Below are 144,179 nucleotides of genomic sequence, written 5' to 3' on the forward strand. Positions count from 1 at the left end.
ACATCATCACTCTGATATTTTTCTAAGTTTAGATCAAAGGCTACAATTACAAGTGTGTAACAAATTTTAATTATTTTTTTCTCCCTAAAATAAGCCATTTAATTTAGCAGCCAAAAGGGAGATAACAATACCATACCTGATTATTCACAACAAAGGGAGGTAAAAACTGGATACTTTTACTGATGGTCCAATGTGAACTACTTTCATCATGTTTATGTCATCAACAACTAAAAAACATACAGAAATAATGATTAAAAATTTATTTGAAAGACAAATGGGCACATTAAAACATCAATAAATATCATGTAACATATTCTTTGATTCGTTCTCTATGACCCATGGTAAACAATGACGGACCGGGTCGTCTTATTTTTGCGCTTCCCAAACATACTTCACCATCATACAACACAGCATATTGTCCAGCATTTAAAGCTCTTATAGGTCTATCTAATGACACAATTAATGAGTTCCCGCCACTCAATGTCACCGTACAGTTGATCTGTGGCAAGATGTGTTGATATTTAAATTCACAATCAAACATTTGTTCTGTAATCAGTGGCCGTGGTGGTTTGTTGATCCAGTGACATTCCTCTGTGAACATAGTCTGAGTAAACAATGCAGGATGGTCTGTGCCTTGTACCTGTAATAAGTACAGAAATGTTAATTCTTATCCCACGTAAAAACAATAAGGAGTAACTTCTACAGTTTTTTTTCCTTCTACAGTAGGGGCCATTAATAGGCCCCTTCTCAGAAAATTTCTTTTTAAATCATGCAGTTTTATCAAAAATTGACTTTTCATCAGTTTTTTTTATTCCCATTTGCCCAAGTACCAAGCTGTTTTTCCCCAACACAAGCCTGGACCCCTTCCCCTCTTGGTAAAAAAAACCCCCTGTTTTAGCCCATCAAAAGCATATGCAGTATTATTAAGACTGTTTGAGAGACCAAAAGACATAGAAGTCACATATATAATGTATTAAATTCAGGAGTTGCCGGTGTAGAGCATTAGACTCCTTGTTTGAATCTTGGTGAGAGAGGAATCCGACCATGGTCTTTACAATCCCTAGGCAAGGCTGGATTCTCGTGAGAAATCCAGGCAGCAGTCACAGAGCTAGTCCCACAATTATGTAACTGATCTAACAAACAGTCATAGAGCATAGTAAAAGATTTTTCTATTATCTATGTAAACTAAATAGGTTTCAGCAGGGATAGATACTGCAGTAACTTGGCATAAACATTTATCATAACAAGATGATGTGTGATATGAAAGACCTAGACCCCTAGCTTAAAGATCAATGTCATTTTTAAATGTCAGAGTTTTCATTTTTCTCCTCCAGTTTGCAACTTTATATGCATGGCTGGATGTTCAAATAACTTGACACAACATTCACGTTTTGGAAGATTTTACTTCATTTTTGTTGTCCAACCTATTGTTTTGTACATGTATGCATGGACAGTTGTTCAAATAACTTGGCACAACTTATACATTTACTTTAAAAACCATACGAGGTGTCAAATGCAATACCCAGACCTCTAGATCAAAAGTAATGACAACAAATTAAGAGCTCAAATATTTTTAGCAATTTCTTGTCCTTTCTTTCCTTTGTACATATGGACAGATACTTCTGCCTAAAAATTAAATAAAACAAGTCCCTGGCAAGATCTAAAACCCATTGTTAAAGGTAGGGTTCAGTCTTGCTGTTTTATAATTAAAGAGCTAATACCTAAAGCACATACACTTCTCTGTCATAACATCACAAACCTTGTAGCAGGGGCATTTGTGTCTTACTGATATTGCTAGTATTTTATACAGACTGCATTTTTCCCCATCTAAATATTTAAGTGAAGTACTGAATATAATTTATATACAAACCAAGAATATGTCATTAGTTTCAAGGTCTTTTTCTGCCACAAACATGGCCTCTGGTAATCCACCAATTAAAGCACGCTGTCCTCTCGTCCAGTTATGTACACCTGCCAAAGATGCAATGTGCATATGTCAGTTAAAGATGTAACATATACCTATCAATTATAGATGTTAATTTAAAAGTGTAATGTATATTTGTTAATTAAAGATGTAATGTTTCCATGCCGCCAAAAGATACATGTACAATGTAAACCTGTCCACTAAAGATGTAACGTGTATCTGTCGATTTTTCATACAAAAATTTCAAATCTGAGACAAGTCAAGCACCTGTTTACTTTTTCAAAGGTTGATTTTCTCAAAACTGTGTATTGACACTTTAGACCAAACAATGCTTATCAACTTTTTCCAAAACTGGAGTTACAGTAATAATTGCACTCTCTGTGTAAATTATGATAGAATGAAGTTATAACCTGTACTAGTGCATACGAGGATCGTTCAGTGACCAAATACCATATTCATTCATATCATCTTCTTTTTTTTCTATTTCTTTTTTAAATACAATTTTTTTCTACAAAGCAAGTTGCTTAAGGAACATTTTCAAGGAGCTTTTAGTGAAATTCAAGCAGTCTTCTTCAAAATTTAAGCTCCTTTTTTGTTTATTTTATGTTTATTTAGGGTTTTTCATCATTTTTAAGGACAAACATCAAATCAGAGATTTTTCAAGGTCTGTGCAGACCCTGCTGTCAATCAAAGATGTAATGTATACCTATCAATTACAGGGAACATTTATATTGTCCAGGGATCAAACTCTCAGTTTGTGCTTTCCATTTTTATTATCTGTGTAGTTGCTTTAATATAAGGGAAATTAACTAACTGAATAGCAGAAATGCAGACTGACTGGTCTGCACTGGTCCTAAGGCAGAATCACTTGCCACCAGCAGGCTGAAGGTTAAAATTGAAAATCTATAAATCTATGTCCCAAGAAAAAACCTGTTTTGGAAAAGACCATATCTTAATAATGTCAACTAAATTCAATGATTTCAGAGTACAGATCTTTAATCTATGACAGTTCAATCTGTAACAAACATACCTTTATGTTGTCCCATTATCTCTCCAGTTTCAAGGTTAACAAAGTTTCCTGGTCTTGGTTCTATATATTCTTCTAAAAACTCATGAAAATTTCTTTTGCCTATAAAGCAAATTCCCATACTCTGAAAAAAAAAGAATACATTCTGACCTGGGCATAATTCTGTATACCATTTTTCCTTTCTAATTTGTGATTCACATTTTTCAACAGTTGACTTTACAATATATATTTCTGTACTGGGCACAACAAAAAGCATTCTTCCATACTGAACAGTATATTTGAACAAAAGTTCTCATGATGAATCAATGATTAAAACAACTGTTAAATAACTTAAGGATCTTGAAATTCGATGTCAGTAACCACTCTTACAGTTACACACTCTTACCAGTCATTTAGGTTCTGTAAAATGATGTTGCTTTTTAACCCTTATCATGCTGGACACAACTGACTGCCTTGGCGACCAGTGTAGATCATGATTAGCCTGCACATCTGTGCAGTCTGATCATGATCTGTCAGCACTGTTGCCATTCAATCAGTGTCATTTTGGTAATCACCCCTTTTAACAATTAATGGTACTGTCCAAAATGAAAGATGGACAAGTTCATTAAAGAAATTTAGCAGAGTAAGGGTTAACCATGAAAATATACTTAAAATAACACCATTAAGTACAGTATTCTGACATACTTGATGTGCAGTGAAAACATTCATATTCAAAGGGGACTAACATTTGTGGATTTTGCACACATCTACAAAATCAAATCCCAACATACGAGTAAAATTCCCTTTCATTTTATATTCAGAATTTCACAGTTGCTAAATAGGTATTGAACTACAACATTTAATTAAAAAGACCGATTACAAAATGTAATTCAAATTGACATAAATTGCAAGTATCTGGCATAAAAATGACTGCTTTTGAGAAATACAGGGTAAGTTGAATATTCCTTAAAGTTAAGTAGACAAAATTCAATATTGATACTAGTAACCTGTTTCAATTCACCAAAAGAAACTTTTAATAATCAGGAAATAATGTGAAGTCATTAACATTTTATTATTTGAGACTAATTTTGGGGTTTGTGTCCAGGGCCATAGCGAGCGGCTGAATTTGACCGAGGCAAATGAGGAAAGAAAGGTTTAGTGGATCTTCCTGGTAATATGACACTGATGAGGGTAAGTGTGGGAAGTGGTTTCACCCTCCTGCAAATGGGGGTTCTCGAGCCTCCCCCCCCCCCCCCCCAAAAAAAAAATTTATAATAGGTTACGAAATAACGTTAAAACTGTTTCTGAGCAAATTCAACGAAGCAATTGAGGCCCAAAACTCGTCTGAGGCATTTAGGCAGAATTAGTTGCCTCGGGTTGCCTCAATAGCCCCTATGAGCATTGCGTCAATCCACAAACACAAATCTCAATGAACACAAAAAATTTCAACCCATATTATCTTCAGAACTTGGAATCCATAATTCGTATCTCCATGAAATTGTAATTTAGGTAAAAACCACAAAACTAAATGATTCTGCATCACTATTAATGCTATCAAACTAGCTTTTTATGACCACATTATACAGTATCTTTTATTTTTACAATGTTTCATCTCAACTTCTTAATGTGCCAAATTACATCTACAAATACATGCTTTCCATATACCGGTAATGTCAGATTATAAACCACAGCCATTTCTTTTCCTGTTGTCAGAAAATATCTCTTGAAGACATATCTGACAGAGAAAGACATATCTGATAGCTTCCTATATGTATATAGGAAAAAATAATCCTACGGACAGAATTTCTTTAAACTTTGTGTACTGACTGGGAATCAAGTTTAAAACGGAAATATGTATTAACAAGAGGGATATCTTACAAGAGGGCCAAGATTGCCCTAAGTCGCTTACCTGTGTAACATATAATAACAGTGTAAACATGTTTTACCTAGTGACTTTATGGAGACAAATATTCTGACTAATTTTCATTAAGATTGGACCAAGAGTGTAAACAAGCTTATTCTTTGATTTGACCTGGTGACCTAGTTTTTGACCCTTCATGACCCAGATAAAAATTTCTCTGATATTTCATGCAAACAAACATTCTGACCAAGTTTCGTGCACATCAAAAGAACAAGAGTGTTAACAAGCTTTTCCTTTGATTTGACCGGGTGACCTAGTTTTTGACCCCATATGACTCAGTTTTAAAATTAGCCTAGGAATCATCAAGATAAACATTCTGACCAAGTTTCATGAAGTTTCATGAAGATAGGGTCATGAATGCGGACAAGAGTGTTAACAAGCTTTTCCTTCGATTTGACCGGTCAACCTAGTTTTTGACCCCATATGACCCAGTTTCGAATTTGGCCTAAAAATCATCAAGATAAACATTCTGACCAAGTTTCATGAAGATAGGATCCTAAATGTGGCCTATAGGTTGTTAACAAGCTTTTCCTTTGATTTCACCTGATGACCTAGTTTTTGACCCAGTTTCGATCCAGGCCTAGATATCATCGAGATAATCATTCTGTGCAAGTTTGTATCAAATCAAAGCATAAATGAAACCTCTATATGGCTGAAAGGGCCCTTTCAGGGGTAGTAACTCCAGAACCTATGATGGAATCTAGCCGGTTTTCGAAAGGAACTGAGATCTTATTGTGGCTTAAGTTGTGTGTAAGTGTGGTTAAAATCAAATATAAAATGTCACTTCTATCGTGTTCACAAGGTAAAAACAAGAGGACCATGATGGTCCTGAATCGCTCACCTGTCCCAACATGACCCAGTTTTGAACTGAGTATGACGTCGTTTTTTTTCTATTATTTGACATAGTGACCTAGTTTTTGAGCTCATGTGACCCAGTTTTGAATCTGACCTACATATCATCAAGATGAACATTCAGACCAACTTTCATACAGATCCCATGAAAAATGTGGCCTCTAGAGAGGTCACAAGGTTTTTTCATTATTTGACCTACTGACCTAGTTATTGACGGCACGTGACCCAGTTTCAAACTTGACCTAGATATCATCAAGATGAACATTCTGACCAATTTTCATGAAGATCCACTCAAAAGTATGGCCTCTAGAGAGATCACAAGCTTTTTCTATTTTTAGACCTAATGACCTAGTTTTTGACCGCAGCTAACCCAGTTTCGAAATTGATCTAGATATCATCAAGATGAACATTCAGACCAACTTTCATACAGATCCCATGAAAAATATGGCCTCTAGAGAGGTCACAATGTTTTTTCATTATTTGACCTACTGACCTAGTTATTGATGGCACGTGACCCAGTTTCGAACCTGACCTAGACATCATCAAGATGAACATTCTGACCAATTTTCATACAGATCCATTCAAAAGTATGGCCTCTAGAGAGGTCACAAGGTTTTTCTATTATTTGACCTACTGACCTAGTTTTTGAAGGCACGTGACCCAGTTTCGAACTTGACCTAGATATCATCAAGATGAACATTCTGACCAATTTTCATGAAGATCATGTGAAAAATATGGCCTCTAGAGAGGTCACAAGGTTTTTCTATTTTTAGACCTACTGACCTAGTTTTTGACCGCACGTGACCCAGTTTCGAACTTGACCTAGATATCATCAAGATGAACATTCTGACCAACTTTCATAAAGATCCCATGGAAAATATGGCTTCTAGAGAGGTCACAAGGTTTTTTTATTATTTGACCTACTGACCTAGTTACTGATGGCACGTGACCCAGTTTCAAACCTGACCTAGATATCATCAAGGTGAACATTCTGACCAATTTTCATGAAGATCCATTCAAAAGTATGACCTCTACAGAGGTCACAAGGTTTTTCTATTTTTAGACCTAGTGACCTAGTTTTTGCCCGCAGCTGACCCAGTTTCGAACTTGACCTAGATATCATCAAGATGAATATTCAGACCAACTTTCATACAGATCCCATGAAAAATATGGCCTCTAGAGAGGTCACAAGGTTTTTCTATTATTTGACCTACTGACCTAGTTTTTGAAGGCACGTGACCCAGTTTCAAACTTGACCTAGATATCATCAAGCTGAACATTCTGACCAATTTTCATGAAGATCATGTGAAAAATATGGCCTCTAGAGAGGTCACAAGGTTTTTCTATTTTTAGACCTACTGACCTAGTTTTTGACCGCACGTGACCCAGTTTCGAACTTGACCTAGATATCATCAAGATGAACATTCTGACCAACTTTCATAAAGATCCCATGAAAAATGTGACCTCTAGAGAGGTCACAAGCAAAAGTTTACGCACGGACGCACGGACGGACGACGGACGCTGCACGATCACAAAAGCTCACACTGTCACTTTGTGACATGTGAGCTAATTAACAAATTTTGGCTCTTTCAGGGGCCGTAACTCCAGAACCTATGATTGGATCTGACAAATTCATCATAGAAGCCAAGATTTATTGTTGTTGAAGATATTTTGCAAGTTTGTATCAAATCAAACCATGAATGTAGTCTCTATATGGCTGCAAAAGCCAAAATAGCAAATTTTGACCCATTAAGTGGCCATAACTCTGGAACCTATGATGGGATCTGGCAAGTTTTCAAAAGGAACTGAGATATTATGCCAGTACAAGTTGTGTGCAAGTTTGATTCAAGTTGACAGCAAAATGTGGTCCCTATCATGTTCACAATCCAAAAATAGCAAATTCTGGCCATTTAAGGGGCCATAACTCTGAACCTATGATGGGATCTGGCCAGTTTTCAAAAGGAACCATGATATTATGCCAATACAAGTTGTGTGCAAGTTTGATTTAAGTTGATAGCAAAATGTGGTCTCTATCTTGTTCACAAGCCAAAAATAGCAAATTTTGGCCTTTTAAGGGCCCATAACTCTAGAACCAATGATGGAATCTGGCCAGTTTTCGAAAGGAACGGAGATATTATGCCAATATAATAATATGGACGACGGAAAAATCATAGGTACCGGTGCTTGATCTTGAATTATCTGCCATTGAAAATAGATTTTTCAGTATTTTCCATTTTTCAAGGGCAGACAATTCATGACCAAGGCTGGGTACCTATGATTTGCTTTATTTTATATTTCTGTCTTTGATTTGATTCTCTGTCAGTAAACACAGTTTAAAGAAGAAATTCTATCAGTAAGAAAATTTTGGCCCATGTCAATATAGACACTGTGGCAATTATCCCTGACTATAAACATGACAAAAAAAATGATACCTCAAAGTCCTTGTCTTTCCCACTTTCGCATGGATCGAATTTCTATAAACTTTGTATACTGAATGCAAATGATGACTAAAACAGAACAAGAGGACCATGATGGTCCTGAATCGCTCACCTCTTCCCACATGATCAAGTTTTGAGTATGACGTCGGTTTTTCTATTATTTGACATAGTGACCTAGTTTTTGAGCTCATGTGACCCAGTTTTGAACTTGACCTAGAAATTATAAAGATAAAAATTCTGACCAATTTTCATGAAGATCCATTGAAAAATATGGTCTCTAGAGAGGTCACAAGGTTTTTCTATTATTTGACCTATTGACCTAGTTTTTTAAGGCACATGACCCAGTTTCAAACTTGACCTAGATATCATGATATCATCAAGGTGAACATTCTGACCAATTTTCATGAAGATCCATTCAAGGATATGGCCTCTAGAGAGGTCACGAGGTTTTTCTATTTCAAGACCTACTGACCTAGTTTTTGATCGCAGTTGACCCAGTTTCAAACTTGACCTAGATATCATCAAGATAAACATTCAGACCAACTTTCATACAGATCCCATGAAAAATATGGCCTCTAGAGAGGTCACAACGTTTTTTCATTATTTGACCTACTGACCTACTTTTTGATGGCACGTGACCCACTTTCGAACTTGACTTAGATATCATCAAGGTGAACATTCTGACCAATTTTTATGGAGATCCATTCACAAGTATGGCCTCTAGAGAGGTCACAAGGTTTTTCTATTTTTAGACCTACTGACCTAGTTTTTGACCACACATGACCCTGTTTCGAATCTGACCTAGATATCATCAAGATGAACATTCAGACCAACTTTCATGAAGATCCATTGAAAAATATGGCCTTTAGAGAGGTCACAAGGTTTTTCTATTATTTGACCTACTGACCTAGTTTTTGACGGCACGTGACCCACTTTCAAGCTTGACCTAGATATAATCAAGATGAACATTCAGACCAACTTTCATACAGATCCCATGGAAAATATGGCCTCTAGTTAGGTCACAAGGTTTTTCTATTATTTGACCTACTGACCTAGTTTTTGATGGCATGTGACCCACTTTCGAACTTGACTTAGATATCATCAAGGTGAACATTCTGACAAATTTTCATGAAGATTTCATGAAATATATGGCCTCTAGAGAGGTCACAAGGTTTTTCTATTTTAAGACCTACTGACCTAGTTTTTGATCGCACGTGACCCAGTTTCGAACTTGACCTACATATCATCAAGATGAACATTCAGACCAACTTTCACACAGATCCCATGAAAAATATGGCCTTTAGAGAGGTGACAAGGTTTTTCTATTATTTGACTTAATGACCTAGTTTTTGAAGGCACGTGACCCAGTTTCGAACTTGACCTAGATATCATCAAGGTGAATGTTCTGATCAATTTTCATGAAGATCTTGTGAAATATATGGCCTCTAGAAAGGTCACAAGGTTTTTCTATTTTTAGACCTACTGACCTAGTTTTTGATGGCATGTGACCCAGTTTCGAACTTGACCTAGATATCATCAAGGTGAACGTTCTGACCAACTTTCATGAAGTTTTTGTGAAATATATGGCCTCTAGAGAGAACACAAGGTTTTTCTATTTTTAGACCTACTGACCTAGTTTTTGACCGCACGTGACCCAGTTTCGAACTTGACCTAGATATCAACAAGATGAACATTCTGACCAATTTTCATGAAGATCCATTGAAAATTATGGCCTCTAGAGAGGTCACAAGGTTTTTATATTTTTAGACCTACTGACCTAGTTTTTAACGGCATGTGACCCAGTTTTGAACTTGACCTAGATATCATCAAGGTGAACGTTCTGACCAACTTTCATAAAGATCCCATGAAAAATGTGACCTCTAGAGTGGTCACAAGCAAAAGTTTACGGACGCACGCACGGACGGACGACGGACACCGCGCGATCACAAAAGCTCACCTTGTCACTTTGTGACAGGTGAGCTAAAAATAAATTAAAATGCACAGTTTCCTTAATCTTGAATTATCTGCCCTTGAAAATTGGATTTTTTTTAGTATTTTCTGATTTTCAAGGGCAGATAATTTAAGATCAAGCACCGGCACCTATGATTTTTAATACATATTTCCGTTTTAAACTTGATTCTCAGTCAGTACACAAACTTTAAAGAAATTTGTCCGTAGGAAAATTTTTGCCTATATACATATTATAGGAAACTGTCAGATGTGTCTTTAAGACTATTTTCAAAATAACATAGTCTGTTGATAGAATCATCAAAGTTTGACCTAAATATTTCTGGTATGCACCTTTTTTATGCGTAAAAAACCAAATAGCTTCAGAAATATACTTTTGTTTAATGGTCAAATAACCCATTACATGACCTCTTACATAAAATGACTATTTCTACCTACTGTATCTTGTGATAGTTCCATTGAACCTTCAACAATCTTTAGTAAATAGTATACATTTATTAAATGGCTTGCTGGTCAATAGTAAAAATTATTGCCCAAGATCAAACAATGCCCACAAGTGCCAACAGCTTTGATTACTGACTCGCAAGTCATTCAGTGGGAGTTTTATGACATGGCATCAGAATCAATTTTTTTTTCTCTTCAAGTTTTGACTTTAGCCCAACAAAATTTAGTGTCTAAGTTTAGTCCAGTCAAAAGCACAAATTATGGACTAGTGATTTATACGAGTCATGTAAAAAATTTAATATAACCCAGTTAAATTTTCAAATATTTACTTCTTTTCTGTTTGCTATACGTTCCATTCCTGCTTCTCGTGCTATTCGTTTCACATCTTGTTTTAACAAATCACCAACAGGAAATAATGCTTGGCGCAAGGCATTCTGGGATATCTGAGACAAAAATAATGTCTGACATTTCTTCTTATCAGCTGCCTGTAGTAATTCCACACCTTTAAATATCAGAGATACATATCTATTCAAATCAAACAAAATATTTTGTTGTGATTGTCTTTAATTACTTTATTTGGGGAGGTTTTCCTAAAAATTATTTTTCTTGCCACTTCAAATGTATTTATTGTCATTGAAACACACTAGGGGACAGAGTCAAAATGCTTTACTTGATTACCTTATTTCATATATGTTTACAAACCTTTTTTGCCTTGGAATTTCAAACCAACATAACTTAAGAAATATCAAATACACAGCAATCAAAACAATGAAAACTGTTCTAGGTCAGGCCAGAGTTCTTTGATTTTTCGTTACTCAGACCCGCCGACCCTATTTTCCATCATTTTCGAGAAAAATAAAAATTGAAATTTCAAAGATTTCAAAATTATTTTCGGGCGACGATCGATGTTTTGCTGCAGTCTGACGACAACGACAACGTCGATATTCGTCAGCGCATTATCCGTCAGTGTCATATAGGCGCAATTTCCGCTCAAATGGAAGCGTCTCCCGTACGTAAACAAGAACTTGAGTGAAATTTAAGATTGTCTTTGAACGATTTATGAGCGATGGAAAAGCGGAATATTTGGTTTGTGATCTAGTATATAGACAATAAAACAACGAAAAACAAGTTCTGTAAAGGTTACAGTCAGTAACGGTGTCTCAAAATGTTAGAAAAACATAGATTTACCCGCCGTAAATAAAACGGCAACATTGAATAGTTGAATGTGAATTTGACATGCCTTTGGCAGTTATATATTTACATGAGGATGACGTATAGGAGCAACAAAGTGCTACCAAAGGAGTCATCCGTTTCAGATTTGGGGGGGGGGGGGGGGGGGGGGGTTAACCAGGAGGGAAAGGGGCCCATGCATGTGATTTGGAGCAAAAACAGCTCGGTGTTTGGGCAAAGGGGAATAAAAAACCTTATGTAATGTCAGTTTTTGGGGAAAACTGCATAATTTAAAAGATATTTGAAGCTGTGTTTGGAGACCAATCTAAAATTCCAGCATCTGACTAGTTCATTAATCTAATTTTGAAATAGAGAAATGGTAAGGCCTTATTCTGAGACAGGTCTTCAGTTTTAACTTAAAATTCATGACCTTTGACTTGGACTTGTGGTAAACCTGCATGGGTTTTGGCACAGAAATATTCTGCTTTTTGTAAATATCTGAATAAATAGTTTACATTACCATGTTCTTTTATCATATATTAAAGAATACATTAAGACGGAGCTTTGCTGAAAATTTGAACCTTATTGAGTAAATATTGCTCAAGTTATTCCCAAAAATATACATAAAAAACTCCCGACTTCGAGAAAGTTTATCAGCAGAAACCATTAAATGCTCCTAAATACATATTTTATATTTTGCCATGGTATTTCCACTTTCAATATATTGTAAATATATGTCTTAATATTTATGTAAAGTTTGAGGACATGACATTATGTAGCTTTAAAGCAATCTTGAAAAATCTACTTTGTTTACATTTTGCTAGTCCATTTCTTATGTGACTAGAGCTGGCCAATGAAAATTATTTATTAAAAATATTTAGAGATATTGTTCAGGTCTGAAACTTAACTGTCATGTCAGGGATATTAATTTTTAGTTATGTGAAATTTTGTAGATTTTTTAGAAGCCCTGTTCTGTTGTAATCCTTTAAAAATGGCCCTTAGATGTGAAGACTGATTTTGGCAGCCATATTGGATATCTTAGGGAGAATTTGTGTGTCAATTCTTTGACACTTGATTTAAGTACTTTTAAATCATTATTTGTAATTTGAAATATACTGATAAGATGCAGTTTTTCTTCTAGTTTGTGTTTATGTAATTGGTTTTTGATGACATTTATTCTGTTTCTTGCATTTGGTGAGAAAAGTTTTACATATTTGGGAAAATGTCATTGACCAATCAGATTGCAGCATTTTTGGTGCTTCTCTATAAATATGGGCTTATCAGTTATTTCTTGGCTCTTCTAGTTTACACTTTTGGATTAAACACTTCACTTTGTTAGGAAAATATTGGAAATTTGGAGCCAATTTTAGGAACTTTGGACTTATTTTTATTGGGGAATAATTTAGAAATTTGGAGTTTAATTCATTTGCTTAAGAAAATTACTGGAATTATTACATGCATTTTATTTGGACTTTTCTGATAATTTTGACATATTTTTAAAGGAACTAAATTGCATAACTGGTGTATATAGTAATTGTAGAAGCTTATTTGAAGACATAATTTAGTTCTTGGTAGTTGTAAATGTGTGGTTATGAGAGTACTTTTGATTTAATAGATTTATAAAACTGGACTTACTCTTGTGTCTTCATTTAATTCTACATACATGTGTTGATTTTCTCCAATTTATAATCTAAGTGGTGTTATAATAATTAAACTTATTATTACAGCACTTGGCATTATATTAACTTTAAAATAGCCCAGAAAGTGGCTTTATAAGGAATCTGGCTTTTCCTTAAATTAATTAAGCCAGTGGTGTCGGTCATCCTGAACATTTACCCCCAAAACTCGAGCAATAAGAACATTGCAAACAACCATATTTTAGGTCCTCGTTGAACAATTTAACCCCGGGACTGGGGTTTACTACAGACTTTACCTTTTCTATTTCAAAACAGATCAATGAATCAATCTGAAAATAGTCCCCAAAATAAAATTAATGACTTTTACCTTTTTTATCATCAACATCATCTAGATTGTATCCAGCACTACTTCTAACATAGTGTCCTGTTGCTATGGCATCAGCACCTAGATACTGTATAGCATGCTTGTAGAAGGCATCAAACTTTATATATCTGTTACATAATACATCTGGGTTGGGTGTCTTGCCTTGGTTTAGATCCTTAAGGAATGCACTTGAATGAAAGAAAAATGCAATATACTGTTATTGTTATTATCACAGATGCCAAGAGAATCTTCTAGTGATGAGAACATAGAGGATATTTGTTTGTTTTGAGTGAATATGGAATATATCTCACTGAGAAGTGAGAAAATTTCAAATATTTCACGAGCGCGTAGCGCGAGTGAAAATGTGAAAATTTTCTCACTTCGAGGTGAGATATATTCAATATTCACGAAAAACAAACAAATTTTCTTTTTATTTTATGCTCAATTACGTTGAGATGTGCATTTTGCAACTGTTTTAATCTCAGCGCGGGAAACAGACGCGCGTAAACAGACATGACGTCAGACGTGCTGTGACGTTATAAAGACGCATGCAGCATAAAGTTCCATTTTGTTTTATTTTTTGCTGCATAACGGTATGAAATTCTCTTTAAATAAAATAATCTGAATGGAGAAATATACTATAAAGAACAAAGTGCGACTACAATTTTCATCCTATTTTAAGCAAATAATTTAAAATTCATACACAATGTAATGAGGGGGCGGAGCTATATCTCTCACAGTGTGAAAATATAGATTTCATATTTTCACAGTGTGGGTGTTGAGATATGGAAATATTTAACTGATAGAATACAGTATTTCATTAGTTAGCATAAAATAAAAATATATAATTTGTTGTATTAACAGTCCCCTGTCTGCAGTATTGTATTTTTTATTTGTGTGGATTATGTCAGACTGGATCATGCAAGGTGCTTGCCTCTAGGGTGATCAAGCCAGTAAAATTCATGAGAGTCAAATGTATCGGTGCAAATCAAAGTACTGCTTTAATGACCCTTTCATTATAAACTCCTATAATTATACCTATCTCTACTCTTGGAAATTCATAGGATTAAACATTTGATTGAAACTGAGTTTTTTTTAGGCAAAAAACATCAAGATACAATTTAATATAACATCACTGATACAACATCATCATCTAAGAACAAGAGGGTCATTATGACCCTGGATCGCTCACCTGAGTAATATGAGCTACATGTTTCAAATGTCAAACTGATGATTTTTAGAAATTTTTTGGAAGATTTTCTGATGTACAATCAAGTAACCGCTGGGGCGGGGCCAATTTTACCCCGGGGGTCATGATTTGAACAAAGTTTGTAGAAGTCTACTAGGCAATGTTACATATCAAATATCATAGATCTAGGCCTTCTGGTTTATTTTTAGCAAATTTATGAAGATTTCCCTATGTACAATCAAGTAACCCCTGGGGCTTGGTCAATTTGATCCGGGGGGGGGGGGGGGGGGGGGTCAAGATTTGAACAAATTTTGTAGAGGTCCACTAGGCCATGCTACATGTGAAATATCTAAACTCTAGGCCTTCTGGTTTATTTTTAGAAAATTTTGAAGATTTTCCTATGTAAAATCAAGTGACCCCTGGGGCGGGGTCAATTTTGACCCCAGGGTCATGATTTGAATAATTTTAGTAGAGGTCCATTAGGAAATGCTACATGTCAAATATCCAAGCTCTAGGTCTTCTGGTTTTTGAGAAGAAGATTTTTTAAGATTTTCCTATGTAAAATCAAGTGACCCCTGGGGTGGGGTCAATTTTGACCCCGGGGTCATGATTTGAATAAATTTGGCAGAGGTCCACTAGGCAATGCTTCACACCAAATATCTAAGCTCTAGGGCTTCTGGTTTTTCAGAAGAAGATTTTTAAAGTTTTTCCTTTCGGTTGCCATGGCAACCAGAGTTCTGCATGGAATTCAATTCTTTGAAAAATTTTGAAAGTGGGCCACCCAAAGATCATTCCTGTGAAGTTTGGTGTAATTCTGCCCAGTGGTTTTCAAGAAGATTTTTTTAGAAATTGTTGACGGACGACGCACTACGCACGATGGACATCAAGTGGTCACAATAGCTCACCTTATCACTTTGTGACATGTGAGCTAACAAAAACATGACATGAAGTCTAATACCTGAACACTTCGTTCCAATACTCCTTTACAAAGTTCACTTCAAGGAAAGGTATGCTGAGGTGATCACAAACAAACTTAGCCTCTTCTCTGTCTACATCAGCAGTACATACACCATGTTCATTTACTGTGTCCCAATTCTTCATGAACAACCCAATCACCTCATATCCTGAAACAAATTGAGAATTATGACTGCATGAGGTCATTCACTGCCATGACATTTATAACACATCTGCAAATTTCCACATAGTGTCCTAACGATATCTGAAAATATGAAAACTAGAATGTGTCTGTAGGACACAGGGTGTACCCCCAGTGGTAAATTTGTCACAAAAAATGGGGAAATTATTCAAATGTTTGCATTCTTAAGGGGGTATAACCTCAACAAACATTTTATATAGAGGATTCATTATTCTAGGCCATATACTTTTTGAGCTATGAGCATCACAAACAAAAAATCCACTATTTTGGCTATTTCAAGGGCCGAAATTTTGTAATTAGTGCTAAAATCTCAAGAAGAATGCAAGAAGTATGCAAGGTCACATCATGATTAAGACTCACGCAAGGTTTCATGAATTTACATAAAATGCTTTTTGAGCTAGGCATGTCATCAGGTGAAAAGGTGCATTTTTGACTATTTCAGTTGCCATAACTTTGGAAATAGGGGGTCACCAGCCAGACGAAAAATAGTAGGTGCACAACTTTATATCATGATAAAGACTCATGCAAGTTTTCATCAATTTATATCAAATACTTTTTGAGCTAGGTGCATCACAGGGTGAAAATGTGCATGTTTTACTACTTCAGGGGCCATAACTCTGGATATAGGGGACGGAGCCTGACAAAAATAGGATGTGCACACATTCATATCATGATTAAGACTCATGCAAGGTTTCATCAATTATATGAAACACTTTTTGAGCTAGGTGCCTCTCAAGGTGAAAATGTGCATATTTTACTACTTCAGGGGCCATAACTCTGGATGAAGGGGGCAGAGCCAGACAAAAAATAGGACATGCGCAAATTCATATCATGATTAAGACTCATGCAAGGTTTCATCAATTTATATGATATACTTTTTGAGCTAGGCACGTCACAAGGTGAAAATGTGCATATTTTACTACTTCATGGGCCATAACTCTGGAAATATGGGGCGGAGCCTGACAAAAAATAGCAGGTGCGCAAGTTTATATCATGATTAAGACTCATGCAAGGTTTCATCAATTTATATGATATACTTTTTGAGCTAGGCACGTCACAAGGTGAAAATGTGCATATTTTACTACTTCATGGGCCATAACTCTGGAAATATGGGGCAGAGCCTGACAAAAAATAGCAGGTGCGCAAGTTTATATCATGATTAAGACTCATGCAAGGTTTCATCAATTTATATGATATACTTTTTGAGCTAGGCACGTCACAAGAAGAAAATGTGCATATTTTACTACTTCATGGGCCATAACTCTGGAAATATGGGGCGGAGCCTGACAAAAAATAGCAGGTGCGTAAGTTTATATCATGATAAAGACTCATGCAAGGTTTTATCAATTTATATCAAATACTCTCTGAGCTAGGCGCATCACAAACTTTTTTCAGACAGCGCCATTAAACAAGGAACAACACAATGGAGTATTTCTTGTCTTTGCCACAATCTTTCATGTCATATGCGTCAATCACTGTGTGAAAATGAATCAGATATCATTCAAGATTTTATTTTTCTGGAAGCAATCATGTGTACTTCAAACAACAGTAGTCAGCCAATGTCATCATGTGACGTCACGTCACTAATTTCGCATTAACTAGTTGTTAAGCGCAGTATTATAAAGGGAACATTAATTTTACTAAAACTCATTAAGAGAAGAGGATTTTATGAAGAGGAACATGACAAGCTTCGGCTAAGACTATGACCCTGGATACAGGTAGATACAGGTAGAAGATAACTGCGGTAACGTTTTTTCGCTAGCATGCGTAAAATAGATCACAAACATGTAAACACTCATAGGTGACACAACTCAAATACCGCGAAATTAGCGATGTATATATACTCCCTCCACTGAGTGTTGGGGGTACAAAAGTACCCTTTACAATAAATATAAAGTATACTCGACATCACTAATATCGCGTCATAATTTCGCAGTATTTGAGTTGCGCCACCTACGTGGTGTTTACATGTCAAGTTCGTGACCTATTTTAAGCATGCTAGCGAAAAATGTTCTTACCTGCAGTTACATTGCTAAATATCTGTCAATGTTTATTAAATTCGTATTTTCCACATATCAATTGCAAAAATAAAAAAAAATTCCATGAATTAAGCAAATGTTTGCAAAGTTTACAAATTCGTCTACCAGCTGATTGGCATTTGTCCTCATTAATTATGCAAATTAAGTCCTGCCTACAGGTTAGTGGACACCAAATTTTACGTAACATCCCAAAACTACACAAAAATGAAATATCAGTATTAGGTGAAACATCAAAACGTCTTAACTCGATGTATTTTTAGAGGGAGGAGGGGATGGGGGCCTCGCGACCATCTGCTCAAATTACACTCATGATACTGAGCAGTGAAATGAAACATGTTAGATAGCTATCAGATAGAAAATATCCAGTAATAGTACAATTCTTAGGCTCTGCTACATTATGACCATGCCAGCGACCTTGTGATTTACTTGCAAACACTGCCTAGAGGAGAATATAAATTTTTGATAGTGCCAATGTAAACAGATAATATAAAACGTTTAAATTGGTGTTACATGACTTTTGAGTGTTCCTGTTAGTTTGACTTAGATAGCTTTTCAATGTTTGAATAATATTTAGTGTTTTTTAACCTAGCTATGATAGTTTGATTGCAACAACTTTTTACTTATACCGCCACATTAATGATGTGACGTCACACGATGACAATGGCTGACTATTGTTGTTCGAAGTACGCATGGATGTTTCTTGAATGATATCTTATTCATTTTCACACAGTTATTGATGCATATGACATGAAATATTGTGGTAAAGACAAGAAATACACTGTTGTGTTGTTTCTTGTTTAATGTCGTTACGTCAAATGTCAAGTACCGCGACAATACAGATGAACTGCGTTCCAGCCGTCCGGTTACGGGATGGCTAGCAAATCCTCATGGTATTTTCTAGCCGTCCGGTAATAGATTTCGTAATGAATAAGTAATGATTTTATATAGTTTTAATGTTATTTACTAAAAGATATCGATACTTATCTGCCAAAAAAAATTTGTGTGAATACATACTAAAGATTTTCAATAAATCACTGCATTATTCAGCCCATAAAACGAAAGTTTGCCGAAATCAATAATGGCGAGATCGCCATGATGTCACTCATTAAAATCTGTTCATCTGATAGCTTTTACTGGAATGGAATTTTTAAATTTTAACATTTTTTTCACTGGATTTTCAAAATTAAAACATTTTTGAAGAACTTACAATTTTCATATTTTAATATTCAAGTATTTTTTGTGAATAACTGTTTTAAATAACATTTAATTTCAATAGCGGCAGTGTGATGTTCAAAACTTTTAGAAAAACAGTAGTTAAGCGTTCATAATTAATCCATTTTATTTCCAAATAATAGTCAAAATTAACTAGAGATGCTTTTGAGAAAAGCGCATGTCTCCCACAACTGCCCCTATGAAAAATGTTAGTTTCTCTAGATGTTTTAGACGAGTCGATCCAATTAGATGGTCTGGATGAGTGGATCCAATCAGTAATTCAAGGGCCATAAATCAAAAGTGCCTGGGCGGATTTGGCTAGTTATCGAACTTGGGTAAGGTCTTATGGCCAAACACATTTTGTTCAAGTTTGGTGAAGATCGGATGAGAAATGTTCGACTTAGAGAGCGGACAAGAGTAAACAGACGGATTTTTTCGGTAATTCAAGGGCCGTAACTCTAAAATACCAGGATCGATTTGGCTAGTTATCGAACTTGGCCGAGGTCTCATGGTCAAACACATTTTGTTCAAGTTTGGTGAAGATCAGATGAGAAATGTTCGACTTAAGAGTGTGGACAAGAGTAAAAAGGCCGATTTTTCAATAATTCAAGGGCCATAACTCCAAAATGCCTGGACCGATTTGGCTAGTTATCGAACTTGGCTGAGGTCTCATGGTCAAACACAATTTGTTCAAGTTTGGTGAAGATTGGATGAGAAATGTTTGATTAAGAACGCAGACATGAGTAAAAAGGCCAATTTTTCGGTAATTCAAGGGCCGTAGCTCCAAAATGCCTGGACCGATTTGGCTAGTTATCGAACTTGGCCGAGGTCTCATGGTCAAACACATTTTGTTTAAGTTTGGTGAAGATTGGATGAGAAATATTCGAATTAGAGTGCGGACAGGAGTAAAAAGACCGATTTTTGGTAATTCAAGGGCCATAACTCCATTTGGCTAGTTATCGAACTTGGCCAAGGTCTTATGGTCAAACACATTTTGTTCAATTTTGGTGAAAATCGGATGAGAAATGTTCGACTTAGAGTGCGGACAAGCTTTGTGACAGACAGACACACAGACTGGAGTAAATCAATATGTCTCCCACACCACTGTGTGGTGGGAGACATAATTAATGAATTGCTTGTTTTATAAGCTTTCCATTCTTCAAAAATATATATAAATTTGTGTTTTAACAATTTAAGTTAAGGCCGTTAGAAAAACATCACTTTTAACAAAATAACATGGACGTTCGGCGATCGATGTTTTATCATTTCTAAATATAGAATATCAACGGATTTTTATACAAACACGATCTCATTCGTTTTATCGACTGAAATATCAGATAAATATTGATATCTTAAGTAAATAACATTTAAAACTATATAAAATCATTACTTATTCAATAAGAAATCAATTACCGGACGGCTAGAAAATCCCTTGAGGACGCCTAGCCTGCGTTCTAGCCCTCCGGATGGCTAGACACTTCCTACAATCAATATAGCCTATATTATAGGGAGGTGATGAGCCATTTTGTCAACATGTCTACATTGTATGCCATGTCAGTCACCCCTGAATATTATGCAAAAGGTACTGGTAGTTTGAGGAAAGATATAGAAATTTAGAAAACAAAGATACTGGTATCCCGAAGTCATGTGTTCTCGACATACATGTATTTTAAGCTATTATGGAAATCGCCTGTATATTTTTGCATGCAACATAATCCTCGCAAGTAAATATACACGAGTGTAAACATTGTGTCTGCTGTTTTAAAAATGTAAAATATAAATAGTTTACCTAGAGTCAAAGCAAGACAGTTTCAGTCTGATTTCAAATTATATAATTAAGCTAGAAAATCTTAATGTAACTTCTAACATGGTATAAAAGTTAGAATATATCCATAAATCTTCCGTCAAGCATCATTATTGCTATCAAAACTTCTGCACCAGATGTCGATCAAAATAAACCTTGATGAAATCAATCTGCCTGATTTCCACTGTAAGATATGTGGACTGCGTAAAGCAGCAATAAGCGTTACGTGAAAGAACTGAAACATATATTCATTTTCTCAGATATAAATCAGGACTATCTGTAAAGGAAATATTTTAGAAGACAAGAGGGCCATGATGGCCCTAAATCGCTCACCTGAGTAGAGTTGCTTACTTGAACAAGATCTAGGCCTTCTGGTTTATTTTTAGCAAATTTATGAAGATTTCCCTATGCACAATCAAGTTACCCTGGGGCTGGGTCAATTTGACCCTGGGTGGGGGGGGGGGGGTCAAGATTTGAACAATTTTTGTAGAGGTACACTAGGCAATGCTACATGTCAAATATTTAAGCTCTAGGCCTTCTGTTTTTTTTTTAGAAAATTTTAAAGATTTTTCTATGTATAATCAAGTAACCCCAAGGGGCGGAGCCAATTTAACCCCAGGGGTCATGATTTGAATTTTTTTTGTAGAAGTCTACTAGGCAATGCTACATGTCAAATATCTAAGATCTAGGCCTTCTGGTTTATTTTTAGAAATTTTTTGAAGATTTTCATATGTAAAATCAAGTGACCCCTGGGGCGGGGTCAATTTTGACCATGGGGGTCATTATTTGAACAAATGTTGTAGAGGTCCACTAGGCCATGCTAAATGTGAAATATCTAAGCTCTAGGCTTTCTGGTTTATTTTTAGAAATTTTTTGAAGATTTTCATATGTAAAATTAAGTGACCGCTAAGGCGGGGTCAATTTTGACCCCGGGGTCATGATTTGAACAAATTTAGTAGAGGTCCACTAGGCAATGCTACAGGTCAAATATCAAAGCTCTAGGCCTTCTGGTTTATGTTTAGAATTTTTTTTGAAGATTTTCATATGTAAAATTAAGTGACCCCTAGGGCGGGGTCAATTTTGACCCCAGGGTCATGATTTGAACAACTTTAGTAGAGGTCCACTAGGCAATGCCACATGTCAAATATCAAAGCTCCAGGGCTTATGCTTTTTGAGAAGAAGATTTTTTAAGATTTTCCTATGTACAATCAAGTAACCCCAGGAGCGGGGTCAATTTTAACCCCGGGGTCATGATTTGAACAAACTTGGTAGAGGTCCATTAGGCAATACTTCACACCATATATATAAGCTCTAGGGCTTTTGGTTTTTGAGAAGAAGATTTTTTAAGATTTTCCTATGTAAAATCAAGTGACCCCTGGGGCGGGGTCAATTTTGACCCTGGGTGTCATGATTTAAACAAATTTTGTAGAGGTCCACTAGGCAATGCTACATGTGAAATATCTAAGCTCTAGGCCTTCTGGTTTATTTTTAGAAATTTTTTGAAGATTTTCATAAGTAAAATCAAGTGACCCCTGGGGTGGGGTCAATTTTGAACCGGAGGTCATGATCTGAACAAACTTGGTAGAGTTCCATTAGGCAATGCTTCCCATCAAATATCTAAGCTCTAGGGCTTCTGATTTTGAGAAGAAGATTTTTAAAGTTTTTCCTTTCGGTTGCCATGGCAACCAGAGTTCAGTACGGAATTCAATTCTTTGAATAATTTTTAAAGGGGACCATCCATGGAACATCCCTGTGAAGTTTCATAAAAATTGGCCTGGTGGTTTAGGAGGAGATGTTGTCTAAAGGAAAGTGTAGATGGGCGCCGGACGGACGGACAGACAGACGGACGCTGGACGGTGAGCGATCACAATAGCTCACCCTGAGCACTTTGTGCTCAGGTGAGCTAAAAAGTGTTAACTTTTAAAAGAAGTTCAGCATATAGCCTTTTGATATTGATATCGGTAGGTTTTGAAAAATATGTAGAAATTTTAGGTTTTTGAATTATTTCAATTGTCAGATAAGTTGCAGAGCAGCCATATCATTTGTGCATACCCATTGTTTTAATTTAGAAATGTTAAGAAAATAATGTAAAATTCTATTTTTATACAAGAGGGCCAAGTTTGCCCTAGGTCGCTCATCTGAAAAACACACCATAACAGTGTTAGCTTGTTTGACCTAGTGATTTCATGGAAACAAATATTCTGGCCAATTTTCATTAAGATTGGACCAAAAATGTGGTCTCTTGAATTTAAATAGGTACTTTCTTAAATATATCCCAGTGACCTAGTTTTTGACCCAAGATGACCCATATTCAAATTTTATCTAGATTTTATCAAGGCAATCATTCTGACCAAATTTCATAAAGATTAATTGAAAAATACAGTATCTATCTCATACACAAGTTTTTTATTTGATTTGACATAGTGACCTACTTTTTGACCCCAGATGACCCATATTCAAACTCGACCTAGATTTCATCAATCACGAAAATCAATTGAAAAATACAGTCTCTATCGCATACACAAAGTTTTTCTATAATTTGACCTAGTGACCTAGTTTTTAATCTCAGATGACCCATATTCTAACTCGACCTAGATTTCATCAAGGCAATCATTCTGACCAAATTTCATGAAAATCAATTGAAAACTAGAGATGCTTTTGAGAAAAGTGCATGTCTCCCACAACTGCCCCTATGAAAAATGTTAGTTTCTCTAGATGTTTTAGACGAGTGGATTCAATTAGATGGTCTGGATAAGTGGATCCAATCAGTAATTCAAGGGCCATAAATCAAAAGTGCCTGGGCGGATTTGGCTAGTTATCGAACTTGGGTAAGGTCTTTTGGCCAAACACATTTTGTTCAAGTTTGGTGAAGATCGGATGAGAAATGTTCGACTTAGAGAGCGGACAAGAGTAAACAGACGGATTTTTTCGGTAATTCAAGGGCCGTAACTCTAAAATGCCTGGATCGATTTGGCTAGTTATCGAACTTGGCTGAGGTCTCATGGTCAAACACATTTTGTTCAAGTTTGGTGTAGATCGGATGAGAAATGTTCAACTTAGAGAGCAGACAAGAGTAAAAAGGCTGATTTTTCGATAATTCAAGGGCCGTAACTCCAAAATGCCTGGATCGATCTGGCTAGTTATCGAACTTGGCCAAGGACTCATGGTCAAACACATTTTGTTCAAGTTTGGTGAAGATTGGATGAGAAATGTTTGATTAAGAGTGCGGACATGAGTAAAAACGCCAATTTTTTGATAATTCAAGAGCCGTAGCTCCAAAATGCCTGGACCGATTTGGCTAGTTATCGAACTTGGCCGAGGTCTCATGGTCAAACACATCTGTTTAAGTTTGGTGAAGATTGGATGAGAAATATTCGAATTAGAGTGCGGACAAGAGTAAAAAGACCGATTTTTGGTAATTCAAGGGCCATAACTCCAAAATCACTCTGACAAAATTTCATGAAGATCAGTTGAATAATACAGCCTCTATCGCATACACAAGGTTTTTCTACAATTTGACCTGGTGGCCTAGTTTTTGACCCCAGATGACCCATTTTCGAATCTGGCCTTGATTTCATCAAGGTAATCATTCTGACCAAAATTCATGAAGATCAATTGAACAAGAGCTCGTTGAACACGAAATGCCCCCCTTGATGCATTCAGTAATTGCACAAGGAACAGAAATTATATGCTCACTGTAAACAAAAGTTCTACCATTCTGGTTTACTCTGACCTTGACCTTTAACCTATTAACCTAACAAGAGATTACAGATTGATCTTGGCGCCATCCACTGAGCCGTTTTTGAATGTTCCAAATTTCAAGACTAGCTCAAGGTCAAAATCAAGGTCAAATTTCATTTAGGTACAAAACAATGTGTATGTGGTCCAAATTTGAAAGCGGTGGCTTGAGAAATGTGAAAGTAGGTCACTAGATCAATTCCAAGGTAAAGTTCATTTCGGTAAACAGAACTATGCATGTGCTTCGAATCTGGAGGCTGTAGCTTGAGAAATGTGAAAGTAGGTAATAGATAAAAATCAATGTCAAATTTCAATTCAGAACACAAAAATATGCATGCAATCCAAATTTGAAGCCTGTACCTTCAAAAATGTGAAAGTAGGTCACTAGGTCAATCTCAAGATAAAAGTTCATTTCGGTACACAAAACTATGCATGTGGTTCAAATTTGAAGGCTGTAGCTTGAGAAATGTGAAAGTAGGTCACTAGGTCAAAATCAAGGTCAAATTTTATTTCGGAACATAAAACTATGCAAGTGGTCCAAATTTGAAGCCTGTATCTTCAGAAATGTGAAAGTAGGTCACTAGGTCAATCTCAAGATCAAAGTTCATTTCAGTACACAAAAGTACGCTTGTGGTTCAAATTTGAAGGCTGTAGCTTGAGAAATGTGTAAGCAGGTCACTAGGTCAAAATCAAGGTCAAATTTTATTTTGGAACAAAAAACTATGCATGTGGTCCAAATTTGAAGCCTGTACCTTCAAAAATGTGAAAGTAGGTCACTAGGTCAATAACAAGGTCAAAGTTTTTTTCAGTACACAAACCTATGCATGTGGTCCAAATTTGAAGGCTGTAGGTACAGAAATGTGAAAGTAGGTCACTAGGTCAAGATCAAGGTCAACTCATGTCAAGGTTCATCTTTCCACTCAAAACTATACATGTGGTCCAAATTTGAATGATGTAAGTTATGGACATGAAGATTCTAAGTTTTTCCCTATATAAGTCTATATGAACCATTTGACCTCTGAGGCAGGGCCATATTTGATCCGAGAGAGATAACTTGAACAAACTTGGTAGAGAACCACTAAATGATGCTACATTACAAAATACCAAAGCCATAGACTTTGTGGTTTGGACAAGAAGATTTTCAAGGTTTTTCCCTATATAAGTATATGTAAACCATGTGACCCCCAGGGCGGAGCCATATTTGACCCTAGGGGAATAATTTGAATAATCTTAGTAGAGGATCACTAGATGATGTCATATACAAAATATCAAAGCCCTAGGCCCTGTGGTTTTGGACAAGAGGTTTTTCAAAGTTTTTTCCTATATAAGTTTATATAAACCATGTGACCCTAGGGCTGGGGCCATATTTGACCCCAGGGAAATAATCTGAACAATTTTGGTAGAGGACCACTAGATTTTGCTACATACCAAATATCAAAGCCCTAGGCCCTATGGTTTTGGACAAGAAGATCAGAAACCATTTAACTGTTCCTGGCCAATGTGACCTTGACCTTTGACCTAATGACCTCAAAATCAATAGGGGTCATCTGCTGGCCATGGCCAACCTAATATCAATTTTCCTGACACTAGGCCCAAGCGTTCTTGAGTTATTGCCTGGAAACCATTTTACTGTTCCTGGTCACTGTGACCTTGACCTTTGACATACTGACCTCAAAATCAATAGGGATCATCTGCTGGTCATGACCAACCTCCCTATCAACTTTCGTGAACCTAGGCCTAAGCGTTCTTGAGTTATCATCCGGAAACCGTTTTACTCTTCAGGGTCACTGTGACCTTGACCTTTAACATACTGACCTCAAAATCAATAGGGGTCATCTGCTGGTCATTATCAACCTCCCTATCAACTTTCATGATCCTAGGCCCAAGTGTTCTTGAGTTATCATCCGGAAACCGTTTTACTATTCAGGGTCACTGTGACCTTGACCTTTGACATACAGACCTCAAAATCAATAGGGGTCATCTGCTGGTGACGACTAACCTCTCTATCAACTTTCATGATCCTAGGCCCAAGCGTTCTTGAGTTATCATCCGGAAATGGATAGGTCTACATTCCGACCGACCGACAGACCGACCGACCGACATCTGCAAAACAATATACCCCTCCTTTTTCAAAGGGGGGCATAAAAATACAACCTCTACTGCATACACAAGGTATTTCTTTGATTTGACCTAGTGACCTAGTTTTTGACTCCAGATGACCCATTTTCGAACTTGGCCTAGATTCATCAAGGTTATCATTCTGACCTAAATTCATGAAGATCAATTGAAAAATACAGCCTGTATCGCATACACAAGCATGTTGACAGACAGACAGACAGACGACAGACAGACAGACCCGGACATCGAGCGATCACAAAAACTCACCTGAGCATTGCTCAGGTGAGCAAAAAACAGGTGATATTTCAAAATTATATACCTTTCGCAGTGATAGAGTTTCAAAACAGTGATTTTAACAGAAATGGTAAAAATATCAGTTTCTAAATATAGCTCGGGAATATATGACAGGTGCTTCCTGGACCTAGAAAGTAGGTCACTGATAAAATGTACTACTGTGGTGAACTCAACGAAAATAAAATTGTGTATTTTTTAAAATAGGATGATCAGGAAGGGTAAAATTTTGAGGAAACGGTAATTTGAAAGATGAGTTTATCTTATTTATTTTTTAAGTATGCCTGTTTTTGTTAAGACTGTCGAGAACACATGATCACAGGTGCCTGTCCAGTCTTGGTGCCCATATGGGTGCCGCCCCCTTAAAAACAAAAACAAAAAAAATTAAAAACACAAATTGAATTTTTTTTTTCCTATAGAATTATATTCTTATTTGGAAAAGGTGCTTGTGTTGCCGTAACGCTATGGATGTTTACTAGGACACACTGTGGAACAACCAAAATGTCCAGTTCAGTACCAGTGCAAGCTACCGAATGTGTCACTTTATGTACCAGACACTTTATGTACCAGCACTTTATGTACCACTTTGGACACCTTATGTACCACATATATGATATATAGTAGATGATCATTTTTGTTTTGATTTGATGAAAATGTTTTATTTTATGTTACTTGAAATGTTTTTTCACTACATTAAATGTTAATTGTCATAATTAATAAGGTAATTTATATGCATATAGGAATGTTAACAACATTCTATGGACTTAAGCTGATTAAATCAAAGTTGTTTTCACAGGTAATTATCACATATTGACAGTGCTACACAATGAGATACAATTACTATATAATATATAGGTGGTACACAAAGTGTCAAAGTGGTACATAAAGTGTCTGGTACATAAAGTGACTGGTACATAAGGTGTCGCACCCCAAGCTACCCTGCTGCCATTTACACATCGGACATTAGGAAACAGTAAACAATCCTATTCTACCTAGTATACAACCTTAAATAACTTACATTTAAATTCTAAGACGCCAACAACGGAATAGGTTTTCTACTTTCGTTTTGAAACAAAATGGCCGATCGTCACTGTTATTTTGCAAGTGTCTAGACAATTTGGCTTGTTTAAATTTAAATGTAAGTGGGTTAAGGCTGTTAACTAGGCAAAACAAGATTGTTTACTATTTTATAAATGCGTGATGTGTAATTGCAGCAAGGTAGTCACAGCTGTTACTGAACTGGACATTTTGGTTGTTCAACAGCGTGTCCTAGTAAACCTCCATAGCGTTACGGCAACACAAGCACCTTTTCCATATAAGAGTATATATGCCTGTTTCTCGCCGATTCGAGCCCTTGTGTTTTAGTAAAATTCATGCTCAAGTACTGAAGTAGCATGTTCTTCCACCAGAAACTTGTGTCATTTACATTTTAAAATGCCTTACAAAATATTAGTCATGAAACCACTGGAAAATTGAGTAAATAACTCTTTTAATATTTTACATAAAAAATTGCTTATTTCAAAAGGAAATTACACAGTGGGCAATATTGTGACCCAAAATTTCAAATTAAAAGCATCCTGAGCATATTTGTTGTAACAAGTGAACAAGAAGTCAATCTTTATAGAAATTTGCTTTATGGAAATAGACTGTGTAAACATTAACACTTATTGACCTACCAAACATAGGGCTCGAATCGATGAGAAAGTTTTAAAATGATGTGGAGTTTGCATGACCTCCTTCAGTCTCTTGCAAAAAAGTTCATATAAAAGATGATAACATTGTAATTTTTATTGTCCATTTAAATATTTTTGTACGAAAAAACAAAATTTTTTTAATGGAACAGGTTTACAAAAATATGCACAACCCTAAAAGATTTATAAGAGGCTCGAACCAAGGAGATATCAGAAAAAAAAAAGAGTGGTTTTTAACTTCTTTTTTTTGGTGGTGGGGGGGGGGGGGGGGGGGGAGAGACACCCATATGGGCACCAAGACTGGACAGGCACATGTGCACCTGATGCCAGGATACTGATTATGGCATACAGACACTAAATAGCCTGAGCACCTATGAAAAAATGGTAGTTGCATAATGGCGGATTCAAATAGTTCTCAGTTTTTTTTGCTGTAAGAAGGATTTTTCCTTGAAATCATTGCTATATACTGGTTGAAATCATATTGCATGCCTATACTTGACATACTGGTAGCATTTGCATGTTGAAAAAAAGACTCCAAACTGATTTAACATGTGAAATTTATTCATACACCCCTACCCTAAATTGTGATTGTCATTTCAGTGTAAAAATTACGGTGTGTCCGTTTGACCAGAAATATTTTTCTTGCATCAAACATGACCCCTACTTTTCATTAGATATTTTTACAGTATAAATGTTGCTCTACAAGAAAATGCAAGTTAAAGAAATTTAAAATGGGTCTAGGTGTGTATTGCAGCATTGTGAAAACTTGTCATTTTATATAGAATATAGGCATGAAGGGGGCAATTGGCCGGATATGCCTCCGTGGTCCACTCGAATGTAGTCCATATCAATATATAGTGCAATTTTCCCGCCTAGTAAAGGCCCTTTTCATGCCATATATAAGCTCTATTGATGCTTGATTGTAAAAAGGAATGTCCGCAGATGATTTTAAGCTACGTTATATGCTTCAAAAGTTGATTTGAAGCTGCCTTGTAAAATGAAAGTGAAAGTAGGTATTTCCTGATGTCTACCTACGCAATATTAGCGTTTCCATCACGTGTCTCAGTCACGTGACCATGGTTTCACTGCATTATGGTCGACCCCATATTTTTTGGGTATATTTTGATTGCCTAAAGACAGACCTTCAAGACAAGGGTAGTCTCGCAGGAAGTGAAAGGCTAGAAGTCTTGATAAAAATATGTTATAAGTTGTTAATTTTATATAGAAAATAGTAGCGGATGCATTTAATACCTTCATACCTAAAAATGAAAAATTCGCACTTCGTGAAAATTGCTTGAACCGATGTAAAACTGGTACTTTCTGGTCAGAATTGAGCAATAAGCACCATTTTAAGACAAACATGGCATATCATTTGCATATTTTGGGCAAATTTGAGATTTTTTCGGAAAGTAGGCAAAATTCTGTTTTTAAGGTGATTCCCCACATCTCTGTTTTGCATCAGCGACACCATTTTAGGTAAGAATGACAGAAATCGATTTTTTTTCTTGTACTTCTAGCTGTTTCTTGCAAACGAATTATAGAAATAAGAAAAGTAAGGCCGTATGATACTATATTTAATGAAAAGTTGGCATTATCTATGCCCCTGACACGTTTTTTGCAGGTGTGGACTGTCTGTCTGAATGTGGCATAATTCCGACAGTAGCCATTCTTTCAAACTGAAAGTTGGCAAAATTGTTGACAATTGACTTACGTACAGTAATTGACTGCAACAGAACGATTTTGAAAACTTTGGTATTTCTTATAGGCATGAAGGGGGCAATTGGCCGGATATGCCTCCGTGGTCCACTCGAATGTAGTCCATATCAATATATAGTGCAATTTTCCCGCCTAGTAAAGGCCCTTTTCATGCCAGATATAAGCTTTATTGATGCTTGATTGTAAAAAGGAATGTCCGCAGATGATTTTAAGCTACGTTATATGCTTCAAAAGTTGATTTGAAGCTGCCTTGTAAAATGAAAGTGAAAGTAGGTATTTCCTGATGTCTACCTACGCAATATTAGCGTTTCCATCACGTGTCTCAGTCACGTGACCATGGTTTCACTGCATTATGGTCGACCCCATATTTTTTGGGTATATTTTGATTGCCTAAAGACAGACCTTCAAGACAAGGGTAGTCTCGCAGGAAGTGAAAGGCTAGAAGTCTTGATAAAAATATGTTATAAGTTGTTAATTTTATACAGAAAATAGTAGCGGATGCATTTAATACCTTCATACCTATATAGTGGTGGCTATTTAGTGTGTTATAACCTTATAAACATAGGAAATTTAGTAAAAATATTTAGTGTTGCTATCCCTGACAGTTAGAATACCTTTCAATTTTAATATCAAGGCTGAAACAGCACTGTCAACGCCGCCTGACATGCCACAGACAACTGTCTTTATCTGTTGTATAGTGCTGGTAAGTCTCATGTTTTCCTCTGGCTTATAAAACACTGAAAATGATCTTTTATCATTAAGAAACATGTAAATCATAAGAAGGTGAAGGTCGCAGGGTAACCGGTGCTATGTGAAAATAACAATTTGCGTCAAATAATTGAAAGGGGGCGCGGCGAGGGGGCGTCTCAAAATGAACCAGTACATAGCCATTGCGCATTACTGTCCGTCTGTCCGTCCTTCAGGCACAACAGATGGATACTACCGATAACTTCAAAAGTATAAATATATTATTTCTGGAAAATTAGATAGATAGAAGACATTACAGAGTAGTTAGGCACATCACTTTTTGTTCCTCTGTAACAAACTAGCTGGATTTCTCTGCCGATGTATGGAAAATGGCGAATGTCGCTCCCATCTTTAAGAAAGGCTCTAGGTCAGACCCAGCCAACTATCGCCTAATCTCTCTTACCTGTATCTTGTGTAAAACCCTGGAACACATTGTATCCTCTAGCATAACAAGACACTTCACGAAGAACGATGTGTTCTATGAATTGCAGCATGGTTTCCGAGAAAAATACTCAGTTACTAATGTTAGTAGAAGATATCCTTCAATTCTTGAACCTGAAAAGTCAAGTTGACCTCATACTCCTTGATTTTTCAAAGGCGTTCGATATGGTCAACCATGAAAAACTACTCTACAAGCTGCATTTCTATACTGTAAGGGGTCAAACTCTTAAATGGATTAAAGCTTTCCTTGATGACGGGTCACAGTCAGTTGCAGTTATAATATAATGGGTCCACATCAGGCACCATACCAGTCTCCTCAGGTGTTCCCCAGGGTTCAGTCCTCGGGCCTCTCTTATTTCTTATCTATATCAATGATCTACCTGACTTTGTTAAACACTCTAAAGTTCGACTCTTTGCCAATGACACGGCTATCTATCTTTCTCTGACTGTCTCGAGATCTTCACATTCAAGCCTACTACAGCAAGACTTACAACAACTGGAACTCTGGGAAACAAAATGGGACATGAAATTCAACCCATCTAAATGCCAAGTATTACAGATCACTAAGCGTAAAACACCTATACCAACACAGTACCTTTTACACAATACCATCTTACAAACAGTACCACCTGCAAAATACCTTGGCATAACAATATCACACAACCTTACATGGAATGATCACCAAAAAGCAAATCAAACATTGGGTTTTCTAAGACGTAACATCAAAGTGCACTCAGAAGGGTTAAAATCACAAGCATACAAAACATGTACGGCCCCAGCTGGAGTACAGTTCCACTGTGTGGTCCCCCCACTCTGATACTCTCATTGATCAGCTTGAGTCTGTGCAGCGCATGGCTGCACGCTGGGCCAAGCGTGATTACGGTCGTACTTCCAGTGTAAACAACATGCTGACCTCCCTAAATTGGCGACGCCTTGCACTCCGTCGCATTGACCAGCGCCTGGTTATGTTCTATAACATCTTGCATAACCAGGTCGCCATCCCACTACCGGACTACCTAACACCCAATACTAGATCTTTCAGAACCAGAACCACTCATTCCCAGCCATTCGTTCAAGTATCACCCTCATCCAACTATCACAAATTTTCATTCTTCCCTCGTACAGTGTATCATTGGAATGCCTTGCCTTCAGATGTTGTCAGCTCGTCTGGGCCAGTGTTCAGTCAGACTGTAAGCCAGATTGAGCACATCTCACCTTAAATACATCTGCCCTGTTTTTAACCTGTTTGTTTAACCCTTTTCCTTCTTGCTTTTTACCACTACTTTTACTCTTTAAACATTCTTGCTAGTTGACGCGCAAAGTCTAGGTCCCCAGCAGGGGTTTGACTAAATGGAAGATAGATAGATAGATAGATAGATTTCTATCCATAAGCCAACACTAGTCTATATAAAAAAGACCACCTCACATATATAACTATATATACGTTTTTATATAGAGGGGGTCTTTTTATACAGAGGGGTATTTTTTATATAGACTTAACAAATCGTGCTGGCTTATGGATAGAATTTCGGGTTCCTCACCTGTGGTATCTCCAGTGATCCCTGTACTTCCAGCTGTCTATCACAAAAAGTATAGATCGTAGGACTGCGTTTACTTTAAAAATAAAGGTTTGATGAAACTTTGTTTTAGATGGTGGAACATTATTTTGTAGAATAATGCAACCCATTTATCTATTTTTAATATAAAAAATATATTGTTCTTATGGCAGCAAATATGATGAAGGGGACTTTTATTGCTTCTTCTACTTCGATAATAGCAAGCAGTCACAACTGACTATATAATGGCCATGCATGGGGGTTAAGAGATAGACTGTCAAGTCTCCCAAGCTACTCAGTCCAGACAGGAGGACAATAACAGTTGTGATAAAAATGTGTGCAAAACGTAAATTAGAGTGCAGTGCTAGTGCAGTTAAAAGATAAAAGCTTTCTGTATGTCTAAGGTATATTTGTCAGTGTAGCCAGCGCTGTCCTAGATGCTTAGCATTGTCAGCAATGACTACATATACCGGTAGCAAGTTCCATTCAACTGTTGTTCTTGAAAGAATGAGTAATTGATGTAATCTGATGGTGAGTGTGGTATTTAATGTGTAAGGGGTTAAGAAGTGTGTAGGTGTTTTATCTACAAGCCCGTAATGAATTTTATGGAAAAAATGAGACGAGCATTTTGTCTTCTACGTTCAAGTGATTCCCAATTCAGCTGGTTAAAATATCTGTGATAGTACCAGGTGATTTAGGGTAGTTATTAGTTACAAATCTAGCTGCTCTTTTTTGAACACTTTCAAATTTCTTGATACCTGATACGTGAAATGGATCCCAAACCGCTGAGCTATATTCCAGTTGAAGTCTTACTAAGGTTTATATGCTGTTGCTTTATTTTCAGGTTTTGCCGAATGGAAGTTACGCCTCAAAAATCTTAATGTTTGACTGGTTTTACTAGTTACTTATTTATATGAGGTAACAAAGAAAGATTTAAAGAGAGTTCTAGATCAAGGTATGTAGCTTGTTGAACAACAGACAAGGGACTACCACGAAGAGAGTAATTAGTCCGAACTGCCTGCTTAGATTTTGTAATGTGCATAATGTGGCACTTGTCTACATTGAAGGACATCCTCCATTTCTTCTCCCACTCTTCCAAACTATCCAAATCATCTTGTAGTATCTGAGTGTCAATGACTGAACGAATCTCACGATATACCATGCAGTCATTAGCAAAATGTCTGACACTAGAACCTACAGTGGCAGGAAGATCATTTATGAAGAGAAGAAATAGAAAAGACCATGAAACAGAACCCTGGGGTACTCCGGAGTCTAAAGTAGCCTTTGAAGAAGCTGCCCCATCTAATTCTACTACTACTTTCTGGGATCTATTGCCAAGAAATGCTTGAATTCATGAAAGTGAATACCCACCCCAAGGCCAACTTATTATTATTGTACGCGGGTCGTGATATTGTGATAATTTTTGCACAGGTCAATATCACTCCTCCACGTACGTATACATAGAGGCAGACATACGGTAAATGTCAGTCTGTGAAATCGGTCTGCATTGCAGTCGAATAATTGAGACTACTCCCTCCCCCCCCCCCCCCCCCCCCCCCCCCACCGATGCCATTATACTCACTAGTCTTCTATGATCCACAACGTCAAAAGCCATTATTGCAACGTGGACCTGATTTCGTTTAACAGATTGAGTGAGTTCGTGTAAAAAACATATCAACTAGGTTTCACATGATCTACGTGAGTGGAAACCATGTTGGTTATGTACTAACTCTCATACTATGTGCTCATGTAATTTGCATACAATACAGGTCAAGGATACAGGACTAGGCAGTAGTTATTTTAGTAATATATTGTCTTTAAATGTAGTGTGTTTGCCAGTGTAATTAGAAGTGTACAATATTTAGTAGTTGCAACTGTTTTTAGCTCAGTTAAGCTCATGTTTATGGTGTACCATTTGGGTAGATAGTATAGCTGTGCGTGTGTGCACATGTTAAAATGAACGTGCATGCATGAAAATATACGTGTCCGCGTAATTATTTACGTCCACGTTTACATTTTATACGTGTACACGTATATTTATTTGTAATCACTCGTACCCTTGTGAAATTACGCGTGAACGTTTATATTTGCCAGACATGCGCATCAAATTATATGTAGGCTATTTTCGCGTCCATATATGCACGCGCATGCAAATTTACGCAGGCACCTGTAAAAAGTTTATGTGCACATATATTATTATCCCCTGCCGAAGGCAGAGATATATTGTTTGGCGTTGTTCGTTCAATGTCTGTCCGTCCGAAATTGAAAATGTTGATAATCCATGTATTTGAGCTAGAATTACCAAACCTGACATAATTGTTAATTAGCATGTGACCTTTGCTCACACATATTATTCCAATTGACCCAGTAAAGGCAGATTTGTTTGAAAAAGGTTGACAAAAGTTTTTCAGCTAAAATCACCAAATCTCACATAATTATTAATTAGCACGTAACCTATATACAGTACTCACACATAGTATTACCCCCACCCCATCCCTTTACCCAGTAAAAGAAGTTTTCCCCTTGTTTGGTAAAAAAATTGAAAATGCTTATAATTCAAAAAGCATTTTAGCTAAAATCACCAATCCTCACATTGAATTAATTAGCATTTGACCTTTGCTCACATATAGTATTATTCCCCTTTACCCACTAAATGCAGAGGTTCCCACCTTTATTATGTAAGAAAATAGAACTTTTTGTCTGTATCTAAGTAACCTATTGATGGATTTTCAGGAACCTTTATATATATATAGATTACTTAAGGCCAGTGGTGCACGCGCACTTTAGTCGGGATCTCTTCATTAACCAGAGTTATTGCCGTCTAATTATTTAACAATCCATAAATTCCCTCATAAAAATGTATTCCATTGATGGGTCTTCATGATGTATGCGTATCTTTCATCAGAACATCTTCAGTAACTACAGAGCTCTTGTCTTTTGATTGTTTAAAAATTCATAAATTCCTAGAAAACAATGTGATCCATTGATGGATCTTTATAGATTTTTTCCTTTGATTTTGTAACTAATAGGACCCAAACTAAAAGGACGCAAACCGTTGCACTGTCCTTTTGTACATAACTTGTTTATATCTGGGAATAAAATATCTTGTTAAATATGCCCCTTTATTCGCATAACAACATTTTGGCGGGGTATATAAATTCACTGAATTTGCTTGTTATATTACACACATTTATCACAGTGCATTTACATATACGCGACCACTTAAAAATAATTTAAATTTTCAAATACTTGTGAACTTACATATTTACGTACGCGCGCGTAAAGTAGACTTTAAACATATACCATACATGTTAGGTTTTACTTTGTCGACCTGTGTCCATCGTCTTCCTTCGCATCTCTTGATCAGTGTTTATGAAACTTACTTGAAGTACCCAAGCTGCGACCAGAACTTATACAGACCAGAAATTGTTATGGATATATGTGTCATGACACCACTCAGCCTAAAAGATAACTTCTTAGTGAATAGCGCGCTTGTTTTGTTTTTTTTTTATTAATATAGAATTACGCTTTAATGTAGGAAATATTCACTGTGCCAGTTATTTTGCAAAAAACGGCGCTCCATAAATGCGATAAATTTAAACCAGCGGCATTCAGTAAGTGCGATAAGCCAATCGCATCTCAGTAAAAAAAATCACGTGAAAAATGGGTGTTGCTGCACTATTTTGAAAAGCCGATTAATTAGTCTAAACTGATAGTGAAAATGACCTAAACATATTCAATAACAAAACACTTGTAATAAGAAAAAAATACTAAATCATGCATTTTTGCATTTACTTCTTTGTTAAAAGTAGTAAAAGTTCAAAATGACGAGTTCTGAGTTTGGACTTCGTTGCAAAAATCGATTGCATGAGCTCAGCGTATGCAACAAAGTTTTCCAAGGAAACCCGGAACGGGATGTTTAGCCGTGATCAGGATGAATATCAACAAAACACGACAGATTTCTCTGAAAACTCTGAACCCGGATACTACAATTTTCCTTATAACTAACGGAAAGCAACGCTATATATATTACGCAGTTCATGATATTTAAACATGTGAACTATATTTTTATAGAGAATCTACTTGAACAAATGTGACACTGATTTAAGGTGGTTGTAAACACGTTGTTAAAATAGTTTTACAACACTGAAACACCTGAAAATGTATACCTTTTCCAAATCAATCAAAATATTTCTTCGGTGAGTAAAATCAAGTTTGTACAGAAGAGCTATATTGCCAGGTGTATGTTATTTATTAACTCGAAATTTCGAGTTACTGCCTCGAAATTTTGAGTAAGTATGTCGACAAGTCGTGTTACTAAGTTGAAATTTCGAGTTACTATGTCGAAATTTCGAATGATTAATTCAAAATTTCGAGTTATGTAGCTCGAAATTTCGTGTTACTAACAACAATAGTTTACACTGATGTATAGGTCCTGGCCAAGATTAAGTACCTGGTATATCCATCGGGTAGCCTTACAGGGTCATATGTCATATGATTAAGATGATCGGGCAGCGTTTGCTCATAGAAATATCACTGTTTAAACCATGTTTATGTCTGGAAGCTTTTCGACCTAGTTTGAGCCCATGTGGCAAGGAAATATAGACATACCCTACATGAACGTGTAGTAATCGAGTTACCTACCTCGAAAATTCGAAATTTTGAGTTTTGTAGTCTCTACATATTGGATACAATATATGGATGTGTAGATATATGATTCCACTTCGAAGAGTCTGACCAAGATGAGTACCTGGATGAATCTAACTTTTGAGGAGAGGTCATAGAAGCTGACCGGGAAGTATTCAAACTTAGAATATTTCACTATTTTGACCATATCTGGAATGTTTTCGGGTGTTCGAGTCCCTACGCTATCACCTGAACATACTATGCATGTAAATGAAGTTATATTATCCTAGCTACAGTTTGAAAACTGGATTAGCTCTAGAGGCTATAGGGTAGGTCATACGTTGATGTATGGTAGTATATGTTCAAGTCTCTACATGTTGGGTACAATATATAGATGTGTAGATAGGTGATTCCACTTCGAAGAGTCAAAAGTCGTCCATTAAATTTTTGGCCTTTGACAGATGGACAGACGTTCAAATTTTGCGGATTAAAGGCCAAGATTCGAAGTCAACATTTTGTGTTATTAACTCGAAATTTCGAGTAACTTAACTCGAAATTTCGAGATACGTAAGTCGAAATTTCGACTTAGTAACTCAAAATAATTTCGACTTTGCTACAAATTTCGTCATTTTCATTATACTGGTTCGATGACTTCCATTGTTCATATCTCTCCTGAAACTCTGTGAAATTATTATGATAACACTCATAGGATTGTTCTAGATTTTCACAATCGGCGGGTTCGTCACATAAGTCTAGGCACTCTAAATGTATGTTCTTGAAAGCGTTGAATTTATCGCACAGTTTCACATACAAGTTTTCAACAAGATCATCATTATCATGAGAAATCATGTATTGCTCCAACTCCTTATACAGTTTCGTCAGTTGCGCACATTGTGCTGACCTTGGCCGCTTAAGTCCTTGAAAGGTTTTATTTTCAGAGTCTGTCATCTTGTATCCAATGGTATCGTCACTGTTTCTTCAGTGGATCTACATCAACCGCTGGATTCGAGCATTCGATTATTCGACTATTCGAGAATTGTTCTGGGACTTGGATCAACTCAGTGACTAAACGAGAGATGCGCCTTTACTCTTTTATTTCTCTAGATATAGCGATTCTCTGCAAATAAAAACATACAAACAACATTCATACAACGCTCACCAATTATACATATACTCATATAAACAACAGATGTACTTTTGAACATACTTCACATCAACAAAGCTTGCACTATCCAATCATTCAGAAAATAAAATTTAAAGTCTATATATTCATTTTATGTTATTTAACAAATTCAATATCATAACTTCGAGTTCAATAATTACGCTTTGAATAAATTAACAGTATTTAGTTACCGAATTTGGTCTCTTACTCATCAAGTCTCATCAGAATAATTAATGTCCTCAGTTAACGTTTCAAAGTCTGGGCGGAAGTATAAACAAGTATGACGTTGACGTCAATGAACGCCGCAAATTATCACGTGGCTGAAGACGCCAAACAGACGTAAAATAAATAGCGTCAGATACAATAAATATTAGAAACTACATTTATGTTTCTAACAGTATATGTTCAAGTCTCTACATGTTGGGTACAATATATAGATGTGTAGATAGGTGATTCCACTTCGAAGAGTCAAAAGTCGTCCATTAAATTTTTGGCCTTTGACAGATGGACAGACGTTCAAATTTTGCGGATTAAAGGCCAAGATTCGAAGTCAACATTTTGTGTTATTAACTCGAAATTTCGAGTAACTTAACTCGAAATTTCGAGATACGTAAGTCGAAATTTCGACTTAGTAACTCAAAATAATTTCGACTTAGTAACTCGAATTTTTGAGATATTAACTCGAAATTTCGACTTAAATACTTAGTAACTTCTTATCAATTTGTATCCATCTGTGAGAGAAAAATATTTAAGCATCAGCGCTACTTCTCTACTATTGTGAACAAAATGGAATGTCTTTTAGGCAGTTCTTTGAAAGAGGTACCGGAAAATTTATCATTTGACTCAATGAAAAAAATGTTATTCATATAAATCGTCCAACGTTTTTGCACATATTTTTAAAACTTTAAATGACCCTGTTAGTAACGACAGCCCTTTTTTACTTCCAAAAATATCGTGTAATCTGATAAAGTTTTCCTTTTTAGTATTACTTCTTGGGTAGACTAGCTCCTATAGCCTATGATATATCTTTTTACATTTTTATGATTAGTTTAGTTTATACTAATTTGCTTTAGCTCGATTGTGATGAAAGCTTCAAGCTTATTGGAACCACTCTCGAGTCCGCTTCCTGGAGAAACCAGTACTGGTGTCATATGAGAAGTCATGGTCGTGACCCCATGACTTCTCATATGTCACCAGTACTGGTTTCACCCACTGGCACCAGATCAGAAAGAAAATGCCTCCGTACGTGTTACACCCTACCCCTAGGTATTCTATAAGAACCATGGTCGTGAACGGGAAAATATACTAACCCATTTCAATCGCGTATTTCATATCTAAAACACGCAGTTCAGTAAATGTGTACTATTGATATTAAACAAGTGGTAATTTATCTTCCGTTGTGTACCGGTCACATTTCTTCAATAGTTCTTATCTTAGAAAAAGAACGTGTAGTTTACAGTTTTTTCACAGGTACACAAAAAACTTGCTTGAACTTCCCTGGTGAAGTTCCGTTCTAGATTATAGACACACTCTGATTGGCTGATGTGAAAATGTATGTCAGTCGTCATTTTACTACACGGGTACGCTAAAATGTTTATATGCAGCATAAATGTGCAAAATGAATTAAATAAACAGAATAGATGTATAACTATGTATGATTTCAAATTCAAAACCATATACAAGATGAATTTCATTCATCATTTCGACTCTTATCGTAAAACTGTGAATATATTGCATTCTGTTTTTGTTTGTTTACATTTCGCTTAACATGTGCACACTGTCGTGACCTCTAGACCGGATGTTCATTAGGGAAGTTCACGCAAGTTTTTTCTGTAACGTTGACTAAAGCATAAAATATACGGAGCATCTCTGCAATATGGAATATTGAGACAAGGTGACTGGTGCACGATTGAAGATAAATTATCGCTTGTTTAATATCAGTAGTACACATTTACTGACCTGCGTGTTTTAGGTATGAAATACGCGATTGAAATGGGTTAGTATATTTTCCCGTTCATGACCATGGTTCTTATAGAATACCTAGGGGTAGGGTATAACATGTACAGAGGCATTTCTTTCTGATCTGGCGCCAGTGGTTTCTCCTGATAGAATGTAGTGAACTGAGCCAGTCTGTATCCTATTTCCAGTATCATAGTCTGATAATTTTAACATCATTCCTCTGTGAAAATCTCTAAATTAGACTGGCTTTTGGCTCATTGAAATGGAATTAGACAAAAAAGGGGGGAAATGTAGAAATATATTCATTATCAGTCTAGTGTCTAGTCTATTTCTTTGGGTTAAGAAAACTAGTTTGCTTCATTTTTTCTTAAGTTTCTTAAGTTTGCACAAATATGTGGAAAGGCAGGGCAACATACATTTAAAATATAAAGAATATTCGAACGAGATTGTTTTCTTCCGTATTAAGCGGCTATTTTACAATGAACTTTTGTTTTAAAATAACGAGGTTTTCTACAACATCAGTGATCACTTGAAACACTCAACGTAATCAGCCACGTTACAACAGAAAATAAAAACAGCACATCCTGTTTTCCAAGTATTCAAGTGCGGCGATATATAAACTTCCTCTAGAAGAAAGTGTGTGTGATTTTTTCTGCAGTTAGGTTCGTACTTTCTCTTTGTTTACATCGTCTATTTTGATATCTTAACTTGATGCGTATTTGAAAACAGGGATGCTCGGACTTTATTATTTGTGTTTCACGATTTTAGTGGAGCACAGCTTCGCTCATGTAATTTTTCCAGATGTGATAGAAACAGCGGCACAGAATTTACGTTCAAGGAGAGAAGGTATGTTTCTATATTGTTTTGTTTTTTTTACTGATTTTACAAAAACACTTACTAGTATTTTCTGACTCCTAGGGTATTTATATCAGCACTAGCGGGTTATGTGAGGTATAAACTGAAGTGTGGGGGGGGGGGGGGGGGGGGTCATGCCTTGGCTGGTTACCATGCGTAGCACTAGCTTAATCTTCGTACAGTCCGACATCAAATTATTAGTTTTAGCTGGCTTCGTGAAACAAACCTACATTGTTATTGTAATAAGGCGTAAAAAAAGGTGTTTGTTTCGGTATCCCGACCGACCCTAAATGTTTTATGGCCTTGGAGAATAAGTTTTTCAACTTTTTGACAAAAAGTTGCAAAACTGCACTTTCTATGCTTTAAACATGCTCAGTGATGTTAGAAATCAACTTACTGATGCTCTTAAGCCATAACCCCCTTGTTTGTACTCATTTTTTGACACAAAAATAGTTTCTGAAAAGTCTCCGTTAATAAAAAAAAATCCAAAAACAAAAAAAGAAAATAAAAAAAAATTCCGACCTACCTACCCTAATTTTTTTGAGCATGTTACCGGAAACAAATATTTTTTTTTTTAGGCCTAACTTCAGGTAAGATATATGCGAAAGTACACGAATTAGACGTGAACATTTGCAAAATATTAAGAGTGATACACAGGGAAATATGTAGGCTATACTGATACTGATTCCAACATGTGCACAAAACCAATCTGGTGTTGTTACTGTTTCTTTTATATATTTCACGTAAAATAAATTGAGCCGTGCCATGAGAAAACCAACATAGTGGGTTTGCGACCAGCATGGATCCAGACCAGCCTGCGCATCCGCGCAGTCTGGTCAGGATCCATGCTATTCGCTGACAGTTAGGCTTTAAAAGCGAACAGCATGGATCCTGACCAGACTGCGCGGATGCGCAGGCTGGTCTGGATCCATGCTGGTCGCAAACCCGCTATGTTGGTTTTCTCATGGCACGGCTCAATTAAATAACGAACCAAGCAACGAACTCGCCATTAGTAATCATAGATATACAATGCATATCTAAATAGTAAGTTAGGGAATCAATTTTAATATCAGTAGAATTTTAAGTCTTAATTATTTGTTAAATGGGAAAACAAATTGCGTCGTGTTAGAATAAATAATATTTTGTTTTTTTTTAATTCAATTGGTTGTCGTAAAAGTTATGAATGAGTCAATCATTTGTTTATATCATGTGTAAATGGCTATGGTATTGCGTTATCTGTCTCAGTAATTATAAACCGTACATTATGTTGTTGTTGTTGCTTTTTATTTCAGAACACCATATTTGAAATAAGATGCATATATTTTTATCAGTCTTTCATTTAAACATCAATATACCTTTATTTTCGAATAAAATCTTATGAAAACATTTTATGTGTATTTGATTCAAAAACGAGGTAAATATGATAATATGACAGCATGAATCGATATCTTTGAAATTTTTGATATGCGATAGTGTTATTAACAGAATATATTTGTAAAAGAAACATATTTTGATTTTTTTTTTCAAAGGATTTTGGCAAAATTCAGTTTTGCAGTTAGCTGTTGTGATAAGTGTATAATTATGTCTCCCACATGTGGTGGGGCAGAAATATTGATTTAGTTCTGACCGCTGTCTGTCAGTCTGTCCGTTAGACTGGCATCAGTCGTTAGAGTCATAAAATGTAAAGCACCTGGCCATAAAATCAATCCTCTCTGATACCACTTTCTGAAAAAAAAATACAATATCTCTTGCCTCTGTCTCTAACGACTGGACAAATGCGATTTTGAACCGGACAGATTTCATACTCGCTAGTAATCACCATCTCATTACTATCATAGCAAACCTGTTCATGATGTAATGTAACCTTTGGCCGACTGCCCCAAGAGTTCAATAAGCTGTGCTTTGCTTTGCTTTTATGACTTAGTGAGTAAGATAGAGAGAGAAATCAATTTTCACTAATTGTAAAAAATCCCAGTAAGTATAAATAAATTACAATTTAAATTTGAAAATGTATGTATCAAAATACTGTCAATTTAATTCTAAGAGGGAAGAGACTGGAAACTGAAAAAAAAAAAAAAAAAAAAAAAAAAAAAAAAAAAAACCAAAGAAACAAAAAACTTTTTTTTTTCAAGATACCTTCAAATCATTTTTGTGAATGAATTAAATACATTTTATTCAATATATCTCCAAAGTTTGTTTTTTTACTCATATCAGAGGGTAGATTAATCTCTGCAATAAATCACTAAATTATTGTCCTATCTACAGTCCCCATGCAGATTCATGTTAACCAGACTACGTTTCCTAATATTAACCAAGATGTGTTACACGTACACCTTTTCCTGCTAAATTTCAATAATGAACATATCCATCATTCAATTTAGACGGAACCATTTACTGTTAAAAGAGATGCTTACCAAAAAAAAATACTGACTGAATGGCTAACAGTGCAGATCGTGATCAGACTCTACGGGTGTACAGGCTGATCATGATCTACACTGGTCGCAAAAGAAGAATAAATTGTGTCCAGCATGATAAGGGTTAACTGGATTCGCGGATTTTTTGGTAAAATGTTTCTGTGCAAAAATAATCACGTCTGCAGTATTTGATAAGTAGTATTTTTCGACGACGCCGTCTAAATTCGTTTTCGTTACCTATGCCACGTGACTTCAGTTTGCAAATCAAACTACTTGATAACGCATTATAGATAATTTATCAAAATGGAAGATTTATGCAACACTCTTCCTGATTGGACGAGAGTGTCAATTTCTTTCACTCTGTTGATTGTGCTACGCTGAGTGAAATGTAGACAAAGCGTTTATCCTAAACGACGTTCACAGTTTTAAAGCTAACTTTGGCTCAGTATATTTAGTAAGAATATTGATATATCTCAAAATGATAAGTAAGTTTAATAAGTATGATAAAAACCTGTTCAAATACCAACATATATCAAATTAAAGGAAGAGCTGAATACGGTCTGCGTATCACATGAATAAGGGTGTGATAAGAGTCTTTTATGTAGAGAAGTGCTTTTTAAAAGATTTTCCTTGTTACAATTGTCGTCTGTATATGAAAAGGATTCTTGCTTTTGTGACTTAATCAGATTGCATATTAAAATGAGTACTTGTTTGCTTTGGTATATTTGTTATAAATTATTAAACTGATTTATTATATATGAATATTTTTCTTTAGTATGGTATGCAAATATTGAACTCAGTTGAAATCTGTTTTATTATTATATATGCTATATAATGACTGAATATCATTACACTGAAATGAAGGTACGCTGCATACAGTTTATCTATGTGATATGACTACGGTCAAACTTTGCTTATGAAACAGAAATATTGAAATAATTACAATTGTATGTTTTGCTTGACCTTCACTTTTTTATAGGTGTGACGTCACTGTCCAAAGATTCATGAATAGCGAATATGCATTTGTTAAAGCAGGATCAGTTGGCCTATTTTAGAAATAAATAAAAATAATAAATAAAAAAATCATTTAATTGTTTTTTCTCATGTATTCTAATCAAACTTGATTTGTAGCATCTTTATTAGGACCGCAGCCAACTTTGTTCAGCTGGGACATTTAACCCCTTTTAGGGGCTGCTAGAGCTAAAACTAGAAATGCCTTTATACAGCGTCTTATGTACAGCTTGGTGGATCTTTGTCATACTTGGTCTGGAACATCATTATATATTATGTATATATAGGTCCTCTTCCAAATTTATTTAAATAGGAACTTGGGCCCTATTAGGGACCACTATAGCTAAAAGCAGATATGCCTTTCTTCGCATTAACCACTAAAATGTAATGGATTTTTATCAAACTCGATGTGTAACAATATCGTAAGGTCTCCTGCTATTTTGTTACAAATGGGGATAAGGACCAACTTAGCTAAAAATATAAACACGTTTAATGACCTCTTCTGATGAACCGCTTCATAAATCTTCATCAAACTACTGCTGTAATTATTTGTCTAAGGATAAACGAAACAAAATTGCAACCCTACGAAACCTTTGCGAAAAATTAAAAGAGAACCATTTAAATTGTTAAAGTGCGGTGTTTAGTTTTGCAATTTGAAAAATGTTAGATGAAAGATGAATGTTAGATGAAAAATTCATAAACTTCTTTCCTTATTACAATTCGCCGACCATCATTTTTAAAGATATTTCTTGTTATGAAACTAAGTTCAACTATTGACAGAAATAAATGAAAATTAAGCGGTCAAAAAAATACGGTGGCATAGAGGGGACATAGGAAATATTTTATTTATCACGTGCGCACGTGTTAGCTAACACGTGCGAACGTGTTAATCAACACGTGCGCACGTGATAAATAAAATATTTCCTATGTGACCGTGATAGCTATCACGTGCGCACGTGATAAATAAAATATTTCCTATGCGAACGTGTTAGCTACCACGTGCGAACGTGATAGCTACCACGTGCGAACGTGATAGTTATCACGTGCGCACGTGAGAAATAAAATATTTCCTATGTCCCCTCTATGCCACCGTACAAAAACTCACACAAGAAATATTTATATTGTAAATACACATGGTTTTAAGGAAAATTCATGAAAATATGTTATAACACAGGATCTTCCTCAGCATTAAATGCCACCAAAATATTATGACATACACCGTTTCGGGTATTTCATACTACCGGTACTTGTATTTCCATCAACTACATCTCAGGGTATCAAAAGACATGTCCATGTTTTAAATAACCACAGTAATGGTTATGCCATAATATATGATTTGAGCTTTTAAATTGCACAGAACGCCTGGCTACATAGATTTGCCTCTGTTACTAATTAGAAAAAGAAATTGATAGTATAAAAATAAAATTGTTCTTTTGTAAATTGAATGAGTAAATCGTAAGTATAATGCGCAGTTTAAACTAAAAGTAGTTTTAAAGGTCCATAATGATTTATTATGAGCCTTTAATTATTTTTATTAACTGTTACAGGCAAAATTTGTTAATGACAGCCTTGATTGTTATGATGCATCAATTTTCTTTTTTTGAAAAAGTAATTTTCATTTGTAATCATTTCTTAAAGTCAAACTAACTAGCTATTTCTAAAGCAATTTTAATGATATTATATTGATTACATAAGCTCCTCTCATATTTTCTACAATAATGTAAACAATTTAAAAAAAAAAAATTCAAAATATGTGAATGTTAAAACGAAATTCAGCAGCAGCTATTCAGCAACTATAAATGCCTAACCAATTACTTCTGTAGGAAAAACGCTTTACTTTCTTTCAATTCGAGAGAAAAATCAAACATCAGGTACAGGTCATTTGAAATAGTTCATTCAATTAATCTTATTGCCGGTCAGTTGGAGGTGGCTATTGACAGGTGCTACTAATGGCTCTTCATGATGTTATATAACCTTAGAATCGCATTTTGTAAGTCTGTTGAGATGAGCCTGGAGAGAAAATGTTTTTCTGAGAAAATATCAGTGTCAGTATGAAGAAACTAATATTATTACAGATTATTTGATCTCAACATACTTTGTAAGTCTATCTGTCCGTCTGTATGTCACAGATTTTGTCCACTTGACTCCTCCAGCACTAACGGACGAAATTACAGCAAGCTTCATTGCCAAGTCTAGCTAAGCATAGCGTCGGCATTTTACGGTTTGATAATTTTCAAAGGAGTTATGGCCCCAGATTCATCAAATTTCATGATGTTTTAGCCACTTCTCTGATAATACTTGGCAAAATGTCCACCAAACCTTACAAAAGGCATCAGTGCCAAACCACACTGTGCATAATGTCGGCATATGCATATTTAGTTGTTAAATGTGTTTAGCAGTGTAATTGCCCTTGATTCAACAAATAAATTTTATAATGTTTGGCCGCATCATTTATCGTTTTGGACGGATTTCCAAAAAAAAAACAAAAAAAAAAACCACACACACACACACACACACATACACAAAAACCACACACACTTACAGGAGTGATCAGTGCCAAGCCTCACTGTGCAATAGTTTTGATATTTTATATTTTATATCATCGATTAGATTTCGTTCCACCAAATGTTACAGAAGTTATCATTTCATTCAACATTAGAATTTATAAATTTCTGTGTTTCTCGAATTGGAGCTGGAAAACTGAGATATATAAAATAGAAAAAGTGGAAACTCCTGGGGACGCTCAACACGACAAAAATGGAAATGTTACAGACTCGGTAAGTTTGATTGAGCCTGTTCACGGGCGATAATGGAACGCACGTAAATGTTCGGTGAAGTCAGATTACTGAAGTGTTTTCATACAGTGTAAAGCTGATATAAACAAAACTGAACAAAGTCCTTAAAACGAGGTAGGAAGATAGAGAAAGGAACGTGCAATGTATATTTTAACTGCAAAAAATATTAAAAAGTTGAATAAACATTTTATTAGGACAGTATAAAAAATACCTTATGTTCGCAATGGGATATTTTACTTAATGATATCATGTAAAGTCTTTTGCACCAAGCCTTTTGAACCCCCCCCCCCCCACCCCCCTAAAAAAAAAACAACAACAACAATAAAAAACAACACAAAAAACAATAGCTACTGGATACCACAGGCTATGACCCTTAAATGTACAATGTTTGCGTAAGTGCTAAGTGGTGGGAGACATATGTTTTTATAAAAAATAAAAATATTCTCTGGTGATTATATGTGTGTACACGAATTACATATATTTTAAAGCCTCCTGTGGTGGAGATGTAGATGTCAGCGGCGGGTCTGGAGAAATACAGCTTCTGACGGAAGTAATCAACGGCACAGAATTCTACCGGTAAAGTTTCAGACGATATCGTTAATTAATCTTATTATTATGCTATGTTTTATGTGCTACTGTGAAGGAGCTGCTGCTCAGTTCACTTCAGATCTGATCTGAGGTGATATCCTCGTTTAGTAAGTTTTTATTCAGCTTCTTGCGTCTGTTTTGTCCATCAGTTCTTTTTATTCCTGATTGTCTTAATCTTAGGCATTCGGTCAAGAGCAGCAGAGCTTTCACAGGTTTAATTTCATGATTTGTGCAGCTACATGCTATGTGCTATATAACCTGTTTATACTTGTTATATATAGTCGGTTAAAAAGCATTGTCGCTTATGTTGTACTGTTTTTCTGTCTTGCCGACTTAAAGTAAAATTTACCTTATCTTATCTTATATGACAATTCTGGGTGTTTTATATTCCATGATTATATTGCAATGATATTCTGTTAACCAATATCAGGCTAAAAAGATTATTATTTCCTGACCCAGCTAATATGAAACATATCAATTATAGGACAACTTTTGAATTTAAATTCAGACTCAAATTCATATCTCTTTCACATTCAAATTTCTCTTATGGAAAAGAAAAATAAATCCAGTACTGTATATGATTAAGTGATTTAAATCGCATAATAATATCCGTTACGTACCCTTATATACCATGTATATAGGGGGCCTTCGTGGCCGAAGGGATAAGGTCGCTGACTTCAAATCACTTGCCCCTCACCGATGTGGGCCCGGGTCGTGCTCGCAACGTTGAGGAAGTCCAGCTGGCTTACGGAAGGTCGGTGGTTCTACCCAGGTGCCCGCCCGTGATGAAATGATGTCCATAAGGGCACCTGGGGTCTTCTTCCACCATTAAAAGCTTGAAAGTCGCAATACGATCTATAATTGTGTCGGTGTGACGTTAAACCTATAACTACAAACAAAATCATGTATATAATAACTATTTTCAGAGTTAATGAAGACTGCACATGGACGGTCAAGACCCTGCCAAATCATTTTATGATTCTTAAGTCCGACTACTTCAGTCTGGAACAGAGCGACAATTGCATGTAAGTTAATAATACTTATAGTGATATCATAAACTTTTGAATGTTATGGCTGGCTACCTGTAAACGACAAAAAAAATCTTTGGCTCCAACATGCTTAAAAGAGAAACGATGAACTGCCAACCCCTTACGAATTCGACAAAACTGAGTTCCATATTGGATAACTTATACAAATCGGGAGTAACCAGGAAATATAAATTTATACGAAAGTTAGACGTGTCTTGCGCCGATAGATGTAGTTCCTCAGCGTGTATAAATCTGTATATATTTAACAGATGGGACTATGTAGAGATTACGGAAGGTGGCGATGCTGCAACTACAAGTCGTTTCTGCGGCTGGGATCCTATGAATTATATAACTGGAAGCAACGAAATCACGTTACGTTTCAAGTCAGACGTGTCTTACGAGGACCATGGTTTCAAATTTGTTGTGGAATCTAAACAACGTAACTAAGTTTTTTTTTTGAATTTCGCTTAAGCAAAACGTTGTTATCTGTTCTAAAATTCCCTCCTAAAAGTTTCAAGATTTCAACCTTTGCGCACTGGCTTGTCTGGAGTTATGTATAGACAAGACAATGGTTGATCACATTCGGGATAATCTCCGAATAAAGTCCCCAATTTTTGTCACAAAATCTGAAGTTTCTCCATTATTTAATAAATTTGGACGTGTGGAATTTGTTTAGAACAATTGATTTCTCTACATATCATAACCGTCAATAAACAATTCCTTCAGAATGCTATATTAATGATCTGGCGTGGCAAAAAGTTTTATATCTTCATATTTTATCTAGACTACTGAAAGCATTCGTAAATAAGTAAAACTGTAACTTAGCTTTTAGCAACGTAAAACGCGCATGAATTACTTCCTTTTAACCTTATTTAGGAGATGTGGATGCGTCAAAGTGTGACAGTAGTATCATTGGTGGAGACGATTCTACAATAATGAATATTGACGCAGAGGGGAAGGGATGCCTTTACAGAATACAGGTGATACTTCTGTCTGTGTCTTGGAAAATGGCAGTTGTGATTTTTTTTAAACATTTGTAACACATATTTACACATAAATGTAACGTACCAGCATCCTCTTATCGAGTGGCAAAATATTCAAATATTTAAAATGGTCAAACATAAAATCATAGACAGACCATTTATATAAAGAGTTGTGTGTAATATACACATACTGAATGGTTTGCAGGCCAATAGTAAAACATATAGCCGGAGGTCCGAAGGACTATTGACCGGCAAGCCGCTCAGTAAGTGTTTTATCATGTGACATCAGAAAGTTTTATTTTTTATTTTTTTATTTACTAGCACAGTAAATTTTTTATGAATATAGACGGTAATGCAGCACATTACAAACTATGGACTGGCGGTTATATAAGGAGTCATGTGTCAATAATAATTACGTGCTTACATTGAATCAGCTGTCATCCATTTTTTCATGTCCGTGAGACAATCAGACTCAACCTCATATTAAATAAACGAAAGCAGTTGTATTCGACAATGATCATGTAATGAATTTTGTCACTAACATGATTTTTTTTCACATTTGCCCGGTAATAATTCCATGATGTCTTTTGGACCTTTACGCCATACCTTACACTGGCGTAGGAGCGATTTAAAAGTTGCGGAGGTGTGGTGGAGAACCTTCAACAGCTATCCGTGTTTTCCCCGAAATATTTTGTATTTCACACTTCCTTCGAAATACTATTTCATCACAAATACAGATATATACAGTTTTATCTGTATGCTCTTTGAGAGTATGCCTTTTCTCCTTTATGTAGTGTTTTTGTCCTGCGATTTGATTTTTGGAGCTAAGATTCGGGGGAGAAGTGCGGGTGTTGGGAAAGATATAGGTAGAGGGAGGGTGAAAAACATATGTTGGCTCCAAACAGTCAAAGATGGAGGCTCGACTTCATCACCCAAAACCCTTCCTTCTCAATCGGGTTTGCTCTGAATGTAATACTGAGTTGTTATAATTACCATTGTTAAGTCGACACTGATTATTCGCGTTATGATTTGAAAAGTGATTTAAATTTACTTTTATGTTACAGGCTCCAGGTGACAAGGTCATAGAACTAAATCTCAAAATGCTGGACTTTGGATCGGCCGGCTGTGATGAGGAAAGTATTGTTGTGTACGAAGGACTCAGTACGCGTATGTATATTTATGAACTAATTTATTAATATCGGGAAGTCTTGAACGCTTCGTAAGGTTGTCTTTCTGGAGAAATGGCCCATTGAATAATACGTTCTACTGCCCAAACTGAATGGTAGGCCAGTCCAGTTTAGAAATTAAGCAGGTTAAATGTTAAACTATTGCAGTCGTAATGAAATTCAAGATTACCGTCATAGTTTAAACTTAAAGGCGAGATTTAATATCTAATATTTAATTGTATTCATATCAACCTTTAGTCTGCTGGCGGCAAGAGATTTTGCGGCCAGTGCAGACCAATTATTTCGAAATGAATATCAAGTCAGATTTTACAAGTACAATGTATACATATTACACAGATACGAAAGGGATTAGAACGAAAGAAAATCGATGAAGTTCCTCTCCCTAAAAGACAATGGAATTTTATCGGCGTGAAGTTGGCAGTACAGCAGTAGCAGCAGTAGGAGCAGTTAACTACTGCTACTGCCAGCAGTAGGAGCAGTTAACTGCTACTGCTGCTACTGCCAGCAGTTACATCAATTAACTGCTGCTACTGCCAGCAGTTACAACAGTTAAATGTTAGCACTACCACAAGTGAAGATGAAATGCTGCTACTGCGAGCAGTTACAACAGTTAACTGCTGCTACTGCGAGCAGTTACAACAGTTAAATTGCTTGTACTACCACAAGTGAAGTGCTGGCATGAGTTAATGTTCTGTTTTAAAGTTAGCGATGCTTTATGCTTTTTTAAAAGGAACGGTCTATAATTTGTATAGTGTTTGCAGAATGCTACTGCCAGCAGTTACAATGGTTAACTGATGCTACTGCCAGCAGTTACAACAGTTAAATGCTTGTACTACCACAAGTGAAGATGATCAAGTGAAGTGCTGCTACTGCCAGCATATACAACAGTTAACTGATGCTATTGCCAGCAGTTAGAACAGTTAAATGCTTGTACTTACAGAAGTGAAGTGCTACTATTGGCATGAGTTACTTTTCAGTTTTAAAGTTAGTGATGCTTTATACTTTTTATAAGGAACGGTCTATAATTTAGATAGTGTTAGCATATACAATATAGTAGTATAGATTTATTTTGTATAATCAGTGATAATATAAATTAATTTTAGCAACAAAAAGATGAAAGGCCTAAATAGCTGTGATAGTATGGTAGGTATAAGCATTGCTTAAATATCCATCAGTATTTTTATCTATATAAATTTTCATCTTTAACACAGTATTATGTAAAGCCATAACAGATCGGAAGTGTAATGCGTATTACAATATATTTTTTACAAGTAAGTACAAAATATTTCAATATAATGCACAATGTATGAGATGCATGCATGTGCAAACAGAATTAGTTATTATTTTGCCTAGAAAAAAATTGTACTGTGTACTCTGACGAATTAGCTGGCGAAATTTACCGATAACGAAAATTATGCATGATTTTTTGCGTTAAAATGAAATTTATTGTACATAAGTAGAAAACTGGAAAACATATAAGTGAAAGAATTAATCTTATCGCACATAAAAGGTTCCTAAAAATGAATTGACAGAGTACAGAGTCCCAACCGCTAACGTGACAATACTACAGGCAACCACAACTCCATTTTATTTAGACAGGAAGTGAATATAATAAAACATGCGAGAGACAATCCTATAAATTGAACTTTCAAATGTGAAATCAGTTTATAGTATAATGTATTTAACTCCGACTTTTGGCCTTAAAGGTGGATAATCAGATTTTGGCCATGTAACGGATTTGTTCGAAACTTTATCATCTGATCATTTACACTCATTTATGTTCACTTAACACTTAATACAAATTAGATTTTCATTGGAGGTATTTTTAAAATTTCATTTTCCTATCCTGGTTGCCCAACCAAGATAGAGTTATTTTATCATAAGTATAAATTTGATAAACATACTTTGCCTAAGGAAATGTATAAATATTAGACATATTGTAATATATTTGTAAAATATTTGCATTAAAAAGTATGTATTTAGATGGAATTCATTAGAAACGCAAGTTTGAAAAATTATTATTACCTCCATTTGCCTAACTTGGTTGCGCAACCAAGATAGATTGGAAATAAATGAATTCAGAAGCTACACACAGCTTTAAAACTTGCATTTTGGTTCAGTTGATATGTCTATCAAATGCAAATGTAAAACTAGACATTGTATCGAAATAAAAAGAAATACCCAGCTTTTTATATACTTTCATATTAAAGGGGAGTAATTACAAAATTTTATAAAAATAATAAAATATACATTTCAAATAGGAATCTAACTTTGTGTAATCGGTCTTTTTGTTCCTTAAATAATTCTCTACCAGAATATACAAAAAGTAAAAAATGTCATTAAATGTTAATTAAAAGTGATTGACCACCTTTAACTATGATGTAATTACCTCCCCGGATTGCAGCTAAGAAACTGAAAGTAGAAAATCTCGCGCTTTTGTAAATAGGAAGGGATGGTTTCGAATTAGGCCCGGGCACGTTTTCTGAATAAAATGACTACATGTATTTTATAGGCATTTATATTCAAATAGATATTTTCAACGATAAATGAAGTATGAAGGATGTCGTTGTGTGCTAAAATCGATATTCCCAGCTCCCGACTAAAAATAGAATGGAGAGTTAGAAATGGCAATCATCCATCAATGTATTCATCCATGTACATTGTATAGATTAAAATCATGACTCTTAAATAAGACAGAAGTTTGGGGGTCCCCAGCTCCGCCCCAGACCTTGACTTTTGGATCGGACCGGGTGGCCGTTGTGGAGGGGGTTGTCCCCCACCCGGCACGGGTGGCCGCCATTCGGGGAAAACTCTTGTTTGGGAGGAACCCGGGGTGAGGTGTGAGGCGGGGGTGGCCTGAAATGCTTACAGCAGTTAATAGGAGGACCCTACGGGACCTTGACTTTGGGACGGGACCGGGTGGCCGTTGTAGAGGGTGACGGTGTATGGGGGACCAGCATAGCGGCTACCCCGGGAAAACTCTTATTTACCCGTGAGCGGGTCTCGAACTTGGTCCGAGGCCGTTTTTGGAAATTTTCACTTTTTTCAGTTTGGGCACCCCCAGCTCCGCCCCAGACCTTGACTTTTGGATCGGACCGGGTGGCCGTTGTGGAGGGGGTTGTCCCCCACCCGGCACGGGTGGCCGCCATTCGGGGAAAACTCTTGTTTGGGAGGAACCCGGGGTGAGGTGGGGCTATGTTTCCAAGGAGAAATCTTGTTTTTAGGAACTCGAGGCTGAATGCGACTTGAGTGGTTTTCTTTCATCAGTAGATACACCAGAAATATATAAGAAACTGGTAAATTGCTCTCGTTAGCTGTAACAGGAGCCTTGTTTTTTGCTGTCATAATCATTCTACTGCAAGCAGTAAGAGGAGCCTTGTAAACATGTAATCGCTGGTAGTTTCTTGTAAAATAACTGGTATACTGGTCTTATAAACCATTTGACTGCTGCCAGTAACACATAGAAAACTGCTTTCTTTCGTCATTTGACTCATTTCACTGCTGGAAGTGACATGCTCTCGTAGACCACTCTGCTGACAGAAACATACAATGAGACTTGTAAACCATTTAACTGCTGGTATTACATAGTTTACAGGAGAATTTAAGAGTGAATGGGAAATTTTCTATAGGGCAAAACTTTTTCCTACGGGCAGAATTTCTTTAAACTTTGTATACTGACTGAGAATCAAGTTTATAACGAAAAAATGTATTAAAGATCATAGGTACCCTGACTTGATCCTGAATTTTCTGCCTTTGAATGTCGGTTTCAAGGGCAGATAATTCATGATAGAAATATATTAAGAACGCTTTAATGATCTTTAAACGATACGCGAGAAGGGTAGGTTTTACGGCCTATTATACATCTGAAGGAATCTTGTAAAACTGATTTTAATAACACAATTTAACTGCTGGCAGTATTATATGTAGGACACTGACAAAATAAATACCTTATGTCATTCTCATCATCTGGTAATACAGCTTGATTAACTGTTATAATTGCTGGCAGTAGTAGCAGTTAACTGGTGTTAACAAACACGATCAATTGCTGTAACTGGTGATAGTTAACTACGACAAGCAATCAACTGCTGTAACTGCTGGCAGTAGGAGCAGTTAACTGCTGCTACTGCCAGCAGTTACAGCAGTTAACTGCTCCTACTGCTGCTACTGCTGTACTGCCAACTTCACGCCGATGGAATTCTTAATAGGTGACGCTAGCTATCATGAATCAGAATAAGATATAGCAAAGGGTCAGCAGGATACAATTTGCCATAAACTAGACCATTGAAGCATATGTATTACTCGAGGTTTCGTCAAAGTGTCAATTTTCTTCTAATAGAAGGAGAACCCCTGGGGAAGATTTGCAGCGATACTGTTCCAGGGATACAGCCGTACCACGTGAACATGTTGTTTATCGAGTACAGAAACCTATTACAACAGGAAGGAGAACGCTTCAGTATCGAATATTCGTTTGTTGAGGACGTCTTCACTCCTGCGCCAGTCCCACCGACCACTCCTTCCCCGGTTGGAGGCAATAACGGTAGAATACATTTTGAAATAACTATGGTAGATAAGGGCTTTCCATGATTTAAAAAAATGTATGCTGATCAGATTATGACGCAAAAATATGTTAGTGTTTATCCTACTCAGTAGAATGAAAGACAAATCTGATATTATCATAAGGACCAATGAATCCCGGTGCAGTCAAATGAGATCCCGTTTATCAATGAAAACGCTGCTTCTGTTCCAGGCGTTTAGTGTTTTTGTTACAGTGATACACACACACACACAAAAACAAAGACAACTATCAAACAGGGAATGTCATGTTCCAAAAACGCAGCCTCCCCGAAACGAAACCAACATCACGCAGACGTGCGCACTACAAACACACACACACACACACACACACACACACACACGCGCACGAACGCACACACGCACACACACATACGAAGCAAACACACGAGGACAAAACAAACCACCTTGGAGCGGTCAGTGGCAAAATACCACTGGGGAGCTTAAACCCAACCTCACTCTTATCCTCACTATGTTCCAGTCACGGGACAGTGTAAATAAAAATCCCGCCAGGTGAATCTCTAACACACGCAATAGAAACAAAAGGCATGACATGTAAGACACAAAAATATATAAAGAGCAAATCTTAAGAATCAAAAACGTATGTACTCAATGCCTGTGCAGAAGACAGAGCAACAAGAGAAACACCCTTAAGGGCCCGACGAAACAGGTCAGACATCAGATATCAAAACAGTTTAGACCTGGTGAGATTTAAAAACAAGTCGATTCTGTTGTTAACTCTTTTTTTGTAGAATATTTTGTAGTATTTATTTTTAGCTAGTTATCCGTGATATCTATTTCACGTGACTGACAACCTCCTTAAATAAATAGACATTTTTTAGTGATATATATTTTGTTAAAGCTACGATAGGAAATAAACAGCGAATTGGTATGGATGACACTAGATGTAAGGTAATGTAGAGTGTTCTGAAAATAGGTGTTGTTACTGATGGAAACACAGTTTAGCCATTTGATCCCCACTTAACGTGCTTGAATATACACTAATCCTGCCTTATTAAGTCAGTGATGTACTCACTTTTATATTTAAACAGACTGCAGTGGCATGTACAAAGGCATCGACACTGACAGCGGCGATTTGATTTACGCAGCACCAGAATATGAAAACAATAAAGAATGCATTATTGTTGTGCGGAATACTCAGCTGCCGCGTCACGTGGTCCAAATAGAATTTCTATACTTTGATATTGAAGATTCAGACAACTGCATGTTTGACTCATTAAAGATCATGTCAGGAGAAAGAGCAGGTAATGCTATCATTTGTCTGGCATTTGTTCATGCAATAAACAGGTGCAATACTGACATTTTGGCGGTGAAAAGTGAGCACCACAAATAGATGTATATCTGTTGTTATGATAATGTCACTGTAGCCTCTTTCTAATACTGTAACATCGAGCATTGTTATATGTCGATCAAACGTTAAATGTTTTGTGCATGATAACAAAGCATTTTCAATGAAACAAAAAATGAAATCCACAAATACAATTTATGCATTCACGGTTTTGTTCCTGAATGACTGGCTGATATAGGGAGCGGCATGAATAATACTAGTGATTAGAGCTACACTTTTGATGTGGCGAATCTGCCCTGGTACCTTTCCCTGGTGGTGTATTTTTTATGATAAATTTATTCCAGATATGCACAAGTGCATATCCAACTATTACAATGTGAGGTGCACATAACCAGTCTTTGCTTCAAGATAAAGGTCTTGATGGTTCATAAAATTATGCATAAAATTAACCATTGTTTTCCCCAATGATAGATAAAACACTACCTGGGAATGCATTGCCAAATATCAAAGTCAGTATGTTTTTGTTTCTCCAGTTCATTTACAGTTTCGTATTGCCCGTATGAAAAGTTACATTATCTTTGTGTCAGTAAATAAAAGGGCTGTGACTAAATACAGAGTTGGTGCGCCTGTGATATATTACAGTACGGTGCCCCTATAGTGACATGTTACACACATTTTTTCCAGTTAGGTAATGTGAGACTTTTTTTTTATCATTTCGTTTAAACGAAATCATTTCGTTTAAACGAAATAACTTATTTCGTTTAAACGAAATAATCACTTCGTAAGTTATTTCGTTTATACGAAATGATTTCGTTTAAACGAAATAAGTTATTTCTTATTTCGTTTATACGAAATGATTTCGTTTAAACGAAATAAGTTATTTCGTTTAAACGAAATGATTTCGTTTAAACGAAATAAAAAAATGTCTCACATTACCTAATTGGAAAAAATGTGTGTAACATGTCACTTTAGGGGCACCGTATTACAGACTCCGGTATATACCGGATTAACTAAATTTGAACGAAAATATCTTAAATGTATATATTTTGTAACCATGGTGATTTTAACCCTAACCTTTAGTCAGTATATTATGCATACTATACACTAAATGCGTGCGGACATGCAAAAAAATGAGTAATTTTGCGTGCGCTTCAATGGATAATTATTCCGGGCATGCGCAAAAACGGCTGCACCAACTCTGCAATGAGAAACATTCAAATAAAAGCATTCAATGTCTTGACGCTGTCTTTGAGCCATAGAGTTGCCGTAGGAGTATTGGCGGGGTCTTTCAAGTATATAGTTTACTCCTTTTCATTTACCAGATTCAGCGGAGCTTGGTGGACCGTATTGTGGAGAAAGTCTACATGGTAGAACCTTTCTAACCAGTGGAAACTCTCTTCGTCTCGAATTTAAAACTGACGTATCTTTTGCCCTAAGAGGATTCAAGGCCAAGATTTCATTCGTGCCTAGTAAAGGTAAGATGTGATGAAATTTTGTTAGAAGATTAGTATTAGCACAATTGTCGGGTAGAGTAAAATATTGCCACTTTTCTTTACAGATGATTTGACTATCTGCGTGCTTTTAAACTTCTCTTGTATTGCATTTCATACATTGTAGAGTGATTATATATTGCTGTTTTTGTATCCTGTTGACAGACTGTACATGTGAAACAAATCAGATATGCATTCGCCAGGATCACGAGAAAAAGTAAGTACGTTTTGTAGGTATGTAAACATTTAAAATGTCATTGGTTGTCTTTTAATATAGAGCCGAAACTTTTATTTTTGTGATAAACTCTTTAAATATAAATTGTCTTAACGATTAGCCACGCGCATGCGCTAACATTGTCAGAGTCGGTGTTTTTTTTCTATATCAAAATCACAAATTGTATAATATTTGATGTAAAAACGAAATATTCCAATTTATATGCAGATGTATTCGCGGACAACAATGTAGAGCAAACACGTGTCAGAATGGCGGCACGTGCATAAAAACCGGCTCCACACAGAAGTGTTACTGCCCTGCAGGGTTCGAAGGAGACGACTGTTCACAAAGTCATGTATGAAGATTGTTCTTTCATTATTTCCTACATATCAAACAGCATTGTTAGAGATAAACACAATGCATTATTCACTTCCTTTGGTCCTGAAAAAGGTAAATAGGAATGGAGTTAATTATAGAGTTTCCAAATTCTTTGAAGAAATACATCTCTAAATGTTTACGTAATCTTCGTCGTTGGAATAATGAACGGTCTAAAGGTATCTTCAAGCACGAATCCTGCGAATATATTCCAGTAAATTGCACACAATCCTCGTAACAATATGACGTGAGTAAAAGAGCTCAGCTGCAATACCAAAACCCATCTTACAGTCACCAGACGCATGGTTATATCCATGCCTTTATTCTGCGATATTTATATTAATATATGACACGAATTTTGGTTCAGTTTTACCAGGGGCCATAACTCTACTATTCGTCTGCATTGTTTCATTCTTTGTGATTGTGTCAGATCGTTGGTACCGTTACCCAGCGCTAATTTCAAAGTTCGTCGTTTTACTTGTAAACAGACATCTCTTTTTCATTGCTTTCGCCTTTCCTGTAGGCAGAGACCGACCAATGCGTTCTGGCAGAGACCGACCAATGCGTTCTTGACCGACTAAAACATGTTCACAACTAGTATGTTTCCAATAACGCGAAGTGCTTGATACCGTCTGAAAATAGAACAGAATGAACGGTAATGGACCGGCCACTGCCAAGCAGGTAGCACTGTAACAACTGCTAGTAATGTCCTTAAATAAGATACAATACCCCTTTACGACTTATTCAGTTGTATTCATAAATGCATTATTTATGTTTTTAACTGTATTACTTTAAGGGACAGTCGTCTTCTCATATACGGTTCATTGTGGCCCCAGGGGATCGTGCATTAAAGAGAGACGAGAGTCATACTGAGGAATGTGCTGTCGAAATTCAGCACGGAGAGCGCGTGGAATACGAATGGTAATGAACATATTCTATTCTGATCATTACATTGATTGATTGATTCTTTTATTTCCTCTATTCTAGAAGAGCATAACATATGTACAAATAGGTAGACATATATCAGCAAATTTACATGTAAACAACTAAATATTATGTAAATATTATACGTGAATATATAGCATTTTAGACACACACACCATTTTATACGTCAGTTAAGCATCAACTCTACAAACATAATAACACAAATATGCATATTATACCATAGTTCACATAAGAAAGTACAGCCATCATTTAAATATGCTAACATGGTGACGTTAAATAAGGCATACTCTTTTCGTGAAAGTAACTGCATACATTAAAACTTGATAACAATGATAAGAATAATTTGAATAGGAAGTGCATTAAGCATTGTCCACTGTTTACCTATATTATACAATGCAAACTTTAAGGTATTACTTACTACTGGTGTAAACATTATTGTATGATATACCAGCAAAAGATTGTCTTCTTCGAAAGCGAGATTAAAGGCAAGTCCCTTGTAACCAAACTAAAGGACTATGTTACTAGCTACATACTGTAATTTCCAAACAGAACAATCTTGTCGAAAATAAAACACAAAATGAACGATCAAAAATACCACGCATATGATATATCTTTGCTTAAGGTTTCGATGGAGGCCTTGAGAAACAAAAATCAAAAAACACCAAATCATAGAAAGAAAGAGTTGTTTGACATGAAAATTGAACAGCATGTAAAACATGTATATTACTTTACGAAACAAGTGTCAGTATACTGATATAAACATTGAATTCCGAAAAAGGGCTGCCTAAAGGGGCTCCACTTCCGGACAGTTAAACGCCTTTAAAAACTCACCATTTTCAAAGAACTGTTACACATGTTTGTTTTGATGCATTTGCAATAGCGTGCGAGTGGTGAAATTTCACGTAACAAGGTGGAACATAGTTTTCAGCAATTGTTTATTTTTTTTTCTTTACAAATGGCATTCATTTTCAAAGGGAGACAACTTTTTCTCAAAGATTACTTAAAATAATCGGAAAAAGTTGTTTCCCTTTGAAAATGAATGCCATTTGTACTTAAAATAATCGGGAACAGTTGTCTCCCTTTGAAAATGAATGCCATTTGTAAAGAAATAAAGATAAACAATTGCTGAAAACTGTGTTCCACCTTGTTATGCAAAATTTCACCACTCGCACGCTATTGCAAATGCATCAAAACGAACATGTGTAATTGTTCTTTGAAAATGGTGAGTTTTTAAAGGCGTTTAACTGTCCGGAAGTGGAGTCCCTTTAGGCAGCCCTTTTCCGGAATTCAATGTTTATCAGTATACTGACACTTGTTTCGTAAAGTAATATACATGTTTTATATGCTGTTCAATTTTCATGTCAAACAACTCTTTCTTTCTATGATTTGGTGCTGTTTGAGTTTTGTTTCTCAAGGCCTCCATCGAAACCTTAAACTAGTAATTTCCTTTCTTCATATAATCAAGACTTTCGCAGCAGTTAATGCAAAATTAGAGTCAATGACACAACAAATGCAAAGTTTAGGGAAAAGTGTTTCGTATATGCAAATTTACGAGTATATAATATAATACTAAAGTGTATACAAAGTTAAGGGCATATGGTATGATATGTGTGAAGTCAATGATAAACGGTTGGTAGTATATGAAAAGTTACGGGTATATGATATACTATATATATGCAAATTAAGTGTACATGGCATAATCTATAAAAATGTCAGCACATCCTGACTCAACGAATTCCTGCAAAAACTTCACTAAATCGTATTTTTGAATAAGTCTGTATACAACTAGTATGAAACCATATATCTGTTTGTCAAAATTCATATAAAACCTCGTTGACCTGTGAACATTCGTTTTGCGAGGTATCTACACAGCAAGCGGCACAGTTGCCCGAAAAATGGAGTTTTTTTTAAAGTTAATAATTGTTTCTATTAAGTCAAGGGATATAGCACACAGGGCGAAGTCAGTATTGGTAAATTTATTGAGTTGTTGCATGAATTTCACACAAAACCTGTGCGCACGTTCTAAATTAAGCATGTCAGAGTTAGAATACAACGACCACGATTCAGATCTTTACAATGCTTTTGGAAGAACAACTGATTGGCATATTGTTCTTGACGTTATAGGGTTTATTGCTACTGGAAGGGTTTATTGCTACTGGAAGGAGGGTTTATTGCTACTGGATGAATTCCGCAATTTGCGATATTAAGAAATGTTCCCCGAAGTTTGATACAAGCATCTTGTACACATCTATTTATTGACAGAAACTTGTCAGATACCAGTCCTAGATGGGTATAGTATTCTCTTTCCGCGACTATTTCATCACCAAGTTTGAATACTCTATCAGTTCTTGTTCTATCGGTTCCAGTCTCATTAAAGACTATAACACCACATTTATTGGCATTATATTTGGATCTCCACTGACATGAGTAACTATAACATATATCTAGCATCCTGTCAATTGCAAACTGCGAGTAAGACACAAGTACCATATCATCAGCTACTGTTGGGGCACAAACATTCATATTTTACATACACAAACTATAGCCACTGTCTTCAAGCTGTTTAATGAGACCGTTGATCAAAGGCTAACTTTTCCCGCCTTGTCGCGTTCCTTGTAACACCGGGAATCAGCTACTGTTGGGGCACAAACATTCATATTTTACATACACAAATTATAGCCACTGTCTTCAAGCTGTTTAATGAGACCGTTGATCAAAGGCTAACTTTTCCCGCCTTGTCGCGTTCCTTGTAACACCGGGAATACTGGCGAATTCAGACCCTTATATTTTACATAGCTGGTAACATTCTTGTACAGTTCTTTAAAATCGATTAAAGGTGTTTCATCAATTTTACTCTTAATTAATTTGTAAAATAATCCATGATGCCATACATTGTCAAACGCTTGTTTTCCATCTAGGTAACATACATCTACTTTTGATGAATTCTCGCGTGAAAAAAAGACACACTCGCGTGATATGAACGAAGTCATAATACATCCTAGTTTATCCTGAAATCCACCCTTTTATGTCTTTAAGCTGTCTATTAATGTCTCTTTGCATCTTTACATCAATATAATTTCTAAAAGCTTTAATATTGACAAAGTAATAGCACGTAAATTATTGGGATCATCACCGGTTTGTGCAAGGTTGGTGGTAATAAGGTGTCTAAAATAACGTTCGAGGGAGCACATGACATCTTTCTAGAGATGATATAATGCAAACATTTGAATATAGGTTAATCTCTTTATAAACTAAACTAATCTCTTTGGATTAGTTCACAAATGATTGTTTTGACCATTTCAATGCGACTGGTAAGTCATATTAAGTACGTTTGTATGCCTATAGTCCTGCAAGCTCGGGCATTCCAGCTGGTAATGATATTATTCATATAACACATTTGCATTCTACAATATGGACATGTTTGTATAACTGGAGTTAGTAACTATAACAATGCCCTGTAACAGATCTGAGTTGGTTCGAAATAGCCTTGGCCTAAAGTACATGGAAGCACAATAAAATCTGGATGAAGACAATTAAAACAAAGTAGACATACATGGGGAATTCTACCGTCCATCTAATGGACACACGTTCAGTTGCAATGTTTCCAACGTGTAGATTTTCTTTCAGGACATTTAATGGAGCGCTGACAGAGGCGTACAATAGAAGAACTGGATTTGGATCTCACCCAGGTGGTTTATTGCAGGTAATAAAAATAAACATAAATATTATTCACATTTTCTATACAAAAACAGGTCTTAACTGTACACATGTACTTCCCCGAGTTTACAGGTACAATTTTTAACGATAAACGATTTATAATTTGAACAAAAACCATACAGTTGTTATGTTATGACACATTCTCCTCTACTAATATGCCTAGTGAAGTCACGAAGAACACGAATTCTTGTCATATTTACAACCATACAACATACAAATGCGCTACTTCAACAAACATTTTAAACTACATGTATAATAATACCAGATTCCATTTCAATCAAGTTAAATAAGAAATTGGTATGGTTACTTGTAATTTTAAAATTTATGTCTGACTACAGATTGATAAATTTACAGACGAATTGGAGGGACAATATTCGTGTTTCGCAACAACATCATCGGGTACAGCGGAACACACGTTTGAATATAGAATCGTAGAAGATTGCGATGTTAGTAAGTATTTAAGTACCAGGCTGGCGTAGTGAATAAACCCACGTGACCTTTAAAGTTCCGTCCGCGAGGCCACATTCTTTACTTTTGGATGAATTTGGATCAAATTAAAATGTCACAGGGTGATTTTAGTCGACATAAAACGGTTTATAATTTCCTTTATAATATTATATTTACTAATATTTTGACTATTCAAAGTTTTTAATTGAAGTGTATCGAGTATCAGACTTTGCAAGTGCATTTATCCATATTTTACTGTTATTTAATTTTGTGTAGCAGCAGTCAACGAAAAATTTGACTTTGAAAATATGCAAAGCCATTATGAAAAAGAGCTCTTAATGAGTTAGAATATTATAATGAGCATTTGTACATGCAGGAATATACCCCGGGCCGCAGTCTGAGAGCAAGAAGATTAACGAGAATGCTTTACTGATCTGTCATGTGGATTCGCGTGCCAAAGAAGTCCGTTGGAAGAAAGATGGTGTTTACATTAATTTGGACAATAACCCAAGATTCAAGGTACATATGTTTTGACAATTTTTAAAATGGAGCTTAGTTATAACTTGGGAAATAAATGTGTTTTTAAACGTTTACACTTAGGAGAAGAAAAACTAAAAAAGCATGAAGTTATGACCTTTTGTGAAACAGGCCCCTGAATAATATAACATACAGTGTAAGTCATGATTTTGGGAAAATCCAATTGAATATTTTGAGAACAAAATCCAATTGGACACTACAGAACTAACTGGACTATTGGAAATCAAACAGGGTAATGATTTCAACAACATTGGTACATAAAAATACAGACTGAGGAAAAGTTTAGGTAATTATTTTTAATATATTTTAATCAATTTAAATGGTCTCCGTAATATTTCTGACAGCCACAATAATGGCATTTAACGCGAATATTGAATCAATAAACAGTTACGGTTGACTGTGAGCAGACTGATAACGGATACCTGTTCTTTGATATAACTAATTCTTATAATATATACAAAATATCTGATCATATATCATAGCATATATCATATCCTATATAATATCTTAGCATATATCATATCCTATATAATATCTTAGAATATATCATATTCTATATAATATCTTAGCATATATCATATCCTATATAATATCTTAGCATATATCATATCCTATATAATATCTTAGCATATATCATATCCTATATCATAGATAGATAGATAGTTTATTAACAAAAGGCTACAAACCCATGAGTTCATATATAACATATAATCATATAACATTTAGATAGTAATGTCAATGACGGTGTAAAAAATAAGTGATTTTACATATACACAAAAACTCAGATGTCTATCTATGCAATCTGACATATTTTGTAAACAATTATCTTGATCACAAACAGTTCTGTCTGTTAACATGTAACTCACTGAACATATCAGCTACATACTGAACTCGTTATATTTAAGTGGGAACCTACATAAACATGTAATTATCTGGATAAAATGTCAGAGAGGAGAAAAGTGTTAAGGGTAATAAATAGTTTTACGAAGTTCAAAAGCCCTGTATACAAAGGTGGACAGTTTTTTCAAGATCGAAATGTTTTCAGTTGATAACAGTTCTGTAAATTTTGGTATGTTTTGGTTTTTCCAGTAATATTTATGGACATACTTCGCTCTGATGTCTTTATATAATTTACATTCTAATAAAAAGTTAAATTCGTCTTCAAGGTTATTACATATGACACATTTCCTATTATTTCTTGGAATTTTGTTCGTCTTGTGCCATCTGCCTGTTTCTATCAATAACATATGCGCTGACAATCTCTGCCGTATTAATGCTATTCTTAATTTCATTATATAAACATTTTCTAAATAAGACTTAAAAACGATGGTTGAAAACAGTTTGTAAGAAGAATCCCTTGAAGAATTCTCTAAAGATTCATTCCAGTGTTGCATGAAATTATCTCTTATTCTTTGTTTGAAGCTAAGTAAAAATAAAGTTTCATTTCCTACTCCTTGATTTAACCAAACATAATGAAATCCTAATTGCTCTAATAATGATATGACTGATTTTGCCCAACAATTATTATTTGGTTCAAGTTCCATCTGATATATCATCATGTCATAAACTTTTCTAATATATCGGTTTCTTTCCGATTTCAATATTTCAAGCCAAAATTTTATTATCTGATACAGTCTATTATTCATTAAAGGTTCTTTTCATAACTCTCCATATATAAACGAATTTTGTGTTTGTAACCGTACGCCTAATAGATTTTTGCAAAACAACAAATGAATATTGTCTAACTTCTTTGATTCTTTAAAGCCCAATACCTCATAACCATTGTTTAATATTGGTATAATTAGCTTATCGAAAAGATAATAGTGTGTGTGTTACTAAAAATATTGAGATTCTGTATAAACATTTTTAAACTTGAAAATTGCCTTAAGTGCCTAACCTGCTAGAGTTTCATAAGTTTTTGAAAATGATCCGCCTGTGGTAAAAGCTACTCTTAAATATGTGAATTTACTAACTATTTCAATTTCTGCGTCTCCATATACAAATCTAAGATTTCTTCTATTTCTTCCCCCTTTCTAAAAACCATTACTTTTATTTTATTTTCATTTACAGTAAGTTTCCATTAATCGCAATATTCCTTTAACACCTCTAGGCCGTTTGAGTTCCTCTGCCTTTTCGTACAATAGTAAAAATAGTTTGAACGTTCCTAGATCGATGCCATGAAAACCTTTGAGGATAAAAGTATCTTCTAGATCGTTTATGTACATAGAAAAAAGAAAAGGTGACATACAGTCCACTTAACGAACCCCTAGCGTACATATAAAGCTTTCGCTCAGCGAATTTTGTACCTTAATTCTTGATTTAACAAATGAATACATAGATTTTAGAACGGACATTATTTTCCCTCTTACGCCTATCTGGATTAGTTTTAGCCAAAGGTTATCCCTCACAATAAAATCAAAAGCCTTTGTATAATCTACAAAGCAGACAAACACATGTTTATTTTCATTAACTATATGATTTATTATACTATGTAGGACAAAAATGTTGTCAACTGTTCCCATTTGCGATCTAAACCCTGCTTGTGCTTCGGTATATACTTGATAGTATTCAGCCCATTTATTAGCTCACCTGTCACATAGTGACAAGGTGAGCTTTTGTGATCACCCTTCGTCCGTCGTCCGTCGTCTGAGCGGCCGTGCCACCGTGCGTGCGTCAACAATTTCTTGTCTGCACGATAGAGGTTTCATTTATGATTTTATATTAACCAAACTTGCACACAACTTGTATCACCATAAGATCTCGGTTCTTTTCTTGAACTGGCCAGATCCCATTATGGGTTCCAGAGTTATGTCCCCTGTAAGGGCCAACATTAGCTATTTTGACCTTGTCTGCACAATAGCAGCTTTATTTATGATTTGATTTTAACCAAACTTGTACAAAACTTATATCACCATAAGATCTTTGTTCCTTTCTTGAACTGATTAGATTCTATTATGGGTTCCAGAGTTATGGCCCCTGAAAGGACCAAAATTAGCTATTTTGACCTTGTCTGCACAATAGCAGCTTCATTTATGATTTGAATTTAATCAGACTTGCACAAAACTTGTGGCATCATAAGAACTCGGCTTCTTTCTTGAACTGGCCAGATCCAATTATGGGTTTAAGAGTTATGGCCCCTGAAAGGGCCAAAATTAGCTATTTTGACCTTATCTGCACAATAACAGCGTCATTTATGATTTGATTTTAACCAAGCTTGCACACAACTTGTATCACCGCAAGATCTTGGTTCCTTTCTTGAACTGGCCAGATTCCATTATGGGTTCCCTGAAAGGTCCAAAATTTGCTATTTTGGCTTTTGCAGCCATATAGAGACTTCTTTTATGGTTTGATTTGATACAAACTTCCGAAATATCTTCAACAACAATAAATCTTGGATTCCATGACGAATCTGTCAGATCCAATCGTAGGTTCCAGAGTTATTTTATATCTGATTACCTCCTCTGATTGTAATCACAATGGATTTATATCAGTAAGTACTTATAGGACTTATTTGAAATTTCATTATTGTCATTAGTTGGACTGAGACAATCAGGGTAGATAACTATGGACTGATTTTATGTTAAATTACCTCCCTTTATTTCAAATTAAAATCGGTATATCTCCGTAACTAATGAAGATACTGATATGAAATTTCATTTATGTCAACAGATGGACTTGGACAATCAGTGAAGATACATATTGACTGAATTTATGACAAATTACCTCCCTTTATTTTTTATCTAAATGAATACATCTTGGCAGCTTCAAATGAGATTGGATTGAAACGTTATTTATGTCTTCCATGGTAAGAAATAGTCATATTAGATAACTCTTGATTGAACATTTATCGATATGAATACTTTACTAATATAGTGTTGTATAGGTTTGTACTTTGTATCTTCTACATGCATATACCAATGCATGAGTACCTCCCCTGATTTAAATAAAAATGGTTTTATCTCGGTAAATATTTATAGAACTCATTTGATATTTCACTCTTGTCTTTAGCTGGACTGAGGCAATCAGGGTAGATAGCTATGGACTGATTTTATGTCAAATTACCTCCCTTTGTTTCAAATTAAAATGGGTGTATCTCAGTAACCAATGAAGATACTGATTTGAAATGTCATTTGTGCCATCAGATGGACTCGGACAATCAGGGTAGATAACTTTTGACTGAATTTATGACAGATTACCTCCCTTTATTTTATGTAAACGAATATATATCAGCAGCATCTAAAAATTGGTTTTAAATGTTATTTAAGTCTTCCAGGATAAGGAATAGTCATGTTAGTACAAAAATGCAGCATTTGAGCCTTGGACCCTCAAACTTGGTATGGAAATTAGTCCTGACTAGGTCAAAAGGGACTGTTACAAGAAAATGTTTATCCTGATGATATTTAATGTGTATGCCTATGTGCTCTATATCAAAACTTGATCATATCATTTTGAGCAATGGTACTCTGGTGAGCGATACAGGGCCATCATGACCCTCTTGTTTAGTCGTGTATGCATGATTCTGGTAAAAAGTTTTCCTAGTGTGCTTAACAGTGTGACACCCCTATAATTTTCTGGTGAGGCTGGATCTCCTTTTTCAGCTCACTTGTCACGTAGTGACAGGGTGAGCTTTTGTGATCGCCCTTCGTCCGTCGTCCGTCCGTCCGTCCACAATTTCTTGTGAACACGATAGAGACCACATTTTGCAAGCAATTTTGATCAAACTTGTACAAAACTTGTATTGGCATGATATCTCAGTTCCTTTCCAAAACTGGCTAGATCCCATCATGGGTTCTAGAGTTATTGCCCCTTAAAGGGCCAGAATTTGCTATTTTTGTGCATCAACAATTTCTTGTCTGCACGATAGTGGTTTCATTTATGATTTTACTTTAACCAAACTTGCACACAACTTGTATCACCATGGGTTATGGCCCCTGAAAGGGCCAAAATTAGCTATTTTGACCTTGTCTGCTCAATAGCAGCTTTATTTATGATTTGATTTTAACCAAACTTGCACACAACTTGTACCACCATAACATCTTGGTTCCTTTCTTGAACTGGCCAGATTCCATTATGGGTTCCAGAGTTATGGCCCCTGAAATGGTCAGAATTAGCTATTTTGACCTTGTCTGCACAATAGCAGCTTCATTTATGATTTGATTTTAACCAAACTTGCACACAACTTGTATCACCATACGATTTTGGTACTTTTGTTGAACTGGCCAGATTCCATTATGGGTTCCATCGTGATGGCCCCTGAAAGGGTCAGAATTAGCTATTTTGACCTTGTCTGCACAATAGCAGCTTCATTTATGATTTGAATTTGATCAATCTTCCACAAAATTTGTGTCACCATAAGATCTTGGTTCCTTTTTTGAACCGGCCAGATCCCATAATGGGTTCCAGAGTTATGGCCCCTGAAAGGGCCAAAAGTAGCTATTTTGACATTGTCTGCACAATAGCAGCTTCATTTATGATTTGATTTTAACCAAACTTGCACACAACTTGTATCACCACAAGATCTTGGTTCCTTTCTTGAACTGGTCAGATTTATAGGTTCCAGAGGTATGGCCCCTGATAGGGCCAGAATTAGCTAGTTTGACCTTATCTGCACTATAGCAGCTTCATTTATAATTTGAATTTAATCAATCTTCCACAAAACTTGTGTCACCATAAGATCTTAGTGTCTTCCTTGAACCGGCCAGATCCCAGTATGGGTTACAGAGTTATGGGCCCTGAAAGGGCCAAAAGTAGCTATTTTGACCTTGTCTGCACAATAGCAGCTTCATTTATGAAATTATTTTAACCAAACTTGCACACAACTTGTATCACCATAAGATCTCGATTCCTTCTTGTACGCCCGAAGGGACGTATTATGTTATCGCCTTAGTGTCCGTCTGTCTGTCTGTCTGTTGGTTAGCAATTTCCCTTCCGCTCTGTAACTCTTGAACCCCTTGAAGGATTTTAAAGAAACCTGACACAAATGTTCACCTCATCGAAACGACGTGCAGAGCGCATGTTTCGGATGGCTCACTTCAAGGTCAAGGTCACACTTAGGGGTCAAATGTCATATGACTTTGTTTTGTTGTATATTGCTTTGCATTTGCGTTGCATTGCATTGCTCTTGTTTTTATTTGGCAGATCCTTCTTTTGTTCACTTACAATATATTTTTTTAATTACTTCCCTTTTATGTTACTATAAATAGCTTATTTAGTAACTTTTTTATTATTGGCCGTAGGGAAAAACCGAGACGACTTTTCTGTGGGACAACATGGATAGTACCTCCAATTTTTAGGTGTATTTTGACATATCTGTACCTTGAAAGAATTTCTTTTTCTTTTTGGTTAAATTTCTTCCCTTTGTTGTTCCTATCCTTTGGACTTAGATATTTTTTCTGAGGACTTAGATTTATTTTTAATTTCTTCCCTTTGTTGTTTCTATCCTTTGGGCTTCATCAGTCAAAATTTTGCTCCTATCGTCCTCTGATGTAATCCTTCGGGCATGAAACTACTGGCCTGATTTGAAAATAATTTTAGAAGAAATTTGTAAGAAAATTTCAACTATATTTTCTCATAATTCTTTTGATTGATCTCGATTATGATTTTTTGACCTTCTTGTCCTTAAGTGCAATTATAACAGGTGAGCGATATAGGGCCATTATGGCCCTCTTGTTGTATATAGGTATTATAAACCCTTCTGCCCATGGAAAGTACCCTTCATTTAATAGCTTATTAAAAAGTTTAAACGGATACGATAGTAAAGATGTGATACCATATTTGAAAAACTCATTTATAAAAATATCTGGCCCTACGGATTTCCCGTTATTCAGCTCTTTACACGCGCGCAAAATGTCGCTTTCGCTTATTTCTAGATCTAGATCCTCAGACATGCTTTGAAATCCCCCTTTTACAAACCGCTCGTTACAATACATTGCATCTTAATCTGGTTGAAAAAATACTGAATCCGGATTGTTAATGCCTTTAAAATACTCGGCAAAAATTTTATTCGATACGTTTTGTCATAGCATATATCGTAGCACATACTCCTTTTAGATGAAAAGCTCGATCTGGTGCCCTTATACTTCATTCCACAAGAGTGCTACCATACAGATAAAATGCCAGTATTATTAGACATACAACTTTTTTTGTAGACTTTTTCTTGATACAAAAAGTAAATTCCATAACTATACTAGTAAACACTGACTTACCTTATCAATAGTGCAAACAAATTGCTGCCAGTAACTAAAGAATATTCATGTTTTATAGTTTGGTTACTTGGCATTTTTTCTGCATAAGGTAAATTATTGGTTACTGTCACAGTTTTGAATTGATATGATTTAATTGAGCGTTTGTTTCAAATAATAATAATACATGTAATCCAGTTAGCTTGCAAGCACGCTTTGAAAGCAACATTTGATAATGACTGTACACTCGGTTTTCAGAAAATGGTTAACAACTATCTCTATATTTTTGACGTTGGACTCTCAGACGCGGGAACCTACCAGTGTGAAGCAGAGGATAATAACGGTTGCTACAGTTACAAAGAGGGAACATTAACCGTGGTTGATGTTAAACCTCTAAATAAATGTAAGTTTTCACACATCAGATGTTAAATTTTATAGTTAAAATATAAGCGTTTTATCGTCACAACACAAGCACATACAAGCTAGAGGAAATGGTGTTTTGTCTGAAATGGGAATATTTTTACTCTTTTATTTCTCTCAAAATATATCAAATACATCCTTTAAGAACTAGTCAATTACTATGAATATTTTGAGCAAAAACAATCCTTAAATACAAATGGCTGTAAAAAAAATAAATACCAAACAAGATTGAAAACAAGATATGAGATATTTGAGCATGGTCGGTTGCTGAAATGTTGACATTTTATTACTCGCAAGTAAAATAGTTCTAAGAAAAAAAAAGAGATCTCAAAGTGTACAATGGAAAATACGAAAACTACTTTATTGAACTGATGCAGTATTTCGAGTTTTTTTTAAAGTTTAAACCTCCTACTGGTCACTCATTGCATCAATGCGGTGTTCTAATGTATCAGAATAATTTGTATGTTTGATATATTGATAACGATATATTTATATTTTATATTTATTTATTTATTTAAGTCTCATTCACATGCATACAAACACATATAACACATAAAAACAACTTTAAAAAATGCATATGACCATTCTTGACATAGAATTATATGAGACTATCTATCAAACATAAATGACAACCGTAACATTCTAGTTAAAACTAAAACAAATTTACCCTGTGATCACAACACCCTCGTAAATTTATGTGAACCAGAAAACAGTATGCAATATACATAAATACACATAACACTGATACAAACAAGCTTGCATCAGCATCCATACATATAAATTACATATATATTTCACACATAAACATAAATACATATGTATGTATATATATATACACATACACAACACATATACTACACATATATAAATGCATACACATACATATACACATATATATATACATATACACACATAACTAACATACTAATATACCCATATACAAAAAAACACCTATACACATATAAACACATATACATAAATACATGTATATACATACCCATCTATAGATATATCCACCTACATTACATATAGGTACCGACCTACATATAACACACAAACATACATACACCACATAAAAAGTAGTAACATACATACACAAAACAACACAGTATTAAAGAAAGGCAACTCAACGCCTAAGTAGGCTAGCTGTTTATATGCCCACATAGATTTACTTCCTTTTCCACAATATCAAGTCTATTACATGATAAAACTAAGGAGTCATTGCTAATCGTTGTATTAAAAACCATATAAAATGTCCAACGTAAACCATAAAAGCTGAATAGGAAAACCGGCCTATCGCCACTTAAAAAATGTCTTTAAAGATCATTATCACCCCGATCAGATCGTAGATGAACTGATTAGCAATAACATTCTTAGAATCTGTAAAACTGCTAATTAATACTAAAGAAAATATCTATCCATTTTCAACAACGATAAAATAACCTATGTACTAAAAGGAAAAATAAAAAGACAATTCTTAGGTGTACAGATAGTTTTTCCTACTTTTAAGAATATAGAAACAGATTTTGCATCACACTTAACAATTCTGGATTAGAAAAAATAAATGACATTTTACCTTCATCAGTATAAATTGACAAATTTTCATCTATAACACTGCCTTGGTAAAAAATCTTATTTATATGCTCATACTCTGACAGATATAACACATGTTTTTCATCTTCAATATCATTTCTGCATATTGGGCATATCTTTGATTTAAAGGTAATCTCTCGTATCTGCCTATTTCAAGTCTGATAGGGGCGACACCACATCTAAACTTTGCAAAGCTGTTCTATGTTTATAAGGCAACATTTTCTTAACATATGATTCAGTTTCAAAATTAAACTTGAAAGTTACTGTAAGTCCTCAATTTATTCCTCCACTACCAGTATTACTGTAAATGGTATGTAGTGTCTCAATCCATGTATCAAGATACTCATTTAAATATGAGGTGGTTAATCTATCAATCAAAAACTTTTTATTCAATACACAATTTATGTTAAAAAATTCACCACGTTGTGTTTTTCAAAAAGTCCTTATTCTATATTGCCAATTTTTACATGCTCTAAAACAAGGTATACAGTATTTATTAACTAAACTATTTATTCTTAAATTACTCATACACTCCAACCTACACAAGTGCTGCCACACATTTAAGTTGTTTAACAAATTTGGTTCCCACCCATGTACCGGCGACTGCAGCACTTGGTGTTATATTGGCCTGACCAGAAAAAACCTCATGCTCGATTCTGAATTTGCTTCTATGCAAGAAAAAGTCCCTGTAACCAAATAGCTGCCCCATACCAATGACTGGCCATACAAGAATCATACAATTTACTGTATACATCAATGCATACCTCCCAGACTTTTAATTTTGCAATAAGTAATCCAAGAGCTCTTCCCGCTGCTTTAGCAAAATTTAGCAGTGAAAATTGTGTCAAGAAATCATCAAAGCTAAACCAAGATAACATAATTATCAGTAATTGCTAAATTGTTTGATCCACATTAAATTGAAACAATGTCCTTGGTGCAGACTTACTTCTAAAATTACAATATTGCTTTCTTGGAATTGATAAGCATATGATTCTGTCACACCAATCACATAAAATATCTAACATTCTCTGTAAATCTGTTCATTCTTTGCTAAGAGACAACATCATCTGCATACAATAAAATTGACAAGATTTTACCATCATTAGTTCATTCCTAGCCCTACAGCATTGATTTTCACAGCTAGATCATTTATAAAGCAATTAAAAAGAACAGGGACAAGATACACTGTCTTAAACCCATATTAACATCAAACCATTCTGAAGTAATATCCATTGAATTTGATACAAGAACTAACACAAGAGTATAATGATTTGATAACATGTAACATTTACAATAACACCCATGTCAGAAATATGATCCAAAAATTGAGCGATTGATTGAGTCGTACGCTTTTAAAGTCAATAAATGCGGCATCAGTTGGAAGTTCTTTTTAACTAGTTTCTACAATAGAGGTAATGTGGATAGATGATCAACCGTACTACGCTTTCTACGAAAGCCTTTTGCTCGTCTACAATTTTGAATTTTCTTCTAACCAAGATGATAATCTTTCGTTGATAACCGAACAGTATAGCTTATAACATTGTTGTGCCAAAGTAATACCACGGTAATTCATTGGATTCAACGGTCATTGTACTAGACTTAGGAATGGGTTAAAATACCTTTTCCCAATCCGTGGGTTATTTACCAGTTTCATACATACATTGAAAAATACATGCAAAAAAGAATAGAAGGTCAATTCTGAAAACTTTAAGGCAGATTATCAAATCCACAAGATTTCCGTAAACCAGATTTTTCTATGGCTTTCTTAATTTCATAAAATGATATATTATTATCTAATAGAGGGATAAAATTTTCCCTTTCATCCTGAATAAAATCACGAGATAAACCATCAGGGCCATCAGCAGACGGACTATTCAAAAGATCTTTGAAGCTATTTTTCCAGTGTTCTAACACATTATTCTGATCTGTAACCAGTACACCATTTTTATCAACATATTCAAATGGTATTTTGTGATTTTTGTTTTTGGTTATACCAGTCTTGCCAATAGTTTTCCAGAATACACACAAGCACAGATAGTGCTTGACTCCCTTTTCATGCTATAATTGCTATAATTATTGTTGTATTGTTGTTAATAATAGGATTTGGGTCATTTGTGGCTTTTTTTTGGTTCATTATGTTGATAGCTGGATCCCAGCATCACACATTATGTCATATTCAATAGTTAAAAGGGAATCAATTATTTGTTCAAGCACCCGTTGTGAAATACTATGTACAGATTAGGTCCAATCAGAAAAAGTTCTATAAATAGCACCAAGCAAAGCTCACGTCTGCTAAGGTATAAGTAGGTAGATGCATGACAGAAAGATCACTCTGTATCCAGCGGTCGAAGAAAACACATCGAGGATTCAACTAAAAAAATTTCCCAGTACCTTGATAAGGAAGTTATTGCAACTATCCTGTCAGGGCGGAAAAAATATTAAAAAGAAGATGTTTGAAATTCATAGACTAAAGAAGAGTTGCAGAATTTCAAGAAGGTTTCGAGATAGAGGACCAACGCATAGGTGTTTTACCTTAACGGTATTTGAATGCTATAGACGACAGCAAATATAGGCTGAGCATAGGAAAGCTGAGACAGAGATCCAGAGTTTGGTAATCTACTGAGATAGTAGGAGAGTTCCAGCTTATAGACGGTTCAGCATTATTAGCGAAGTACAGCCAAGGCATAGGGGATATACCTATATGGTAGTTGAATGCTATATGTGATGGCATATAGGCGCTGAGCATCCAGGAGTTAGGACAATCATACAGACTTTCAATTTCAATCAAGAGGACGGAGGCCGAACATCTATGCGATAGGACTCGTATGTTGTTGATTCAAAGACATTGTTTGATGGGAACTTCAACAAAAAGACCATTCAAGTATAGAGTCTCCAGTCTATAGGAGTTTGAGCTAATTTTTATTAACTGAAGATTGTTAGTTTGAAACATTTAGTGATTTGCCTGATCCCTGGATTTATCTAGCTTATAATTGAAATCATTTACGAATTATTGGTACATGTAGACAATGTAGCCAGAGGGAAATTTATGCATGAGATATTTGGTCTCACCAGCTATACGTTTTAACAAAGGACATTCTAACTGCCTCGGTAGCCTAATGGTAGAGCGTCCGCTTCGAGTGCGGGAGGTCATGGGTTCGATCCTCAGGCCGCGTCATACCAAAGACATAAAAAATGGTACTAGTAGCTTCCTCGCTTGGCGCTCAGCGTTAAGAGGATAGTGCTAGGACTGGTCAGCCCGGTGTCAGTATAATGTGACTTGGTGGGGTATCATGCCACGTGTCTACGGTGTGAGGCAGCACTATAAAGTTGGACATTGTGCTCACTGCTACAAGTAGACACCGTCGTTTATATGACTGAAAAATTGTTGAAAAAGACGTTAAACACACACACACACACACACACACACACACACACACACACACACAGACACAGACACACATCGTTTGTCAGCTAGTCTCAGACAAAGTCACCTTAGCGATTGGACCCATTTCATTGTTCGAGGTACTATAAAGACGTAGGCACTTCCCTGGGTCATATAACTCGTATCCTGACATACTGTGTTCATTTTTTTTTGCTGTCCAATTGTTTTCTTTTGTTAGTACATTTTTGTTTAAATGTCCACCATATGTATGCACGTGTATACATACTCTGTTGAAAAATTTTGTCATGTATTCTTGGAAACTGACTTCTCCTATGTGATCTTTATTCTCGTTTGTATTTTTGCTTTCCGCTTCAGATTGCGGCATTTCTACATTCGACGAAGTTAATTTGGCCAGCTCGAGAATATCCCAGGGCACCGACGCACGACCTAATGAAAATCCGTGGCACGTGACACTGAGATCTCGAGGTGTAAGTACAACAGTTTTTTGACATTCATATGACATTGATGATGAGTAGCATTTGTTTATTTTTCATTTGTCGAAAATAAGTTAAGAGGATAGTGCTAGGACTGGTCAGCCCGGTGTCAGTATAATGTGACGTTTTTGTAATATTGGATCTTCTGAAGTAAGTAGTTGAAATACTAAGACTCGCTTTTGATTTTGTGTGTAAAAATCGATATTATTAAAAATCCAGACATGCGATATTCTCATTATGATTTTACAATGTGGATTTGAACATTTTTTAATGTTCATATCTAGAGGGATACGTGTAACGTTGCCACATCTTCCAACATCCAGGCCTTTTTGGATAATATAAGCTCTGGTGATACAAATCGTAGTAAATTCATGTTATCTTTATTTAACTTGCTCGAAAGTGTACATACTTTTTTCGTTCTATGTAGTTTATAATGATGAATATGCAATGTATTTTTAAGGGATCGTCTACCCAGAGAGCGTTCTGTGGCGGAACTATTATATCCCAGAGTTACATTCTGACTGCAGCACATTGTATTAAAGAGTTCGAATCAAATTTTGATGTTCCCTTTGCACATGAAAATGTTGAGATTTTACTTGGTAATTATTGAGTTATTTCTTAATATCTCTGACGTTCCTACTGATTCACATAACAAAGAATTTCTTAAAATTAATCTTTTGTAATAAATAATATGTACAGTTTAACTTATGGCACATTTAATTTGTAAGTTACCTCTCTCGAAATTATATAGAGCTGGGAAACAAAATATAGTCAAATCTGTTTATACAGACGACCCCTGGGAGAGACAAATGTGGTCTTTATTGGCTGGCAGCCTTTATTCACAGGTAAACACACAGTAAATCTTAAAACGGGAAACAAAAAGTGCCCTTCAGGTGGTCTCTGTTCAGAGGTGGTCTCTAGCAATGGGTTGACTGTACCGACAGAAGAATCTTCAATGGTTTATTAGTCAATTTTGTATAAATATTGGCTCAATTATAAAAGTAATCATAATCAACAAAAAGAACCCAAAAATAATAAAATATTAGTGCTGCCTCACTTTGTTGAGCATCCATTTTGTTACGTTTCACAATTTTTATAGTGTTTTATAGCAATAAGCTCATTAAAATCTAAAAATGACCCCTTAAAGGCTTATGCCAGCCCCCAAGACCATAAGAATGATTTAACAAGAAAGAAAAATGTTCTCAAATTTCGCATAATTGTAGAAAGAAAGAGACAAAAACAACGAACACGTGGTCGTATACATATGTCTCCTGTAAATGTAAATTATGAATGTAGAATAACTACATTTTCAGTCATTTCCTAACAAGACAAGAGTATGCTACCCCTATCGTTGTAAACAGCCCCTATCGTAGTAAATAATCTCATATGCTTCAGTTAATTTCACTTACTTTTCTAAACTATCAGGTACAACAAACTGTCTACTGGCTCAGACGACTAGAACATTTAAAAGTTTCATTGTTCATCCAAATTTTGGCGACAAGGCACTGTATGATAACGATATAGCATTGATAGAACTTGACAGTCCAGTTGAATACACGGATTCTATTCGTCCAATATGTCTAGAACCAGCGGACTACAATGACCGGGTGTTCTTGGAAAACAGTGATTCATTATCGCCTGTACCAGGGAAGGTGACTGGATGTGGCAAGAAAAGAAAACGGGGCGGAGCCGTCAGAAAGTTGCAGGTTCTACATTTTATTATTTTTTCCTTGTAGGGTTTTCTTAAATAATTTGCTGGAAGAAAATTGCTGACGATGAACTTGATATTATTAAATTAAGAGATGACAATTACGTTCCACAGCAAGAAATCATTTACTTTGTTTTGAATGATTAAACACTGTCTTCTTTATTGAGCAACATGTGCTGAAATTCAAACGTCTAAATATATCATGGCACAAAAAGTCCCTTCGGAATTGTTAAAATAACAATTATGCAGTTTTAACTAACAAGATACCGTACATACATTGTGTAATCTGTTGCATATACTAAAAGAGCTATTATTCCTAAGCATACATAATGCAGTACGTGCTTTCGACTCTTTCTAACACATTGCGTCAAAGATTTCGGACCTTTTTATCTACATTTCTACAATCAAATAGCTGTCTCTACCCTGTCTGGAAATAATCGAATACTCAAGATAAATATTATTTTGAAGCGGAGAAAGCAGCCATGCAAAATTATAGCAAATGCGCTTTGATCGAGTCTCTTTAAACTCAACCCGCTGAGAACCGGCGAAAAAGAAATGTATTTTATGATACGTAGTGACCACGTGTATGACCCGAGGGTGGGGGTGCTAGATCTGTGATCTAGAAAGAGTAGAAAATCTTAAAACACATACTTTTTATACAAAGCGTTAAAACCCTTCTCAAATTTGACGAAAAAGTATGGCTATTATAGCCTACTTTACTTACTTTATTGTTTGACGAAAACGGTGTAGCTTGTAACAAATTAAAATGGCAAATTGGTTGCATAATTACATCATTTCTTCTGACCTTCAAAAATTGTGATTTCTTGTTCTTGCGCAAACTCTTAAAATTGTGCAAGCGAATTAAGGTCAGCCTCGCGCATGTTTGTCAGTTCAAAAATTCAACTAAGATGGTGACTTTACAAAATGGCAAAATCCCATTGTAAAACTGACAGTGAATTTTGTTGCAGGAACTTCATATCCCGTATGTAAACAGAGAAGAATGTGAGGAATCACTTGGCAACCAAATACGCATGCTTACCGAACGGATGTTTTGTGCCGGAAGTAAAGTAAGTATCTGTTAAAGGATTATTGTCAATGTATATTTCGAATAAAGAAAAGTATGCATGTATCAGTTACACACATATTACTGTCAGGTTTGTTCAAGTAATGGACTTGTATACCTTTTAATGTTTAACATGGACCAGGTGTAAAGTGAGCGTAAACGACAGACTTGTTGGCATTAAATCATGTCTATGCAACGAGAAACTTATCGGCATATATTCCTCAAACAATTTCAAATAAGCAAATAAGTTAAGCATAAGTGACGCGACCTGTTTTAAATACAAAAGGCTAAATGGTGTAAAAATATAAGAAATATTTCTTAAATTGCCGACATGGCGGAAAGTGCGAATATCTATTTCAGACTAACTGACAGTTTAAAAAAATGTACTATAGTACAATTCATTTTTAGCAAACTAAATGTAGTATCAGTTACATGCACAAAAAGTGTAGTGCGTAAGCAAAGTGAGCATAAATTACGCGAATAAAATCTTTGGATATATAATTGCAATTGAATACAACACTATACATTTACAATCATGTATTAACAAAACTACTTCTCAACAATTATTCCTTGAATGTCAGCTGTTTTAGTCAAAATTGTGCATCATTTAAATGTTTAATGTTAAGGTAGTGGTTCCATAATGACTCTCGGCAAGATACGCATTATCCGTATTCGATTTCGGCATTCTTTGGTCTTTACGGAAAGCCACGTGCTCATCAAGCTACATTTATATCCGAAGTATACCAATCTAACTACACAACATAACAGAACAGAACAGAACAGAACAGAACTTTATTGAAGAATTACAGATTACAAAATAACATTTTGCAATAACATGCGCACAATACAAATATACAAGAAATTCACAAGCGTGTATTGGTATTGGTGATAAATACATTTTATGTTTGTGGGGACACTGGTTAATCTTTTTCTTTTGTTTTATCTAAATTTAATATATTGCAGAAATACATAAAACGGGCAATAAGAGTGCTAGTAGTTTGTATACACGGGCAGGGGCAGTAATCGCCGATTGTCACAGCCATTTATGTTTTTTTTTTTTCTTAATAAAAACAACATCAACAACTACAAAAACAAAACAATGGATTATACATAGATACATACTGTAACTATAAATTTAACATATGCAGCGATTTTTCTTATGTTTTTTTCGCATACCCCTAGGTTAATTAAATTAGGATTACCTTAAAACACACGTTTTATTTTTATAAAAGAAACACTATTTTACTTTAGCGATTGTATTGAACCATTTTAAACTGGTCTATTATACTAAGCATAATTTGTTGAACCTGTATTCAAACCAAGAAAAACTAGTTATTATTCCAGGTTTATAAAACTATACTGAAAAGAAAATGACTGAATAAGTTTGCTGATGAAGTTGTGAAAACACATCAATTCAGGGAGGGCCTAAATTCTGCACCTGTCACATCTTGTAGAATAGCTGTATTATACAAGTATTATCAGAATGATTTGCACGAAGTTTATGTGGGGGGAAAAGTAGGTCAGTAAGTCGTAGTGGGTCTTTAAACTCGTCTAATGCAAAACCTGTACATACTGTTGGTGCCAAATCAGATATCTTGAATTTGTGCGCACGTTTTGATAAAATGTTGACTTTTATGGGTGTGTATAATGTAGGCGTTTTGAATGTCTAATATCTGATATTATTCTTCGTTTTAAGATTGCGAGGACAGGGGACACATGTGGTGGGGACAGTGGAGGTGGCTTAGTTATGGCCACAGCGACCAGATGGGTTCAGACAGGAATCGTGTCCTGGGGTTTGGGCTGCGATGTGGACAAGTACTATGGTATCTATACAGACGTAGGCAAGTTCTACAACTGGATTGAGAGTGTTACACACTTTAGCGAAGAGGAGGTGCCCGACTTTTTAAACCTTTAAATGAAAAGATGACTCCTGCTGACAATATAATCACCGTTCAACGATTATTGTGACTGATGCTATTGAAACAATTTTATAAAAAACAAGTTGAAGGAAAAATAAAAGGACAACGATTATTTATGCTCAAGTACATACCGCCTTCTTGAGTTTTAATATTATCAGATACTTTTCAGTAAAGTTGGATGTCTTAGAAGAGGTAATAACGGTAAACCTTTGATCTTAGTTCAAAACAGTAACACTTGATATAGAATTAGATAAAATCTGTTCTTCTTTCAAAAGTGGGAATTTTGAATTTTGCAAAGTCTTAACAAGTTTTAACCCTGCCAGCATTCTATATCGGCCCGATATTGGCAGATCATATCGTGGTCGCGAAATAGTGTGACACGCAGTGCTTTATCAAACTTTTTTAAAAGATACACTTTATAAATTCTCAGAGTAATTTTCTTGAGAACTGATGTGTCTCGCATCATGTGTATGATGCTTATTTGATTTATTGATAGAACATTTTTCACAACTATATACTGCATGTTGTATACAGTTACATAAGCTTTCTGTATATTCTTAACACTATTAAAATTGTTGAATTAGAAATTTAAACATATTTATATTTTAATTTCTTTGCAAATATAAATATTTCTATGGCGGCATTTTACATAAAAATAAAAATGCATCTTAATTATTACCTGCCTTTATTACATATAAAATTTTGATAAATACCGTCTGGCATACATCATATTTGCTTAGGACATATAAACAATTAGATTACTCTTTCACGTTTATCAATAATATTTTGAAAAATATAGTTATATTAGAGAATCTAATATCGGCCCGATGTCAATCCGACGTACGAAATAGTCACACTGATTGATGTCGATCGACCGATTTCAATATTTTGCGGCACTACAACGGCCCGACGTCGGCCCTACATCGGCACATTTTGCCGACTTTCCGACATTATACTTATATCGGGCCGATATAGTCATGCTGGCTAGGAAACTGTTTCTTTCTTACATTGTACGTTGAAATGCTCATTTTCAGTGAAAACGTAAACATAATTGTTACACGAGTTCTATCTAGTATTTATATGACATTCGTCAAGTCTCTCAAATATGCAGATTCTATGCAATGTGTTAGATTCACAATGCCAGTTTGATATTAATCGACAAAAACAATAGCTTAGGATTAAGGTTGTTAAAACTGGCGAATAAGGTGTGAAGAGATTCCTGTGTATCAGCTTACCATGGTAACTGTATCCTCAGATTCCATATTTCCTAAATTTATTACTTGCCATATAATTTTGAAGAATTATTTTTATCTTCACACTTTTTAAACAGTTAAAAGGGTAGACCATTACAATATCCATATGATAACTGAACTCATATTATAGCAGCAGCAACAATAAAAGATATCCATGCTTTAAAGTATTTGTTCTTTATTTGAATGCATCTATTCCTTCACGTGCATGTACCATATATTTGTTACATGAATATATACAATACATTGCATTTTTTGTCTCAATATATATAATACATTATATTTGTTACATCAATATATACAATTCATTACATTTGTGACTTCTATATATACAATAAATTACATTGGTTACATCAGTATATATAATACATTACATTGGTTACATCAATGTATACAATACATTACACTGATTACATAAAAATATAAAAATATACGATACATTACATTTGGTTACATCTCAAGATAATAGAATATTGTCATTAATCAATTTTTTTCCTAGGATTTGCAACTTGTTCAACACAAGTTGCATCTTTATTTATAGCCTTTATTTGCAATTACATAATTAACAAGGTTTCTCATAGTTGAAAAATTGAAAAATCCGCCATGGCGCAGTGGTCTAGAGCGGTGGACCAAAGATACATTTTGTGCTGTGGTACAGATGGATGGCGGTTCAAATCCAACGGGCCCAACCTATTTGGTGATAAAAGGTCGAAGTTACTAAATTAGATTCTCTTGCTGGAATCATCATCAAAATTTGGTATCCGTTCAATAATTTTGGTTTGGATTGAGATGAAACTTGGCTCATAGGTAGCTTATAGCAATAAAAAAAGTTGGCATTGACCATTTGGTCAATGAAGTCAAGGTCAATGTCACTGGTATTAAAAAAAGAAAAAAACCTTTCCAATCAATAACTTAACTCTCAATTGATGGATGGAAATTTTAAAAACTTAGCTTATAGAAAAACCAAGGTTGGGATTGCATATCGAGGGCTTGGTGCAAAACTATTGTAAGTGTATATAAATAAAGAACAAGATACAATAGTTTTGCGCCAAGCCCTCGATATGGGGTTTAAGGTTAGTATAATTGATTAACTTTGCATACTTAGGAAATTCATTGGTGGTACAGTGGTTTAATGCGTAGGGCTAAAGTTACATTTTGTGCTGTGGAAGGGGTTGGTCTTGGTCCAAATCCCACTGAGAAACTATTAATTTTTCTTTTTGTGATGAAAAAGTCATTTTGATACCATTGGATCAAGGTCAATGTCTCAGTCACTAAAACAGATTTTTTTTGCTTTAATCGCCATCAAAACTTGGTTTTCATTCAATAACTTAGCTTTGGTTTAAGATAATGAAGTGAAACTTGGCCTATGGGAAGCTTATGGCAAGGAGTGAACTCTTGGTCATTGGAATCAAGGTCAGTGGATCAAAGCTACATTTTGTGCTGTGGAAAGTGATGTGTCGCGGTTCAGATCCCATTTTCTTTCTTTTTTTGTTAATAATATATAACCATTAGGTGCCTCAGGGTCATGGCCAAGGTCAATGTTACGATTGACATACTGTCAACAAATTTAGTATACAGCAAACGTATTATGAAAAAGAGCTTTGGATTTTATTTTGGGCCACTGTTACTAAAGGAAGAAAAACCCTTACCACTCAATAGCTCTAGCCAGGAATGAGATATTGCAATGGAACGTTATATGTAGGTAGATTATTAGGAAAGACAGGTTAGAGCATTGTGTTTTCGGCCACTGGGGTAAGGTCAGTTTCAGGTCAAATGTAATGTTACTAATAAAGAAAGTGTTTGAAAACCCTGGATTTTGGGGGAATTACCTCGACTCTTGTTCAAGTTTATGCTTTCGGATGAATTACTTAGATATAGATTAGATAGAATTCCACAGACGTAAATAATAACTTTCGTCCTTGAATATATCAAATATGTTTTTCGCTGTACTCAAGTTTGGACAACTTTAAATAACTTCCCCTTATGGTGCCTCAAACACTGCCATTCATTCTGACATTTAGAGTTGTTTTCAGCTCATATAGAAGCCAATGCTTCTTATTAGTTTTTAGCTTCCGCCTCGCCATTTGTATGAACAGAAACTATAGTAAAATAGTATAATTTAGTAAGATTTTGACTTACCAGTATAGTTGTATCCAATAACAAAATGAACGGTCTGTTCTGTAAGTCCCGGACATATTGATGTACAGCTCAGCAAAAACTGTCATTGAATTAATTAATCACAAAATATAGCCAGGCTGGTAAACAGATATTTTATGATTTTCTCATCATGTAAGTCCACATGTCGGCAGCAGTCAATTCCAGCTACTTTGAATGTAACATAATCTGCATCCAGTATGTCCTTGTCAATAGGATCAAGAAAAAGATCCCTTTTACATGCTTAAGCAAAATGAAAAATCGCTTTACCCTTGCCATGAATTAAAGTAAATCCATTATTTGTTTCCAAAATAACAATCTTTCTCCCATACTTTTCCAATACTTTATTATTTTATCAACCAACATGAATGGTTATCACTCCCGTGTTTGAACATGTGTTGCGATGGATCAAATTTTACAGCTCTATTTAATGTCATATTAAACATAAGAGACGATCTAATTCCAATTTTTTGGTAGAAAATATTTTTTTGTGAATATATTTTGGCACATTTAGTTTTTGCGCAATGGTATTTGAACACTTGTGCCTTTCGGGCTAGCATAGGAGAGCATTAAATCAGACAAAATGAAAAGAGCCAGTATTTTTGTCTTTTTTGTCGCAGAAAAGCATGAAATAAGAAAAATGTACTTTTGTGTAAGATCAATTTTATTTCATCTCGTGAGCTTCGGAAATAGTATTTTCACATGTGTCGACATTTTGTGGGGTCGCCCTTTTTGAGAATACCATTTTCGAAGCTCACGAGATGAAATGAAATTACATCTTAAACATACACGAACACACAAAAGGTATCCTAACTAATTGTCAAATCAGTATATTTATCTTACTAAATGTAAATGTTAAATTTCAATTCACGATAAAGAGAGCAAATTGTGTCTTGAAAAAAATTGAGGCAAAGTCCTTATTTCTAACATGTACTAGTGTTATATTTTCTCTGTGCCTGTCTACATACGTGTATGTGTGCTGTGATTTGGGCGCCCTGTATACTACACTGACCGAGGTAAGTTATAGGTTTACATCTCTACGTAAAAAGGTATTAAAATACCGAGGAACTTTTCCCGTTACCTTGGTATCTGTAGTATTCAGTGCTTAAGTAGTTGTCGTATCATATCACATGCTACCTTATGCATTTCCAGCCAAATGATATAGTCGGGCAGCGAGAGTACTGGTAAATAAAAGTATAAAACTACAGCAGTGTTGTTTAATATATATAAAAAACATTACAATGGTGACGAGTGTAAAACCAACGAAAAAGCATTTAATGAAATAATAAAAAAAAAAAAGAAATAAAACAGGGATTTGACGTTCATTTCAGTATAGAATAGACTGTGTTGGACACTTGTTTATTCATTAAAATGACTGGACTAACGGCTTTTCTGATGTTTAATGTGCATGAAGATACACTATCATCTACAGAAACAGTTGACCAGTTTTCAACGCGATTACGTCAAAAAGCAGGACATTGTGAGTTCCATGATAAAGACGCTGAAATAAAATCGCAAATTATTCAAGGCTGTATATCAGAGAAAATAAGGCGAAAATGTTAAGAACAGGATAAAGCGTTGCCAGACATGTTAACAATGGCAAGAACTATTGAAATTGTGTCCCATCACGTGAATCAAATGCAAAACAACAACAGAGAGAAATTGTCAAAAATAAAAAAGAAATCTCCGAGACAACGTCCACGTCCAAGTTATTCAGCTGCTAGACAGGAAACTCAAAATCATAGAACATTTCGGGAAAATCGTACTCAAATGAATGTAGAAGATGTGGCGGATTATATCCTCGTCCAAAAGGTCCGTGTCCAGCTTTTGGCCTGACATATAACTTTTGTGGAAAAGGAAATCATTTGGCGAGGAAGTACAGAACACAGAAACCGAAATCTCACAAATTAAAAGCATTCGGGCCGAAACTGGAGACAGTAGTGATGAATCCTATACATTCTGAATAAATAAAAATGACTCGTGCAGCAGGATTACAAAATTACCGCGTGTGAATGCACATACAAATGACAAAAAATGGATATTACTGTCGATACAGGTAGTACAATTAATATTATCAATGGAAAAGAGTGGCAAAGATTGAAACTTCCTCCAAAGTTACAGAAAACTCGTGTTAAGACATACGCATATGGTCAAACAAAAAGCATTTCTTTTATTGGAAATTTTCAGGGAACCGTTGAGAACAAAAAGAAAATTGTAATGGCAGAATTTCATATTGTCAAGACTGGTGATTCATTGCTGTCATTTCAAACGTCTGTGGATTTGAGCATTGTACCTATAATCAAGACCGTTGACAATGGAGAGGACTTGTGCCAAAAACATTCTGATCGTTTTGAGGTATAGGAAATTTGAGAAACAAGTGTAACGGATATGCTTATTTTAAAAACAATTACTTACTATTTATTGTTACCATTTATTAAATAATCATATTAGGCAGTTTTAAGGCCTAAAACATAGATATTTTAAGTCTGGCCTAATTCATGTTCAGTCAGCTGGGACTTTTCTACCTATTTTTGTATCTTTACAGTGAAAAGCGCATGCATTTCTTGCTTTTATCATTTTCTTCATTTTATTTGAATTAGTAAATACAAGAAGGGCAGTTCAGTAAGCTCTCAACAGCTGCTTTTAGACTTTGGCATTTTGAAACTTATATCATTTTATACAGTATAAAGATATTTTTGTACCATCCCTTTTTCAGATAATTTTATCAGTAGGTTGTACTTCATGCAAAGTATGAATTTTCTAATTTTGGCGGGAATATTTTGCTATATATACTGAATTTTCTGCATGTACTTTTGCCAGATCTACAGACGCCCAATGTAACGTTTACCTATTGTCGCCAGGCTGGTCATTTCTCCCTTTATCCTTCTTTCCTCTCACTAAATTTATAACTCAGATTTTATTTTCGAGTGTATTTCAGATAATTAACATTGATAAAATGTAGTAAAACATTATAAGTAAAATAAAGTATTTGTGTACACTGAACTGGTTTTTCTTTTAGTTGCCGAACAAAATAGATTTCAGTTTAATACAATAATGAACCTGGGTTAATTTAAATCAGGAATTGTGACCACTCTTCGTCCGTCTGTCCGTCCAATTATTTCCTGTCCAAGTTGATACGCTGGCCAGTCCTGTTACACAAGGAAATCAAAATCCATATCAATGATAAAGTCAGTCCCGTAGCAAAAACGCATAGAAGAATTCCATTCCACATGCGTAAAAAGGTTGAAGAGGAAGTTATCCGGTTAGAAAAACAAGACATTATAGAAAAAGCATCAGGTCCAACGCCATGGGTGTCACTTAATGTGTGTGCTCCGAAAGAAAGCGGAGAAATTCGCTTATGCGTAGCCACGAGGGAAGCAAACAAGGCTATAATTCGAGAAAGACATGTTACGCCGACAATAGATGAAGATATTGCTAATATGAACAATTGATTTGAATCAAGCTTTTCATCAACTAACACTAGCCGAAGAGTCAAGATGTATAACAACAGTTCGACACATGTAGGACTATGGAGATACAAGAAATTGAACCATGGTGTATCCGCGGCGCCAGAAATATTTCAAAATGAAATTAGACAAGCTCTGGACGGTTTAGAAAACGTCATGAATATTGCAGATGATATTATAGTGTACGCAGAGGATGTAGAAAGTCATGAGAAGTGACTTGAAACATTGTTTGTGAGGTTAAGAGAGAAAAATCTTACATTGAATAAGAAAAAGTGCGTGTTCAAAGTAAACCAGAACAAATTTTACGGATATATATTCTCTGACAAAGGAATATCAGCTGATCCTGCGAAAGATGATGTAATTTAAATGGCTACAACACAAACAAACGTGTCTGAAGTACGATCATTTCTTGGGATGACAAACTACGTTTCCAGATTTATACCCGATTACTCTACAATTACAGAACAATTACGAAAATTAACTCAGAAAGATGTAAAATTCGAATGAACAGAAGCACAAGAAAGTGCATTTCAACAACTGAAACAAGCTCTTACAAATGATACGGTGATGGCTTATTACGATCCACAAAAAAATTGGAACTAACGGTAGATGCATTTCGCGTAGGAGTTGCAGCCATTCTTAGTCAAGCAAATAAAATTATCGCTTATTCGAGTAGAGCGTTAACACCAGTGGAACAGCAATACAGTCAAACGCGAAGCTTTGAGTATTGTCGTCGGAATCGAGCATTTTAAATTGTATCTCTTTGGAAAATCTTTCAAACTTATTACATATTACAAGGCGCTAGAAGCAATATTTAACAACCCAAAAGAAAACCAGCCACTAAGATAAGACAGATAGAGACTGCGTCTCGTATGATATGTTTTTCACGTGCAGTACAAAACAGGCAGTACAAAAAAATCTGTAAAATATCCTTTGGAAGCAAAGAATGCAACCAAGAAGAATAATAGCAGACTCCGTTTGAATAAGTCTGTTCATGAGAGGTAATGAAATGTGCAATACCTCTCACGCACCCTAGCACCGGCTTAAGCGGAACTCTATTACACATATGTTGAATGGACTCCATGATCCCAAAGAAGCAGAAAATATGAACACTGAATCCAAGTACGGGGAGACATTTTACAGCCACCACATGGCACTTAAAGTTTGCTGTTGTGATAGTCAGTAAAATCTGTAAAAAGATCCTTTGGAAGCAAAGAATGCAACCAAGAAGAATAATAACAGACTCGGTTTGATTGAGTCTGTTCATGAGTGGCAATGAAATGTGCAACACCTCTCACGCCCCCCTAGCACCGGCTTAAGCGGAACTCTATTACACATACATTGAATGGACTCCATGATCCCAAAGGAGCAGAAAATATGAACACTGAATCCAAGTACGGGGAGACTTTTTACAGCCGCCACACGGCACTTAAAGATTGCTGTTGTGATAGTTAATAAAATCTGTAAAAAGATCCTTTGGAAGCAAAGAATGCAACCAAGAAGAATAATAGCAGACTACATATCGCGACATCCTTTAGAAAACACTGGCACTGAATGTATTCAATCAAGTCTCACAGAGAGCTATGTTTGTTTCGTAACAGAAACTCCGGTGCCAACAGCCATGAAATTAAAAGAAATAACATCAGCAATTTGTGATGACAAATTACTACAGAAAGTAATGCAATCTGTAAATTCAAACAAATGGGATAAAGAATTACGTAGAAAAAATAAAAGCTATGACTGCTTTTACCGGGTTCGGGATTAATTAACAGTGGTTCGTACCGACTCCCATATTATTTTATAACGAGGCAAACGACTTGTCATATCTGAGATATTACACCAAAAATTGATAGATATCGCGCATGAATCACATGCAGGAATTGTAAAATGTAAACAACTGTTAAGGGAAAAAGTTTGGTTTCCGTACATTGATGAGAAAGTTGAACCGACTGTGACAAAGTGTATACCTTGTTTATCCGTGCATCCGAAAAATCCCACTGAGCCGTTGAAATTATGTGAGCTTCCAAAGAGAGTCTGGGACGAAATAAGACAGTGTAGATATTTACGGCCATTTGCCGTCAGATGAATACATAATGGTCGTGATTGATGATAACAGCAGATACCCGTTCGTGGAAGTAATAAATAGTATTGCAACAAGGGCAGTAATTTCAAGGCTTATGTGTACGTGTGCGTTTGTGCGTGGTGTGCGCGTCTGCGTGCTGTGGGTTTCGTTTTGGGGAGGCTGCGTTTTTGGAACGTGGCATTCCCTGTTTGATATTTGTCTTTGTTTTTTAGTTACATCTTCTCGATTTTTGGCGTACCATCACATCAAAAGTATAAAACTATAGCAGTGTTGTTTGATAAATATATAAAAAGCATTACAGTATCGTGACGAGCATATTAAATATTAAGGTGAATTTAAAATGATGTCATGGCATTTCTCCCACCATCGGTTTAGCATTGAACCTGAATAATATTAGGCAGCGGGCCAGTAATGTCTACGAAACACCCAAACTAGCTGATTTTCCCAGGTACAAAATTGTCCGGCTGAACAAACTGTGTGAAAATATTATTTCAAAGAAAAAACTCTTTCGAACTACGTACGATTTCACTGTTACAATGGCAACCATTTCGCTTTTGGAAATGACAACAATATAGATGATAACCCATTAAATGTCAGTGAGATTTTGTGATTTTGTGATAAAGCAATAAAATTAGAGCTTAAACACTGGCCTGTTATAACAAAATTTTGTTGCTAATAAACTAATTTACATATTCATAAAAAATCTTCTTGTCTGAAAGCTCAAGACCTAGGACTTTGATATTTAGTTTGTAGCATTGCCTAGTGGTTCTCTAACAAGATTGTTCAAATTATGCCCCTAGGGTGAAAAGAGGCTCCGCCCCGGGTGTCAATTGTATATGAGTTATATAGGAAAAATGTACTTCAAACATTATCTGATCATATTTTCTAGACTGTTTAATTGTTATTACTTGATTAGGGGATCACTTGACTGTGACCTTGACCTACTGACCTACCTTCTTGTTTTAAGATACAGCCTTGAAATTTGGATGGCATGTACTACCGATCTTAACACTGACTTTCAGTGACCATGAATGTGACCTACTGACCTACTTTCTTAATATTTTAGCATCAGTTTGACATTCGAGGCATACAGCTTATATTACTCAGGTGAGTGATCTAGGGTCATCATGACCCTCTTATTTAAATTGATATCTATGTTCAACGCTTGGATTTTCCTGTCTGGCCATAAATATTTTTATTCAAAACAATAGATTCTTACCACTCTTCATTGAGACCTTCAGAGCTGTTATTCTTGAAAAGTGAAAATACAAAATGACGTTTCACAATTATTAAAGAACTGAATTATCGCAGTGAAATTGCAAACAAATTCAAAATCTTGTTGGTGAACAAGTCCGATGAAAAAAACAAAACAAAACAAGAAACAAACAAGATACGGGATGAGTCATGATTCGATGATCCTGTGTCTATGTTAATCTTTAATATGATAAAAATGTGTCGTTTTTATCATCCATAAGTTAGTTTCAGTGCGGCAAAATTCAAACTAAAACTTCATACTACTTTGTTCTACGTCAAACTTTATTTTATCAGAAGGACACTTACATGGGACTGGGATAGGCTTACAGTTAAATTTTTGGACCAAGCTTGGTTATTTATTTTCTTAGAAATTTGGGTTAGATGGTTGATTTTTACTTTGACACTAGGGTAAAATTATTCATTTTCAAAATATTAAGTTGTTAAGTTGAAACAATTTTTGGGTCTACTTTCAGTTATCATATTTATACAAAAAATATATATGAAACAAATGTATATGCAAGAATATAGTACGGGGTAGATTGTTAGACTTTTTTGCCTAAAGATGTCAAATAAATTGATTAAATAACGTACAGAGTCTAAAATATTTAACTAGGATACCTTGCCATTATACTAAGAAATATTAGGATTTGCAAGATAAGGAAAATAATGAAAAAGGGACAGTTGAAGGTAAATTTGGTTTGGAGCCTGCTAAGCGATCTATTTAATGCTGAGGCCATACTTTTTTTTCTCTGCCTCTCCGAAAATTGGGTCCTGCCCTTAAGCGAATTTTACTATACATCGAAGTCAGCGTGGGAACTGTCGATTCCGAAGTCAAGTAAGGTAAACCGGATGTGTATCTTGTGTGGTAAATATGCTGTAGTGTAATGAATGGGAGAAATACTTTAATACAAAACAACATGAATAGAGTGTCTTAGCTCATTGTTTTCAATATCAAATGCCTCAATACACTTTATTTTTTTGTTTGGATATTTTGGAAATAAAGGAGACACCGGCCTCCTTGTGCCTCAGCGTAGCTACGGGCCTGGTATGTACAGGTCTATCTCAGAATCTAACTGTAAAGCGATTTGTCTCATAATTTGTCGCATATTCCTCTTTCAGTTAAGCATGGGTCATACTGAGAAAGATATAATGTTTTTACAAAAGAATCAGATTTTAAGCTGTATTCCAAATTAAAAAGGCGACTACTTTATATGATTTATCTGTATAAGAAACATCAAATATTAAATAGCAGACAACACGATATAACCCTGCATCCTATTTAACTACACTGATGTAAAACAAACATCATAGCATGTATACAGAACCTGCTTTTATTGACGAGATATATTTTATCAAGTTATTTTGACACCTAAAAACATACCTGTTATGAAAGTGAAACTGTATGAAATAAATACCGGTATACTATAAATAAAAAATGGTACAAATACTTTTACATGTTTGATTGGAAAAATGTACTAGCAATACGACGAAAAAGGTAAAAGAATTCAACTTCGTCGTCAAATATTCGCAAACCTGTTTTCTCGTTCTCTGCGCAAATTCAACTTTCTGATCAACATTTAAGTATTTGAAAACGCAGGTTATTTTTCTGGAAGATCAAAATTATTTTTCCTTCCCAATTGATCAATGATCTTTGTTTATATATAGACTGCATCCGTCGCAAGCAAAATGGGTTATATCATGCTTCTTGCCGTTTAACATTTATGTGTTTCTTGCTTTGAGTAAGGTTCAACAAGTTAATCTAAATATTGATAAGTTTAAAATGGTTTATCAATTTAAATCATCTAATACAATCGCTAAAGCAAATAAGTGTTTCTTTACAAAAGTAAAAAATGCGTTTCAATGTAATCCTGATTTAAAAAACCAAGGGTGTTTGAAAAAATATTTTAAAAAATCACTATGTAGTTATTTTGAGACTGGCCTGTAGTTAATTGAGGTGGCCTCATGATAACATTCGGCAATTTTTGTGTGATTACGTATTCTTATTAAGCAATTTCGGTATACTTCGGATATAAATGTAGCTTGATGAGCATGTGACTTTTCGTAAAGACCAAAGAATACCGAAATCGAATACGGATAATGCGTATCTTGTCGAGAGTCAATATGGAACCACTATCTTAACATTAAACATTTTAATAATGCACAATTTTGACTAAAACAGCTGATATTCAAGGAATTATTTTGTGCTTTAGTTATTAACATATAACTACAAATGTATAATGCTGTATTCAATTGCAATTGTATATCAAACGATTTTAATCGCATAATTTATGCTCACTTTGCTTACGTACTACACTTTTCCTGCCGGTATGAATACATATGTAACTGATAATAAATTTAGTCTGTGGAAAAATGAATTGTTCTAGTACATTTTATCTAAACTGTTAAGTAGCCTGAAATAGAGATTTGCACTTTCCGCAGTATCGGCATTTGCAGAAATAATTCTTATATTTTTACATCCTTTCAGCTTTTGTATTTAAAAAGGGTCGCGCCACTTATGCTGTAACATATTGGCTTATTTGGACATTATCTAAGGAACATATGCCGATAAGTTACGAACTCATCTCTATTCATAAGTGCCTATAACTTGAGAAGAACTGACAATAATTAGTGTGTAACAGATACATACATAAATATTTCTTTATTCGAAATATACATTGACAATAATCCTTTGAATATCACTTACTTTACTTCCGGCACAAAACATCCGGTCAGTAAAGATGTATTTTTGACTCTTCCGTAATTCCACACATTCTTCTCTGTCAACAAAAGTCACTTTTAGTTTTAGAATTGGATGTTGCCATTTTTGTAAAGTCACCATCTTTGTTAAACTTTTGAACTGCCAAAACTGTCCGAGGCTGACCTGAATTCGCGTGCACATTTTAAGAGTTTGAGCAAGAACAAGAAATCGCATTTTTTAATAACTGAAGCTCAGATGAAATAATGAAATTATGCAACTAATTTGCTATTTTAATTTGTATCAAACTAAACCAGTTTTGTGAAACCTTAAATTCGTGAAAGTACAATAGCCTTCCTTTTTCAAATACAAGAGCTTAAATACTTTGTATGAGTATATGTTTTAATATTGTCTACTCTTTCCAGATAACAGAACTTAGCTTCCTCCCTCGGATCAAAAACGGGGTCACTACGTATCATTTTCGCTTTTTAATAAAGTTTCGTTTATGAAAAAGAAAATGTTTCGTTTATGCCTGGTCTCAGATGGCATTTAAATAGACACGATCAAAGCGAATTTGCTATCATTTTGCACGTCTGCTTTCTCCACTTCCAAATAATGTTTATCTTAAGTGTTTGGTTATTTCAAGACAGGATAGTAAAGACAGCTATTTGTCTGTAAAATGCTAAAGAAACAAGGTTCGGTTATTTTAATGCATTGTATTACTCTTACACATTTCAAAGGGTAAAAGAAATGAAAGAGGAGAGAATTTTATAATGAAAAGTTCCAACTTCCTCTGCCGGGATTTGAGCCCGGGCCGCATGAGTGGAAGACCAATACTTGTTTTTCACATTTTAAGAGACACGATCAAAACAAATATGTTATCATTTTGCACGGCTTCCAAATAATGTTAATCTTAAAATACTTAACCGTTTGTAAAATGTTAAAATGTAAAATGTTAAAATGTATCAGAAAGAGCCGAAAGCAAGTACTGTATTGTATAGGAATAATAGCTGTTTGAGTATTTGCATCTGATTGTGAAATTTATGTACGGTATCATATTAGATAAATTACAAATGAGCACGCATGAGAAAGGCAACATTAGTGGCTTTGCGACCAGCATGGATCCAGACACCGCGCATCGCGCAGTTGGTCAGGATCATGCTGTTCGCTTTCAATGCCATGCAATTATAGAAACCAAGCGAACAGCATGGATCCTGACTTAGACTGCGCGGATGCGCAGGCTGGTCTGGATCCATGCTGTCGCAAAGCCACTATGTTGGTTGTTCATGGGCGCTCATATCTTAACAAATTGAAGTGTGCTTTTGTACCATGAATATCTATACGTTGATTAAGCACATGTATTCAATAAAGATAATAGTTTTTGAAAACGATGTAGTTTTTAACAATACCATAAGTTTTTGTTTGTGTCATGATGTATTTAACGTTTGAATTTCAGAACATTTATTGAATAAAGATGATGGTGTATAATTATCTAAAACAAGAAAAGATTTCTTACTTTGGAAGTAAACTGTCATCTTTAATTATATATCATGTTCATCGTGAGCAATTTTCTCCTCAAAAACCATTAAAGTCAAAGGAAAAAAATATGAAATGTAGAACCTGCAACTTTCTGGCGAATCCGCCACCATTTCTTTTCTTGCCACGCCCAGTCACCCTCCCTGGTTCAAGCGATAATTATTCAGAGTTTTCCAAGAACACCCGCTGGTTCCGTGTATTAAACTGGACTGTCAAGTTCTATCAGTGATATGTCGTTATCCTACTGTGCTTGGCCGCCAAAATTTGGATGAACATTGAAACTGTTAAATGTTCTAGTTGTCTTATCACCAATCAATAGACAATTTGTTGTTCCTCAAGCATATACGATAATATTTGCTACGATAGGGGTAGCATACTCTTGTCTTCTTAGGAAATGGCTGAAACTACATAAATTCCTATGTAGTTATTTTACTTTTTAATTCACAGTTTCACGAAAGAAAACTTACTAGACATATGTATACGACCACATGTTTTCGGTGTTTCTGTTTTGTCTCATGATTTATACAATAAAGTACTGTTACCTATTGTTTCTGTAGTCACCGAAGTATCCAAATATCGGCTCGGACGGGCAGTGCCAAAACTATATCCCTTCACATTCGGTGGAGGATAAAAAGCGTGTCATGAATCAAATGTTGAACATGGATATATTTTTGCACCTAAGGATTCTTATTTTTGGTATTTTGTTGGCTCGCCTTGGTAAGACAGCATTATGATAGGGTTTTATTATGAAAACTACCTAAAGTGCCAAATATCTCCAATTTCTGGCTTCCAGCTTTTTCCTTCAATTGCTAAGAGCAAGACAGCAACCTAAAACAAAATGTCGGTTTGTTTATTAAACGCTGGCTTGCAAAAGCCATAGTGCCTTACAAGGGCGCGTCTACCTTTAATACTTAATGGCACGCAAAGGACCAGTTTATCGCAAGTAGAAAATTTATATATATTCATTTTTAGGCAAACTGATTCAGATTGCTAATTTGGTGGTAATAATGGATGATAACAACATTTGCATAGGGACTATGCGGACTCTTCTTTTATATTGAGTTAGTAAGAATGTTCATAGACCCTTTTTCAATGGCATATCTCTTTTGGCTCTATCCCTGCCTTCCAAGAGCTAAGGGGCCACTTTCTAGTTTGTTTTAAGCTATACTTGTTGTTATAAGTAAATCGTGTACATCCCCTTCTTATTTCTATATACATTGTAGAAAATAAATATGACCGCTATCGATTATTGGTCGGAGGAGTATTCTTCGATAAGTTCGTGTTCGTTTCATTTTGAGTTTTAAAGCGATAATTGTAGCAAAATCACCGTACTCCACTTTGCACGAATTCATAATAAACGATTAGTCAGCGAAAATTTACATTTAAATATAAAGAGATGTTTTTCTTTCGTATAAAACAGTCATCACACAACGATTTTTTGTTTTAAACTTAAGAGGCTTTCTATAACATTAGCGGTCACTTGAAGCACTCATTAAGTTACAATGGAATTAAACCCAAACACATCCTGTTTTCCAAGTATTCAAGTGCGGTGATATATAAAGCTTCCTTTAGGAGAAATTATGTGTGCTTTTTTTCTACAGTTTGGTTTTACTATCTCTTTGCTAACATCGTATGTTTTGATATCTTAACTTGATGCGTACACGAAAAACAGGGATGCTTGGACTTTATTATCTGTGTTTCACGATTTTAGTGAACCACAGTTTCGCTCGTGGAATTTTTCCAGATGTGGAAACAGCGGCACAGAATTTACGTTCAAAGAGAGAAGGTATGTTTCTATATTTAGTTTAAACTAGGTTGCTGTTTTGACCGATTTTACAAACAAAACTTACTAGTACTTTCTGAATCCGTCTGAAGTATATATGCCTATTGTAAGGTTATGCTGAGATGTAAAATGAAGCTGGATTCCAGCCTCGAAATCTTATTTATCTGTAGACATATTATCGCCATAAGAATTTAGCATGCTGTTATGCCTTGAGCTAGCTTTGTGAAACAAACCTATGTCTTTTATTGTAATTTAGAACTTCAAGTAAGATATACGCGAAAAGTGAAAAAGTGAAAATTTGCAAACTTTTCAGAGAGACATGTACTTATCTTGTTTCTCAAGATGCTAAAAACCAATCTGATGTTGTTTCTGCTTCTTCTAAAGCTTACAGGTTTTATATTTAATGTAAAATAAATTTTCAGTAGTTTCATGTTATCAAGTGTAAATGATTATGGTACTGCGTTATCTGTTTCAATAATTATAGATATGTCATGTATGTTGTTGTTGTTGTCAGAAGGCCACATTTAAAACGTATATACTTTTATCATTCTTAAAATAATATAGGATATATCATTATTATCATTATCATTGTTTCTATTGTTGTAATTCTTGTTTATAATCAATTTAACTTGTTTTTAAATTTAGAGCAGCTTTAGAATAGTATGCCGTTGACATATTATGGCATCATATAAATTCCTTCAATTTACGAAGAAAATGAATAACGGCGTAATCATATTTTAGTTTAACATCAATTTATAGGCCTCTGTGTCCTATAAAAAGTATTCTCTTGGTTTATAAAAGCATTTTATGACTTAAAATAGGGTCAAAATAATTAAATGACGTATGTGATTCGATATTTTTGAAATTTTGGTACGAGATATTGTTATTTACAACATGTTGTAAAAAGGACATTGAATTTCTAAAATTATTTGAATATCTTTAAAGAAGATTTTGGCAAACTTCAGTATTCCAAAGTCAGCTGTTTTGATCAGTATATAACAATGTCTTCCTCAGGTAGCGGGGAAGACATATTGATTTAGTGCTGCCCGTCCGTCTGTCCGTCTGTATGCCACAATGTCACTACGTTACAGGAGTGATTTCCGATTTGATTATTTTCAGCGGAGTTATTGCTCTTGATTCATAAAATTGTATGATGTTTTTGCCATCTCTCTAGTTACATTGGGCAGATTTCCGAGAAACTTATTTATCTTTTCGGATAGATTTCCATCAGATCTTACAGGAGTGATCAGTGCCAAGCCCCATTGTGCATATTGTGGGCATGTTCCGGTTCAGTTATTTATAGCAGAGCTTTAGCCCTTGATTTGTTGACATTGTACGGGAAACTGCCCTGATATCACCAAGAGGTATTACACCAAACTTTACAGAAGCGACAATTGTCAACTCTAATTTTTGCATGTCATAGGCTAGTCCAGTTGGCGATCACTTTCATTTAATTTCAGTCTGATATTACGGACCGTCAGTGGAGTTAACTAGAGTCATGGATTGGGACTTATCATAGGAATGCTCGGATTTGATGGTTTTCAGAAAAGCTGTGGCTCTTCCTTCCTTAACATTTATGATGTTTCTTTCACTACTGTTATATAATAGGGCCTATCATATAATGTAGGCGCATTTCTAACAAACCTTATAGGAGTGCCAAGTTTTTTTAATGCAAATCGGCATTTTCAGGTTTAATGATTTTCAGAGGAGTTATGTCCTTTTATTTGTCCAATTTTATGATATTTTGAAATATTTTTGATATTTTACTTTTTTACACCATTGGGATGATTTCAACCAACCTTACATGAGTTGTCAATGCCAAACCTAATTAGGGAGAGGTGGTCTAGTAGATAAAGTGTCGGCCACTCAGTCCAAGGGTGGTGGATTCGAGCCCCACTGGTCAACGACCATGACTTCTCATATGACACCTCTATTGTTTTTTCCCAGGAAGAGGACTCAAGAGTGGATACAGCAAGATTGAAGCTTTCAGCACAAACGAGCTAAAACAAATTAGTATAAACTAAGCCTTATTAGAAATATAAATCAGTATGTTTTGTTTAATTTAATTCAACAGAGGTATTGCCCTTGATTTGTCATATTATATTTCAATTTTTTTACTACTTTCTGAATAGACTGAATTTCACCAGACCTCACGAGTGATTATTGTGAAGCGTAATTGTGCATATTATCGTCATGATCTAATTAAATTATTTTCACTGGCCGGAGTCATGACATTTGATTTTTCAAAGTTGGATCTATATTATTTCTCCGATAGCACAGGTTGAACTTCCACCAAACTTTATATGAGTTACCTATCAGTAGTTGTGGGTAAGTTCACATGGAAGCTCTAGAGTAGAGTAGAGACCGACTCTATACTCGATAACCCATTTGAACGGTATAAGTTAGTACATCAATCATACCTTCCCTGATGAAAAGCTGAACTCTGCAAACACCAATGCGTAGTAGGGTTTACTGGTTCCTTGCTTTTCATCACAGCGCTCAATGTGCAGGGAAAAAAGTTTTACATATTTCCAGGGCCCAACTTTTGATTGGTCGGTTACTTTACTGGTGGGAGTAGGTATAATTTACACAACAGCCTACCCTTCTCTAGAGCTTCCATGTGAACTTCCCCTGTATGTACTCATGGAATGGTATGGTTCAGTGATTTTGCCCGGAAGACTATATAACCTTTAGTTTATCGTATGTTAAGATTTCTGCGCTCTAAGTGGTGGAGGACATACGTTGTCGTAAAAAAAAACAACAACAATCTTTAGTGATTATTTGTTTGTATATACATTTTAAAGCCTCCTGTGGCGGAGATGTAGATGTCATCAACGGGACTGGAGAAATACAGCTTGTGACGGAAGTATTCAACGGCACAGAGTTCTACCGGTAAAGTTTCAGACGATATAGTTAATTATAATTCTGGGTGTTTTATATTCCATCATAATCATATTGCAGTAATATTCTGTTAAATAATATCAGGCAAATGATTTTATTATTTTCAGACCAAACCAATATGAAACTTATTAATTATAGGGCCACTTTTGAATTTAAATTCAGACTCAAGTTTAGGGGGCCTCCATGGACTAGTGGTTTAGGTCGCTGACTTCAAATTACTTGCCCCTCATCAATGTGGGTTCGAGCCTCATTCGGGGCTTTGAATTCTTCATGCGAGGAAGCCATCTATCTGGCTTACGGAAGGTCGGTGGTTTTACCCAGGTGCCCGCTCGTGATGAAATAATGCACGGAGGGGCACCTGGGGTTTTCCTCCGCCACCAAAGCTGGAAAGTCGCCATACGACCTATAAATGTGTCGGTGCGACATTAAATCAAACAAAATGAATAAATAAACAGACTCAAGTTCATATTTCTTCTACAGCAAAATTTACCTAATTTATAAGAACGAAAAAATATCCTATGGCCAGCTTTTTCAACTATTTAGTAATGACATAAGCCCCGAGTTAAGCCGTATCGGATATATTTACAATGCTTAAGTCAGCACGTGAATAACGGGGCTCGACAAAAGTTTAACCTTCGATTGGATTTTTCTACTTTGAGCGGTGTCAGCAATGGGTTATCTTTCTATTGTTATTTAAAACCTGGGGCATAGGTGGTTTAAGAAAAGATGGCGGCGGAATATTTAGACATGGATTTAAATTTCCAACATGATACAGATCATGTGAATATCTTTTAATGTAAATAACATATAACCAAATTTTGAAATACAAAACAGTGTATTAACAGGAGCTGTCAGCTCGTTCGACTTTTCTCAGTGCTTGACTCTGAGTAAGAGCTTGCCTGTAAAACTTTATAAAACTTTACCAAAAATTTCTAAGTTAAAAAGGCATAACTCTGTCAAATAAAAATTATTGGGATTGTTCTCCTGATGTAGACTTTGATAGTAAATAACTATGTTAAGTTGCAATGCAACAGTTTTGATAGCAACACAAATATTTGACTTAATCAAAAACTATAACTAAAAATTCTAAAACTAAAAGTTAAACTGGGGCATAACTCGGTCAAAATTCAAATCAGAGTTATGGGGATTGTTTCTCCTGGTGTAGACTTTGATAGTAAATAATTACTTAAGTTTAAAGTATTAGAGATGTTTTACTTTATCAAAAACTTTAACCAACGGCGACGCCGACCCCGGGGCGAGTGCAATAGCTTTATTTTTTTTTCTGCGAAAAGTCGAGCTAAAAATGACTAAGATTCACCTTTTCATTTTTAACTTTTACAAGATTCGCTACGTTTGTAAACGTTTCAAAATATACGTGCAAGCATAAATATATAAGTGCATGTAAATACTAATGATTAAATGTTACGCATAAATATGTAGGTGAACATATATAAGAATACGCACGTCTATATATACGCCTACTTTAAATGACGTGTGGATTTTGAAATTCATACATTTGCAACTGCAATTTTATATGATAATTATATAGTATCTATAAATTCAAATTTACGAATAATTCCTAATCACAAGCATATTGCACGTGTTTTGTACATGAAAGTCGGAACATTTCGGAATAATGAAAACAATAAAAACGATGAACAAACATAGGAATGCTTGTATTCTTACCTTTAATTAAATTCATTTGTACAGTGGTATGTTTAGGACATATACTATTTTTTTTAAGATTAAATTATCTCGTGCGCACTACATCTTATCTCGAGCGCACGACATCTTATCTTGAGCGATCAACATCTTATCTCGTGCGCACCATATCTTATCTCGAGCGATCAATATTTTATCTCGTGTTCACGACATCTTATCTTGAGCGATCAACATCTTATCGCATGCGCACGACATCTTATTTTGAGCAATCAACATCTTATCTCGAGCGATCAACATCTTATCTCGAGCGATCAACATATTATCTTGAGCGATCAACATCTTATCTCGTGCACACGACATCTTATCTTGAGCGATCAATGTCTTATCTTAAGCGATCAACATCTTATTTCGTGCGCACGATATCTTATCTTGAGCTATCAACATCTTATCTTGAGCGATCAACATATTTTCTTGAGCGATCAACATCTTATCTCGAGCGATCAACATATTATCTTGAGCGATCACATCTTATTTCGTGCGCACGATATCTTATCTTGAGCTAGCAACATCTTATCTCGAGCGATCAACATCTTATCTTGAGCGATCAACATCTTATCTCGAGCGATCAACATCTTATCACGTGCGCAGGATATCTTATCTTGAGCGATCAACATCTTATCTCGAGCGATCGACATCTTATCATGTTCGCACGACGTCTTATCTTGAGTGATCAACATCTTATCTCGAGCAATCAAAATATAATCATTAGCTGCCTTTTTTTTATCATTTTGCGTATTTAAATTTATAACCCTGCAAACAATTGAAACGATTATAAGTATAATCGAAACAAAAACAAAAACGGTGGCAGCCGTATGTTTTTAATGATCTGAATTCACACAAAGGGCCTTAATATATATTGATAAGATGACCGAGAAAAGATGTTGATCGCTCGAGATAAGATGTTGATCGCTCAAGATAATATGTTGATCGCTCGAGTTAAGATGTTGATCGCTCGAGATAAGATGCTGATCGCTCAAAATAAGATGTCGTGCGCATGCGATAAGATGTTGATCGCTCAAGATAAGATGTCGTGAACACGAGATAAAATATTGATCGCTCGAGATAAGATATGGTGCACACGAGATAAGATGTTGATCGCTCAAGATAAGATGTCGTGCGCTCGAGATAAGATGTAGTGCGCACGAGATAATTTAATCTTAAAAAAAATAGTATATGTCCTAAACATACCACTGTACAAATGAATTTAATTAAAGGTAAGAATACAAGCATTCCTCTGTTTGTTCATCGTTTTTATTGTTTTCATTATTCCGAAATGTTCCGACTTTCATGTACAAAACACGTGCAATATGCTTGTGATTAGGAATTATTCGTAAATTTGAATTTATAGATACTATATAATTATCATATAAAATTGCAGTTGCAAATGTATGAATTTCAAAATCCACACGTCATTTAAAGTAGGCGTATATATAGACGTGCGTATTCTTATATATGTTCACCTACATATTTATGCGTAACATTTAATCATTAGTATTTACATGCACTTATATATTTATGCTTGCACGTATATTTTGAAACGTTTACAAACGTAGCGAATCTTGTAAAAGTTAAAAATGAAAAGGTGAATCTTAGTCATTTTTAGCTCGACTTTTCGCAGAAAAAAAATAAAGCTATTGCACTCGCCCCGGGGTCGGCGTCGCCGTTGGTTAAAGTTTTTGATAAAGTAAAACATCTCTAATACTTTAAACTTAAGTAATTATTTACTATCAAAGTCTACACCAGGAGAAACAATCCCCATAACTCTGATTTGAATTTTGACCGAGTTATGCCCCAGTTTAACTTTTAGTTTTAGAATTTTTAGTTATAGTTTTTGATTAAGTCAAATATTTGTGTTGCTATCAAAACTGTTGCATTGCAACTTAACATAGTTATTTACTATCAAAGTCTACATCAGGAGAACAATCCCAATAATTTTTATTTGACAGAGTTATGCCTTTTTAACTTAGAAATTTTTGGTAAAGTTTTATAAAGTTTTACAGGCAAGCTCTTACTCAGAGTCAAGCACTGAGAAAAGTCGAACGAGCTGACAGCTCCTGTTAATACACTGTTTTGTATTTCAAAATTTGGTTATATGTTATTTACATTAAAAGATATTCACATGATCTGTATCATGTTGGAAATTTAAATCCATGTCTAAATATTCCGCCGCCATCTTTTCTTAAACCACCTATGCCCCAGGTTTTAAATAACAATAGAAAGATAACCCATTGCTGACACCGCTCAAAGTAGAAAAATCCAATCGAAGGTTAAACTTTTGTCGAGCCCCGTTATTCACGTGCTGACTTAAGCATTGTAAATATATCCGATACGGCTTAACTCGCGGCTTATGTCATTACTAAATAGTTGAAAAAGCTGGCCATAGGATATTTTTTCGTTCTTATAAATTAGGTAAATTTTGCTGTAGAAGAAATATGAACTTGAGTCTGTTTATTTATTCATTTTGTTTGATTTAATGTCGCACCGACACATTTATAGGTCGTATGGCGACTTTCCAGCTTTGGTGGCGGAGGAAGACCCCAGGTGCCCCTCCGTGCATTATTTCATCACGAGCGGGCACCTGGGTAAAACCACTGACCTTCCGTAAGCCAGATAGATGGCTTCCTCGCATGAAGAATTCAAAGCCCCGAATGAGGCTCGAACCCACATTGATGAGGGGCAAGTAATTTGAAGTCAGCGACCTAAACCACTAGTCCATGGAGGCCCCCTAAACTTGAGTCTGAATTTAAATTCAAAAGTGGCCCTATAATTAATAAGTTTCATATTGGTTTGGTCTGAAAATAATAAAATCATTTGCCTGATATTATTTAACAGAATATTACTGCAATATAATTACGATGGAATATAAAACACCCAGAATTATAATTAACTATATCGTCTGAAACTTTACCGGTAGAACTCTGTGCCGTTGAATACTTCCGTCACAAGCTGTATTTCTCCAGTCCCGTTGATGACATCTACATCTCCGCCACAGGAGGCTTTAAAATGTATATACAAACAAATAATCACTAAAGATTGTTGGGTTTTTTTTACGACAACGTATGTCCTCCACCACTTAGAGCGCAGAAATCTTAACATACGATAAACTAAAGGTTATATAGTCTTCCGGGCAAAATCACTGAACCATACCATTCCATGAGTACATACAGGGGAAGTTCACATGGAAGCTCTAGAGAAGGGTAGGCTGTTGTGTAAATTATACCTACTCCCACCAGTAAAGTAACCGACCAATCAAAAGTTGGGCCCTGGAAATATGTAAAACTTTTTTCCCTGCACATTGAGCGCTGTGATGAAAAGCAAGGAACCAGTAAACCCTACTACGCATTGGTGTTTGCAGAGTTCAGCTTTTCATCAGGGAAGGTATGATTGATGTACTTACTTATACCGTTCAAATGGGTTATCGAGTATAGAGTCGGTCTCTACTCTACTCTAGAGCTTCCATGTGAACTTACCCACAACTACTGATAGGTAACTCATATAAAGTTTGGTGGAAGTTCAACCTGTGCTATCGGAGAAATAATATAGATCCAACTTTGAAAAATCAAATGTCATGACTCCGGCCAGTGAAAATAATTTAATTAGATCATGACGATAATATGCACAATTACGCTTCACAATAATCACTCGTGAGGTCTGGTGAAATTCAGTCTATTCAGAAAGTAGTAAAAAAATTGAAATATAATATGACAAATCAAGGGCAATACCTCTGTTGAATTAAATTAAACAAAACATACTGATTTATATTTCTAATAAGGCTTAATTTATACTAATTTGTTTTAGCTCGTTTGTGCTTAAAGCTTCAATCTTGCTGTATCCACTCTCGAGTCCTCTTCCTGGGAAAAAACAATAGAGGTGTCATATGAGAAGTCATGGTCGTTGACCAGTGGGGCTCGAATCCACCACCCTTGGATTGAGTGGCCAACACTTTATCTACTAGACCACCTCTCCCTAATTAGGTTTGGCATTGACAACTCATGTAAGGTTGGTTGAAATCATCCCAATGGTGTAAAAAAGTAAAATATCAAAAATATTTCAAAATATCATAAAATTGGACAAATAAAAGGACATAACTCCTCTGAAAATCATTAAACCTGAAAATGCCGATTTGCATTAAAAAAAAACTTGGCACTCCTATAAGGTTTGTTAGAAATGCGCCTACATTATATGATAGGCCCTATTATGTAATAGTAGTGAAAGAAACATCATAAATGTTAAGGAAGGAAGAGCCACAGCTTTTCTGAAAACCATCAAATCCGAGCATTCCTATGATAAGTCCCAATCCATGACTCTAGTTAACTCCACTGACGGTCCGTAATATCAGACTGAAATTAAATGAAAGTGATCGCCAACTGGACTAGCCTATGACATGCAAAAATTAGAGTTGACAATTGTCGCTTCTGTAAAGTTTGGTGTAATACCTCTTGGTGATATCAGGGCAGTTTCCCGTACAATGTCAACAAATCAAGGGCTAATCATCTGCTATAAATAACTGAACCGGAACATGCCCACAATATGCACAATGGGGCTTGGCACTGATCACTCCTGTAAGATCTGATGGAAATCTATCCGAAAAGATAAATAAGTTTCTCGGAAATCTGCCCAATGTAACTAGAGAGATGACAAAAACATCATACAATTTTATGAATCAAGAGCAATAACTCCGCTGAAAATAATCAAATCGGAAATCACTCCTGTAACGTAGTGACATTGTGGCATACAGACGGACAGACGGACGGGCAGCACTAAATCAATATGTCTTCCCCGCTACCTGAGGAAGACATTGTTATATACTGATCAAAACAGCTGACTTTGGAATACTGAAGTTTGCCAAAATCTTCTTTAAAGATATTCAAATAATTTTAGAAATTCAATGTCCTTTTTACAACATGTTGTAAATAACAATATCTCGTACCAAAATTTCAAAAATATCGAATCACATACGTCATTTAATTATTTTGACCCTATTTTAAGTCATAAAATGCTTTTATAAACCAAGAGAATACTTTTTATAGGACACAGAGGCCTATAAATTGATGTTAAACTAAAATATGATTACGCCGTTATTCATTTTCTTCGTAAATTGAAGGAATTTATATGATGCCATAATATGTCAACGGCATACTATTCTAAAGCTGCTCTAAATTTCAAAACAAGTTAAATTGATTATAAACAAGAATTACAACAATAGAAACAATGATAATGATAATAATGATATATCCTATATTATTTTAAGAATGATAAAAGTATATACGTTTTAAATGTGGCCTTCTGACAACAACAACAACATACATGACATATCTATAATTATTGAAACAGATAACGCAGTACCATAATCATTTACACTTGATAACATGAAACTACTGAAAATTTATTTTACATTAAATATAAAACCTGTAAGCTTTAGAAGAAGCAGAAACAACATCAGATTGGTTTTTAGCATCTTGAGAAACAAGATAAGTACATGTCTCTCTGAAAAGTTTGCAAATTTTCACTTTTTCACTTTTCGCGTATATCTTACTTGAAGTTCTAAATTACAATAAAAGACATAGGTTTGTTTCACAAAGCTAGCTTAAGGCATAACAGCATGCTAAATTCTTATGGCGATAATATGTCTACAGATAAATAAGATTTCGAGGCTGGAATCCAGCTTCATTTTACATCTCAGCATAACCTTACAATAGGCATATATACTTCAGACGGATTCAGAAAGTTTTGTTTGTAAAATCGGTCAAAACAGCAACCTAGTTTAAACTAAATATAGAAACATACCTTCTCTCTTTGAACGTAAATTCTGTGCCGCTGTTTCCACATCTGGAAAAATTCCACGAGCGAAACTGTGGTTCACTAAAATCGTGAAACACAGATAATAAAGTCCAAGCATCCCTGTTTTTCGTGTACGCATCAAGTTAAGATATCAAAACATACGATGTTAGCAAAGAGATAGTAAAACCAAACTGTAGAAAAAAAGCACACATAATTTCTCCTAAAGGAAGCTTTATATATCACCGCACTTGAATACTTGGAAAACAGGATGTGTTTGGGTTTAATTCCATTGTAACTTAATGAGTGCTTCAAGTGACCGCTAATGTTATAGAAAGCCTCTTAAGTTTAAAACAAAAAATCGTTGTGTGATGACTGTTTTATACGAAAGAAAAACATCTCTTTATATTTAAATGTAAATTTTCGCTGACTAATCGTTTATTATGAATTCGTGCAAAGTGGAGTACGGTGATTTTGCTACAATTATCGCTTTAAAACTCAAAATGAAACGAACACGAACTTATCGAAGAATACTCCTCCGACCAATAATCGATAGCGGTCATATTTATTTTCTACAATGTATATAGAAATAAGAAGGGGATGTACACGATTTACTTATAACAACAAGTATAGCTTAAAACAAACTAGAAAGTGGCCCCTTAGCTCTTGGAAGGCAGGGATAGAGCCAAAAGAGATATGCCATTGAAAAAGGGTCTATGAACATTCTTACTAACTCAATATAAAAGAAGAGTCCGCATAGTCCCTATGCAAATGTTGTTATCATCCATTATTACCACCAAATTAGCAATCTGAATCAGTTTGCCTAAAAATGAATATATATAAATTTTCTACTTGCGATAAACTGGTCCTTTGCGTGCCATTAAGTATTAAAGGTAGACGCGCCCTTGTAAGGCACTATGGCTTTTGCAAGCCAGCGTTTAATAAACAAACCGACATTTCGTTTTAGGTTGCTGTCTTGCTCTTAGCAATTGAAGGAAAAAGCTGGAAGCCAGAAATTGGAGATATTTGGCACTTTAGGTAGTTTTCATAATAAAACCCTATCATAATGCTGTCTTACCAAGGCGAGCCAACAAAATACCAAAAATAAGAATCCTTAGGTGCAAAAATATATCCATGTTCAACATTTGATTCATGACACGCTTTTTATCCTCCACCGAATGTGAAGGGATATAGTTTTGGCACTGCCCGTCCGAGCCGATATTTGGATACTTCGGTGACTACAGAAACAATAGGTAACAGTACTTTATTGTAGAAATCAAGAGACAAAATAGAAACACCGAAAACATGTGGTCGTATACATATGTCTAGTAAGTTTTCTTTCGTGAAACTGTGAATTAAAAAGTAAAATAACTACATAGGAATTTATGTAGTTTCAGCCATTTCCTAAGAAGACAAGAGTATGCTACCCCTATCGTAGCAAATATTATCGTATATGCTTGAGGAACAACAAATTGTCTATTGATTGGTGATGAGACAACTAGAACATTTAACAGTTTCAATGTTCATCCAAATTTTGGCGGCCAAGCACAGTAGGATAACGACATATCACTGATAGAACTTGACAGTCCAGTTTAATACACGGAACCAGCGGGTGTTCTTGGAAAACTCTGAATAATTATCGCTTGAACCAGGGAGGGTGACTGGGCGTGGCAAGAAAAGAAATGGTGGCGGATTCGCCAGAAAGTTTCAGGTTCTACATTTCATATTTTTTTCCTTTAACTTTAATGGTTTTTGAGGAGAAAATTGCTCACGATGAACATGATATTATTAAATTAAAAGATGACAGTTACGTTCCAAAGTAAGAAATCTTTTTCTTTGTTTTAGATAATTATACACCATCATCTTTATTGAATTAAATGTTCTGAAATTCAAACGTTTAAATACATCATGACACAAACAAAAAACTTTGGTATTGTTAAAAACTACATCGTTTCAACTAAAACTATTATCTTTATTGAATTACATGTGCTTAAATTCAAACGTATAGATATATCATGGTACAAAAGCACACTTCAGATTTGTTAAGATATGAGCCGCGCCATGAGACAACCAACATAGTGGCTTTGCGACCAGCATGGATCCAGACCAGCCTGCGCATCCGCGCAGTCTAGTCAGGATCCATTATTGAACGGAAACCAAATCTTGACGCCGCCCATCCATCCTACAATCTATCCATCCATCCGCCCAACAACAAATCAATCTAAAAAAAACAGTATCTCTACTATGAAATACCTTGTTAATTATGTAATTGCAAATATAGGCTATAAATAAAGATGCAGTTTGTGTAACAGAAGTTGCAAATCCTAGGACAACAGATTGATTAATGACAATATCCTACTATCTTGAGATGTAACCAAATGTAATGTATCGTATATTTTGATGTAATCAATGTAATGTATTATATAGATGTAACCAATGTAATTTATTGTATATATTGAGGTCATAAATGTAATGAATTGTATATATTGATGTAACCAATGTACTGTATTATATATATTGATATAACCAATGTAATTTATTGTATATATTGATGTAATCAATGTAATGTTTTATATACATATATGAGGCAACAAATGCAAAGTATTGTATATATTTATGTAACAAATATATGGTACATACACATGAAGGAATGGATGCTTTCAAATAAATGTCTAATAAAGAACAAATACTATAAAGCATGGATATTATTTTATTATTGCTGCTGCTATAATATGAGTTCAGTTATCATATCGATATTGTAATGGTCTACCATTTTAACTGTTTAAAAAGTGTAAAGATAAAGATAATTCTTCAATATTATATGGCAAGTAAAAAATTTAGGAAATATGGAATCTGTGGATACAGTTTAACATGGTAAGCTGATACACAGGAATCTCTTCACACCTTTTTCGCCAATTTTAACAACCTTAATCCTAAGCTATTGTTTCTGTTGATTAATATCAAATTGACATTGTGATTCTAACTCAGTATAAAGAATCTGCATATTTGAGAGAGTTGACGAATGTCATATAAATACTAGATAGAACTCGTGTAACAATTATGTTTATGAAAATGAGCATTTCAACGTAAAATGTAAGAAACAGTTTAAAACTTGTTAAGACTTTGCAAAATTCAAAATTCCCACTTTTGAAAGAAGAACACATTTTATCTAGTTCTATATCAAGTGTTACTGTTTTGAACTAACCTCTTCTAAAACGTCCAAATTTACTGAAACGTATCTGATAATATTAAAACTCAAGAATTATAGTATGTACTTGAGAATAAATAATCGTTGTCCTCTATTTTTCCTTCAAATTGTTTTATATAAAATTGTTTCAATAGCATCCGTAACAATAATCGTTCGAATGTGATTATAGTGTCTGCACGAGTCATCTTTTCATTTAAATGGTTAAAAACTCGGGAACCTCCTCTTCGCTAAAGTGTGTAACACCCTCAATCCAGTTGTACAACTTGCCTACGTCTGTATAAATACCATAGTACTTGTTCACATCGCAGCCCATACCCCAGGACACGATTCCTGTCTGAACCCATCTGGTCGATGTAGCCATAACTAAGCCACCCCCACTGTCCCCACCACATGTGTCCCCTGTCCTCTCAATCTTAAAAAGAAGAAACATTATCAGATATTAGACATTCAACTCGCCCAAATTTGTTATACACACCCATAAAACTCGACGTTTTATCAAAACGTGCGCACATTTAAAGATTTCTGATTAGGCACCAACAGTATGTACACGTCTGTTTCAAAATTAAACTACGTAGCGATTTGTCTCATAATTAGTCGCAAATCCCTCTGTCAGTTAAGCAAGTATCATACTGAAAAGGATATGATATTTTTGCAACAGAATCATGCTTTTGCTTAAGCGATGGCATTAGACGAGTTTATAGACCAAATACGACTTACTTACTCCACCCCCCCCCCCCACCACCACCCACATGAACTTCATGCAAATCATTGTGATAATACTTGTATAATACAGCTTTTCTACAAGATGTGACAGGTGCAGAATTTAGGTCCTCCCTGAATTAATGTGTTTTCACAACTTCATCTGCAAACTTATTCAGTCACTTTCTTTTCAGTATAGTTTTATAAACCTAGAATAATAACTAGTTTTTCTTGGTTTGAATACAGGTTCAACAAATTATGCAAAATATTGATCAGTTTAAAATGGTTCAATACAATCGCTAAAGTAAAAAAGGTGTTCCTTTTATAAAAATAAAACGTGTGTTTCAACGTAATCCTGATTAAATTAATCTAGGAGTATGCTAAACATATAAGAAAAATCGCTACATATATGTAGTTAAATTTTGAGACGGACCTGTAGTTAATTAAGGTAGTGGCCTCATGATGACAGTCACTAACTTTCGTGTGATTACGTATTCTTCGTAAGCAAGTCGGTTTACTTCGGAAATAAATATAGCTTGATGAACACATGACTTTCCGTAAAGACCGGAGAATGCCGAAATCGAATACGGATAATGAGTATCTTGTCGAGAGTCATTATGGAACAACTACCTTAAAAACAGCTGACATTCAAGGAATTATTGTTGAGAATTAGTTTACTGATATATGATTGTAAATGTATAATGTTATATTCAATTGCAATTACATAATCGCGTAATTTATGCTCCATTTGCTTACGAACTACATTTTTCGTGCCGGTATGAATACATATAACTGGTGCTAAATTTAATCCGTTCAAAAAAATTGTCTCAGCACATTTTCTTTAAACTGTCAATTAGCCTGAAACAGATATTCGCCATGTCGACAATTCAAAAAATATTTTTACACCATTTACGCTTTTGTATTTAAAAGAGGTTGTGCCACTTATGCTGTAAGTTATTGGCTTATTTGGAAATTATTTAAGGAATATATAACTTAGCTATATTACGTGATTTAGTGCCAACAAGTCTATCGTTGACACTCACTGTACACCTGGTCCATGCTAACATTAAAAGGTATACATGCCTATACCTTGAACAAACCTGACAGTAATATGTATGTAACTGATACATGTATATTTTCCTTCATTCGAAATATACATTGACAATAATCTTTTAACAGATACTTACTTTACTTCCGGCACAAAACATCCGGTCAGTAAGCATGTTCTTGTTCCTCCCAAGTGAGTCCTCACATTCTTCTCTGTCTACATACGGGAGATGAAGTTCCTGCAACAACATTCACTTTCAGTTTTACAATAGGATGTTGCCATTTTATTCTTTACAAAACACATGTATTGTGCATTTTTGGTTTTGACGATCTAAGAAAGTGGCCCTTAACGATTGCGAATCGGAAATTCTGACACAATTTGGTCACCATCTTGGTTTAACTTCCAAACATGAACGAGGCTGACCTCGATTCACGTGCATATTTTAAAGGTTTGTGCAAGAACAAGAAATTGCACTTTTAAAAACTAAAGGTTTTATGAAATTATGTAAATATGCAACCACTTGCTATTTACCATTTTCGTCAAACCTTAAACTCGGGAAAGCGCAATAGCCCTCTTTTTTCTTCAAATACAAGAGCCTAAACGCTTTTTTTTTGTGTATGTGTTTTAACATTTTCTACTCTTTCCTTGGGTCATAAATGTAGTCACTACGTATCATAAAATCCATTACATTTTCCGCTTTTTACTAAAGTTTCATCTATGAAAAAAAAATGTTTCGTTTTTGCAGAAAAAGAAAGTTTCGTTTATGCCGGTTCTCAAGGGTTGATGATAATTTTGAACGTTTCAAGGTTTAAAGAGACACGATCAAAGTGAATCTGCATCCAAATAATGTTCGTCTTAAGTATTTTATTATTTCTAGACAGGGTAGAGACAGCTATTTGATTGTAGAAATGTAGGTAGAAAAAAAGGTTCGAACATTTTAATGCATTGTATATTAGGAAGAGTCGAAAGCACGTACTGCATTATGTATGCTTAGGAATAATAGTCTTTTAGTATAGGCAACAAGTTGTGAAACGTTTGTACGGTATCATGTTAGTAAATACGGCATAGTTATTATTCTAATAATTCCGAAGGGTTTTTTGTGCCATGATATACTAAGTAGTATTTGGACGTTTGAATTTCAGCACATGTAGATCAATAAAGATTGCAGTGTTTAATCATTTGGAGCAAAGAAAATGATTTCTTATTGTGGAACGTATTTTCATCTTTTAATTGAATAGTACCAAGTTCATCGTCAGCAGTTTTCTTCTAGCAAATCATTTAAAAACAAAAGCTGTCACTAATGGTGACAAATGCCCCCGCAGCGCCTTGACCTTTGACCTGGTGACCTTGACCTTTGACCTGGTGACCCCAAAGTCAGTAGCGGTCGTGTACTCAATAAGAACTATCAGCAATAGAAGTTTGAAGGTCCTGGGTGCAGTGGTTCGCGAGTAAAGTGCCTTCATGCCAAAAGTTAACGTTGTGACGAACTAACGGACGGACAGTTGAAAACTAATATGCTTTCCTTCGGGGGCATAAAAACACTAACAGGAAAAAATAATGAAATGTAAAACCTGCAAATTTTTGACAGATCCGCCCCTGTTTCTTTTCTGGCCGCAGCCAGTAACCTTCCCTGGTACAGGCGATAATGAATCACTGTTTTCCAAGAACACCCGGTCATTGTAGTCAGCTGGTTCCAGACATATTGGACGTATAGAATCCGTGTATTCAACTGGACTGTCAAGTTCTATCAATGCTGCATCGTTATCATACGGTGCTTGGTCGCCAAATTTTGGATGAACGACGAAACTTTTAAATGTTCTAGTTGTCCCATCACCAGTCAACAGACACTCTGTTGTCCCTGAAAGTTTAGAAAAAGTAAATGAAATTAATCGAAGCATAAGAAATTATTTACTACAATAGGGGTAGCATACTCTTTCTTTTTGCATACCAGACGGGGATTTCCGGTATTTTTACCGGTGCTGGAAAAATCCATCTTACACCCCGGGGTGTAAGATGACTCTCGTGCTTAAAATGACGTATAACGAACTACATATATGTATAATATTTATGTAGTTATTTATATTTTATTTCAGAAAACGGAATAAAAATCCAGTACCTTGACAGTTCCTCTTTGTTCCTGATAGTATATTTCTCGATTCAAAATACGTTATTTTATCAAAAAATCATAACGTTACGCTGCAACTGATAAAACAAAACCGAAACTAAACATTGTTTTTTGTCTTTGAAACGTCATGACGTCTTTCCTGTTTACGGACGTTGCTTTCCCGCGCTTTGTTTAAAAACGCTGCTATAAGAAATAGTTCTAAAAAGAAAGCCGTTCGATCGACTTTATTTTTATTATTATTTCTTGATATCGGTATGCAAGAAAAAGATACTGTCACTGGTTATAGGTGCAGATGGGAATATCCGGCTCTCGGGTAACTGTTTAGGCGGTAACTCGGCTGGAGCCTCGTTACCGCCTAAACAGTTACCCTCGAGGCCGGAAATTCCCATCTGCACCTACAACCAGTGAAAGAATTTTATAGTCTTGTTAGGAAATGACTGAAACTACCGAAACTCCTATGTAGCTATTTTACGTTTTAGCTCGAATATTCTACTCACCCTGGCGTCGGCGTCGGCGTAGGCGTTACACTTTGGTTAAGTTTTTTGCATGCAAGTGCATACAGCTATCATTTAAAGGCATATAACTTTGAAACTTTTTTTTTCTTTTTCTAGGTCAATTACCAACCTCACTGGGTCAAGTTCCATAACTCTGACATGTATTTTGAGCAAATTTTGCCCCCTTTTGGACTTAGAAAATCTGGTTAAAGTTTTACATGCAAGTTACTATTTCCAAAACTAATGCAGATATTGAATTGAAACTTCACACGTGTCTCCGGGGGTATAAAACTAGTTGATAGCATCAAGTCCCATAACTCTGACCTTCATTTTGGCCAAATTATGCCCCCTTTTGGACTTAGAAAATTCTGGTTAAAGTTTTGCGTGCAAGTACATACAGCTATTACTTGAAGGCATGTAGATTGGAAATTTATTTTTTATTTTTCTAGATCAATTACTAATCTCACTGGGTCAAGCCCCATTACTCTGACATGTATTTTGGGCAAATTATGCCCCCTTTTGGACTTAGAAAATCCTGGTTAAAGTTTTACATGCAAGTTGCTATCTTCAAAACTAATGCAGATATTGAATTGAAACTTCACATGTGTCTTTGGGGTTATAAAACTAGTTGATAGCATCACGTCCCACAACTCTGACCTGCATTTTCAAATTGGTTAATTATGTCTCCTTTGTACTTAAAAATCCTTTTTAAAGTTTTGCGTGCTGGTACATACAGCTATTACTTAAAAGTATATAGATTTGAAACTTATTTTTCATTTTCTAGATAAACAACCTCACTGGGTCAAGTCCCATAACTCTGACATGTATTTTGGGCAAATTATGCCCCCTTTTGGACTTAGAAAATTTTGGTTTAAGTTTTACATGCAACTTACTCTCTCCTAAACTAATGCAGATATTGAATTGAAACTTCACTTGCGTCTCCGGGGTTATAAAACTAGTTGATAGCATCAAGTACCATAACTCTGATATGCATTTTGGTCAAATTATGTCCCCTTTCGAACTTAAAACTCTTGTGATATTTTAACATTTTTGGTAATATTTTCCTGCTTCTGGGACAATATTTCGAATAGTCGAGCTTGGCTGTCTTATGGACAGCTCTTGTTTAATTTACAGTTACACAAAAGTAAGCTTACTAGACAAATGTATACGATCACATGTGTTAGGTGTTTCTATTTTCAATTTTGTCTCTTTATTTCGACAATAACGCGAAATTTTAAAATATTATTTGTTGTTAAATCAGTCTTATGGTCTTGAGGGCAGGTATATGCCCTCAAGGGGTCATTTTTAGATTTTAATTAGCTTATCGCTTTAAAACACTTTAAAAATTGTGAAAAGTAAAAAAATGGTTGCTCAACAAAATGAGGCAGCACTAATGTTTTTTCTCTTTGTGGGTTCTTTTTCGGCGACGCCGTCTAAATTCGTTTTCGTTACCTATGCCACGTGACTTCAGTTTGCAAATCAAACTACTTGATAACGCATTATAGATAATTTATCAAAATGGAAGATTTATGCAACACTCTGTCTGATTGGACGAGATTGTCAATTTCTTTCACTCTGTTGATTGTGCTACGCTGAGTGAAATGTAGACAAAGCGTTTTTCCTAAACGACGCTGTTCACAGTTTTAAAGCTAACTTTGGCTCAGTATATTTAGCAAGATTATTGATATATCTCAAAATGATAAGTAAGTTTAATGAATATGATAAAAACCTGTTCAAATACCAACATATATCAAATTAAAGAAAGAGCTGAATACGGTCTGCGTATCACATGAATAAGGGTGTGATAAGAGTCTTTTATGTAGAGAAGTGCTTTTTAAAAGATTTTCCTCGTTACAATTGTCGTCTGTATATGAAAAGGTTTTCTTGCTTTTGTGACTTATTCAGATTGCATATTAAAATGAGTACTTGTTTGCTTTGATATATTTGTTATAAATTATTTAACTGATTTATTATATATGAATATTTTTCTTTAGTATGGTATGCAAATATTGAACTCAGTTGAAATCTGTTTTATTATATATATGCTATATAATGACTGAATCTCATTACACCGAAATGAAGGTACGCTGCATACAGTTTATCTATGTCAAACTTTGCTTATGAAATAGAAATATTGAAATAATTACAATTGTATGTTTTGCTTGACCTTCACTTTTTAATAGATGTGACATCATTGTCCAAAGATTCATGAATAGCGAATATGCATTTGTTAAAGTGGGATCAGTTGACCTATTTTAGAAATAAATAAAAATAATAAATAAAAAAATCCTTTAATTGATTTTTTCTCATGTATTCTAATCAAACTTGATTTGTAGCATCTTTATTAGGCCCGCAGCCAACTTTGTTCAGCTGGGACATTTAACCCCTTTTAGGGGCTGCTAGAGCTAAAACTAGAAATGCCTTTATACAGCGTCTCGTGAACAGCTTGGTGGATCTTTGTCATACTTGGTCTGGAGCATCATTATAAGGTCCTCTTCCAAATTTATTTATATAAGAACTTGGGCCCTATTAGGGACCACTATAGCTAAAAGTAGATATGCCTTTCTTCGCATTAACCACTAAAATGTAATGGATTTTTATCAAACTCGATGTGTAACAATATCGTAAGGTCCCCTGCTATTTTGTTACAAATGGGGATAGGGACCAATTTAGCTAAAAATATAAACACGTTTAATGACCTCTTCTCATGAACCGCTTCATGAATCTTCATCAAACTACTGCTGTAATTATTCGTCTAAGGATAAACGAAACAAAATTGCAACCCTACGAAACCTTTGCGAAAATTTAATGAGAACCATTTAAATTGTTAAAGTGCGGTGTTTAGTTCTGCAATTTGAAAAATGTTAGATGAAAGATGAATGTTAGATGAAAAATTCATAAACTTCTTTCCTTATTACAATTCGCCGACCATCATTTTTAAAGATATTTCTTGTTGCTTATTATGATTATGATTGTCTTTTTTATAATTGAGCCAGTATTTATAAAAAAGACTAGTAAAACATGGAAAACCATTCTGTTTGGTACAGTCAAACCCGTGTTAAAGATCATCTCTAAACAGAGAAACTAAATTAAATTGTACATATCATTTATGAAAACCTTATTTTTAATAAATACTTTGTAATGAGAAGTAATAGTTATAGTATGTGTGAGAGTGTGTTACCAGGATATATCAGAGCTAGGGGTACATCTCGGTATTTTTCTCTGCACATATCGTCGATATTTTTCTCTGCACATATCGTCGAGGCCGGTAGGCCGAGACAGATATGTGCAGAGAAAAATACCGAGATGTACCCCTAGCTCTGATATATCCTGGTAACACACGAGCATTACATATTATAACTGTTTTATCGCATAGTTTATCATTAAAATTTATATATTATTTTCATTTAAATTTGTTTATTATTATTTTTACTCTTTTGATTCCCTTTCTGCGCCTCGCTCACTGAAACACTTCTGTTTTAGAAAAAATTGTTCCCCAGATAAAAGTATCCAATAGATTTCTGCATTAGTTTTAAATCTTTGCATTTCATTGGCCAAACATATTGTAAAACTTGTTTTGTTTGTAAAAAAAGATCAAAGAAAAGGAAACATTTGAGGAATCTCAGAATTTCATATATTTCATGTATTTCTGAATTTGGCAATAACTATCAAGTTTTTGAAATATTCTAGTTTATTTATTCTTTTACTTTATAAATGTAGGTGTTTGTGACAATTCTTTCTCTGTGAACTGTAAATTGGAGCTAACTCATCTTTTCTTTGAAAGGAAAAAATTATACTCCCTTGATAGGACCTCAATAGAGAAAAAGTGTTGCGATATATATCGGAACAGTTTAACTGTGCTGATATATATCGCAACAGTTTTTTTTCTAATGAAACTCTATAGAGATTTCTGTGTTGATATATATCGTAACAGCTTTGTAAAATATCAGCACAGATTTTGTAGTATTAATGTGTGTTACCATGTTTAACATACTGCAAAGATCAAAGGAAAACTGCCGCACTATGCGATAATCAGTAGGAATTTCAGAGATATTAAAATATTCAGTAATTACCAAGTAAAATCACAACATTTTCAGATTCAAAGGGAACACCAAAATTTGTTTCGAACTCTTCAACACAATGTGCTGCAGTCAGAATGTATCTCTGGGATATAATAGTTCCGCCACAGAACGCTCTCTCTTTAGATGATCTCTAAAAAATAAAATAATAACGTAACATATTCAATTTATCAGAATGAAAAAACTGTAACCTTCCGAACAAATTAAATAAAGATTATAATTATGCATTTATTATGATTTGTATCACTAGAGCTTATAACATCCAAAAATTCCCGGATGTTGGAAGATGTGGCAATGTTATACTTATCCCTCTAGATGTGAACATCAAAAAATGTTTAAATCCATATTGTCAAATTATGATGAGATTATCGCATGTCTGATTTTATTCCTCCTTATTTTTAGTAATATCGATTTTTACACCCAAAGTCAAAAGTGAGTCTTAATTAGTATTTTAACCACATACTTCTGAAGATCCAATATTACAAAAACGGCTACTTATTTCCGATAAATGAAATACTAGTATACAAAAATGCTAGTAAAACACAGTCTATAAAATCAAACTACTCCTCATGAATGTCATATGAATTTCAAAACAACTGTTGTACTTACGCCTCTGGATCTCAATGTCACATGCCACGGATTTTCATTAGGTCGTGCATCGTTGCCCTTGGATATTCTTGAGCTGGCCAAATTAACTTCGTCGAATATAGATATGCCGCAGTCTGAAGCGGAAAGCAAAACTACAAACATGAATAAAGATCCCATAGCAGAAGTCAGTTTCCAAGAATGCGGCCTCTCCATGACAAAATTCTTCAACAGAGTATGTATACACGTGTATATGGTTGACATTTAAAAAATGCATCAACAAATAAACAATTAGACAACAACAAAATAAATGAGCACAGTAGAACACGGCATATTGGTGCAGTGAGTGACCAAAATACCAGTAGGAGGTTTAAACTCTTAAAACGTGAAATACTGCACTGGAATTGCATATGATTTGCATCATTAGTCCAATAAAGTAGTTTTTGTATTTTCCATTGTACACTTTGAGATCTCTTATTTTACTTGCGAGTAATAAAACGTCAACATTCCAGCAAACGACCATGCTCAAATATGTTATATTTTGTTTTCAAAACACTGGCCGGGATTTAAATAATCTGAAAATATATACAAAGATATCAATAATTAAAAACCATTTTTAGTGTTTGGTATTTATTTTTCAAACAGACAGACATTTGTACTTAAAGATTGTTTTGCTCCAGTTTTTCATGGTAATTGACTAGCTCTTAAAGGATGTCTTTCTTTGATATATTTTGAGAGAAATGAAAGAGTAAAAATGCGACGATGAAACGCTTTTAGATTAATTATTAAATTTAACACATTTGAGAAACTTACATTTATTTAGAGGTTTAACATCAACCACGCTTAATGTTCCCTCTTTGTAACTGTAGCAACCATTACTATCTTCTGCTTCACACTGGTAGGTTCCCGCGTCTGAGAGTCCAACGTTAGAAATATGGAGATAGTTGTTTACCATTTTCTGAAAACCGAGTAAATGTTGCTTTCAAAGAATGTTTGACAGGTAACTGAATTATTATTAGTTGAAACAGACGCTCAGTTAAATCATATTAATTCAAAACCGTGACAGTTACCAATTTACCTTATACAGAAAATTGCCAAGTAACCAAACTAGGAAACCTGAATTTTCTTTACCTAAACATTTTCTCAGTATGTATTTTTATTTATCAGTGTTGTTGAAATCATTACACTGTTTGATTTCCAATAGACCAGTTAGTTCTGTAGTGTCCAATTGGATGTTTTTTTCTCAAAATATTCAATTGGATTTTCCAAAAATTATGTCTTACACTGTATGTTATATTATTCAGGGGCCTGTTTCACAAAACAAAAAGGGTTATAATTTCATGCTAAGTTTTTTTTCTCCTAAGTGTGAACGTTTAAAAACATATTTATTTCCTAAGTTTTTACTAGGTTCCATTAACAAATTGTCAAAAATATGTACCCTGAATCTTGGGTTATTGTCAAAATTAATGTAAACACCATCTTTCTTCCAACGGACTTCTTTGGCACGCGAATCCACATGACAGATAAGTAAGGCATTCTCGTTAATCTTCTTGCTCTCAGACTGCGGCCCGGGGTATATTCCTGCATGTACAAATGCTCATTATAATATTCTAGCTGCTACACAAAATTAAATAACATTCTAACACGATCCGCAGCAATTGCTATATAAACATATTGCGAAATCGCCTATACATGAATCTACGATAAAATATGGTTGGCTGTTACATTTCACCCCCCTATGATTGTAACATAAGAGATTCTACTTCAGTTCCATTACATACGAATTATTTCAGGGCCAAACGGTTGAAAACAGCATTTCAAAAACATAAATATAATAAAAAGTCATACTGACTTATGTGTAGGTCCGTAAAACACGTTCTGATCTCTACGAGCGAATTCGATTAGCTTAATTATGATTCAGCGGTGACGTTATAAATGTATGACATAAAGTATGACGTTATAATGATGTGACGTCATATAAAAGTTAAATTCGTCACCCGTAACACAGAGTCAACTCGCCTTATTTGATGATTCTGTTCATAATTAGTTTGCGAGCTGTTAGATTACTAATTATGAATACTTCTCAAAATTCTGATAAAAAAGAAACTAATATCTATACGTTCCATTGGCTATGCAACACTTTCTAACCATAGGGGGTAAATTGTAACAGCATATGCACGGGAGGGGATCCAACATATGTATTCCGAAATGGGCACCGCTTAAATTCATATGTTGTGCTTCCGGTAGTACATATGTGGTAAAATATTTGCAGAAAAATAGGTGAGATTTTTATTTGTGATTGAATTTTGCGGAAATGACATTGTTTTGCCAAAAAATCGCGATGCAGTGCAACCGAGTATACATTAACCAGCACGTAAGTGCATTTACCTTACCTGTATTTGTAGAAATGACAGAGAAAAACTTATCCTCCGTGAAGCGGTATGACTGAAAATTAGCAACATTTTTATCAACAGATGGAAATAGGTTGTTATTGCCCTGCGCTTGCTTAAATTTTGCCCTCGAAACCTTCCATATGCAAAACCCGACCCAGAAAAAGGAAATTATGGTGATCACTTTGCTAGAAAAAAATTTTTGGGCGAAAAACCGAATGGGATACATATGTTGTGCATGGGCTACATATGTGGTGCATTAGACTCCACAGGTTTTGAGCTTAAATGGTACCTGGATAAAGAAACGAACTGGAAATACGTGCCAAGTATATGTCACATTATCCAAAAATTATATACATGTATATTAAAGGGATAACATATTAGAAACGAGCACAGCTTTAAGCTTACATATGATGCCGTAGGACATTTCCACTAAGGAGTCAACGCATCTCTCCTAAATCCGAAGGGGTTTATGTGTTGCTTATGTGTGTTGACCTGTGACTGATGTCGGAAATATGCATGTATAGTTTGGTGTATAGCATATTAGCTGCTGATATGGTCTGCGTAATTATATGTTATTGAACCTATTGTTCTTTTCGTAATTGTTTTACTCGTTCATGAGCGCCTCTATATATATCTTCGACGGTATTTTGCATCGTTAACTGTGGAAATTGTCTGTCTTTGAATCATGTACGTGAACTGAGTTATAGAGTCAAATATCTGTGTCTCGGGCAACGGACTCGAAAATAAAATGTAATAAATACTTTTGGGTCTGGGGAAATCAGGAGGTAATTTTGGTTTGCCCTATACAGAACTATTGGCCCGGTCGCTCCAGTACATAAGATATTGTGGACCTGGCACTTACTTGTGTTGAACTACGCAGTAACTTCGCAAGCTAGACCTATATAGTTTGTGGCAAGATAGGAGAGAGGATATATTGCAAGGCACTCGGTCAAAAATTGTGTGATTATAACCGAGCATGGTCATTAAATTATGAAATATGTCCTGGGCCATTAATTTGATTAAGTTACCTACCAGACGCAGCTATGTTCTGATTATATGACCGAGTACCTTGCAGTATATCCTCACTCCTATATTTCCACAAACTATGATAGGCCTAGAATGCGGAGTTGCGGTATACATGTAACAACGTAGTTTTACACTAGTAAGTGCCAGGTCCACAAATCACTGGCTGGGCCAGTAGTTCTGTATCAGGCAAACCAAAATACCTCCTGAAACACCCTGACGGCAAAGTATTTATTACATTTTATTTTTGAGTCCGTTGCCCGAGACAGATATTTTGCTCTATAACTCAGTTCACGGACGGACAATTTCCACAGTTAACGATGCAAAATACCGCCGAAGTTATCTATATAGGCGAACATGAACAGGTAAAGCAAACATGAAAAGAACACTAGGTTCAATAACATATAATTACGCAGACCGTATCGGCAACAAATATACTACACACAAAACTATGACAGTCACAGGTCAACACACATAAGCAACCCATTAACGCCTTCGGATTTAGGAGAGATGCGTTCATTCCTAAGTGGAAATGTTCTACAACATCTAATATAAGCTTAAAGCTGTGCTCGTTTATAAGTTATCCCTTTCATACAAATGTATATAATTTTTGGACTGATGTGACATATACTTGGCACGTGTTTCCTGTACGTTTCTTTATCCTGGTACCATTTAAGCTCAAAACCTGTGGAGTTCTAGAAAATGTTCCAATAATTGTATCAATTAATAAAACATGGGCAGTCGTTTGGATGCGAATAATTAAATCACTCGTGCTACGCACTCGTGATTTAATTATTACGCATCCAAACTCCTGCCCATATTTTATAAACTGATAAAATGTAGGAACAGATTTATTATTTAATATGAAATATGGATAATACACTTGCAAAGTCTGATACTCGATACACTACAATTAAAAACTTTGAATGGTCAAAATATTAGCAAATATAATATTATAAAGATAATTATAAAACTCTTTATGTCGACTAAAATCAGCCTGTGACATTTCAATTTGAGGCAAATTCGTTCAAAATTAAGGAATGTTGCCTCATAGACGAAACATTAAGGTCACGTGGGATTATTCACTACGCCAGCCCGGTACTTACTAACATCGCAATCTTTTACGATTCTATATTCAAACGTGTGTTCCGCTGTACCCGATGATGTTGTTGCGAAACACGAATATTGTCCCTCCAACTCGTCTGTAAACTTGTCAATCTGTAGTAAGGCATAAATTTTAAAATGACAAGTAACCATAACAATTTCTTATTTAACTTGATTGAAATGGAATCTGGTATTACTATACATGTAGTTTAAAATGTTTGTTGAAGTAACGCATTTGTATGTTGTATGGTTGTAAATCTGACAAGAATTCGTGTTCTTCGTGACTTCACTAGGCATATTAGTAGAGGAGAATGTGTCATAACAACTGTATGGTTTTTGTTCAAATTATAAATCGTTTATCGTTAAATAAATGTACCTGTAAATTCGGGGAAGTACATGTGTACAGTTAAGACCTGTCTTTGTATAGAAAATGTGAATAATATTTATGTTTATTTTTATTACCTGCAATAAACCACCTGGGTGAGATCCAAATCCGGTTCTTCTATTGTACGCCTCTATCAGCGCTCCATTAAATGTCCTGAAAGAAAATCTACACGTTGGAAACATTGTAACTGAACGTGTGTCCATTAGATGGACGGTAGAATTCCCCATGTATGTCTACTTTGTTTTAATTGTCTTCATCAAGATTTTATTGTGCTTCCATGTACTTTAGGCCAAGGCTATTTCGAACCAACTCAGATCTGTTACAGGGCACTGTTATAGTTACTGACTCCAGTTATACCGACATGTTCATTGAATAATATCATTACCAGCTGGAATGCCCGAGCTTGCAGGACTATAGGCCTACAAACGTACTTAATATGACTTACCAGTCGAATTGAAATGGTCAAAACAATCATTTGTGAACTAATCCAAAGAGATTAGTTTAGTTTATAAAGAGATTAACCTATATTCTAATGTTTGCATTATATCATCTCTAGAAAGATGTCATGTACTCCCTCGATCGTTATTTTAGACACCTAATTACCACCAACCTTGCACAAACCAGTGATGATCCCAATAATTTACGTGCTATTACTTTGTCAATATTAAAGCTTTTAGAAATTATATTGATGTAAAGATGCAAAGAGACATTAATAGACAGCTTAAAGACACAAAAGGGTGGATTTCATGATAAACTAGGATGTGTTATGACTTCATTCATATTACGCGAGTGTGTCTTTTTTTCACGCGAGAATTCATCAAAAGTGTACAAATTAGTTAAAAATTAATTGAGATTAAAATTGATTAAACACCTTTAATCGATTTTAAAGAACTGTACAAGAATGTTACCAGCTATGTAAAGTATAAGGGTCTGAATTCGCCAGTATTCCCGGTGTTACAAGGAACGCGACAAGGCGGGAAAAGTTCGCCTCTGCTTTCCTCGCCTTTGCTTTATTTGGTTTCATCAACGGTCTCATTAAACAGCTTGAAGACAGTGGCTATGGTTTGTGTATGTATAACATGAATGTTTGTGCCCCAACAGTAGCTGATGATATGGTACTTGTGTCTTACTCGCAGTTTGGAATTGACAGGATGCTAGATATATGTTATAGTTACTCATGTCAGTGGAGATCCAAATATAATGCCAATAAATGTGGTGTTAATGTCTTTAATGAGACTGGAACCGATAGAACAAGAACTGATAGAGTATTCAAACTTGGTGATGAAATAGTCGCGGAAAGAGAATACTATGCCCATCTAGGACTGGTATCTGACAAGTTTCTGTCAATAAATAGATGTGTACAAGATGCTTGTATCAAACTTCGGGGAACATTTCTTAATATCGCAAATTGCGGAATTCATCCAGTAGCAATAAACCCTTCCAGCAGCAATAAACCCTATAACGTAAAGAACAATATACCAATCAGTTGTTCTTCCAAAAGCATTGTAAAGATATGAATCGTGGTCCTTGTAATCTAACTCTGACATGCTTAATTTAGAACGTGCGCACAGGTTTTGTGTGAAATTCATGCAACAACTCAATAAATTTACCAATACTGACTACGCCCTGTGTGCTATATCCCTTGACTTAATAGAAACAATTATTAACTTTAAAAAAAACTCCTTTTTTTCGGGCAACTGTTTCGCTTGCCGTGTAGATACCTCGCAAAACGAATGTTCACAGGTCAACGAGGTTTTATATGAATTTTGACAAATAGATATATGGTTTCATACTAGTTGTATACAGACTTTTTCAAAAATACGATTTAGTGAAGTTTTTGCAGGAATTCGTAGAGTCAGGATGTGCTGACATTTTATAGATTATGCCATGTACACTTAATTTGCATATATATAGTATCTCGTATACCCGTAACTTTGCATATATATAGTATATCGTATACCCGTAACTTTGCATATACTACCTACCGTCTATCATTGACTTCACACATATCATACCATATGCCCTTAACTTTGCATATATTATACTATATACTCGTAAATTTGCATATACGAAACACTCTACCCTAAACTTTGCATTTGTTGCGTCATTGACTCTATTTTTGCAATTACTGCTGCGAAAGTCTTGATTATATGAAGAAAGGAAATTACTAGTGCAAGCAAAGATATATCATATGCGTGGTATTTTTGATCGTTCATTTTGTGTTTTATTTTCGACAAGATTGTTCTGTTTGGAAATTACAATATGTAGCTAGTTACATAGTCCTTTAGTTTGGTTACAAGGGACTTGCCTTTAATCTCGCTTTCGAAGAAGACAATCTTTTGCTGGTATATCATAAAATAATGTTTACACCAGTAGTAAATAATACCTTAAAGTTTACATTGTATAATACATTGTATACGTAAACAGTGGACAATGCTTAATGCACTTCCTATTCAAATTGTTCTCATCATTGTTATCAAGTTTTAATGTATGTAGTTACTTTCACGAAAAGAGTATACCTTATTTAACGTCACCATGTTAGCATATTTAAATGATGGCTGTACTTCCTTATGTGAATTGTGGTATAATATGCATATTTGTGTTATTATGTTTGTAGAGTTGCTGCTTAACTGAAGTATAAAGTGTTGTGTGTATCTAAAATGCTATATATTCACGTATAATATTTACATAATATTTAGTTGTTTACATGTAAATTTGCTGATATATGTCTACCTATTTGTACATATGTTATGCTCTTCAAGAATAGAGGAAATAAAATAATCAGCCAATCAATGTTATGATCAGAATAGAATATGTTCATTACCATTCGTATTGCACGCGCTCTCCGTGCTGAATTTCGACAGCACATTCCTCAGTATGACTCTCGTCTCTCTTTAATGCACGATCTCCTGGTGCCACAATGAACCGTATATGAGAAGACGACTGTCCCTCAAAGTAATACAGGTAAAAACATAAATAATGCATTTATGAATACAACTGAATAAGTCGTAAAGGGGTATTGTATCTTATTTAAGGATATTACTAGCAGTTGTTATTGTGCTACCTGCTTGGCAGTGGCCGGTCCATTACCGTTCATTCTGTTCTATTTTCAGACGGTATCAAGCACTTTGCGTTATTGGAAACATACTGGTTGTGAACATGTTTTAGTCGGTCAAGAACGCATTGGTCGGTCTCTGCCAGAACGCATTGGTCGGTCTCTGCCTACAGGAAAGGCGAAACGGTGAAAAAGAGATGTCTGTTTACAAGTAAAACGACGAACTTTGAAATTAGCGCTGGGTAACGGTACCAACGATCTGACACAATCACAAAGAATGAAACAATGCAGACGGATAGTAGAGTTATGGCCCCTGGTAAAACTGAACCAAAATTCGAGTCATATATTAATATAAATATCGCAGAATAAAGGCATGGATATAACCATGCGTCTGGTGACTGTAAGATGGGTTTTGGTATTGCAGCTGAGCTCTTTTACTCACGTCATATTGTTACGAGGATTGTGTGCAATTTACTGGAATATATTCGCGGGATACGTGCTTGAAGATACCTTTAGACCGTTCATTATTCCAACGACGAAGATTACGTAAACATTTAGAGATGTATTTCTTCAAAGAATTTGGAAACTCTACAATTAACTCCATTCCTATTTACCTTTTTCGGGAAGTGAATAATGCATTGTGTTTATCTCTAACAATGATATTTGATATGTAGGAAATAATGAAAGAACAATCTTCATACATGACTTTGTGAACAGTCGTCTCCTTCGAACCCTGCAGGGCAGTAACACTTCTGTGTGGAGCCGGTTTTTATGCACGTGCCGCCATTCTGACACGTGTTTGCTCTACATTGTTGTCCGCGAATACATCTGCATATGAATTGGAATATTTCGTTTTTACATCAAATATTATACAATTTGTGATTTTGATATAGAAAAAAAACACCGACTCTGACAATGTTAGCGCATGCGCGTGGCTAATCGTTAAGACAATTTTATATTTAAAGAAAAATAAGTTTATCACAAAAATAAAAGTTTCGGCTCTATATAAAAAGACAATCAATGACATTTTAAATGTTTACATACCTACAAAACGTACTTACTTTTTCTCGTGATCCTGGCGAATGCATATCTGATTTGTTTCACATGTACAGTCTGTCAACAGGATACAAAAACAGCAATATATAATCACTCTACAATGTATGAAATGCAATACAAGAGAAGTTTAAAAATACGCAGGTAGTCAAATCATCTGTAAAGAAAAGTGGCAATATTTTACTCTACCCGACAATTGTGCTGATACTAATCTTCTAACAAAATTTCATCACATCTTACCTTTACTAGGCACGAATGAAATCTTGGCCTTGAATCCTCTTAGGGCAAAAGACACGTCAGTTTTAAATTCGAGACGAAGAGAATTTCCACTGGTTAGAAAGGTTCTACCATGTAGACTTTCTCCACAATACGGTCCACCAAGCTCCGCTGAATCTGGTAAATGAAAAGGAGTAAACTATATACATTTGTACTTGAAAGACCCCGCCAATACTCCTACGGCAACTCTATGGCTCAAAGACAGCGTCAAGACATTGAATGCTTTTATTTGAATGTTTCTCATTGCAGAGTTGGTGCAGCCGTTTTTGCGCATGCCCGGAATTATTATCCATTGAAGCGCACGCAAAATTACTAATTTTTTTGCATGTCCGCACGCATTTAGTGTATAGTATGCATAATATACTGACTAAAGTTTAGGGTTAGTATCACCATGGTTACAAAATATATACATTTAAGATATTTTCGTTCATATTTAGTTAATCCGGTATATACTGGAGTCTGTAATATATCACAGGCGCACCAACTCTGTATTTAGTCACAGCCCTTTTATTTACTGACACAAAGATATTGTAACTTTTCATACGGGCAATACGAAACTGTAAATGAACTGGAGAAACAAAAACATACTGACTTTGATATTTGGCAATGCATTCCCAGGTAGTGTTTTATCTATCATTGGGGAAAACAATGGTTAATGTTATGCATAATTTTATGAACCTTCAAGACCTTTATCTTGAAGCAAAGACTGGTTATGTGCACCGCACATTGTAATAGTTGGATATGCACTTGTACATATCTGGAATAAATTTATCATAAAAAAATACACCACCAGGGAAAGGTGCCAGGGCAGATTCGCCACATCAAAAGTGTAGCTCTAATCACTAGTATTATTCATGCCGCTCCCTATATCAGCCAGTCATTCAGGAACAAAACCGTGAATGCATAAATTGTATTTGTGCATTTCATTTTTTGTTTCATTGAAAATGCTTTGTTATCATGCACAAAACATTTAACGTTTGATCGACATATAACAATGCTCGATGTTACAGTATTAGAAAGAGGCTACAGTGAAATTACCATAACAACAGATATACATGTACTTGTGTGGCTCACTTTTCACCGCCAAAATGTCAGTATTGCACCTGTTTATGTGCATGAACGAATGCCAGACAAATGATAGCATTACCTGCTCTTTCTCCTGACAGGATCTTTAATGAGTCAAACATACAGTTGTCTGAATCTTCAATATCAAAGTATAGAAATTCTATTTGGACCACGTGACGCGGTAGCTGAGTATTCCGCACAACAATAATGCATTCTTTATTGTTTTCATATTCTGGTGCTGCGTAAATCAAATCGCCGCTGTCAGTGTCGATGCCTTTGTACATGCCGCTGCAGTCTGTTTAAATATAAAAGTGAGTACATCACTGACTAAATAAGGCAGGATTAGTGCATATTCAAGCACATTAAGTGAGGATCAAATCGCTAAACTGTGTTTCCATCAGTAACATCACCTATTTTCAGAAAACTCTACATTATCTTACATCTAGTGTCATCCATACCCATTCGCTGTTTATTTCCTATCGTAGCTTTAACAAAATATTTATCACAAAAAATGTCTATTTATTTAAGGAGGTTGTCAGTCACGTGAAATAGATATCACGGATAACTAGCTAAAAATAAATACTACAAAATATTCTACAAAAAAAGAGTTAACAACAGAATCGACTTGTTTTTAAATCCCACCAGGTCTAAACTGTTTTGATATCTGATGTCTGACCTGTTTCGTCGGGCCCTTAAGGGTGTTTCTCTTGTTGCTCTGTCTCCTGCACAGGCATTGAGTACATACGTTTCTGATTCTTAAGGTTTGCTCTTTATATATTTATACAGGAGCATTTTTGTGTTTTACATGCCATGACTTTTGTTTCTATTGCGTGTGTTAGAGATTCACCTGGCGGGATTGTTTTTATTTACACTGTCCCGTGATTGGAACATAGTGAGGATAAGAGTGAGGTTGGGTTTAAGCTCCCCAGTGGTGTTTTGCCACTGACCGTTCCAAGGTGGTTTGTTTTGTCCTCGTGTGTTTGCTTTGTATGTGTGTGTGCGTGTGTATGTGCGTGCGTGTGCGTGCGTGTGTGTGTGTGTGTGTGTGTTTTGTAGTGCGCACGTCTGCGTGATGTGGGTTTCGTTTCGGGGAGGCTACGTTTTTGGAACATGGCATTCCCTGTTTGATAGTTGTCTTTGTTTTTTTTGTGTGTGTATCACTGTAACAAAAACACTAAACGCCTGGAACAGAAGCAGCGTTTTCATTGATAAACGGGATCTCATTTGACTGTACCGGGATTCATAGGTCCTTATGATAATATCAGATTTGTCTTTGATTCTACTGAGTAGGATAAACACTAACATATTTTTGCGTCATAATCAGCATACATTCTTTTTAAAATCATGGAAAGTCCTTATCTATCATAGTTATTTCAAAATGTATTCTACCGTTATTGCCTCCAACCGGGGAAGGAGTGGTCGGTGGGACTGGTGCAGGAGTGAAGACGTCCTCAACAAACGAGTATTCGATACTGAAGCGTTCTCCTTCCTGTTGTAATAGGTTTCTGTACTCGATAAACAACATGTTCACGTGGTACGGCTGTATCCCTGGAACAGTATCGCTGCAAATCTTCCCAAGGGGTTCTCCTTCTATTAGAAGAAAATTGACACTTTGACGAAACCTCAAGTAATGCATATGCTTCAATGGTCTAGTTTATGGCAAATTGTATCCTGCTGACCCTTTGCTATATCTTATTCTGATTCATGATAGCTAGTGTCACCTATTAAGAATTCCATTGTCTTTTAGGGAGAGGAACTACATCAGTGTTCTTCGTTCTAATCCCTTTCGTATTTGTGTAATATGTATACTTGTAAAATCTGACTTGATATTCATTTCGAAATAATTGGTCTGCACTGGTCGCAAAATCTCTTGCCGCCAGCAGACTAAAGGTTGATATGAATACAATTAAATATTAGATATTAAATCTCGCCTTCAAGTTTAAGCTATGACGGTAATCTTGAATTTCATTACGACTGCAATATTTTAACATTTAACCTGCTTAATTTCTAAACTGGACTGGCCTACCATTCAGTTTGGGCAGTAGAACGTATTATTCAATGGGCCATTTCTCCAGAAAGACAACCTTACGAAGCGATCAAGACGTCCTGATATCAATAAATTAGTTCATAAATATACATACGCGTACTGAGTCCTTTGTACACAACAATACTTTCCTCATCACAGCCGGCCGATCCAAAGTCCAGCATTTTGAGATTTAGTTCTATGACCTTGTCACCTGGAGCCTGTAACATAAAAGTAAATTTAAATCACTTTTCAAATCATAACGCGCAATAATCAGTGTCGACTTAACAATGGTAATTATAACAACTCAGTATTACATTCAGAGCAAACCCGATTGACAAGGAAGGTTTTGGGTCATGAAGTCGAGCCTCCATCTTTGACTGTTTTGGAGCCAACATATGTTTTTCTCCCTCCCTCTACCTGTATCTTTCCCAACATCCACACCTCTCCCCCGAACCTTAGCTCCAAAATCTAATCGCAGGACAAAAACGCTACATAAAGGCGAAAAGGCATACTCTTAAAGAGCATACAGATAAAACTGTATGTGATGAAATAGTATTTTGAAGTATGAAATACAGAATATTTCGGGGAAAAACACGGATAGCTGTTCAAGGCCCCCCCCCCCCCCCCCCCCCCCAATTAAAAAGTAGGCACCATATCCAAGGGGTGATTATACAATACCCAAGGCTATGAAAACGGGAGTATTGGAACCACCCAGGCCGAAATGGTTATGTTGAGAAACAAAACAGTACCAATAATACGACATAAAAGTCGTGCTGAACGATCTGAGAAGATCGAAATATAACAGCCCAGATTGAATGTACGGGGAGACCTTTTACGGCCGCCATAGAATAACTTACCATTTTGTCGTTTCTTTTTGTTTTTGTTTTTGCCCTAGACCATCATTCCTTCACCCCTTGCTAAAATGTCACGATTATGTAAAATTATTAGTTTGGACAAGGGAGGTTATTTCATAATAAAAGTTTTTGTTTCAGTACATGTAACATTTACACTCAAGAAAAACGAAATATATACCTTTATATCCTGGTCACATGCTATGATGAAATTTGAATATCTGAATAATGTAATTGCAGGTACATTATAAACTTCATAGGCAAAGTCATAGAATTATATCTTTCAAAGGTCTTTTTTTATCTCATATGTGCTGCCTATAAACAATAAATTTTATAAATTTTAAAATTTTGAAACATACTTACACTATTGGTAGCAAGTATAGATTGAACATAAAAATGTTGCCATAATCCTGTCGTATCTGCACGGGATTATATTTACATCTTCACTGTACATCACTCCCTGGAAAAATGCAAATTTTACTTTTTTGTTTCACTACAGGTATAATGGATTTAATGGGCATACTTTACCAGGCGAGGTATACGCATGGACTGCAGTTTCAGTTTTACCAATCAATTCTGCTATAAATCCATTCCTGTATACGCTTATGGCTATAATAAGCAGCAAGGTAAACACTAATGAATTAAAATCAGCATTATTTTCATTTCGTAAATTTTTTGACCATGCGGTATTAGATATAGCTGAAAAATTGATTTCAGTATCATTCAAATGACCAAACAATGTTTTACAATCGTGGGAAATATGAAGATTTTTCTAATAAAAATGCTCTTGCAAACAATAAACAAGGATGCATGCCTACTACAATAGATCTGTCATTTTTAAGGCAAATACATGTAAGAAGTTTTATGGTGGCTTATTTATGTCAATTTTGTTCTGTCGATCCTCCACAAAGTCACAATAAAAGATCTAATATTTTTACTGGTTTTTCTTTTGTCGCTGTGACGTTTTTCTTCCCCGCAACATGCATGTTCTTTTGATAATGAACTCGCGTTGCAAACCTGCTACAGCTGTTTCAGTTTTTGATAAAAGATGTTTAGATAAAATTGTCATATTTTACGACAATAAAAAAGATAAGATAAGCCATATTGACCTCAAGTAAAAATGCCGAGAAAAAATATGAGCTTGATTTAGAGCATAATTTGTGATTGCTTCATTTTCTTGTTTAGTAAAACATTTTTATCATAACCGCATTAACCGTATTATGCATATTCTATATATTTGTTTTTAATTTTTTGTTTCAGAAATTCAGTCCAAGCGAGGACGAGCAATCTCGGCCACAGTATATTCAAGGTATTTTATGAGGCTGTTTACCTTTTACGCCTAATAAAATAACTGAGGCTATGAAATATGATAGCCAATTGTGTTTCAAAACTAGTCAAAGGTTTTTTGAGGTGTCTACATACTTACGTATTTTCAATTTTACGTATTTCGTCATTGCACAAATACAGCGTGTCTTCGTGAGTAATGGTTTATTTAAAAGACGTTTAATTTATATGACTTTGAGTTAGTACTCAAACCCTCAACGATTTCAGGACAATGTGAAATTCTTATATTTTACTGATATCGTGCAACCTAACCAACTTATACATAAATGACATTGATATGCAGTTAATCCATTGCGACGCATCGAATGGCATGTCAATAGCACTAACAAGCATAGCAAGTCATTCAACAAATAAAATCCCTCTGCAAGCATAAAATGCAACCAGTCAGAATGATAGCAGACACGATTTTATTAATGAAATCTGTAAAATAAAACTTTGTAAGCAAAGAATGCAATAATGAAGAATAAAGGCAGACTCGGTTTGATTGAGTATGTTCACGAGAGGTAATGAAATGTACAACCTCTCACACACCCTAGCCGCTATAAGACAACGGAAGCCATCTAAAGCGATGGTCCAAATATAAGCGTTAGAATATGATATTTAAAAACAAATGCATTACATTTTAATCATAAAAATATTCAGACGTCAGTATACTTTTGTATTGTCAGACAAGAGAACCGCATTTCTGCACGCATTCTACGGCCTTTGGTTTCCAGATCCGAAAATGGAATTTGATGTCTACAGTCTAACAAGCGACGTGATTATAAAACTAAAACCGGAAGACCAACTGTGGGTTTTTGTTAAGATGTTCAAGAGTTTGCATTTATATCACAGACATGGACTATTTTTTAAAGACTTTAAAGCCGAAGACGTTCTAGTATACTTAGAGCCATCAAACAGGGTAATATCAGTTAAGTTTATCAAGTAAAGTTTTATAGCGTCAGAAACATTATAAACTGTTTTAAGGGGCCTCCGTGGCCGAGTGGTTAGAGTCGTTGACTTCAAACCATTTGCCCCTCATCGATGTGGGTTCGAAACCTCATTGGGCGTAGAATTCTTCACGTGAGGAAGCCATCCAGCTGGCTTACGGAAGGTCGGTGGTTCTAACCCAGGTCCGCTCGTGATGAAATAGTGCACGGAGGGGCACCTGGGGTCTTCCTCCACCATTAAAGCTGGAAAGTCGCCATATGACCTAAAATTGTGTCGGTGCGACGTTAAACCCAACAAAATAAAAATAAATAAATAAATAAACTGTTTTACAAATAAATAAACTCTACGATTAATTCCCGCGCCGATAATACAGTATCTTATTTCAACGACAGTTCTTTTTTCAAATCAATCACAGGTTGTAAAAGGACGCAAATCATTCGTTGAATTTTCGAATTTGGTGTACACAACCAAGAAACTGTACCTTAAAATCAGTTTACATGAAACCTTTTTTGTACCGCTTCAACTATGTACATCAATCTTCAAAGCAAAATAGCTCGACTTTTACTTTGTTCATAGGTTCTGTTTGGCAGTTTGCAAATGTACAAAACTTTAAATGCTATTTTTCTCATACACCTTTGATATACCTTTCTGTTGGTTGGTTTGTTTGGATGAAACAAACTGTAGCCAAAATGGTTTGCTTCGTCTAAGACTTGTTCACTTGTTTTTGCTAGAATAATGGAGGAGTCAGAATTGTACAGAATCCAGTGGCATTCTCAAGAAAGAATGAACCAAAACAAGACATATATATTGCCGGTGCCATATTGAGTCCACTAACGAAACGAAATGATAAATATCAATAGAGGGCTTAACAACATTCACTGAAACAAGACTTTTCAAAACAGCTTTGAAAAAATAGTTTAATATTGTGTTTTTCTTTTTTTTACTTTTCTTTTTTTTACTTGTATTTATTTATTTATTTGTTCTTTATTATGATAATTGTTATTATAATTATTTATTTTTATTTAAATGAGTATCAGAAAATCAACACAAATATCAGGATATCAACCTTTTCAACCTTTAAATAGAACAGACAAGAAGACCAGCACATGGTAAATTGCTATTCGCCTTCGGATAAAAATACTATTCCCGATTTCATTTATCTTTAAATGCGGGAAAATTAGTAAAGTCGTGTTGATTCAATTTTATTTTTTACTGTCTAGCTATAACGTTATGTTCTTTTTGTTGAGATCAAGTTTGAAAAGCGTGTTTGAATTTGATATTTCTGCACAAATGTGGTTTAAACGCTTTTTTTTATATAAAAATGTAGTGAGTGTAAATAATACACTTTGAAAAAAATAATTATGTTATGACCAGAAGGCTTACTCTTAATTCTGTTATGACTAAGCGTTTTTTATTTATAAACAACCTTCAAATTAAAGATATAAGACATTTCTATAATGATTAAATATTTTGCTATATTATAGAAGAATAGAGATGAATAGTCAGTTGATACTTGAAAAATATTTCGGCAGTCCCAAGACAATTAAAAACAAACCTCAAAATTAAGATAACAAAATATTCATGAAGACCATTCTGTTATCTTTCAATAGTATGACATTGTTGTTCATGGTGTGTATTTTTCGTATCATTCAGACAACAAATTATTCGTATCACTAACAAAACGTCATGCATTTATAGATTTAGTAACAATTTAAAGTGATTTTACTTGAAAACAGCCTAACCATGCTTTTTATTTTGTGTGTGTGTGTGTGTGTGTGTTTTTTTTGTTTGTTTTTTGTTGTTGTTGTTTTTTTTGTTTCTTTTTTGTTTTGTTTTATGTGTTTTATTTTTGTTTCGTCATTGACCATTTATTTAAACACCTTTATATTCTCTAGGATCAAAGAAGTTCGATTGTCAGACAACAAAGATAATATTTATTTGAAAAATATGGTTGAATTTGATTTGCCTTAGATAACTGAATTCCAATATATTAGTTTCTAGTTTCTGCATTAACTTCAGAAAAACAATGATTTTTTCAGTATGTTAGGCAAATCATAATGCAATAGTTCTATCATTTCACTAATACAGGTGTTCTCGTGGAGCGCCAATATTATTATTGCGTACTTCTGTTGTTGTTTGTACAAAGGTAAAACAAATGCAAATATGTGTCAATTACAAAGATAGTTGTAAAGAAGGAACTTTTCCTCAGACTGAAACCGATATGCGCATTTGTCTCACCTCATACAAATAACCAGCGTCTCCGTTGTATACGCAAAATGCTAACCCTATATATTCTGTACTGAATTAGTAAACACCTTGTATGAAGTTTAAAAATTATGCCTGCTGTATTGCAAGCGTAGCCAGTAAAATTTCGGATCACTGCTTAAGCACTTATAGAAAGTCGTAATATTGTTTGTTGATGAACTTGGAAATACTCTCCATAGTCCACTTCAAGCGATAGCTTAAATAGCATTATATATTTTGTCAGAAGAAAACAAGCTATTGTTGGCTTAACTTTAAATTCAACTACGTCTGAACGTGGTAGACAATGATATGCATATTATTGATAATTTGAACAGGACTGTTTTAGTTTTTCTAACGTAACATTGTGCCGTCTTGAGATTGTAGTTGTCATTGAACATTGCACATGTGACGTTGCTCGGATAAAGTTTGGTTAAAATCATTTAAAAGGCATGAAACCAAAATAATATATTTTTCCTTACACGTAAGATCTTGCTCGAGGGTACCTGAAAAAGCCAGTAGCAAGGCTATGCAGAGCTACCATAATCACAGTCACTGCTGTTGGCCAGATATTTCAATCAACACCTACAACCAGTAATATATATTTGTTCTTGTATACTGTATGATTCAATTATAGATGAGGTAAAATAAAACAAATTGTTTTCTTTTAAGCTCTATTTTTAGGAAATTGTCTTTCACTCCGATCTCCACTTTGTTGTTTTATTCATGTTCGACAAAATTATTTTGAGTAAGTTCATGTAAAACTTTCTGCAAGTGTTGTATACATACAATACCCGCAACAATTATTAAGTCGCTTTTATGCTGGACATGTACTATTTTTTTCTTTGTAAGAATGATTTATTGTTACAACTACAAACTAGTTTTTGATATTTTCAATTTTTCATCTTGTATCATTTTACTTTTTTCCTAATTTTGTATACTTTAGTTAGTCCTTGTTAACTGTGTACTGTTCATTTTTCTATTACTTTCCTCATGGAGGATAATATTAAACGGGAGGCATAATTCTGCAATTACTTAATAATTACATTCATGATTATTCTAAATTTTTAAAGTATTGAAGGCTAAATTCTTAATTTAGGCAAAAGTTGTTGGAGCTAACAATATCTGCAACAATTATTAAGTCGTTTTTATGCTGGACATGTACTACTATTTGTCTGCTGTTCAGGTGTACATTGAATAAGGCGCCATGCATTTTGAAATAATCCTATTTCTATAGCAATTTAAATGAGTCTGTCAATTGAAATGAAATTTGAATCAAAAGCATGGTCATGAGGCAGAAAACGATCTTACTACAAAAACGAATGCTCACTTATGATTTATTCTGAATTATGTATCATGTACCTGTTGATATAAAATGAGTTTTGCCAGTACAGACGAAAATACCGGGAGCCTTCGTCCGGTTTGTAAGAATGATTTATTGTTACAGCTACAAACTAGTCCTTGATATTTTTCAATTTTTCATCTTGTATCATTCTACTTTTTTCCTATTTTGTATAATGTTGTACAATTTAGTAACTTGTTAACTGTGTACTTTTCATTTTTCTATTACTATTCTCATGGAGGATAATGTTAAACGGGAGGCATAATTCTGCAATTACTTAATAATTACATTCATGATTATTCTAAATTTTTAAAGTATTGAAGGCTAAATTCTTAATTTAGACAAATGTTTTAGCTTATTTTCTTGGTGTTGTTTATAAAAAACAAAATAGTCGTAAAGATCTTTTACGTGTTTTTGATTTCTGATCCGTTTGTTTTAAAATACTGTCATTTCTCTCCTTGTCGGGACTTGCAAATTCGACTTTGGGATGAATTTGGCGACCCGTTTATTGGCTTGCTCTTCACGCCAGGAAGTTCACGGAAGACTGGGAACTGACCATATTCCAAAAACATGTGCAGAAACGTCCAGGATATTTACCCTTAACATTTTCATTTCTCTTTTTACGTTGGGACAAATGCGAAATTCAACTTTTAGGGTGATTTTGGCGACCGCAATATTTTGCTTGCAATTCATGCGAGGACGATCCTAGAAGTCCAAGCAGTGACCTACTTGCAAAAAAGTAAAAACCGTTACGACAAGGAAAGGCAACTTTAAAAATATCAGTTCTCTCAATGTGGGACCTGTGCGAAATTCGAGTTTTGGGTTGATTATGAGACCTGTATATTTTGCTTGCAATTCATGTTAGGATGGTCCTAGAAGATCAGACAATGACCTTCCTTGAAAAATAAAAAAACAAACAGCTAAAACCTATACTCTTAGATGTCGATATTTTTCTGCAGGACTGGATGTGTGTCTGCAAAATTGTGCGAAATTCAAGTTTTGGGGTGTTTTTTGAGATCAGACTAAGAAGCGGTCAGAAGCTGTACCTTTTAAAATCATCATTTCTTTGCAGGCCTTGACGTGTGTGAAATTCGCGCACTGATTCTTGAATCCCACATATTTGGCTTCCAATTCATGCAAGGAGAGTCCTAAAAGAATAAGCAGACATCTACTTTGATTAAAAGTTCAGTTCTCTCTTGGTCAGGACGTGTCCGAAATGTGAGTTTGGGTTAGATTTTCAAGACCCTCATATTTTGCTTGCAATTCACGTAAGGGTGGTCCTAGAAGATTAGACAGTAACTTACTTTGAAAAAAAAAAAAAGTAGACGGTCTGCAGCTACTCCTGTTAAGGTAAAGGTCCATGTTTTAGAGAAAAAAGTTCGAACGTCATCAAATCATAGAAAGAAAGCATTGTTTTACATGAAAATTTAACAGCTTATAAAACATTTATATTACTCTACAAAACCATTGTCAGTTTGCTGATATATGCATTGAATTCCGGAAAGGAACTGCATGAAGGGTCCACACTTCTCGACAGTTCAGCGGCTTTAAAAACTCACCATTTTTTGAAAGCTGTTACAGGTCTTCGTTTTGATGCATTTGCAACATCGTGCGAGTGTTTAAACTTTACACAACTCGGTAAAACATCGTTTTTGACTATTGTTTACATTTTTTCTTTACAAATGACATTCTTATTTAAAGGGGGACAACTCATTAAGAATAGTTTAAGTATCCAACTCTGTGGGACAGAACAGTAAAACATGTATTGGACAGATAAATTGTTTGTCATGGTGCTGTTCATTTACTTAAAAAATCTGTTGTTTTGTGATATACTGCTAAACCTTAAAGGAAAACGGTTTCAAAAGGAAAAAAATTGGGGTAAGGGGAGCAATTGCTCATTTTATTAAAGAACAAAGGTTACAAGATAACTGTAGTATCAATATTAGTTAATTAGATTGTGACTTATTAAAACTGCATTCAGTAAATTTTTATTTCCACTATGATACCAATTTATTAAACAAGTAAAGATAAAAATAGTTTGTTATATGAAACATAATGTCTCTTAAAAGCCGATACCACTCAATATATGAGTTTAAGGGCTTCCCATGTAAAAATGTTGTTTCAGAGCTTATCAATTTCTTATATATTTTTAATCAAACTATGTAAGCTTGACCTGGTATACAATTACATGTACATGACAGGCAGAGTTAAGATCGGAGTAAATCAATTTTGGATTGGGTTGATGATCCCATTTCATAAACAATAACCAATTTCTCTGTAATGGAAACAATTTAATCTAGTTCTGATGAAATATTTAAATTCATGTCACCTAATTAACGTAAGGAAATTTTACCTCTGAACTTAGTAATTTAAATTCAAAGCTGAAATTAGAAGATTTTAATTGAGTTTTAATTAAACAAATAAAAAAGGTAAAACTAAATATGATATATTTTGTTTTGAAATGTGCGTTTACTAGACGGTAAATTATTTTGCAGTTGACATATTTTGCAATTGAATACACATGTTACAAAGAAAAAAATCTGTATCACGATACAATACAATACAATACAATACAATATAAAAGCCTCATTTTTCATGGAATTAAACATTTACAGCCATATTAAAAAATTATTAAGAAAACTATAATATATGAGGAGCCCGCCCGCTTAGCTCAATAGGAAGAGCGTTAGTCTACTGATCGCGGGGTCGCGAGTTCGATCCCCGGGCAGGGCGTATGTTCTCCGAGACGATTTGATTAAAGACATTGTATCTGAAATCATTCGTCCTCCACCTCTGATAATTCATGTGGGGAAGTAGGTAGTTACTTGCGGAGA

General features: G+C 35.1%; 3 protein-coding genes and 1 long non-coding RNA gene across 6 annotated transcripts; 1 reads left to right on the top strand and 3 right to left on the bottom strand.

Moving 5' to 3' along the window:
• Window positions 1-245: 245 nt before the first annotated feature.
• LOC123529403 (mitochondrial tRNA-specific 2-thiouridylase 1-like) lies at window positions 246-31,489 on the bottom strand. Of its 3 annotated transcripts, none has more exons than XM_045309731.2 (7): window positions 31,293-31,489; window positions 15,872-16,037; window positions 13,728-13,912; window positions 10,883-11,055; window positions 2,955-3,075; window positions 1,871-1,971; window positions 246-640 (listed from the first exon to the last, which is right to left on the bottom strand). In XM_045309731.2, the coding sequence occupies exons 1-7, from the start codon at window positions 31,453-31,455 to the stop codon at window positions 302-304; spliced, it is 1,248 nt and encodes a 415-aa protein (XP_045165666.2). In that variant the 5' UTR covers window positions 31,456-31,489; the 3' UTR covers window positions 246-301. The 3 variants fall into 3 exon arrangements, with proteins under 3 accessions (XP_045165666.2, XP_053378373.1, XP_053378374.1); XM_053522398.1 differs by lacking the exon at window positions 31,293-31,489 and adding an exon at window positions 31,198-31,263; XM_053522399.1 differs by lacking the exon at window positions 31,293-31,489 and adding an exon at window positions 21,110-21,252.
• A 7,636-nt stretch (window positions 31,490-39,125) lies between these two features.
• LOC128547681 (uncharacterized) lies at window positions 39,126-40,341 on the bottom strand. The gene is made up of 2 exons (XR_008366633.1): window positions 39,402-40,341; window positions 39,126-39,165 (listed from the first exon to the last, which is right to left on the bottom strand). It is a non-coding gene; the product is annotated as an uncharacterized LOC128547681 (long non-coding RNA).
• Window positions 40,342-41,815: 1,474 nt separating this feature from the next.
• Window positions 41,816-84,813, top strand: LOC123528591 (uncharacterized). Its single transcript, XM_053522400.1, has 21 exons — window positions 41,816-42,015; window positions 48,733-48,820; window positions 49,759-49,857; window positions 50,130-50,299; window positions 50,737-50,840; window positions 51,908-52,010; window positions 56,367-56,567; window positions 57,655-57,867; window positions 59,234-59,386; window positions 59,567-59,618; window positions 59,844-59,970; window positions 60,787-60,911; window positions 64,563-64,638; window positions 64,991-65,102; window positions 65,476-65,618; window positions 73,076-73,220; window positions 78,588-78,700; window positions 79,167-79,305; window positions 80,132-80,412; window positions 81,383-81,481; window positions 83,174-84,813. Exons 1-21 carry the CDS (start codon window positions 41,901-41,903, stop codon window positions 83,390-83,392), a joined length of 2,877 nt encoding a protein of 958 aa, XP_053378375.1. The 5' UTR covers window positions 41,816-41,900; the 3' UTR covers window positions 83,393-84,813.
• Window positions 84,814-112,713: 27,900 nt separating this feature from the next.
• Window positions 112,714-134,854, bottom strand: LOC128548056 (uncharacterized). Its single transcript, XM_053522401.1, has 16 exons — window positions 134,753-134,854; window positions 134,001-134,201; window positions 132,694-132,906; window positions 131,511-131,663; window positions 131,279-131,330; window positions 130,919-131,045; window positions 129,987-130,111; window positions 127,240-127,315; window positions 126,780-126,891; window positions 123,696-123,838; window positions 123,071-123,215; window positions 122,282-122,394; window positions 121,667-121,805; window positions 116,546-116,832; window positions 115,114-115,212; window positions 112,714-113,639 (listed from the first exon to the last, which is right to left on the bottom strand). Exons 1-16 carry the CDS (start codon window positions 134,817-134,819, stop codon window positions 113,421-113,423), a joined length of 2,271 nt encoding a protein of 756 aa, XP_053378376.1. The 5' UTR covers window positions 134,820-134,854; the 3' UTR covers window positions 112,714-113,420.
• Between the last annotated feature and the right edge of the window lie 9,325 nt (window positions 134,855-144,179).

Source organism: Mercenaria mercenaria, chromosome 13 (assembly GCF_021730395.1).
Source record: "Mercenaria mercenaria strain notata chromosome 13, MADL_Memer_1, whole genome shotgun sequence".
Taxonomy (NCBI): Eukaryota; Metazoa; Mollusca; class Bivalvia; order Venerida; family Veneridae; genus Mercenaria; species Mercenaria mercenaria.

Excerpts from the sequence above, each read along its gene's own strand:
- LOC123529403 (XM_045309731.2), bottom strand. The coding sequence starts at position 31,455 with ATGATTTACATGTTTCTTAATGATAAAAGATCATTTTCAGTGTTTTAT. Across the intron at positions 1,972-2,954 it reads GATAATGGGACAACATAAAG|GTGTACATAACTGGACGAGA; the intron begins GTATGTTTGTTA and ends CATCTTTGGCAG. Across the intron at positions 641-1,870 it reads AAACTAATGACATATTCTTG|GTACAAGGCACAGACCATCC; the intron begins GTTTGTATATAA and ends TACTTATTACAG.
- LOC128548056 (XM_053522401.1), bottom strand. The coding sequence starts at position 134,819 with ATGCTGGACTTTGGATCGGCCGGCTGTGATGAGGAAAGTATTGTTGTG. Across the intron at positions 131,664-132,693 it reads CCTGTCAGGAGAAAGAGCAG|ATTCAGCGGAGCTTGGTGGA; the intron begins GTAATGCTATCA and ends TTCATTTACCAG. Across the intron at positions 116,833-121,666 it reads AAATGTTGTGATTTTACTTG|GGACAACAGAGTGTCTGTTG; the intron begins GTAATTACTGAA and ends CTAAACTTTCAG.
- LOC123528591 (XM_053522400.1), top strand. The coding sequence starts at position 41,901 with ATGCTCGGACTTTATTATTTGTGTTTCACGATTTTAGTGGAGCACAGC. Across the intron at positions 42,016-48,732 it reads TTTACGTTCAAGGAGAGAAG|CCTCCTGTGGTGGAGATGTA; the intron begins GTATGTTTCTAT and ends TATATTTTAAAG. Across the intron at positions 57,868-59,233 it reads CATGTCAGGAGAAAGAGCAG|ATTCAGCGGAGCTTGGTGGA; the intron begins GTAATGCTATCA and ends TTCATTTACCAG.